Source organism: Strongylocentrotus purpuratus, unplaced genomic scaffold, assembly GCF_000002235.5.
Source record: "Strongylocentrotus purpuratus isolate Spur 01 unplaced genomic scaffold, Spur_5.0 spur5_scaffold_3, whole genome shotgun sequence".
NCBI classification, from domain to species: Eukaryota; Metazoa; Echinodermata; class Echinoidea; order Camarodonta; family Strongylocentrotidae; genus Strongylocentrotus; species Strongylocentrotus purpuratus.
The window spans coordinates 39,196,419-39,318,183 of NW_022145609.1; the positions used below are offsets into that span (position 1 = coordinate 39,196,419).

General features: G+C 37.9%; 1 protein-coding gene across 4 annotated transcripts; it reads right to left on the minus strand.

The window, feature by feature from the left end:
• Positions 1–14,142: 14,142 nt before the first annotated feature.
• LOC105437035 (nuclear factor 1 A-type-like) lies at positions 14,143–64,891 on the minus strand. 4 transcript variants are annotated; one of them, XM_030996055.1, is made up of 13 exons: positions 64,568–64,891; positions 58,837–59,371; positions 42,958–43,020; positions 26,440–26,526; positions 25,478–25,846; positions 24,713–24,868; positions 21,213–21,379; positions 19,728–19,920; positions 18,859–19,004; positions 18,167–18,335; positions 17,091–17,168; positions 16,349–16,396; positions 14,143–16,006 (listed from the first exon to the last, which is right to left on the minus strand). In XM_030996055.1, exons 1-13 carry the CDS (start codon positions 64,601–64,603, stop codon positions 15,936–15,938), a joined length of 2,118 nt encoding a protein of 705 aa, XP_030851915.1. In that variant the 5' UTR covers positions 64,604–64,891; the 3' UTR covers positions 14,143–15,935. The 4 variants fall into 4 exon arrangements, with proteins under 4 accessions (XP_030851915.1, XP_030851913.1, XP_030851914.1 ...); XM_030996053.1 differs by having other exon boundaries at positions 21,213–21,412; positions 64,568–64,890; XM_030996054.1 differs by having other exon boundaries at positions 21,213–21,412; positions 25,478–25,813; positions 64,568–64,889.
• Positions 64,892–121,765: the final 56,874 nt, after the last annotated feature.

Consider the following 121,765-nt stretch of genomic DNA (forward strand, 5'->3'; position numbering starts at 1 on the left):
ATCGAATACATACATTCGAGGTGTATATTAATAAGAGCAAGGAGGGGGGGGGGGGGTCGGGTGTCAATATATCGTGTGTGTGGGGGGGGGGATCATGGGCGGTGTTTCAGACCATTGTTTAGATTCTCCCTATCTTTTTCTCGTGTCAGACATTTTAATTTTGGTTGGTTCTTTCTTTCTTTAGAGAGAGATAGATAGAGAGAGAGAGAGAGAGAGAGAGAGAGAGAGAGAGACTGGGAGAGAGAGAGAAAGAACTATGGTCTCCGATGTGGGTCAAGTGATGAACTGTGGGTCTTCTTGCCCTTGGAAGGACATGTCGATTGTCGAAATACAACATGGGCACAGCGGGAGCAAAACAACTTCTTTACATTGCATTATATAGTTCACAACTTCTCATGCTTGTCTGCACGTTTATAGAGCAGGTAAATACCATCCATGCCCAACCATTGTTAAATACCATGAATCATCAATACTTTTATTCTCTAAATTGAAAATGGTTATGAAATACGAATGTTATCGTTCTCCCCCCCCCCCCCCCCCCAATGATAGGGTGTAATATGCACGTTCGTCATATTTTGTTATGGAAATAGGTCGCCGGGATTATGAGTTACGTACACAAGGAAGGTCGTGAGTGTTTTATGTGAGACTCTTTCGGAGTGGAGATGAAAACAAAACATAGATAAGCATATACGGGTATGATATTTATATCGACCCACACACAATGCATATGCCTAGATTTCAAGGTTCAAGTTTTACGTTTGTTTCACATTTTACAAAAAATATAGGTAGACATATATATAACATAAAAATTATAATATATATATATATATATATATATATATACATGTAGTATGAGCACGTCTAAATGATACTCAATTCATATGATAGATTAAGTAGAATGTGAGGAACCTATTGAAAAGTAGCAGTGCTTGTATATATAGGTTCTTAATAAAATAGACATTGTAGAAAAAACATAGCAGTAGAGAAAGACGTAATTTAGAGGGGGAATTTAAAACACAACGGAATAAGGAATTATATTTGTATGCAAATGCATTAGCACCAATACCCCGCAGAGTCACCTGGTTAAAATACGTAGTCACCTAAGCAATTTAGCAAAGCACCGTTAAACGAAACTTCAAGTGTATATAATTATACAGTAATTAATACATGGAAGGTATAACGTAACTTGGAGAAAACCATAAAGATAAATATTACAGCTTCCCGAGTGAAATGATAATTCAAAGAGTCCAGAATTGGACCGTGTACACCAGGTCGTCCATGAAAAGAGAACGCGAATTATATTAGACAGTATAATTATAATCTAAGAAAAGTGCATAGCAACATGCAATAATTCGTTCATAATTATATACGCATTCAATAGATGCATGCAGAAACAAAGCAATTTGTTTTCATACTACATTAAAAACCGGAACATGCATAATGTATTAACGATAAGATTAGCATTAGAGAAAAAAAAAGGGTAACAAGGACTGCATGGGGAGGGCAAACAAAATATATCAGACATAACAATTAAAAAAGACAACTCAAAGTTTGCGGTTGAAGCAATTTAACGATGGTGCTTCCTTAACCTCCGAATCCAAACCATTTCATAAGAGGAACAGGTATAAATGATTGTTTTTAAGGCAAAAACTGTTCGTATCGGGGGGGGGGGGTGGAAATTGTCTCTTTGTCTTGTGGGATAAGAGTGAATTACGCTGTTTATAGCGAACATGAGAGAGAATATATTGGGCAAATCATCATCCTTACTTAGTTGATACATCAACATTCCTAGGAAATAGTTGTATCAATCAAATACTTTCAGAATACGATTTGCACAAAATAAAACCTTAGTGTGTGCCTGAAAATCAGCCAGATGTATTATTCTTATTGCTCTTTTTTGGATCTTGAAAATCGAAACGATTTTTCTTTTTCAAAATTTCCCCACGCTAGCACCCGTAATTTAAATAAGGGAGTAACATAGTTGAATATATAATTTTTAAGACATGAGATGGAAAATAAGATTTCAACTTATTGATTTCTCCTAGACAAAAGTCTGCATAAATAATCGATTTGAGTATTCCTTTTTAGTTTACAGTCGATAAAAAGATCAATAAATTTAGTGGAATATAATGGGTTAAGGGTATCAGCCATTAACCAAAACTTGTCCTGGTAGCTCAGATAGTGTATTGCTGAAAATCATAAAATTAGTCTTATTCAAATTCAGAGAAAATTTGTTTGCTCGTATCCCTTCAACTACAAATTGCAATAAAAATTCAGGGAATCAAGACGAATTCTAAGGTTGGGATGAGAGCAGCAAATGCTTGAGTCATCTGCAAAGTGTAGAAACGAAAGAACCGTGGATGAGTTTTTGAAGTCATTTATATTATAGATAATAAAAAGAAGCGAGCCTATCACATACCCGCCTCTCTTTGTTCTATCTCTCTCTCTCTCTCTCTCTCTCCCTTCTTTATCTCTCTCTCTCTCTTCTCCCTTCTTTATCTCTCTCTCTCTCTCTCTCTCTCTCCCTTATCTCTCTCTCTCTCTTTCTCTCTCTCTCCTTCTTCTCTCTCTCTCTCTTTCTCTCTCTCCCTTCTTTATCTCTCTCTCTCTCTCTCTCTTCTTTATCTCTCTCTCTCTCTCTTCTTTATCTCTCTCTCTCTCTCTCCCTTCTTATCTCTCTCTCTCTTTCTCTCTCTCTTTCTCTCTCTCTCTCTTTCTCTTTCTCTCTACCCCTTCTTATCTACATTGTATATCTGCCCCTCACTGTCTCTATTTTCTTCTCCGCTATTACCCTATTATGCCTAATCTATTTTAATTTATAATTCAATTTTTCTGTCGTCCTCTCGATCTTTCTTCCTTTCCCCCTGTCTCACACAGTCCCTCTTTTCAAGTAATGTGCGTTCGGTGAAAAGTAAGACTTCTGTTTTCTTATTATTGAAAAATCAATAACTTTATAGCGTTGGTATACTGTTAGATTTTATCCACGTCATCAATAAAGAAACATTTTGCGTTGCGGCAAGTCCGTTCAGAGATATGGTGACTTATTCTAGAAATTCGCATAAAAATGCGACATGTAGATGCTTTACGAGGATAGCCAGGGTATTTATGAATGAAAAGAAATTCAACAATGATTTGCATTTTGAGGATAATTTTGTTTTATTCTTTCATGATAATATTATAGCCTATTTCGCGCACCCCGGAGAGCAATCTATCTTTAATAAGCATTTACTTTCTTGCCAACATTAATAATGATGCCAACAAAGACCAATGGAAAATAATCTGAACTCGAAACACAGACCAAGAACGTTGAAGTTGTGAGACACTGTAGAGCAAGCTTTATTAACGCCCATCAGAGGCGCGGACACCGGCGCTGTACAAGAACCCATATCATCATTATCTTCATCATCATCATCATCATCATAATCTTCAGTGATTTTATTGAACGATACTCGATCTATACAGCAAAATGTGGTTGTAATTTTGGTGGAGCTCCGAGGAGAGGGGGCACTTGGCTTGCCCCTCCTTTAAAAGACGCCATTGTTTACAAACAAATAATTACACAATGAACAATTAGTGGAGATTTCCAAAGGAGGGCACTGTGATAAAAGGAATGAAGTAAATCATCATTTAGACAAACATACAACAGATAAACTGTTTTTGTTCTATTAAACTTGGACCATCTTTATTGTAAGCGCCTAGAAAATATTTAAACAAAATCTATATGATCTATAATTAGCAAAGAAGCCAGAACTAAAACAAGACAGAAAAATACATACCCTGGTAAATGACGTCATTATTCAAAATGTGGTTAGATATTTTGTCTCCAAAATCTCACAGAAAGTTGCCGTAAGTTGAGTCAATTCACAACTCCTCTTTTATTGCTTATTAAAAGCCTGGATGGACGAAGAACGATTTTGAGCCGAGGCCGCAGAAGACTTCGAATAAGAAAGAGCTTCTTTTGCGGAAGACAGGGTTTTATATAAACATGGGATCTCCGTATTCCTATCTAAGGCGTTCTGTCATGACTGTAGAATGATTTTAACTTGGGGAATAATAATGAGAAAGTACAGCCCAACCTGAGAGATTGCCGCTGACACGAGAAGGTATTGAAAACCCTGCAAGGGAGGTGAGAAGAATCAATAGCAGCCTCCTAACAAACTTTGGACCAACCATGGGAGGGGCGAAATCTTTAGAATATGGGGACAAGAAGGGAAATTGTAAAAACTATAATATATCTCAGGGCGCCAAGGTTATTGTCATAATATACAACTCAAAATACGGGCTTAACCATTTGATACAATTTGAATCAATTTTTCATTTTATTCAAGGGGTTAAGATAGAACAACACACCGATGAATAAAAGGCTTAATATGCGGGAATACTTCTGGTATATAAAACGGACGGGTCTGATGTATCTAACGATATGTTATGTCAAGTTGGTCTGTAATACCAACCTTCCAGTAAAAGGATTTAAAAAAAAATTACTTTTCACCACTCTGTGTTATCCTCAGATAGGGACATTTGCATTTGCAACCAAGTTGCTCCGAAAGGGAATTCATTGGTGAAAGTGTGAACGAGATCGAATAATCAAGAAAGTTAATAAACTGTTGTTAAAATATATATAACTTTAGTTTTCTATACATTTTTACATCGTCATATCGGGTGTCTTAACACCTTGACGGTGAGAAGCAAAGTAACAAACAGTTTTTTGCTCAATGACATTTCTTCCTTTTTTTCTTCTGGGGGCTGCCCCCTACGCTACCCCCGCTGCGTACAGTCATGATTCAGTGGCAAAAACAATGGCCTCACAACTGTGATCAAAACCGTGTCGATGTGCCATATTAGTGCCCTTTTGTGAGGCATTAAGTGTTATTCAATAAAATCTGAGAATGTATACTACTATCTAGATCTATTAGGAATAAATCATTGTCAAAATCATTCCATAAACTGGGGGGGGGGGGGGAAATTATTCCACCTTTATGACCAACAGTGAAGTGCCCTATGGGCCGGGGATCGAACCCACAATCTTAGCATTTTATGTCAACACCTCTACATTAATGACTTTATCGTAAATCATCAAATTCTTTAAAACTTCAATGTGCACTAGTTTATGTTCCTGATTTTTCTGCTTTCAATGGATGTGATTAATTCCATTCATCATCGATTCTAAAAGGTCGACGTGGCAGTCGACCTTTCACAAGCTCAGTTTTTTAATGTAGTTCAGGCTGCGCGCGCAAATTCCCACCACACCCTCGATCGCTCAACACACACAAAAATCTTCACTATTACATATTTGATATCCTTGGCTTCCATTCTTAGAAAAAAAAAATACACAAACATCATCCCGGCAAGGGTGTTAGAGGAGATGTCGTCTTATACCTGTGTAAATAGAATCATCTTTTAGTTTGACACACCCCAAGGTTGGTGTTTGTTCTGAAAGTACGCATGATCACTGTGAACCAAAGTACGGGTCAAAGGTTTGCTCCTTTCACACCTGTATGTCTGTCAAGATGGCAGGTTACAAAACAAAAATCATAGCATTTGTATTCCGTTTTAGTTTTGATGGAATAATTGCGCATGATGTACATACAGTTCACAGACACTGACTTACTTGCATTTTGATATTTGTCTGCAGTCCAGCGATTATGCGGTGAAAAATTGTTATTTATTTCCACCTCAAGTATTCCACACACTGTAACATTATCAATTTGTTGGTATTATTTCCAAATATATTTCCTGTCAACCTCGTAAACAATGATAATTAGCAGTTTTTTTAAGAGTATATACCTGTATTTGTATAGGGTGGTAGCAAAGTGGATATCATTAAATGTTATGCTATATGAAGAACCTATGTTCTATCATGATCCCTGTGGTAATGGAGAGAAGGGTTACGATGATGGTAATTTCGAATCGTATGAAAAACACGTTTTTTTCTTTAACTTTTATTCAAGGGTATAGCAGCAGCCTTGTAAAACGTATGGCATCCGCTGTTTTACTACCACTAGTACAATCATTATGAGAATAAAAAAGATTTATTCAATATCATAGTAAGCATAGATTTTTTAAAGAAAGTAGCCCCAAAAAATTGGTTTTGTTAAATAACTCAGACTTTCAGTGATTTTTTTTCTTCTTGAAATTGTGTTGATTGTAACGATGGACAAGAATCGATATCATCATTTCATAAACATCATCATCACAATCGTCATCACCATCATTATCGTGGCCATCATCACCACCACCACCACCATTATCACCACCATTACAATTATCACCATCATTATCATCATCATCATCACCAACATCATCTTCACCGTCACCAGCACCATCATAAACACAATCATCACCACCATCATAATCACAATCATCATCATGATAACCATCTTCACCACCATCATCACAAATATCATCGTCACCAACCTCATCATCAGCACAATCACCATCATTATCTTCACCGGAACCGCCAATTATAATCAACCAAGTCAATATGAATATAAAGTTCTTTCTATACAACGATTTGTTTTCTTCTTCAACCATTCCAACCATTGTAAATAAAAACATGCTAAAATTTTTGATAGCAAAATATTATAAGTAACATCTTTCTCCTCTCCTTCTCTTCATCGTCATCATCACTGTTTCCGTCATCATCATCATTTGTCAAAATAACCATCTCAAAGGCATTAGCAGCAAAACAAAATTTTCACTCAAACAGCACAATTTGTGTTCAACCTATCACGCACTCACCTATGTATGAAACCACTCACAACATACCCTTAAAACAGAAACCCAGAATGAAACACGGCACAAAAATGTCTATCATATGGAGAATTTATTATCCCATATCAAAATTCTTGTGTAAAAACTGTACAGTATAATGAAGCAAAAATTAATGTACTATATAGAAACCACAACGGTTACCTTCAAACTACATGTAGTTTTTTTTTCAAGCTGGACATTGATATTCACCAAACAGCTTTGGAAGATATTCTTTGTTTCAGAAAACACAAGTATTAGCATTTGACAAAATTGTGGTGGGTTTGAAAATACATTACACAAGATTTGAAATAAGATATGATTGTAGCAATTAATCAACATTATGCTAGTCTAGTAAGATAGATCCAAACAGCAGAGATGCTTGTTTGAAGTCTTTCGTTCAACACAGAAACACAAACCTACTTTGTCAGCTATATATAAATTATAGCAAAAGAGATCTATGCGATTTAGCGGTTGTACTGTATTGCATGCAAATACATTGAATCAGTTTTTATCTCCAAGACACGATTATATTTCTAAGATTGATTAGCTAGATCCCTATCAATATAGGGAAGATATTTGATCATGCAAATAAATGGTTATTAAAATGTATAAGCAGAACATTTTTCATAAAATGATATGAATTCAGGGTTGATATATCCAATTCTCTGTTTGACAAACTGAGAAAGTAATGAACCATTACAAACATTCCTCTTCCAACGTTCAATACCACACAAATCATTCAAATAGTATTTCTGTATTCAGAAATAAGACTCTCCTTAAAAATATATAATCTCTTTCCTTACTCATTGCACGTAAAAAAACACAAAAAATCTGTAAAAACACTCTAATATTACCATTCTTATGAAAATATACAAGAAAACTACTCGATGCCAGAATTCTGTTATGAAATTTGAATAAATATTAGAGTTGGTCAAAACATACATTTTCAATTAGGAGCATTTGGTGCTCACGTGGCATTTATCACATTCTTATGAGCCAAAAAACGTAGATTGATTTCCATGGCAACTAACAAACAAAGTCTATTCACAATTCACTATTTGTTCTTATTTGAATAAAGATGTATTCCACGGTTCAATTACTGTACCAAACATGCCCCATGGGAATGAAACGGTGACGGGATCATATCACAATGATGACAATATATGGGCGTTAGTTTATACAATGATTGTAGACTTTAGATCTCTCCGTTTCTTTAATGGCAAACTTGAAGAATGACCAAACAATAATTGCAAGCAAGATCTGGGTGACAAAACTGACAAACCAAATGCGTACATGTGTGATGGGGAGCGCTGTGTCTGCAAACCTTCAGACTTTTCCTGATATTAGATAAAAAATTCTTTTCTTACTCCCGTAATGATTACTCATACCATCTCATGGGTATTATAAAAACACAGACTTGTCAAATTATTTTGTGTTAGAATGGAGCCTTCTCTAAACTAGAAATACAGCTGCGTCATGTTGACATCGCAAAAACAGAGCTAACCCTGATTCTTGCGCATCCATTTTATTTGCCATAATCCATGATCATTTCATGACGCTGTGTGGTTTAAAGAAAATATTGCCAAAATTGTGTATTTCTCTGTATTGATATTTTGTGTTTCCATCATAACATATTACCATTACAAAGGTTTAAAACAAATGTTTGTCCCATTTTTAGGGTCCTGCATTTATGCTGGCTCCCAGAAACAGGATCTACACAGACACAGAGTATCCAGCCTTTGCCCCTCTTCTACTGTTTTCAAAAATGTTTGAGGCCACCTTCTCAAGTCTCAAAGATGTATAAATCCTGGGTATTTTATTTCCATAATTCCATTCCATAGTGATGGTGAATGGTTTGGGGTAAAAAGACAGCCATATTTTTGTTATCAAACATCTATTTTAAAATAACATTTCGCGTGGTGAAAGGTCCCGAAAAATTGACAAAAAATTATGGTTTCGATGTATCTAAAAGTTTAGCTTTAGCTATGTCCACTTCCCTTCTTTCTTCTGAGTATAATTCTTTTTTTCCTTCCCTTTCTTGTGTCTCTCTCCATTAACAATCTAACATTGAGGATACAATATATATATATATACAGTATTTTGAGATGAACCTGAAAATATTTGATATGATTCAGCATGATCCTTTTATGTGTTCTTTTCACAAATTCCAAATGAGTTTAATGGCACAGAAACTAAGAGTAAGAAACAGGATCGTAATTACTTTCAAAAATCAACTCAAAGGCAAGTTCAATACCCCATTCTACATCGCACAGAGATCATATAATATGATTACGTAATACAATTATAATGTTCGCACGTTTCAAGGAGATGGACGGCGCAACTAAAATCACCTTCATTTGAATTTACAAAAGTAGTTGTGATCCTGTTCAAAGTATTCTACCATTTTTATATCGATAAAAACAGTTCTATTTTCACTACATCTATACATGAGACAGTATTTCAGTTGATTATCATTATCTATATTGGCGGCCATTTGTCAACAATCTCACTTCGTATTAATAAGCATTTGAATTTGACAGTCTTCCCAAAACATGAAAGTAGACCACATAGGGAGGAAAGAGCAATTCATTGACATAATGGAATAAATATCTGGTCAATCAACAACTAGTTTTATGCTACGTTGGCAAGAAAAATCATTATTTCATTTGTGGAAATCAATATTTAACAATATCAAACTGTAAGGATAAAGCTCTGTACATGAATTACTTATAACGTATGCAGTCGAGTATTGTATATGATATGCAACGTGTGCCTACGACCTTCTGGCTCTCAGCAGACGGTTTCAATCAGTGAAACAGCTCAATACATGACAATGCCGAATGATTGATAAAACCATGAAACTCTCAAGCTTTCAAACTATCTGCTCATGGGGGCTATTTTCCCTAATTCATTTTCAGTGTAAAGGTATGTTTATGCGCAGATGAATGCTAAGTTGGCTAAATCAGAGACAGACAAAAGAAGTCTTGGATAGCTATATTATCTGACGGTTCTGCATACTTGTTTCTTTTTGCATTTGTGCTCACTGTTAATACCAAAAATGATGGGTTAACCATATACAAAACATCCTCCTGCTTCATTAATAAGCAACAGTCCTAAATTTTCAAAGAACCAAGACCATAAACAGGACTTCTACTTTACTTTTCTTCTTAAAAAGTATTATCTTACATTAAATTGCACTTCAAAAGACACGATGGAGAATAGTAAATATTTACGCATAAAATAAAATAAAATCTCTCCTAAAAAGAGCAACTAAAAAGGTGTATATAAAAGGGACCTAAGAGTTTCATGCACAATTCTCTTTTCAATAAATAATCCTCAGCAAGTACATACCTACATTGTATACAGTACACGCGACATCCACAAAAATAATCGGCACAATTCTTTGGTCCCTCACGATAACATCCCCACAATGCATAGTTGCAGAAAAGATATTGAAGAAAACAAAAACACACCCTTTTTTTTTCCTTTCTCAATTTTGAATGTTTCTAGAAATGTTGTGAATACACAAGGCGAAACATAAACACTTCTTTAGAAATAATCTTTCTTGCAACATATACACTGTACAATCTTCTTTAAAAAATTATATATCCTATACACATCGTTCATTGCATCTCTTATGTACATATAGTAAACCATTGCTGAATTATTACATACTATTTACATACCAAATACTTACAAACGTTCCCTAGAAAAGCATGTTCCTTACCACACCTCACACAAATAGTCTGAATACTATAGAAAGATATCACGTCCATACCTCTGCTTAAAACGAATTTAAAACCCAAACTGACCTAACGAGCTAGTATTGGATAGGAATTAGCCTTTGGTTAAATTGATGTGGAGAACGTGTGGGTCTATGTTTGAACTATTAAGATTCAGAGGGGCGTTATGGCTCTGTGTAGGAGTTATCGCCTTGCTGGATCTCAACAGACGATTCTATGCTTTCAGACCGAGAGCATCTAAGAAGCGATTCATATTTTCTGATCTGATCAAAATGCTCGGACAACTTCATCACTAGTCTACGGTGTAGCCAAATCTGAGAATTATGCTTTTCAAAACTTTTCAAGGCGTGACCTCGAAAGGTCATGACCTTCTCTAAAGGTCAATTACCCAGCTTAGAATGCAACGCAATCACACACTGCTCCTCAAGTAGGATGTCACAGTAATTTGAGGGGTCAGTGACACAAAGACGTATCTCCATTTTGAGAAAAAGTGGTTTATGTGTCACTGAGCACTTGGGCCTTAAGGAGTCAAGTCTGTGTTTCACTAGCCATTGACTTTAATGGGGTGTTGGGTGGAGTTAAGTCTTTTAGTTTCCTGGAAAGCCCACATTTTTTTGAACATTTTGATATCAAATACTGATTTTGGCAAAATATGGAGTTACGTCTTTGTGTCAATGAAACCTCAAGATGTTTAATTTCTTATGACAACTTTTCTCTTAGAGCATCATTATTTCCTTTTGATCAAACAAAACTATCGAACCATTTTTTGCCATTTGATTTGAGCAAAGATTGAAACTTCACTGAGCAAATGTTTGCACATAAAAAAAAAGCCTTACAAGGTCAAAAATGGACTTGAGTGTCCCGTTTCATAAAACTTGTCAATAAGGACTGTTACAATTCTAGAACAATCTCTTTCACTACCACTTAAATACTATAATTTTTGTAGCTTATGTCAATAATTGAAGAATTTAATTGATTACACCTACACGGAGCACATGTGTTCCGATGTCTAACTTTTAACCTTTACTAGATACTACTCCAAATGTTACCTCATACAAAATAGACACACCTTAAATCTAGATTTAGAAACATTCCCAAATTAAAATTCTGGAAAGCTCTGGAGAAGGAAACAAACATGAGCTGAGGTCTCATAGAGGGGCAAATTGATAATCATCACACATTGAAGAAGTACTTTCCTTAACTGGGAGATCCCCTTAAAGCTTTGAACCATCTTTTAAAACCAAAGATTGACACAACAGAAAGAACACGAGATAGATAAAAGACTTTCCAAACAAATCTCAGAAGATCTAATATAACAGCCAACCTGAAAAATCATTCTACTAACAAAGCTGCCCTCTGTAGTACTGACCTAGCGCCCTCTATGTTTAGAGACACTCAATGTTCCTTGGGACTTTCAACACAAAATAAAATCTTTTTTTTTTAAAAAGGTTGAGGTAAGCATTTGAACCAAAGGTGGGAAAAAATGAAAGATCTTAATATAGAGATTTTTTCAAGTAAAAATAAAATACTTCAAAACAAATTGTTCTTTCTCAGATACACTAGTCTCCTTCGCAAATTTGTAAGACCAAAATCTTGTACAACTTAGCAAGGAATCCATGTTTTAGAAATAGCTAGGAATGTAGAATAAAAGAACAAGATAACCAAAGGCAAATAATCAGAAGCACTTACCCAACACAACATTTCAACAAACTCTTTAAAGACAAAGTCTGCAAACTTGATGCTCTATCTACAATTTAACGTTCATGTTCGAACACTTTTCACTTTCTCAGATTTGGTACACACATTTATCACCTTCATGTCATGATTGTGGGCTTAAGGGTGGAAATACTAGCATATAAAATAATGGCTGTTGCGTTCTTGAGAGAAAAAAGTTAGGGCCATTGCAAATATGAAATTTTTCATTCGTTCAATATCTAGGGTCATAAAGATTAAATTTCCTTTACCAAAAAAATATACTGCAATTTTGTTTTAAATCCCTAAATATCACACATTTTTTTGACAGAAGAATGCAGAGAATTTGGGGTCTACAGAAAAAAAATTGTTTCCTCTATCCAGTCTGCACATTATGAATTGTTGGATTTAAAAATCATGATGACATGTTAAAACCCAAATCAACCTTGATTTATCACTATAGCTGCAAAATGTCATATGAAATATATGTAGGAGGGGTATTGCAATGTGGGCTGGCGTACACAGCTCGGTTACTAAAATCGATAGAATGATGAGATAAAGTGCATTAAAGCAAGGTGTAGTACCTACCCTATGCTGGCCCTCTTTGCCACCCCCCCCCCCCTCAAAATTCCCCTTCCTTCCTCTGCCCGATTCAATCAGTGCAACATCACTCTTTTTCTTGTCATTGTTTCATTCACATGACCAAAAACTGGTAGAATGGATGAATGTTATCTGTCAAACTTAGTTTGCTGCAGCGCAAGTTTGTCTTTGCACTCCCTCTGTACGCGTGCCTCTACTTCTGCCCAATCATTCTATCGATTCTAGTTTTGTAAGAAATTGCTTCACAAAACATAGAGCACTGTTGTGGCTGTCTTGGGGAGTGCAAATATGAAAGTCCATAAGGTCATAGACAACGAGAGTCACCACAAGTCGCAGGACTTCATTCTCACTCTTTCCTTCAGAGATTTAAAAAAATCTTCTTTTGGTAGATATGTTTTTTGATCAGTTTATTGACCACTCTGAAGGTCCTGTAGATTACACTTGATAACCAGGGGAAATTCTCTACCTTTATCAGATCATTATTTTTCTTAAAAATCATTCCTATCTGTATAGAAATAGGGAGCGCCATTTTGTTTTTCTTCTGGAAGATCAAACTTAATGGATATAATGACTGAATAAATTTATCTACTTTCATGGGATTATGTTTCAGTGACAATTACACAGTTCTGCGTAAAAAAAAATACATAAGGTCAAAGTTTTTCTTCAGGAAGATTGAACAAATTCAGTTGCTTCATACTCTATTCAGATGCTACATCTTTCAAATTCTACGTTCTATATCTTTCTCTCTCTACTATTGTCAAGGGTGAAAATAGTCTCACGGAATTGTAAAATACACTGATTTATATTTATACACAAGTCTTAAATAGATGTACTGAGCTATATATCAAAAGTGGCATGCAATTCCTTATCCTCAGGTACAAAGTTAATTAAAGCATCCTTCAAAGTACGAATGAGTGTAATAACAAACAACAACAAGGCGATCACCATAGCAATACACCTCAAGATACAAACATTACCTTACAAATACACAACTTACTCTACAATATAGTTGAGAATATATTCACTAAGTATATAAGGCTGGGTAATACATATAAACAAGTAGCACTTGGAAAATACTGCTTACATTCGACACAAATCTGTGTAAGCAAACATACAAAAAAGGGCATCAGTCAAATATATAGTTTATGGAAATAAATGGCTATTAGGATGATAACAACATTCAGGCATTCATATCCGTTAATTTTCAAATCCAATATCGTAATTACAAAACCTCGACTAGATCACAACAACAAAATGCATAAAAATATAATGTTTTCTCTCTCTTAGTCCTGTACAACAAAAATCAAAATACACAAAATCTGTCACTTGAATATATTTTCTCTCTTGAAGAAAAAGGGAAGAAAAAAAAATATATATGTACAGCATGTCCATGTACATAATAAATCAATATAAAAATCTGAATTTTTCTGTTGCAGTAACAACAATCCCATTCGGTACAAGTGCTCTGATTGAAGTTCAGACAATACTGCCAATGACAAACACACACACACATACACATCAACAAATATAACAATTAAATTGTAGAAATATTTCACTTAAAATAGAATTTCAAGAAGTGACAGGGAAGACATTTTTTTTAATTTCATAAAAAGATCCACTTGAAAAACAGACGTCTTCCTCTCCGACAAAATTTCAGAAGATTCCAATCTAACAGAAGAAAGTATGTTTATTGCCATCAAAATGCAAATAGAAATTCAGTTCATGATTTGAGGGTTGATCAATTATCAGTTGCTTTGGAATTCATTAACAGAAAAATAAAGTTGTAGAAAAAATCCCACTTCATTCAATAATCTCCAAACCTAATATGCTATAATCAAGGCAAGTTTGATTTTGTAATTCCATCTGCTTGCATGCTCAGCTAAAATCAGACTGCAGCATAATTCCTCTTTATAGAAGACTATCCAACTATTCATGCAGAAACGAAGAGTGAGAGAGATAGAAAGAGGAAAGAGAGAGAGAGAGAGAGAGAGAGAGAGAGAGAGAAATAACAGATCAATTTGATTACCTCCCAATTCTCAAAAATTGGCAAAGGATGAAAAAGATTTTGTGTATTTCAAACCAAATGAGACAGCACCATGCACTTAAGCGAAGAAACATAAAAGCTACACAGAATAGTCTATGAATAGGATTGCTATCGTTTTAAAAGGAAAATAGGAGTTTTTTTCCAACTAAATAGTGTCTTTACTAAGCTGTGACCTACGAAACGTGATGTATAATGACCTACAGGACGCATAAAGCTACACTACAACCTACACTCCTGCATTGGTTTTGCATTGAAATCTCAGCTACAACAATCACACTTTGCACAACTTCTAGAATACAATGATTTCATATACAACAACGAAAATCAGATACAAAAGAATATGGCTATAATATAATATAGAAGCAATAGAAGATAAAATAAACAGATTTGAAGGAATTAAATACTTTTTCAAATTATTATCATAGACTATTTACAGAATACCCGCTTTCTTCTTCATTATCAAAAAAAAAGTCTTGTTTTCGTCGCCGTCTTCAGTTCTTGGTATTCGTTGAAGCCAGGTTGAGCATGCATTCAACAGAGACTGGCTGCTAGGTTCAGTTCATGGAGGCACATGATCTCTATGTATAGTGTCACATGAAAAGTGGCTGGCAATCACATGGTCATCACATGGTCATCACATGTTCATCACATGGCCGCTGTGTGGATGGCCTTCAGTCATTTCATGGTTACCTACATCTAATCATAGTAAGATTCCATTGTCATCCCTGCATGTAGGTCTGCCGCACCTTGCCTTAGCAAATCCTCTTTTCTTAATATCGTATCAGCTGCACTTATTGCTTTTCTCGAAGCTACATCGTAACTTTCCCATCAACATCTCCTCCTTGCCAACATTGTTTCCAGACCACCGCACAGGTGCTCTGACAGGTCGGTTGAACTTTCACCTTTTGACCCCAAACTAGACACAACTGCATCCCCAGAGGGCAGTGTTCTGTGGGCTCCGGCACACACACGGATACACTTGCACGGCATCATGGTCCATCCACACACAAAATCTGATGGGTAATGGGAGATGACCTCTCCTTCCCGTGAGCTGAGGAGGTCAATAGGGTTGAAGGGTCACAGGTCAGAGGTCATCCAAGACATCACTTGGAGGAAGGCACATTGTTCTGACCAGTGTCCATGGGTTCAGAGTTCATCACAGGAACAAACCTCGCTGTAAATAGTAGGATAAAGTGAAAAGGCAGAGTTAAAAAACAGTATTAGATGAGGAATTTAGCAATTTTGATTCAAACTCGATCACTATCTATAGCTAAGGAAGACATAATGCATAACTCGGTGTAACGAGGGTTACAATTTATAAAGCAGTTCATACACATATACTGTCCATAGGAGGGTTTTCCAGTCAATTTTTGACATACATGATGACATAAGCATCAATTCTTGCTCTACATCATGCCGGTCAGTCGAACCTTTTTACTTTGCTATTATCTCGTCGGTCCTTGTTTTCTCATTATTTTGGTCTCAGACGGGTAATAGTTCATAGGCCAAAGCTCACCTTCCTGATTCAGCAGCACGTCTTCAGAGACACCTGCTGCCATCATACCTGATAGGAGAGAGAAACAGAGAGAAACAAAGAGAGAAAGAGATAGTGAGAGACATACAAACAGAGAGAGAGAGAGAGAGAGAGAGAGAAAAAAAAAAAAGAGAGAAGAGAAAGAGAGAGAGACATACAGAGAGAGAGAGAGAGAGACAGAGAGGGAGGAAAGACACAGAGAGAGACAGACGGATAAAGAGGGAAAGAGAAATAGAAATATAAACAAAGACAAATATAGACAGACGGGTAGACAGATAGGAATTGATAGACCATTGGAAAGAGAGCAAGAAGGAAGGAGATAAAAGACACAGTAGCACAGAGAGGGAATAGGAAATGTCAAAGAGATTGATTGAGAGACAGAGAGAGAGAGAGAGAGAGAATGGTTTAGTTCAGTTCTATGTTACGTGGGACAAAAAAAAACAATTTCACAACTATACACAAACAGACGACGACTTGGGAGGCTTTTTATCATTCTTCAACATCCAACTATTGAAAGCCATACAACCCTTGCTGTTATCAGTGTACCCAGGTCTAAGGAATCGGTACACACCTAATACCCTCATCTATAACTACACTACGGACCAATCTACTAGACAACTACGAACACAGACATCTTGGAGGGGAACAGGTGGGACTGAGGGTTTCTTTCAACTGATCAATACAAACACAGAGAGGTTTTGAAAAGACAAAATGGCCGACTCACTTTGTGCTTTTGAGAAAATCATTCTACCGGACAGGTCTGCCTCCGCAACAAACTGCAAGAAGGCTTCTTGAGCGGCAACTATTGGGTTAGGCAGATATACAAAGTCTGGTCAACTGTACAATGCCATGACGGAAGTATTGAAATGGTCCTATTGGATAGGATGTATGACGGTATACAAGTAGCCCCCCCCCCCCCTCAAAACCATATCTACATCAGGAATATGCAAAAGTATTCATGATCGATTCTACATCTGATTTGGATACCTGGTCCTAAAAGCGTAGGGGCATGAGGGTATACATCTACACGTACAACTAGATCCTCAAACCATTTCCACATTTGGCAGACATACCATCTATGGTCGGTCACCTGTCAACTGTAAAACAGAAATGGGGGACATGGTCCAAAAGGGTAAGGTGTAAAAGGGCATACTTATAGTCCCCAAACAGTTTCCACATTAGGTAGATATACAATGTATTAGCCTAGGGCACAACTGAACACAATAACATTGGGATTCAGGGTCTACAAGGGTGAGGTGCAAAAGGAGTAACCCCCCCCCCCCCCTGCCCCAAATAGGCAGATACACAGACTGAGATCAACAGTATGCGGTAATATTAGAATAAATAGTCCAAATGGGAAGGTCTGGAAGGGTTCAGCCCTTACCACCAGGGATGCCAGTTAGAATTGATCAGAGGGCCTGAAAATCACCTAGAATGAACTATTTTCTACACAAAAAAGCCTTATGGCCTAAAAATAACTGGCATCCCTGCCCCCCCCCCCCCCAACCCAACAACGATCTCCACATGAGGCTTATACACAAAGTATGGTTGAATATATACAAGAGAACTTGAAAGACTGTTCCAAAATGAATTGTAAAAGGGTTCAATTCCCCCCCCCCCCCCCTCCCCTTCCTCTTCTCAAGCTATCCTCATATCCGGCAGATATACAAAGCAAAATTCACTACACAACTGCCACATTTGAATTTGCGTGAAGGTTAGAAACTATTAGCTTGGCAGGTCATTGTACATTTCTAAAAAGTATCATCCCTCTACTGCAGTGAACTGAACACCCCTACTTACTGGACATCAAGGAATAGTCCGAGCTTTCATCAATCGATACAAGTGGAGCGTTCCATCGTGGGATAGGGGTGGATCTGGGTGTACTCCTCGGAGTGGCCACAGGCGATGTCAGGAGTGACAGTGATGTCGGACTGATGTTGACAGGACTGATGTTCTGATATGACAACATCTAGACAAGAAATTAAATGGAGAAAGTTACAATCAATGTAATAGAATTTGATTAGATGTAATTCTTTGCACGTGTATCTTCTAGTCTTCTTAAAAGTGTCTGGACACTTATCAAGCTGAGCTGATACATGTGCCACAGGATTCTACAAAAGATACACTTCATAGAGGATGCACATTTCCCATTTATATATGTCATCATATTCATGTGTTTACCCAATAACAGGTGTTGTTAATCACTACGAATAGCCTTCAATTTTATGAATAACAGGCCTTGTGTAATATACTGCATTTTCAACCACTCGCCCCATATTGAAAAGTCATTCTCTACATTTCCCTCACCTGAAGACTCTCTGAGAGACAAGGGGGTATTCGTTGATAGGACTACACATTTGCTGTGTGCAGACTTGTAAACTCATTACTGATATTGCCACCAAGTCTAGTGTCAGGGAATTATGACCTACTGTACATGGTAACTGATTAACCACCTCCCTTTAATTGTGGAAAGGTTGACAGCTTCTACTGACCTGCTGTTGGGAGTGGACATAGGAGTTGTCTGGCCGACCCAGGACAGTGAATGGACTGGTCATGATGCTTCTACTGACCGGTGGGGTGGTGGGACAACTGGTGAAGATGGATGTTGAAGGCAGGTTCAGAGGTGTGGTGCTTGTTGCTGTCAGGAGAAGAAAAAAAACAGAGATTAAAAAAAATACATATTTCATTCATTTCCAGAGAAGGTTGAGTTATGGGGAAGGTGGAAAACGATTTTTAAGGTTCTTCATTCTAGTTGAATAATATAGAAGATAAATTCTTCTTAAAGGATTGCTTTCCAAGTGCCCTCATTTTCGAAATATAACAAAATATAGCTAGATTGCTTTACCAAACATTCATGCCACAAGTCCCATATACACATTTCTGTGTACAGTGCGCGTGACTTCTAGCAAAAACGAGTCAACTGCTTATCATTTTAATGATTCCAAAACCTTACAGTATACACCAACTCTTATGTGCTACATAATTAACATTTTCCAATAGCTTCCAGATGATTGATTTGCATGGATGTCAAGAAAACCTAGGATCCATTTCAATTAATTGCAACTTCTATTCTAAAGCTATGGCCAGATTCAAAGCCTACCAGACTCTGTATACACGTACATGAAATATAGTATAAATGCATTTGTTTAAAGCCCCACTGCACTACTTATAGCTACTTGCGCCCTCTATATAGCAAACAATGCCTATGTGGTGATTGTTGATCCCCCATGGTCCCCTCTTTCTTCTGTTAATTGAAAGCTGATTTGATGAGATAACTACCAGCCAGTGACCTTGCAGGGAGGTCTAATCCCTCCTGGCCAAACTAGTGCAGACAGGCTTTAAATGGAACAAGGGAACTTACACATATTGCCATTTGAGCTGGCCCCGTTGCTGACACCAGAGAGAGTCCCCATCTGACCGATGGATGTTGTCAAGGCAACGGGTCTGGCTACCGGTGGTGGTGGAGGCGGAGGAAGCATGGCGGTAGGGATGAAGCCGGCGATCTTGGTGGGACTGTTTGCATTGCCTACAGCTGCTCCGGTCTTGACATGAACCTAAATGAGACAAGGGTTTAAGAGAAGAGACTTCAGTGATGTCTTCTGATTTGATGGAGCAATTGAAATTCATGGTAAGAGCTCAATGCAAAATTTAAGTGGAGTTTACTTTCTTTCTTTTATCAACCATCATCATCTTTATCACCATCATCGTCATCATCATCACCACCATCACCATCATCATTATCATCACCATCATCGTCATCATCGTCATCATCACCCACCACTACCATCACTACCATCACCATCATTATCATCATCACCATCATCATCATTATCATCACCACCATCACCATCACCCACCATCATCATTATCATCATTATTATCATCATCATCATCATCATCATCACCACCACCATCACCATTATCATCATCGCCATCATCATCATCACCATCACCCACCACCACTACCATCATCATCACCATCATCATCATCACCATCATCATTATCATCACCATCATCGTCATCATCGTCATCATCACCCACCAGCACTACCATCACCATCATCATCATCACCACCATCATCATTATCATCACCACCATCACCATCACCCACCATCATCATTATCATCATTATCATCATCATCATCATCATCATCATCATCATCATCATCATCATCATCATCATCATCATCATCATCATCATCATCATCATCATCATCATCATCATCATCATCATCATCATCATCATCACCACCACCACCACCACCATCATCACCAATATCATCATCGCCATCATCATCATCACCATCACCCACCACCACTACCATCATCATCATCACCATCACCATCATCATTATCATCACCATCATCGTCATCATCGTCATCATCACCCACCACCACTACCATCACCATCATCATCATCATCATCATCATCATCATAATCATCATCATCATCATCATCATCATCATCATCATCATCACCACCACCACCATCATCATTATCATCATCATCACCATCATCATCATCATCATCATCCTCATTATCATCATCCATACCATCATTGCAATCACCACCCTTCCTTTACTTAATACCATCATCAGAATTTCATATCCTTATATCATCAAAAGTTTTCCATAACCATTGCCATTCCTCTGGCTAACATCTCCATCCTCCTCCTACCTTCACTAAAACATAATCAAGCTTCTTTTTACCAAATACCATAATCATAAGCTTTTCATATCCTTATAAGACAGTTTTCTTAATATTTTCATAAACTTCCCCATTCCCCTTGCTTTAACATCCCAATCCTCTTGAATCTCCAACACAAAAGACTGTTCCTTCCTTACCGGATGATTCTGCGTCTCCTGATGACTGACTAGCTGAACATAGTCCGACAGCTGGGCACTCTCTTGGTTCGGTGCCGAATGGACTCTCAGCTGGTTTTGATAATACCCAGCTGAAGGCGGACCAGGCGAGGGCGCCATATTGGCATAAGATAGGTTTGGTTGACCAACTGGAAGCAAATATGAAGTACAGACAGGATCAACTATTGAAATAAAAAATGGACAGGTGCAGAAATATTTAGATATTGAAAGATAAGATTATGTAACTGTGAATCGACTGGTAGAGTGCCTTAGTTACCCATATTCTGATGATCAGAAAGATGTTACTGGGGGAAGCAAGGAAAGTAGCATGAGGAGATGTTGCCGATTATAAATATAAAGTTACAGTATACAAAGTAAAATTAAGAACAGGTTGACCAAGATACTTCAATTTAGTTGGGGGCTCAAGGGTGGGGGGGGGGGGATAGTTTGCAGGCACAAACCTGTATCAGTCGTATGTAAGAGAGTCTGCACTATGAGACTAAAATAGGACATGTAAGCCTATTACGCTGCTATTTGACACAGCCAGAAACTGGAAGATTTAGGCTCTGCTCAAGGCTCTAGGAATTGTTGTTAAGTATCAAATTAGAGCATGTGCTTGCAGATTAAGAGGGGGGGGGGGGGGGGCTCTGCTGCACAATTCTATTTGACTAAGTCTTTCAATCAAAATGGTATGATTCCTTGCACTTCGATACTCTCTTTCAAAGAAATACATCCCACCCCTTAAAAAAACCAACCCAGCAACTAAAACAGAAGAAAGAACAACTCAAATAGAAGATTGTCAACAAAGTTCAAATTTGAGTCATTCCCTGCTTTCATCCCTCCTCTCATCCTTTAAGATCTTGAACTTCTCATTACACTCTCTACTACTTCCCATCACCAATCCCATTTGTCTGTCACCCATATCCCATAATCCACTTCACTTCCTTTACCCCCTTCCAGACGAGTTCTTCAACTGCCGATCTCCTTGCTTATCCCTCCACCCTGTAATAGGCTTAACGAGCCCTAGCAAACCGTGTTTGGTCTCTCGTAGTTAGGTACATTCCTGTTATAATCCTACAGAGTATCGTATGACTGGGATGAGCTAGCGATTTGGTCGTTATCCGCTCTACTGAAAATTCAGGCCGAGTTAATACAAGATTTTTTTACCGGCCAAGTATCACGATATTGAAACATGTAAAGGTTAAAACAAGGTTAAAACAAGGTAGTGTCAATAACGTTTTTCATTCACTGATTGTAAAGTTGAAATGCAACATTGCAGGAGTGCACCTGAGTTCTCAAACATGTTTAAAACTGTTAGTTTGTAAATACAAACCCTAAATCAATTATTACATATGGTGCAGAGTCTGAAATATTGTAGTGTAGGGCAAAACATACTTCTTATATAGAATATTTTGTGATGTATCTGCCACAACTGTAATCATAAAACTGGATAACGCATTAGTAATTAGGCCACAGACTATCACATAGCAAGTGCAGAGAATTATAACATAACCTGATCCTGCCAAGAAAGAATATTCCAATCTGTAATTTTAATTTTCTTGATTTATGTCCCTCATCTATAGAGGTTTAAAAAGTTATATGAACACAGCCTCTCGTAGCTGTAGCAACACTTTGCGTTAAATCATACAGCTTTTCCCCTGGATATCAGCTTCACCTTATAGCGGTTATCCCCAATCTATCAAATTCTGAACGACACAAACTAATCTCCAATGACATTTCACATCAACTTGTACTTTTTTGGCAGGTTTTTTACTGTGGTGGAGGGGTCAACAAGACAGGCAAGTGGCTCTTAAGATTTACATTTAATCATACCTCGATCGCACCTTACTCGTACACTATTCAAGTATCAGCGAGTCACTTTTTAAAGTTTTCTTAACAATCAATTTGTCACAGTAATCCTGCGTAGGATCAAAATGATGATGGTAATGTGTTTTTATATCTGTCAAAAGTATTTGTAATATTTTAGGAACAATACACTTTCATAGAAAGAGAGCAAACATATCAAAAGCCTCTGAAATTGAACATATTTTATAAATGTATTTCAATATAACGAGTCATTTTAGAGCTGCAGACAAGTGTCCAGCCATTCCTCATGTCTGCTTTAGCTTGATGTCTCTTCAAGAGAAAGAGAGCGAAATGGGGGCTAAAAAGAGGTTTCAAGCTAGCTGCCCAACTGTCTGAACTTTGATGACAAACCTCTCTAACATTTAAATAAATTTACAGCTGTCACTATTACGTGTCTATTCATGTGGGGTCAAATAAATCGTTCTCTGGATTCTTTCTGCACTAATGAAAGAGAGCTCTCTGGCCATCCGGTCAAACTATGAACATTATCTCAAAATAGGATGAAGGAGAAAGGGAGAAGGGGGAAAGAGGGGGAAGAAGGGAAGAGGGGGAAGAAGGGAAGAGGGGGAAGAAGGGAAGAGGGGGAAGAAGGGAAGAGGGGGAAGAAGGGAAGAGGGGGAAGAAGGGAAGAGGGGGAAGAAGGGAAGAGGGGGAAGAAGGGAAGAGGGGGAAGAAGGGAAGAGGGGAAGAAGGGGAAGAAGGGAAGAGGGGAAGAAGGGAAGAGGGGGAAGAAGGGAAGAGGGGGAAGAAGGGAAGAGGGGGAAGAAGGGAAGAGGGGGAAGAAGGGGAAGAAGGGAAGAGGGGGAAGAAGGGAAGAGGGGGAAGAAGGGAAGAGGGGGAAGAAGGGAAGAGGGGGAAGAAGGGAAGAGGGGGAAGAAGGGAAGAGGGGGAAGAAGGGAAGAGGGGGAAGAAGGGAAGAGGGGGAAGAAGGGAAGAGGGGGAAGAAGGGAAGAGGGAAGAGGGGGAAGGGGAGGGGCTAGTACGGAGTTTCAAGCCACCTGTTTGGACGGTGGTCTGCATGAACATTCATGACAAACATCACTATTTCACGGGTTTATAGCCATGAACAACTGTTTCTTGTGATCTGGCAATGATAGGTCACTTAACTGTCAGGTCAATAAAATCATTTGTCAGGGTAGTCACTAATTAGACATCTCCTCAGCCACTTGAACGAGGCTACTAACATCTCTCAGGAAAGGTGATGGAATTATTTGTATCTTTTTAATAAATAATAATGAACCTGTATTTTCTTTACTCCCTTTATCAAGGACAGGGTGTCTTATAAACAGTTAATGGCAATTAATGTCACTTGCAACTATGTACATAAGAGATAGGAGACTGTAAATTTGCAATTGATCAGAGGACTTGAGAATGATTCAGATTAACCGAAACTCTTTAAAAGACAAAGCCCAGATATGAAAATCATTACAGTATAAATATTCTGGCTTTCTGGCAAACAGCACTGCCCATTGCATGGTCTTGAAGTTTGTATCCACTTACCACTCACGTTAGTTACACTAGTTATTGCAACCCAACCCTCTAAGATCCTCTAATTTCATTTTCACTCAATGTGGAAGAAGGGTAAAGAATTTCCAGGGGGGCTCATCTATACTCACCATTCTGTGGGCTACCATCGGGCAGTGTGCAGGCGCTCATGGAGCCGTCTCTCTCTATCTTGATACCTCCTGGTCTGGATCCGGTGGGAGACTGTGCGTTAGGGAGACCGGCTTTGGGCTTGTTCATGTTGGGAGAATGGATCCCAGGGCTGGCTCCTGGATGAGGGACAGAAGAAGGAGAGGGAGAGGGAGAGGGAAGAAAGAAATACAGTCAAACCTGCTTTAGTCACCACCTGTCTACAACAAGCACATTTTTTGTTTCCCTTGAAAATGGTTTCTCATTGAAACATGTACTAAAGGAACCTGTCTACAAAGACCACCTGTCTACAACAAGCACATTTTTTGTTTCCCTTGGGCGATCGCTGTAGACAGGTTTGAAAGTAGTTCTTGGGGGGGGGGGGGTGTTCCACAAAGGTCCTAAGTTGAACTTAACTCTAAGTTAGACTTACAAATTATGGAGAGCCATTTGTAGCCTTAAAATAAAATAAATTCAAAAGTGAAAAAGTATTTTAGACTTTTTATAAATTCCACATCAAGAACATGAAATTTCATTGAAAATAGATGTATGAATGATTTGAATCAACATTTTTATGCTTTTTAAAACATCTTTTACAAAATATTTTCATAGATGCTAACTGCTTTCTATGATTGTTAAGTCCAACTTAGAGATAAGTTCAATAGGATCTTTATGAGACACCCCCCTGGACTAGGTATTGTAGGATAAACTGCATCCTCATCCTCATCTTCCTAAGATCTACAACTCACCCGCATCCATGTCGCTATGCCAACCGCTGGAGTGGCTACTTAGGGAGTTGGCCGGTGACCTCCCGTAGTACCCGCCCATGTTGTCCCCCTCCTCTCCAATGCTGTCCACCTCGTCATCGGCAGACGACATCGTGGTCGAGTTCCTCTTGATGCGCTTGTTGCCGTGCGTGAGCGAGAGCGGGATGTTGCGCCTCAGTCCGCCCATGGTCTGGCTCCCCACGAGCCCCGGGTGGACGTTGTTGGCGTAGCTGTTGGCGTAGTAGGTGGGCGAAGGGAGCTCGCTAAGGTTGAGGGCGCTACCTAGACCGGTATCTCCTCCTCCCATTAAGATTGGCACTGTTGATGAGGATGAAGAAGGAGAATATTGCACTGGATGATGCAATAACGGAAGATAGGTTCATCAACTAAAATACTTACAATAATACACTGTATTAACCCTATACCCTTTTTCTTTCAATGGTGATGAAAACAATGACAAGCTGGAAAATCATTTTAACTTCACAAGTTATTCTGTAAGAACAAACAAGTAATTATTCAACCAGTAACATCCATATATAAACAGTAAGAGATCCAAGAATGACCTGAGTAAGGCTCACCTCAGATGCAAAAGATTCTCCCTTGCCTACTCTTAAAAATAGGAAAGTTCTTCCTTTACATATCGGGCCAACTATCTATGGAGACTGCCTTTTGTGTCTTTCTTTAATGGTCTTTAAATAGGTTTGACATCATTCATCTTCTGTGATTGTCCTATTAAAGTTATAATGTTGTTTAGAAGACAACTTGTAAATAAAGACCCATCTGTATAGAGATATTTCAGTGGTCTTTGTATACAGGTTTGGCGGTATAATTACTTGTGTGATTCTCCTAAGCTATAATCTTGTATCAAAGGGAACCTGTGTATAAAGACCACCTATCATTTCAGTGGTCTTTATGTAAAGGTTTGACTGTATTATTATTATTACCTTGTGTGATTCTCCTAAGCTCTAATGCTGTGAAGACTCCAGTGGAAGAAAACATGTGGTGGTTCTCCTGACCATTCAGCACACTCACTACAATGATAGAAGCAAAGACAAAAGCAATCATTTACAGAGGGGTATACACTTGTCTACATACAAAATCTTCCTTCATAAAATTTACAGTCTCACTTATCTGATGGTAAAACAGGATAAGTCAATAATAAACACTAGGTTTAGGAGAACATATGTTCTGCGATATGTAGGTAAAATGTATGGACATTTATGAGGGAAAAAATGAAAATATTACATTTTCTTCCATTCCATAATTCTATAGTTGACAAACAATATGAGGTTAAATTTTGTATTGCCATTTCGAGATAAAGTCAGTCAAAACATTAATGAATAACTGACTGGTTCAGGTGGGAGAAATCACAATAGACCAACTGAGACAGACAGCCTTCGAGACCAACAAGATGACCAACAAGACCGACAGGACATGAGACCGAACATGTCATTCTCCTGACAAGCCCGGCAAAGGACTCACATGCCGTTCTCATGGGCCATTAGTCTCGTACACCCTAAAAATAACTTCTGTTCGCCCGCAAGATCTAGCTACACTCTCAATCTTTGGGGATGATCAAAGCCTTCAAGTGGACCTGTTCACAATTTTCATGTTAATCTTCACGTCAAGAAAATCATGATGAACTTTTAGCAAGCAACTATAGAGATAAGTATAGCTGATGTAACTTTTATGAAATATATGGCTTAATGTTCAGAGAAGGGGGTAATCCATGAGCCAATAACGTCTATCATTGTTCTATAAAAAGCACAAGGAATGAAAGGTTACATCTTTAACGTTCCATCTTTAACGTTCCATTGAGGCCTCGATCCTGCTGACAGGTCGTCTTTTAAAATAAGACAAGCAATCCTTCAAAGATTAATAGCTGGGGAAACTGACAACCCGGAGGTTCTTTCATCATAAAAGGTGTTTGATTTTCTGTTCTCTTATATATATATATATATTTTCTAATTATTATTATTTATGTCTTATCGGTCAATCGTCATTGTCTCTTTCGACCTTCCCAGTGTTCACTACCTTATAATATATATTATTTTGCCACGTTTTGGTAATCTATGTACATACTTTTTTCAAGTCAATATATTTACATGTTACACAAATCATGTTTGTCATTATTTTGAGGGATCCACATTTTACAAGCTCTGCTTTTCAGTGGATCATTCCATTTCCACAGGTATATCTTTAAAAAACTTTTAAAAACTATTATACTGGATATTTATGTATACTTTCTATTTCATAACTTTAAACTATGTAAAATGTATTATATTATTGAATGTTAAATTGTTCTTGTCAAAATTACTGTTCTGTTGGAAATGAAAAATAAAACTGAAACTGAAAGGGTGACAAAAAAAGTAGTTGAATACACGAGTACATGTTGGCATGTTAACCCATTGTTAGTGTGTTATTGTGTGTGATTGGTTTCAAGGTGCATTAAGCATGTAAAAAAAACTCAAACCAAGGTCAAAATCAAGTCAGACATTAAGGCAAAAAATCTAACCAGAAACTTCCAATGGCAAATGAAAATTATCTTATGCCCTTCTACTTCCAACCTATTTTATATTCTGAGGTTTAAAAAGTTCAAACTTGACCTGCAGCAAAAAAGGTCCCCTGTGATTATTTCAAGAAAATACTCATGTCACTTGCTAGCAGCTAAAAGGGCGTTTACTTGTGATATTGCATACTGTATGAATGTGTATGGCAAGCCTCTCTGGCTGATAGTCTATGACAACATTTTAGAATCTGTTTGTATTGATGTTTGAGGAAAGAGCAACCAATAGAGACATCACTATCAAGTGTCTGCGATTATGACCACGATGGCTCCTAAACATGATTAATCGATCACAATGTGTTACTCAGCAAACATGTTTACAAACACGCGGTTTATCAAACCTTCCTGTCCTGACTAGGAGTGTTTTTTTCTGCAAACACACGCACACAGCTAGCTAGTAACGTGGCAGCCATCATTCCCTGGCTCGCGTCCATCTCCAGATCAACTCCCAAAGCTCCCTCCTCGTAAAGATAACTTCCGCCCTCGCTCACGATGATCGTATCACACCCAAAATGTCAGAGGTGTATGCACTTACGACGACGCAACACTTCAGCCAGCGGAAAAGTCAAAACTGTGACTTTATTAACATCAGACAGCAAGATGGGCTCTTAGTCAAGGGCGCATAAGCCCATCAATTCAAGTAGCGTGTCGTTATGATAACAATTCCTGTAACTAAGGAAGTTAGGCGGGCGGGGTGGGGGAGGAGGAATTAAATGGTTATTACGGAGAAAAGAGATCGGATTCAGGGAAGGATGACATGGAACATAACCTTTAAGAGAAGACCAGTCTAGCTCCCTCACACCAGCGTTAGAAAGCAGTCAAGTCATTGAGGATGGCGGGTGCATGCCTTTGTCTTGGTTGAGAAAGTTCTACATCAACTCGACAAACCATTTCATTTTGTTGTATGCCCATTAAAAGGGCACTAAGAGACTCATGAGCAACGTGTATATTTCAAGAAATTTACTTCTAGGACCCTGTCTCTTTGGGGTATCGATCAATTTGAGAATTCCACTATTAACTTGCTGTCTCATGAACAAGAACATAGTAGGCAATAACTGAAAACACCTACTCGTGGTAAAATATGAGGGATGGTTTAATTTAGTAGCTAATAAGGGGGGGGGGGGGAGCCATTTGGTAATGAACTTCATTTTTGTACTAAAAGTTAGGTCTGCTCTGTTTTTGTTTTCAAATACATAAAATTTGTTGGTGTTTGTGTTCATCACCACTGCCATGCCTTATAATTTGTTTTGGTAAGGATCAACAACAAAAAAGAAATGTACCTCCTAGTACATCAGATGCACAGCTCCCCCCCCCCTACAGACATAACTTGATTAATCTATGAATTCATACCATGTACATGTACACAGTCAATAACTAAATTATTCATACCCTTACCAAGTTTTGTAATTTTGTAAGTAGGCCTATGTGAAAAATTGATTTGGAACGATTTATATTTCATGAGAATGTGACATATCAAAGCTTACATCTAAAAGAATTCAACAAAATTCTTAATTCAACCAGTTCACCTTTCATTCTTGAGTTACAAAAAAACACCCCAAAAACATCAAATTTACAAGGGGTATGAATAATTTAGTTGTTACCTGTATGTCCTGAATGTACATGTATCGCACATAACATATTTTATTTATATTATCCCTCCTTTGTCCTTGTACTGACTTTCTCAACCCCATTATGTGCATTGTGAATGTACTGAGGCCGATTGCCAATAAAACCCCTCAAAGAATAACAAATGTTATCAAGTTTGGAATCTCTGCTCAAATATCCTACTACTGTAGAAGGTAAAATAAGTGATAGCATCTCTTTGTCAATACTACAAATACATGAGTAATTGATTTATAAACATTGTACAGAGATATAAAAGTTGGATAGAATTCAGAGATCCTCTAATATTTTACGATCAACAACGGACAGATATACCTGTCACTGTACACCCATGTAAAGAAAATGGGGAGAGAGATAGAAACAGACGATATAGAGATACAGAGGAAGAAAGCGGAGAGAGGGGAGAGAGGAGAGAAGAGAGAGAGGAGAGAGGGGAGAGAGGAGAGAGGAGAGAGAGGAGAGAGGGGGAGAGGAGACAGGAGAGAAGAGAGAGGAGAGAGAAGAGAGAGGAGAGAAGAGAGAAGAGAGAAGAGAGAAGAGAGAAGAGAGAGAGGAGAGAGGAGAGAGGAGAGAGAGAGAGAGAGAGAGAGAAGACCAAAATTGTATCAGAATGATGAAAACAGCAACCAAACACAGGAAAATAAAATTACAGATCCAAAGCAGATAATTCTCTGAATTAAATACAGACATCAAACAAACAGAAAAATCTGGATATCTAGATTGAAAAAAATGAAGAACGCCTCTTACGACACAGGGAGCTGGGCTGGATAAACTAAATCATTCATATCTTGGGACACGTTCTATTGCATGAAACTGTATAGAAATAAAGCTAATCATGTCATGTCAAGTCAATATACATGTACTTTATGTTTGTTATTTTTCAGAGAACAAGAAGGAAGTAAGCGCATGTAAATCAACATCAATCATCCATATACCTCATCCTTCACTCCCACCTACTGCTGCAAGGAATAATCAATTAGCAAATGTAATGAGTTTGAAAGTGGATACAATCACTGCATAACCACGGCTTAAAGAGAAATGACAGACATGATGAATTCCAAAGATGGCGTCCATGTTTCTACCATGAACAATGATGAGACCACAATTTCTGTGAAACCCGCCAGCCATCAACCAAACAAACCAAACAAACCTTCTGTTTTAAATTGAGTTTGACTATCACCCTTACATGGGGAGATGTCATTTTAGTGTTTCCGCTACTGTGGCCGATCCAGGCGCCCCCCCCCCCCCCCATTTCCTTAGAAAGTGGTAACAAGCAGGACTTCCATGTAGTCTACTAAGCAGACTGTGGTTCATTTTTACTTCTTGATTCAATTCTCAAGCTTGACACAGATGTACAGTCGGACATGTGCCACCTAGTATAGCAGTTGTACAATAGTACAAACCAATTTAAGTAGCAATGAATTGATGTCAGAGTTTGGGAATGATTTGTCTTAATTTCCTCTCCACACATGGCCAGAAAGAGGTTTATTTCGCTAATCTAATTGTTAGAGGAGAATAGATCCTTCCGGTATGAGTCAGGATGAGGGCTTGGATAACAACTAACATGGCTGTCATCGGTTAAACACTGTCAGCCTCAACCTTTTTGTTGTTGTTGGTTGAGTGAGAGTTGTAATAAAGGGTAAGTCAGCAGTGAGTGAAAATAAATCCATCACTCCTTACACTCCTCCTCCCATAAGAGGATATTAAGAGTCTTTCAATATCATTTAGGCTCCTACAACAAATTTAAACTACTGCATTCAGATTAACCCTTTATCTTTGAGGACATAAAGTCCTGAACACATCCCAATTATTTTTTGAAAAATCGACTCGAGGGCAAATTCATTACCCTATCAAACCTTGCATAGAAATCACGTTCGGATTACATAATACGTGATTGTCATGTTTGCACATTTCATCAGGTGATGCACAAGGCTCGGCTCAGGTTGATTTTCGGGGAGTAGTTGGGATCATGTTCCTGAGCGATACACCGGTTTACCAACATATTCAAAGTTGTAGATGTTTCTTCCTTGAGGACCTGGTGATGAGATATTCCATTAACCTGTCATTAATGAATGAACTACAATACTTGTAATCCAGCCTGTATACATGTACATTGCTTGATGCCACGTTGGCAAACCTCGGGCAATCTTTTAGGTTGTCAAGACCAACCGAATTTGAGTATGTTAGTGAACCGGTTTTCAATATAGGAACACATGTTGCATCACCGATGGAAAAGCAACTTACATGTATGACCGAGGCGCCTTTAACAAACTCGGTCATGAAATTGATAGAGCGGAAAGTGAACCTATGTGTGCCTCCCATGCTGAAACTTGTCAACTTAATTGAAAGAGATGTGAGCTTTACATTTACCAAAGCTCCGTTTTGCTTGTTTCCATGGCGATATTTCCTACTGGTTGTTCTTTGTGAAGGTTAACTTAATCCATTACAATATATCTTATTAGATAACAGGAATTTCATTAAATTTCAGCACAAACTGACATGACTTTGTTGTAAGTATTTAGTAACATATAACAAAGAGATAAATACCTGGTCAGGTCCTTTTACATACATGTAAGGTACAAAGTTAAAAACACCAAAGAGTAATTCAGATAAAGCGATATATTTCAAATTTGTATAACTATCTTTTTATATAAATAAGTAAAATATGACAAGACAATAAAATCCATTGCAAAAGACATGTATGACACTTCCTTTAAAAGAACAAATGTTACATCAAACTGCTGACATTGGTACATTATGAAAGAAAACATAATTTGACAGGGAAAAGAGTCAAATAAAGCAGGAAGATAATGTTATTTTTTGTGTGACATCTTTCCGTGATGCTCTTAAAATAAACCTTGTCGACTTCCTTGCCGTCGCTCTTTCCTTCTCGTAATATTTCAATTCCCTATTCCTCTTCCTCTTATAAAACAGGTTAGAAGATATGATATGTATCGATCACTTTCCCACCCTGAATCTCGTTTCCTCTTCAATCCTCCTTAAAACAACTTTTTGTGTTGTTGATTATCACTTTAGGGCTATTTCCAGCATCAAATAAGAATACCGGTAGAGACTTTGTGTCACGCACTGGAATGCCTCAATCCACAACTCTATCCCAATCTTTCAACTGGACAGCTTTCAACAATCTGGTCATCAAAAGTTTACCCAAATGATTCAATATCACTAATAACCCATCTACATGTACCAACCAAGATTTGGCATTTTAAAAACTTCAAGTCAGTGACACTTCTACATTGCATGTATCATTTCATCTGCCACCACCAACACCACCACCAACAAAAATGCCTCTAAAAGTACACTTTGGGGAATGTCCCTTTGCTGTAAAATATGAATAGGAAGGAACCATAAAGCAACACGAGATTTCCTCTAGTTCCACCTACCCAAAGGTTTAACTTTCCCTTTTGTCTATCTTCATATGTAGGCCTTACAATTCAACGATTTTGAGCTTAACTTTCCCTTTTGTCTATCATCATATGTAAGCCTTACAATTTTGATTTTGAGCTAACAAGGAAAGTAGGTGGATTGTGCATCTGTATTCATATAACATCAGGAGTTTAGAGAACTATATTGGTAAAGTATGGTAAAGATTTAGAAACTTTCCTTTTAATAGTATGCTTCCTTATCATGATTATAATTAAAGTTGCTCCACAGAATTGTAATGTAGATGAGAGAAATGCTGATGATGATATGGAAGGGAAGGGAAGAGAAAGTGTGTGTGTGGGGGGGGGGGGGATTTAAACAAAGCTTTTTAGTGACAGGGCTATATTGTAGCTCAACCTGGAAGATAGGAAGAGCTAAAGATGCCATGGACGTTTAATTTGGGGCACAGAAAATACCTGTAGGTGCTCATTGCATTTGGATCAAGTTATTAAAATTGCATAATATTGAGAGGATGGGGGGGGGGGGGGGGGGGGGGGGGGGGGGGCTACCTCTACTCCGAGGCTGAAAGTGATGGGGCTATTGCAGCTAAAGCTCATTTGCATAAGGTCACATGATTCAGAGCGCACCAGGGGGAAGGTACAAATTAAAGAGGTTCCGCACATATGCCTGATCTTATTAGGTCTGTTTGTTTGGTCACATGACTCAGGATGAGGTCATGTGATTTCATCATAGTCGAGCAATAGGATGTTTATTCCACAAACCCGTTGCTGACATATATATTGGGGGGGGGGGGTAAGAAACTTGACAGGTATATACTCTATGCACCATTGTACGTTTCTGGTCAGTGCTCATGGGGGAGGGGAGGGGGGCCTTGGGTCACGTTGCCCGACTTGCCTCAGGACACAGGACCTCCTGACATAGCTCTATATCCTTCAAAAGACCCATCCTTTTCTCTCTATAGAACAACTACGTTCCTTTCTCAGGGGTCTTTTACATTTAACTTGACAGGAGTTCCGACCCCCCCCCCCCCCCCCCTCCAAAAAAAAAAAAAAAAAAAAAATCCTTATTATTTTGGAATCCCATAATTCTTCTTTCCTGGAAAAGGACAATGTACTGTTCATAAACTACCATCTTAGCAGATTACATTTTTCCCCCTTCAAAATTGCTACATTGAAAAAATAACTGACCATATCTTTTTAATGCAGAGGGTCCTTGAAATCCTTCCAATATTGAAATATGAAATCTCCCAACCTTTAAAAGCAAGACATTAGATCCCCTTTCAAGCATTGATACATGTGTCTTCATGTGCATATTGAAACCTGTAGAATATTGTCTGCTCGTAGCCAGAACGGCATTAATGCCTATCATTTCACACAGTAGTTAACACCATCCTGGCACGGAAGAGACAAACAATGCTATTCATACTTTGACCTTGAAAGAAAGATACACCACTTTCAGTAAAGTAATGTAATAACGATTTAATTGGTTTTGATTTCACGCTCATAAATCATTTTCATTTACACTCAAATGCTGCACATTCCTTTTATCAATAATAATGCATGTACATATACATTAACAAGGAAAATGTATACTGATTGTATCATAAGCTAGCATAGCTTTACAGTCACCCAATCTTGTTTAATTGTCAACACATGAGATTATTTTACGGGATGTCCCAAACATTTCCATACATTTTCTGGACAGTACCTTCCAGTCTATTGCTGAGATCCTCCATCCTGGTGACCTCTGGTTGATGATGTCATAATGACCTACTTCTAGCCAGGAGACTTTACCACCACATGTTTCTAGTTACCTCCTGGTAGTCTGAAATCAAGACCCTTAATTGGACCAGGGGCACTTCGGCCCGACTGACTCATACTTTAATTTCATAAACATACAAAGTTTTCCTGGATCCATCTGTCCTTGGCTCTAATTACTTACTGTGCAGACACAACCCCTTTGTAAGATATAACACAGAACACAGGATGTGAAACATTGGTACTTATTCCAAGGCCTCTAAATTAGGTCCATCTTCTTTCTCTTTAAATCTAACCTAAACCCAATCACAGTCCCGACCAAAGAAATCGTTGACGAAATAAGCCACTTCGAAGATATAACGGGCATCGGCAGATAAAGGTTATTTGTACTAAAGTGTACAACCCATTGAGACTTTTTAGTGTTTCGCTATGTGTCCGATCCAGGCGCCCCCCACTTTTTTTTGTTTTTTTGGTCCCGAAATTTGAAAATTGAAATTTTTTTTCGTTGGGGGGGGGGGGGGGGGGGGTAAGGTCACTTGTTAGCCGTTTTTTAAATTTTTTTATTTATTTAAAAAAACAAAACAAAAACAGTTTTTTTTAAGGGGGTTTACACACATAAAAATACAAGGGGGGGGGGTTTGAACCCCAACCCCCCCCCCCCCTGCGTACGCCCCTGATGAAGACCCTCCACCACTTTGGCAGTGGCAGCGATCACTCTAAAACGCATACGTGAAACAGATCTGTGGATATTTGGAAGGGTCACCTGTGGATGGTCACCTGTGGGGGTCATCTGTGCGAGTGCTATCTTTGAAGTGGCTTATGCACGTCAAAGCAAACATCACTGTCCAGTGTCCAGAGCAAATATCGCATCACCACCACCACAAGAGCCTCATCACCACCACAAGAGCCACCCGCTGCCGGCCCAAAGAGGGTCTAAGATGGGAGCCTAGTGACACCCCTTCAGCAACCACCTGGCCAGGAGCCAGCCAGCCCTTAGCTAGCTAGCTGTGTTGACATTCCAAACCAACCAAGCATACATAGATAATGGTCCATGGGCTCTCTCTCTCCCCAGCACACTCACAAATTCAAAACATCCTACTTATAGAATGTGGGACAATGGCTAGGTTCACACTGTAGTTATAAAACTGTTTTGCGATAACCTCAAAGTTTTAAGCCTCGATCCACTAACATCAACAAGGGTTCACAAATGGTCTGAAATGATACGAATTCAAAGCGTTACACCACAAGCCAGGCAAGTAGTAATTTGAACTACAAACTGGCATAACCTCAGAGTTAAATGCATAACTTCAGTGAGAATCCTCCACTGCTTGTACATGTAGTGCACTGACCATAAGGTCACTTGTGGTTTCTCACTTCAAGTCAATTTCAAGTTCCATAACCATGGGTGTGTTCCAACGGTGCCGTTACTACATGATACATTGTAACCTCAGAGATTAAAACCATGACCTAAACTTCAAAGCATACGGAGTGCCGTGTGAACCTAAACAATGAAATCATACTCCATTCACAGGTGTGCGGTGGGAAAAGTGAAAACATTTATAAAAGAACATGTGTAAAAGTCCAAAGTGCCAAATTTTATAGAAAGAGGCAAGAAGGGTCTGGTATGGCCCGATACAGCATACTGTAAATCAAGAGTCAGAACTGTTTCTGGTTTTAGAGAAGCCTTAACCAGTTGAACAACACAACAAGGCAAGTGGGTCAAAGGTCACCCAAAACTCGGTACATGTAGATTTAAAGAGATGTGATACCTCAGTCATACCTTAAAATCAACACCGAACCAACTACAGGCTGAAATATTCCATTTTAATTTCAATTTTATTTTATTTATTTACATGTACCATCCAACATGCATGGTGGCTCAGTAGTTAGAGCGCCCGCCTCATGAACGGGAGGTCGTGGGTTCGAACCCGGCCGAGTCATACCAAAGACTATAACAATGGGACCTTCTGCCTTCTAGCTAGGCGCTCAGCATATTAGATTGGAGAAGGGTAGTAATACATTATGTTATGCAGGGCCCGCTGGAAGAACAGTTTCATAACTGAAGTGCTACCCTGGGTAAACAAACGTTATTATTATTAATGTAAAAACAAATATGACAGTCATAAATACGTAAATTGGCAAAATAATAGATGACAGGATACCTTTAAAAAAAGCACAATGCTTGAGAAACAGAATGCACCCGAACATATTATATGAAATGCTAACAAAGGGGATACAAATCAAATATAAACATTAAATACCCTATACAGACAAAGCCCCCCCCCCCCTTCCAGCAACACTTACAATGACTTTTTTTCTTCTTAGCTATTTTGTATTTGGGTGATTATTGTTGTCTTCTTCCGATCTGTTATCACCCGGTGTGAGTCCGGTACCAAATTTCTAGCCTGAACTTTTTGAGCTGCAATATGGTTTATGAGAATGTTTATCAATATGGAAACTAAAAGCTCAACCTCCTCAAACTTCCAAAATATGAGTTGAAGACTAATATCCTCCTATCAAACCGCATGTAACATATAGACCTATAGAATTAAGATCAATTGATCATCTTGAAAGAACTCACAGAATGGTGTATTATCAATGATCAAAGACCTGGTTTCAGTAGCTCTCTGTGTGAGAAGCTGTGATTCATTCCATGAGAAAGGTTACCGATCTGGGTCAACTACATTGCCTTCTGAATGAAATGCAGTGGTACGGATTTCTTTCCACAAGTGCTCGGAATGCTCACTTAAGTCTCCCTCGCTAATCAAAAAGAGTATTTGAAGCAGGCCTAATCTCAATTTCTAGCTCCTGCACTGAAAGGGACAGCTGCTGTTCCAAAACATCAAGAGAGATGGAATTGAATATTTCCTCCGACTTACTGAAGTGACTTGCAGTGATTGTCAAAATGAAGAAAGGATTGCGTGAAATATTTGCAGAATTGCTTCTTGACATAAGGTTTATTTGGATCTACATTTAGTTAGACTAAGTTAAAACATCACCATAGTTACTATTTGGTACCAATATTTTCTTTGGTGGAGGGGAGGGGGGGGGGGAGAGAGGCAAACTATATTCTCTGGAGACATTCTTTAAATCAGTATTATCCATCTCTTAGCCCAGTATTGTCCTGTTTTATTCCATCATGCTGATTCACTGAAATGGAATGATTAATGATAGGCCAACAGTACATCAATTCATCCTTCGCTATCTATTCAATGTAAATATCAATAAATGCTATTCATAGATAGCGATTTCTCAAGTCAAGGGCATGTATAAGAGCTTGGGGCTACTAGCTGGGGGAGGGGCGGTGTGCACAAGCAGCCCTACTTTGCACACAGCACTCCTCTGCGTCATTGCATGAAAAGTTTATTGACCCCCAGAGCACGTGGTGGGGGATTTGGTAATGGAGTCTTCTTGGAACATGGCACAATGCTATGTGAATCGCTCCCGTAGGTCCGTCCAAACCAAGAAAAGAAAGAAAAAAACGAGTGCACTTGCGCAATTGTGTATGGTATACTGGCAGTTAGACTTCATCAGGGTATAAAAGCCAACTCTACTTTTGATCAGGATATTGCACAAATCAAAGTAGCCTTGAAGGAATAGCCTCCACTGTGCTGCTGTATCCGGATGGAAGAAGTATGTGATGCAAAAAAAAAAGGAACGCAATAGGAATTTGTGACTGGGGGGGGGGGCAAATTTTGCAGTATTTTCTTTAAAAATAGCTTGGATCTTACAACAAAGCTATCATGCTATCTACTATTGTACTAGTAAGCTGCTAACTGTATTTCAGGCCCTAAAAAATGTGGAATGTCTTTCACCTGAAAAGGTTTCTGCACAACCACAAATTGGCATGAATTGCAAATATTTTAATGTTATAATTCAGGTAGGTTATTTGCTGTTGAAATTTTAGGTAAATGCGACACACTTCATGAAAGTGTCTTGCATTTGCATCTAGTTTTACATTATTACTACCATCATTATCATTTTTTTAAAGCCACGATCTCTGAATATCCATGGCCACTGTTCTATCCCTTGATTAACAGACCGGATCTAGCAAGGTCCAGAATTGGATGACTTTAATTGACCACACTTGACCCAGTTCTCAACGACTCCCACCAACAAGACCTAAGACCTTTCTTCGGCAGAACTACATGTACTGCATGTAGCTCCTGAAGGTGCTGTGTTTATTCCATCATATGTCATAGGTTACCTGAATGGATATAGTCTAATGTTTCAGCCCAGATAGTGTCTTGATTTCCTAAGCCAAGGTGAAGGCCATGCTCTACTTGGATAGGATGCAATGGAGACTGTGCAACATAACATGACAAATAGGAAACATATGCAGGTGGCCGGCCGGCCACACAGGGTTCTTGGTAAATTGGTGCGATGGGATGGAGGGGAGCAAATAAAACATCTTTGGCACAATTTCCAACTCACAGAGTTGACAATAACGCCTTCACTATGAAACTATTAAACATCCCCCCCATTTCTGTTAGATCGAAATAAACACCTTGCATATAAAGCCCACTGGAGCATCAACACGCATCAAGTTGTATGTTCCCAGTTTTCCACGATTGTATGATATGATTTATTGCTTGCTGTCAAGGGGGAAAAAACATGGGTATGGAATTGACCTTAAAATTTGCACTTTCTCTTTTGAAGGCTAAAAATAAAGGGCTGTTGTGAAGTCTCTCACAATGGGTTTGGTGATCATGCATTCTTCTATTTGGCTACATAGCAAGTAGTTTTTGGATCATCATCATAATTGCTAACATTTATGTTTGGAAAAACTTTTGATTTATTATATCAATTGAAAATCTTGTTCAGCTATGCAATCTAGAGAGAGGCATATACATGTACAAACACTCACATTCGGACATGTACATTGTAACAAGGAAGCCATAAATTTAAGACATTGTATAGATGTACATGAGGAGAACGGCACACACACAGAGGCACATTATGCTTACATGTAAAATGCACTAAGGAATATTCTTTAGCCTACCTACATGTAGATTGTGGGGGAATCCCCTTGCACAAGAGCTCATGATATGAACTGCATCCATGCCTCATGCCTGTATGCAACAGCCAGCTAGGACGGATGCCTCATATCTCATTTGGCTACGGGGACCCCCCTGGTATCTAAAGGCTGACAAAGTGCGTGGAGATAACCCATTCATTTAAAAGCTCATGATGTGGCGAGCATCCATGTCCAACAAATGTCTACTGTAGCCAAGAGGTTGAGACGGATGCCTCATATCTCATTTGGCTACGGATGCCCCCTGGTATCTAGAGGCTGACAAAGTGTGTGGAGATAACCCATTCATTTAGGAGCTTCATGGTGTGGCTTCCATCCATATCCAATAAATGTCTACTGTAGCCAAGAGGGAGAGACGGATGCCTCATATCTCATTTGGTTTGGGGATACCCTTCGTATCTACATGTCTACTAAGTGTGTTGAGATGATCCATTCATACAGGAGCTCAGTATCAGGCTTGCATCGATAGGCTATTGATGTCAAGATACCTACATGTATGTACATGTAGAAAATCTTGAATCTTGAATCTTGAATCTTGTAGGGCTGACTTGTCTATGGGTTGATTTGCCTAAGGGTTGCATTACAAGAGCACATGATATAGCATGCATCCATGAGTAGTGTCTGTCCGTCTCCAATCAAGAAGGAAGAATGGATACTCACGAGTATAAGCTCACAATAAGGGATGGCCATTAGCATCTTTCTTCTGTGTAATAACAATGTGACACACAAGCTGGTGATATAACCTGCATCCATCTGAAGTAGTGCACATCTGTCTCTAGTCTTGAGAATGTATGTCCAGATTCAAAGTATTTGATGGAACAAGGCCTTTGATGTCTTTCATCTGCCTGGTAAAAGGACCTGTGACACACATACTCATGATTTGAACACCACCAATCAGGAGTGTGTGTCTGTCTAGAGGGGAAAACTATCTCCAGAGTCTGAGCTGCCACAAGGAAATCCTTTAAGCTCATGATACGACCTGCATCTATTAGAAGTACCTGTCTCTCTCAAATCTAGACCAAAGAATGGATCTCCAGACTCTGTAATAGAGTCTAAAGTTGCTGGGGGAATCCCCCTTAGCCCATCTCTGGAAGTCTGGTGGTACATGATCACATTCATGACCCGCGTTCATGATGAACAATGTTTGTCTGGAGCCAGTCTACACTACAGCATGAGATGGATGCCCAAAGTCTACATCTATGCTGGCCATGGGGGAAGCCCCTTGGCATCGGGTGGTGGCAGAGCATCCGATATGGGCTGCATCCATCTTAAATTGGCCGAGTCAGACAAGTTTTGGCAGAAGAACTGTCCAAAAACCTGAACCACAATTGGAGGTTTGGCATGTTCCACCCTCCCCTCTGAATATAATCACCCAGCGGACTAATCAACGCAGCATGTCGGAGGCAAACATAAACATTCCCTATAAGTTTAGATGCTCGTCTGTCTCTATATCCGGTCTCTATTTTTAGAAACCGCAGCTATGTTTGGACAGGTTGGTTTGGGGTTTTCTTGGGTTAGAGGATCCAGGAGGACCGCCTGCCAACCCAGTCAGTTTGGAAGTAGCACTTGAAACGAACCCAAACATTCACTCTGACAGTCGAGTAAGCATGTGTACATTTCTATGGAGGTCGAAGCATGCATAAATCATCCACAGAGCATCACAGACAGATCATCACATCACTACAGCAAGCAAACGACTATAGAATTACACCAACAAGAACTGAAGATATGAAACTCATCACTGACAAACTACTACCCGCTTTGAAAGTAATTCAATTACACAGAATTTATTTAAAAGTGGACTCTTGAAGAAGTGCATTCATTCATCTAGAGTACAAACCTCGAGTTTCAGGAAGTACACCTTGATCCAATTAAGCCTTAATAGAACTGACAAATATCAAATAAGTATTAAGAACTTTGGAAAAGCTGTGTACCAGTTTAGGCAGAGCTTAACAATGTTCCATTTTTTCTTCCTGGGATCTGAAGTGCAATTTGGGGGGACTCTTTGCACTGAGCCATTTATGCTTTAAACAACTTTACCTTGCAGCATAAAATGTTGGGATATTTCAGGCTAGATATTTAGAAGCGTTTTCGATATTTGAGAAAATACAGTTTTGACTAAGTTTTCACTAACCCATATCCCTCAAGATGAGAAGAAAATACAAGATTTAATCAATAAATATAAAGATAACTACCATACTGCATCCCTATTTGAATGTCTCCTATTGGAAACGGATGCAAGTTTTCCAAAACTGATCTGTGCAATCACTTTATTCACGGATCCCAGGTTTTTGTAGAGAGAGAGAGAGAGAGAAAAAAAAAGTGTGCTTTTCCAATGAAGAAGAATGGAATCAAAAAAGATATCCAGAAAGAAGTGTTGTAATGTCATTTGTACCTAAGTCACAGGAGTGACACCAGACCACCAGCAGACCAAATAAAATAATACTCTACCCCCAAATGGCTCCAAACCAGTTGATTTAGATTTGGAGGTAGTTGGAATCAAGTTGGAGGTATGACTGAGGTATAATATACAAATAATGCACAGGTTTGAGTGCGTCGGTAGGGATTGTGTGCACAAGGTACCTTTGAATGATTTTAGACCACACAATTCCATCGACCCACAAATCAAACCTGTGCATCATCTGTTTTATAAGATGGGGCCCCAAAAATTGTCAAAAACACAAAATTTTGTTATTTTACAGATTTACTGGATGCATGATTTTTTTTACCGGACGCATGATTTTTAACTTATCATGAAATTTAAAAAAAAAAATAAAAAAAAAACTGTCATGCACATAAAACTGTAAAAAAAAAAAAAAAATCATTAAAAAAAAAAAATTATATTTAAAAAAATGAGAATTATTTTTAAAAAAAGATATCCGTGGTATCGATCGCCAATATCGCGTGCATCCAGTAAAAATAATTACATAGTAATTGACCAATCAGATTGCAGGGATTCTTCTACCCATCTTATAATAGATTTTTATCATACACTTCCAAATCTTTTGAAAGAGAACTGTAAGAAAACTATAATTTTCAGCAATTTTAAGAGAAGAAAGCTTATGGAACACAGACTCACTTTGCAAATCAGGATCGCTTCCACTGCCTACCGATAACGTGTCTGACTCACTCAGTGATCGTTCTGAAATGGAAAAATATGATAAAGGAAAAAGTAGGAAAAAAATTAATACACAATAGTTATTATTAATATGTGAATATAAAAAAGTGTCAAACCTGGCCATTTTTAGGAAAATATCATTGATTTCATTAAATACTCTCTTACTATTGTATAAAATCTTAATATTCACATTAATGTGATAAAAATAAGAAAGTTAGCCCTCATGAAATCTGTATGACAAAATCACTTTTTGAACAATTATATGTCATGGTAAAAAGACAAATAACAAGATAAAGTAGCAAGTGAAAAGTGATGGAAACTGTAAACCTGGGGGTTAGGTGACCTTTAAAAACAATTAATGCTCCCCTTCTATTTCCATACCAATAAACACAACTGAAAATGTGAGTAAATTAAAATAGGCATTAATTGTGTTTTTTCCCAAGGGGAGGGGGGGGGGGGGGGCCAGGATTTCTTTCCTTCTCTTCCTGATATTTATTTTTGTTCGTTAGATAATTTTGAACTTTTGCGCCTTCCCTTTGTAGAACCCTGCATGTGTACAGCTGTTTATTTGGATCAACAGACCAAATTTAAAACTCTGGTTCTTTGACCAAAATTTATGATTTTACAATATGAAAAACAACATATGGATTGTCTACATATTGCAAATTCATTGTGGTTTTCATCAGCTGTTTTTGCATGCAAGATGAATGGAAAATTTGATGTCCCCAATGCTTTGTTCCATCGGGTCCTTGTATCTTTGGGTTACGCAAACTTTCAGGAATAATCAAGCCCTAATTCCTGAAGGATCGGTGCAACGTTTATGAAATACACCCCTCTAATTGCCAAAGTATCTGGTCCAGTTTATTGGACTCTTTCTGAAAAACCTACAGCAAACATGCAAAAACTTGAGTTTCAACCCAGCCCTGTTTGATATGAGATAAATAATCACAAGAGTTTCTAAAAAGGATAACTTTGTTATTGTCTGAGTGTATGGGAATGTTTTCATGAATCTACATGTACAAAATTTGCCCTATCTCAAGGACCATCTTTGAAGAAGAAAAAAATTATTAAAGGTAAAGACCAGTTATGGTCATGCGATTGCATTGTGAAAGAAACGTTGTGGAGTCGATCATAAAAGGTTGATCATCTAGCATCTAGCATCTGCAAGGTTCTGGAATCATCAAAATGATAAGAAATTTGGCCCATTCTTTGTAAAGTTACAAGCACTATACACAGAAAGATGTATATGGGACTACCCTATATCTCTCACAGACCATGAGAGAAACAAATTCACCAAATATATGAATTAGTAGGCGGTTTCCCAGCAAATTTGTTATCATCATGTATTAGTCAAAACATATTCTTTCACATGATTGGTAATGAGAGCTTCCATTTCATTTTTCGAAATTGGGGCGTTTCCAATATGGTCTTTACTTTTAAAGGGGCATGTTTTCACGAAATATTGTGTAGCCCGACCTTTCATGAATACACGAGTACTTTCACAAAATATTCTGTAACCCCAAAACTCTTAGTCAAAAGTTTTTACTGAATATCAAAGTTTGCTAAGTACTTTAGCTAAGCCAAAAAACTGAGTAAAATACTCAAATTTTAAAGAGAAGTATAGAATTGAATACCTGCCCAAGTCTAAGCATATGTCTGTTGCATTGCCACACTTAGTGTACCTATTTGTTGTATATTTTTTTATTTTTTAAATCTTTTTTGAAATTACCACTAATGATTAAAATTTCTCAGTGTATGCAGTTTTCAACAGTTTTTGTAATTTTTTAAATATTTGGTTTGCCTAGAATATGTACCATATCTGATCATGATAACAATTCACAATGGTTTCTGAAAACTTCTTTTCAAAATGAACTTAACTGTTTGTACTTAAGAATGGCTTTAAAGATTCTTTGAAAGAAACACAAACATTTCAATAACATTGAGTTGACTGCAAATACAATGCGACAGAAAGTTGCCAAACCTTAAACAATCATCGCTGTCTTGCTCAATAAACTTGACAGAGTCTTCATGCGACTTTGGCTCGGGATCGGAGGCCTGCTCTCTTCAGAAGGGCTTCAATCAAAACAAACCCTTGTCTAAAGCTTTAACCCCTTAACTACCAAAAACCAAGCACCCTTGACTTTATGTATGGTACATGTTGCTACGGTACCAAAAAGTTAAATTAGTTTGCTAAGAGGGTACATTGTTATTTGGGGTGGAGAGTGAGAGACAATGTTCATTGTTTGGGGGTTTGTTTGTTGCTATGAAAGTGATTGTCATGACAAACAGCTGATATGAACAGCTCATCTAATTATTTTTTCATTCGGGAAGGCGGGGTGGGGGGGGGGGGGGAGGATGATGGGTGCAATGAAACTGCAAAATTTATGTAGTCCAATACTTATTTATTGCTGTAATGTTAAAATGAGAAACATGTCAAGATTTGCTTCGTGAAAGTTTCATGCCATAAAATAAATGAAATCTCAATTGGCGAACAAGTTGCTAAAGTTTCTTATTTACAGTACTTTTACTTTACAAGGTACTCAAATAGATGAAATACAATTTGTTGCAGCGACAAACATTAAGTTTCAAATCCACATGTGTCCACTATTAAATCTAGAGTCTATTTTTTTAGTTCGGCCATCACAACAAGTCTTTGTGAGTTGTGACACATTAATATTTTTTTCAGCAGGAAAAAATATAATACACCACCCTAATCTACATGAATCATTTGCACTTTATAATTTAATGCAGCTTTCTTTGTACTCCTTAGCTATTTATTTTCACTGGCCGGCCATCTGACTGACCATTAGGATGACCATACAAACTGACTTGGCACGATAAACGCTAGCAATGGTCAGCTTATTGCGTGACCAGATCTAATTCACTGAACCCCCTCGTAAATCTACCGGGAATCACCCTCGTTATTTATAAAGACTTTAAGTCGATGATCGGTGCTAATAGAGAGGCGCTAGGCATGTATACAACTAAGTTTGACTTGGGAGCTAATTCACAACAGCTGCACATCACTTATAATCATAATAATATCATCATCTTCTAAAACAAGAATTAAAGGCCTCATCGAGAAGTAGGGTGAAAGGAAATTTCCTCAGTAAAATAATCTTGGCCTTTTTCTGGTTTTGATAGCTAATAAATTATTTTTACCCAAATACATGTACCTAAATTTACTTCAAAGCTCATTTATTTATAGTAACAATCGGAGTTTTCCATGACAAATTATTACCTCTTTATACTGTAAATGATTACATTGAATATCATTTAAATAGGTAAATTGAGAAGACACAAGTCACACAACCAATTCCCAGGCTCTGATCTTGTGCTGCTCAGAAGTTCAGAACAAAACACTTATATTTGAGACCCCTTCATATGAAATCTAGTTTGCTTTTTATTAAAATAGCCTTCTGGTACTTTAATTGGTGAAAAGTTTGCTTAGTGCATCTGCTATTTAAATCCAAGGAACTCCTTTGGAATTATACCTGTAAAATAGTAAAATGCAGTAAAGAAATGTTTTCTGGGTGACCTGACATTTGCTCCTGCAACAACTGCTCCAGGCTTTATTTTGTCAAAGGTATAGGGTTAGGGTCAGGCAGGCAACTGGGTTTTAGGGAAGGTGTAGGGTTCAAACTAGTTTAAGCTTTGGGTCCAGGGTTGAAATTTAAAATCCTTTTTTTTTTAGGAATTTTACCCAGAGAATTGTTGCAGGAGTGTCATACAAATGATTTCTGAAACGAATAAAAATGAACCTTAGTTCTAAAATGATACAAAATATTTGGAGATAAATTTTGTAAAGTAAGGAGAAAAAAAGAACAGATGGAAAGATTGAGAAGTGAAGATTGACAAAACGAGAGAAAGATGGATAGATCACATCATGTCAATGGAAGTTTGGCTCATTACCCAGGATGCCCTTGCTTTACTAATTAGACTCCAATGCCAGTCACTTTCTCCCTACCCAGCGTTCCTCTAAGTTCTGGTCATTAAGGAGGCCCGAGAGCTACATACATGTAGGATTGTCCTGTGGGGAAGACAATGGGGCAATGACCTCTTTTACAAGGGCGGGGTCCGGGCGGGGTCCAAACAGGTGAGTTCCAAGCCAGGACGGATGGGGGCAAAAGGGTTACGGTTTAATCGATTCCGACTAACCGATTGTATTACCTGACTGCTACAAAAGTAAGTAAGTACATACTTAGTTGCTAACTTAAAATAGGTAACTAGGGGACCTGCATGTACAATGTATGCTTCAAGTCTTATCCGAAGGGACTTGGTCAATTTAAAGGTGCACAGGAACCCCTCATACTTTACTATAGATCCCCTGGAAAATTATATAAGAGCCCTGCTTGAAGAAAGGTTAATTCTCTTATCCGGCTATCGTGACATTTCTAAAGGGATTGAGTTTTAGCACATCAAATGGCAACTGACATACCGTAAATCTCCGTGTATAAGGCGCACTTTTTTGCCGCCGAAAAATTTGAAAGTCGGGGGTGCGTCTTATACACAGGTACAGATTTTTTTTTTTTTAGTTTCGATTTATGGTGCTATGCCTGGCAATGTCGCATATGTTTTCTATGTTTTCTATAACAAATGGTGTACCACAAGGTTCTATCCTAGGTACTCCATTATTAGAAAGATAGAGGATGCTATTCATATCATGCATGACTATTGATGTTTGGCATAGAACACAGAGCTTCTGCTAGGTGATGTGAAGAGGCTGGTGTGGGACACTTGGCCTTAGACTGTTGTTACTATTATTTGTGACAAGTTCACAACTTCTACTGCACCTCGATGTAAAATGAAGGTCCTTCCCCGCGTGGGTTTTCGGCAACAAAACAACAACAACAACAAAACAAAAAACTTTTTTTTTTTTTGCCCCCCAAATAGGGGTGCGCCTTATACACAGGTGCGCCTTATACACGGAGATTTACGGTACTACACGATGGGGCAGTTGTATCAAGATGAAAGGGGTTCTTACAAGAGAAAGAAAAAAATTAAATGAATCTAATAACAATCTGAAGCAGGTTTTGATCAAGGACACTTTTCATTTATATTGCTGATATGCAGTAATCTCCAAATCTTCTAACACGTGATATATGGTCGATGAAAAACAAAAATATAGACAGGGGCTGGGAAAAAATTAGCCCCATGTAAATACATTAAACCTCATACAGAGGCCATTTAATGTACACAAACAAGTGCCAATATGGATAAAATCCTGTCAACAACATGGTTGCACAGTGATCAATACATAAAACTTTTCAACAAATTAGCAGTCCTTGCAAAAAAAAATTGAAGTTTTGCAGAAGTAATGCAAATATAAAACAACTCTGCTAAATATGTAATAAGTTGGGTAACCTGCATGCATAGGCTACATGTATATTACAAAGAAAATCTACCAATCTAATCTCATCCTAATTCAATCTATCTCTCTCCTAAAGTGTCTACAAAAAACATTCATACAGATATATCCCTTCTTCTCTTCAGCTTTTTTTTTTTAGTGATCCGTTCATTCACTCATTCTTTTTCTTTATCTCTCTGTCTCTCTGTCTTCCTCTTTCCTCTCTCTTGATAACCTCTTTCTCTTTTCTCTTTCTCTCTCTCTCTCTCTCTCTTTTCTGTCAGGCTGTATGTATGTCTGTCTCTCTTTCTATATCTCTCTCTTCCTATCCCTCTCTCTCAGATTCCAAACCTTATTATTGAGGCCATCCTTGAAAGCCTTTCCTTCACAAATGAAATAATTCTGTTTACGACGCTTCCCTTTTGACCACCTGTGTCAGGATGAAAGCCACTGATTAGCCTCGATATTATTATGAAATATTACATTTAAAAGATCTATGCATCGCTCAGTCCTTGCCAAATAATATAATCAGCCTAAAAGATGGGCTCATTTTGTGTTGGAATTACATTGCAGGCCTCCACATAGGCCTTCATTATCTTAAATGATTTCATTTATTGGCCTATATGTTTGTAGGTCTAGGACCAGTTGATTTGTTTCAGCAAGAAAAAGATGCACAATTTATGTGAAAGTGTATTTTCCGTTTTTTAAAATCTATTCCATGTAAGTGCTGTATAGTTTCTAAGGAAATATGATAATTTGCCACTGCTACAAAGTGTAATCAAAGTTCTCCACTTTCTACTTCAAATATCTTTTTTCCATCCTTGCCTTTATTTTATGAGTCTTCATCATCCTCATCCTTATCATCATTATCTTCATCCTCTTCCTTCTCCTCCTCATCACACCATTATCATATGTTCACCACCACCACAACCACCACCAGCAGCAGCAGCAGCACCACCACCAGCACCAGCACTACCACCACCACCACCACCACCACCACCACCACCACCACCACCACCACCACCACTGCTACCATCATCATCACTGGATCGCATCTTCTTCCTCTACTACCACCCACCCATCCATCTAGCACCATGACACAACCCACCCATTGCAGGGTTCATGCTAACCAATATGATACCGGTAGTCTGTAAGCACAGGCCTAAATTAGACTTGTTAAAAGTACATATTCTCTTGAGTCAAGCCTAGACCAGCTTCACACCCATTGTGCCAGCAGTATGGTGTACAGGGCCCGAGCATTTGGAACATAGAGGGTAATCTACAGTACATCATGAATAGATCAGATCCTGTGAAATGCATGACAAAAGGTTTTTGACTGCATATCTTCTTTCACTGTACATGTATCTACGTTCTGATACCTTAATCCATTTCCTCCCCCTCAGCATTATCCACTGGTCATCTTCTTTAGTTCATAATGTGGACAGGCATCTATAGAACCCACCCGATGACAATCATGCGATCTTTGTTTCTGACATGATTAATACAACATTGCCCCCCTCCATCATCGCCTACGCGCCCCGCCCACATCATGAGAAACACCCTTTGTCGCGTTTCTTCACAAAAACTAGGGTACATCGTCTGCAACATGCGCCTGCTATCGAATCTCAAACAGAATCCGCAGGGCTAGCGCCTGGCGACAGTTACGGATGATGCACGGTTACGTATTTCCGCATCTTTCGCAACTTTGTGCCAAAATGCCCATAAATGGATAAAATCGCTAAACTAATTTGTCGGTTTCATGCCAATGCCTGTTACATCAAGGATTTTCTTAAATGATTGTTTTCGGAGCGGGCCAAGAAACAAATTGTTATGTGACCTTCGTATAAAGTGCAAAAAAAAAGAGTACTTCATGAATTTCACGTTAACGAGGAAACACAAAGGATCTGTAGAGAAACTATATAAATCTATAATACCCCTTGAGCAAGAAAAAGATCTGTTGCAGACAATTTTTATTTTGAATATAGCTTTCTGGCAAACATACAACATCTCTAATTAAATCCCAACAGCTAGCTAATGCAGACCTGGCATTCATGCTAGCCTTCAAATACAGAAGTTTTCTTGATATGCACCAGACTTCCATTCGCATGACTCAGCAAGTGTGTAAATTCCACGACTGCAATTAGTTGCACAGTATCATATTGCACGTAAATGTGTACTTAATATGAGTGATATCTAATGATCAGTGTGGCAGGGACTAGAAATTGTAATTGATCGATCAATATAATGGAGTCATATAACATGAAATGGAGAAATAGACCATTGTACTTCCCGTTTAGATTCAATTTTCACCTACATGTTAATGAGCATCTGCTCTGTAAATTCTGATCCTGTAGTGCTGGTAGATAATGATTGCTTACCTCAATCTAAATTCATTCAGGATTTGAAAAGCTAGGACTCTCGGCTTAAACTATAGTAAACGTTTGATATTCTTTGCCAAGCAAAACATGATTTTAAACATCCAGAGGGTTGAGGGAAATAGTTTTATGGACGACAGACTGCCTAAAGGTCTTCCCTTTTGAGCATCAGTAAAGGTTGCTCACAGGGGGAAAAATACACAGGGACTTGGGGCGAATTAGCCCCCGAAATGCCTAAAAGAGCCCACAAAAGTCTCAAAAGAGCCCCCAAATTTTGCATAGAGTTCAATGCAAAACAAATTAAAGAGTGTTTTTTTCATGCAAGCAAGCTTGAAAAGTAGCCCTAGAAATTATTAAAGTAATTTTTTTTCCCTGGTTGCTAACCCTCTGACGATCTCTCTGCGGCTATTTCCTGCACTAACTGCATTCCTACATGTACCTTTAATGCTAGACCCCAACACCAACTCTTTCTTTAACACCCTATTACACCCGAACCCTGAACAAGACAATCCTAGAGTAGTCTGGCAAATATCACATTGAGCACCTATAAAGCAATTTACTACAAAATTTAAAGAGAAAGTTGAATTCTGGTAATTTACATAAAATAATGTTTATGAGCTTCCTTCTATAGACTCCTACATGTACAGTATGTGGAACAATGTATTGGTAGTGCAACATGAATAGGATTGCTCCTCTTAGCTCGTAAATCAAATATAAGAATGTACATTTATGTTGCCATGGAAACAATGGTTGACGAGAACACAGGGAGAAACATATGATCAAATTCATACCAATTTAGAAGGATTTCAAGTCCTAAATGTACATTATGTAAAGATACTGCACTGGACATAGAGGGAAGCTTTGTTATTATTATGAATTTATGACACAGTAAGACTATTACCAAAACAACCCTTGAGAAGTACTGATGAGGCCCGACTTCATCAGCTCGAGTTAGTCGATCAATAACCCACCATTTTTAAACTCTGGATATCATCCCGAAGCTCGAAATTGCATCTTCACCAGACTGATACACTCATCACAAAGTATACACAGGATCACAGGATATTTTTGGAAACAAGACCAACATTTCTCAGGATATTTTCGCGACCAAATATCCCGCTAATTGCAACTGCAGGCCGATCAAGACGCAAATTAATTTGCGATTGGGATAGTTGAAATAGCGGTTCATTTGGCAAACTTGAGCTGATGAGGACAGGCCTATAGATTTATGGGGGTTAAGATCAGTATTTCTACAGCTAGCATTTCATGTTCCTCCAGAGACCTCTTGGAGATGCATACTGTAACAGGTCAATGACATTGTTATAAGAACATGGCATGTCTCTCAGAACTGTATGTGAACATACACTGTAGCCTATGCCAACATCTACAAGTATATATGCACCAAGTACTGTCTATGTAAAGGCATGTGGACAAATTCAAGCAGTCTTGCGACATGTAGTACTGCGACATGGAGTACTGCGACATTTGCTTCTCGTAAATTTCTTACACTAACCAAATAATTACCTTTGATCCTGCATCAAACTTAACATTTAAATAACCCTAACCCTAACCTAAAAATCTTATTACCGGTACAAGCAATGCTAACCCTAACCCTGTACCTTTAATGAAATATGGGTCATAGTGATTGTTGCATATCAAATCACCATTCAAGCCAGTCTCGTTCTCAGTTCAATGTTCATACATACATGTGCAGTGTACGTAGATTTTGGTCATATGGGCTCTCCCAAGATTTTGAGAAAATTAAGAAAACTTAGGAACAAATTGTATGGATGGACTCTGCATTAAAATTTGGGGTCCAGATTTGGAATATTACCGGTAAGGCAATTGTGTACCAGAAGCCTATGAGTGTTAGACCAGGTTTAATGTCTATCAATTGATGCCTATCCATAATTTAAAATTGTACATACATTTAGCTGTCTTACATCATCTAAATTAAATCAGAAATTTTAATCAGCCTCAAAATTGATAAAAGGTTCGCTTTTTCTGGTAGTCCATGTACACTATATTCCCATTTTTGTCTGAATTTATCACCAATATTAAAATGAAACGAGATGGGCTTTTACATTTCGGACAAAAGGTTATCACATGACTTAACCAAATCCTAGCTGTTAAATTGCTCTTGCAATCTTTTAATTTCATAACAATATTTTGTTTTCTTTTGAAAGAAAATGGTCTTATGACCAAAAGCAACAGGTTATGAAGTCACATGTCATCATGTTCCTGTATCTCATTCCATTCAGACCAACACAAACATTGTATAAATACATATACCGTAATTAACGGTGTATAAACCGCCCTCGTGTATAAGACACACTGCCGACTTTGAATTTTTTTTTGGCAGCAAAAAAGTGCGGTTAATACACCGTCAATTACTGTATATACAAGAAATATTTGTTTTTGTAGTGTGAATGTTGTAAAATGAAATGGAATTACAGAAATTGCCATAAAGCGAAAAGAAAGTTCTGGAGCATCGTTTCAAAGAAAAAGTTTATAAAGAGTCAGGGTTCACTACTGCTGTAGAGAGAATATTGTATCACATGAAACTGCAAAACTGGGCAAGCACTGATACAGTGTACATGTGACATAAGCTACACACTAGACTTAATGTCAGCTGACCTCTTTCAAACTGGTTTCTTCTAAATGTAGTATATTATGCTTTATGATGCCCTCCTTTACGTTCATATACCTCTTTTACTGTACATGATTCTTCTTGTGATGTGTCTTGTATACAATTAAATCTGTAGTGAGGAGTTGAGAACAGCCTATCATACATGTAATTGATGACATTGACATATTTACAAAACACACCAGTCCAATAAGCAAATGCTTCAAGTCATGATGTACTTTGCCTGTTTCCAATAAACCATCAACTACCCATCCCCCCCCCCCCCACCCTCGCTGCCGTCTGTTCCGGTCATATGTTTAGATCATGTCACATGGAGAATGATTTTTCACTTTTCGATAGGAAGGCAGTCAGCAAGATTGAATAAAGCATAAAATCTGTAAACATTACATCATATAATGTTTTGAATTTTCAAACCTCGTTCTGTGAAAAACAGTATGAAAACAGAATGAGAGAAGAAAGCAAGAAAATGGGGGTAAGATAGAAAGGGAGAGAGAGAAGGATAAAAGCGAAAAAGAAACAAAAAGAAAGGGGGAGGAAGAGGGGAATTTTAAAGTGATAATAAGAATGAAATACATTAAAAGAGCCAGAAAAAATGGAGAGATGCAGATATTATGGCAAAGAAATCAAAGGAATCAAAGAGGGTAGGGAAAGGGAAGGGAGAAAGGGAACAAAGAGACAATGAAAGAAAAAGAAAGAGAAAGCATGGAAATAAAGCATGGAAACAGAGGAAAGAGATCAAAAGAGTGTGTGTGAGATACACAGAGTATACATGTAAATTAGAGAAGGCAAGAGAGAAGGCAAGAGAGAAGGCAAGAGAGAGAGAGAGAGAGAGAGAGAGAGAGAGAGAGGGGAGCAACAGTAAACAGGGGAAAGAGGGAGAAAGACAGAGAGAAAGAGAGAGAGAGAGAAAGAGAGAGAGAGGTCTATTTAATCGACCACAGATTTACTGTACAATTCTGATACAGCTCACAATCCTGGAAAAGTAATAATCCTCTGATCAAATCACATCCTGGAAAACACCCCTTTTCATTTTTTACCTAAAAAAAATGAGGAACTCTGGAAATCCTTTCTATATAAAAAATAAAAAAACCTCAAAATCATCTTACCTATTAAAGCTAAGAAACCTGTACATAACAGTAGCCTGAAACTGCCTTCTAAAGAATACAAAAGCTGCAATCCCTATTTGCGGCTCCATGAAAAGTACAAGCTCCTTACCACAGAAGCCCTTTTCTGGAGTCTAATTCTGGGAAAGCCCTTTTCGGGAGTCTAATTCTGGGAAATCCCTTCATTGTCAGTCACTCTATTAGTATTAGAGGATTAGAGAATGACTTCCAGGAAACTCAAGAAAGTAACTGTTTACAGCTATTGGTCAGTGTATGGCTATGTGCGGTCATCTGGAACAGCTATTGACCTCATTCTTCCATTGAATGTGTTGTGATGTCAATGACCTCAAGTACAAGGTAATTTGTATAGTCTATGGATTCAGACTCTTTTGAGCGACTGCAGATGTTACAGATCACCAGAATTAAAGTTGTTGGTTGTTGAACACTTGAGTACTGCATAAGATGATAATTTCCTACACATTAAGTTTCCACAGCTTAATAGTAAGGTTTTTTTAATGTTTAGGGCTAACAATCGGAGGGGCGATGGCTCAGTGGTAGGAAAGTGGTCTCAAGTTTGAAACCACGTTGATACGCTAGAATGCCCTTTGGTATTAAAGGCAATAATCCTCATTATCAAATCCCATTATCAGAGGCAACTTAAAGCCATCAGTCTTAGAAACTTATAATGCTTTCTTTAACAGCAGTCATGTAAAACAAGAAATTAACCAGAACCAACAAACATCATTATTGTATCGATGGTACGCAAACTAGAGTCTATAGAAAATGCAGGTTTTACCAACACCAAATCATATCCAATGTGATGAATATATGTACATGTATGAACACAGAACCCTAACAACGATGCACATAAAATATACCAATACTTGATTGTAAAGTACACCTTTTGAAAGATAGTTTTTGCCAAACGAACTTTAGTTGCAATAAAATATTGAATCTGAGTGCAAAGCAAAGACAAGTGGACAATGGACACATTAACACATCCATACTTGGTGTAGTCCCACAAATAGCCACAAACGATATAACAGGGGAAACTAAACAATACATGTATGCCGATGTACGCTTAACAGGTTGATTTCCGCATGTACACTGTGATGACACTTGTTGTATTGCATGATTTGATTCGCAGCTGGTGGGAATCTCCCTATTCTGTTCCCCTCCAGATTACACAATCATAAACAAAGAATGGCAAGATTATATTTTCCCATCTCTTTCCTCTCCCTGCCTCCCTCCCTCCCTATCCCCCTCCCTCCCTCTTCTCTCTCTAGCTCTCACTCTGTCAACACTTTATGCCTCTCTCTCTCTCTGATTCTACAGAATTTCCTATCCCTACTCCAGCAATAACAAAAACAAAGTATCTAAAGTAATACCCCCCCCCCCCCCCGGGCACAAATACAATGTCGTTTCTACCAATGCCCTTCTCCTTTCTCTATTTCTACCTCCCATCTCTCTACTATCTCTCCTTTCTTTTTTTCTTTTCTTTCCTATTTCCACTTCTCTCTCTTTTCTCTATCTCTATCCAAATCCCTCTATCTTGTTTATATATGTCCCTTTTTTATTTTCACCCTCTTGCCTTCTCTTTTCCCTATCCCTCTATATCTTCTCTCTTTCTATGTTTCGCTCTCTCCCTCTCTCTCTCCCTTCTATCTGTCACTCTCTTGAGTCTTGAGCATGCAAGCCCCTGGGGGAGACGGAGGCTTGCAGGAAAGAGAGGTCCAAGTGGAAATGTAGGAAATAGAGAACTTGGAAGTGGTGAATGACTGCAGGAAACCCAGGGCCCCTGGGGAAGCCGTGCCTGTTAACCCCTCCAGCGACTCAAACAAGATCTACGCGTGCTAGCTTCGGACAGGCTTGTCAAAGCGCAGAGAGGGTCGGTTAAGGTGCGATATTCTTGCCACACTTGTCATACACGTTGCAAGTCTGCTCCGTTCCTGCCAGCATGCATTGCAAAACATGTGTCAATCATACTGAATATTGCACAATGTACTGACAAAAACAAGAATTTGGGTTTCTGATGATTTTTCCAAACGTCTGTTTTTAAAAATTGCTTCTTCACTGTGCATGTACATGTACATGTAAGCCTTCATGATGTAAAACTACATTGTAGCTGATCAAAATATCTTTCCTTCAAATTAAACAGGCTTCTTAAAAAAACAAAAATCTTAAGGTTGCTTCTCACTGGATTAGGTCGATGAGACCTGCATTGTTCCTGTACGGTAAGCCTCTGTACAGGCCTACATGTACAGTTACATTGCAGGAAAGTACTGTATTGATCTACAATTAATACATGTAGCAACTGGACAGTGTAAATGCTTACTGTACAATGTATGTAAGGCAACTTGACATTGTATCAGCAGCCTTCTCAAAAGGATAATTGGCCTGGCTTCAATTCATTTTTAAATACTGAAGAAATGTACATACAGTATTCACATGTCTCATCGTCCTGACAACAACCAATGCAACTTGCAGAGGCATGTATCCTCAAGGCATGTGGTAAAAGTCTTAGCTTAAAAACATAACTAGATTCAATTTTGATCGCTTGACAACCCACCCAGCAACCTCAGGATCCTGTTCTATCCCAGGATGCTTTCCAAGAAGTAAACTTCTCTAACAGACTCTCAGGTCTTCAAAGTCCCTCTCTGGAATTCCCCACTAAACGCAGGTCGGTCGTCTCTCTCTCTCTCTCTCCCGACCGTCCAATCAAAAAGGTTTGCAACCCCCAACCTTGGCCTTCACGGCCCAATGGGAATCCAGGCCTTCAGGCGACCATGTGCATGACAACTTGCAACTAAATCGTCCATTTCCGAGTTTCTGAGTAGTGTCTACAGCTCGTGGGGCTGGCTCTCAACTGATACAATGTACATTACTGCAGTACCTCTCATAAAACACTTTTATTTTGTCATGACAAGATGGCTGAACATGTAATATCAAAAAGATTAAATTTACGTAATTTCACAGGATCAAATCAAAAGGAGCTTTATTTTTTAAGTATCATTTCACTCTACCTACACTGTATATTTTCACTGAAGAAAGTCTACATACGATTTATAACATTTCTATCTCTTCCTTTGCTTCAATCTGATTCTAGCTACCTACATGTACATACATTGTACTCCATCTCCAAAGCTTAATTTCAGGTCATCTACATGTAGCCCATTGTTTCAGCATTTACTTTCAGAAATATTCTTAAACTTCTAAGGGTATATTTAGAGATCAATATTCTGTTATCCCATATCTTCTCTCTGATTTCTGTTTTTTTTAAAGGTTAACAAACTTTCAAAGAGTTTGATGAACTTTATCTGCTCAAGATAAAAAAGTTTTTTGACCCTCACTTATCTCAATGCATTATTTGTTTATTTAATCAATTAGCATTTCAGTGATGAATCGTGAATGTGTAATTGGCTATTCATGTTGGACTATCTCAAGACGTATTGCAAGCTTACATACACTTCACAATGTCAAGTTAATATGATTAACAACCAATTCACAAACGACCTTGCATGCTGGATTTGATAATACTATTATTACAAATTATTTTTGTTTGCATCCATTGTATTTTAAGAGCTTTGGAATATCTTAAACAAACAGAAGTGTAGTAGGCCTATATTCTTGAGGAAGATGTGATAAGAAACGGTGTTAAATTTCTTTTAATTTGTTTGTTTGCAAACTCAGCATGTTTCTGTACATGGTTGGTTAGCCAGAGAAGGTGAAAAGCTTTACTTCTGTGGTATTAACAATTCTGAACATTCATATTCGGTTGCCAGTCTACATATTGCCTGTTCAATATTACATTCTGTAAAACTGCCATTCCCCTCTCTATTCATATACATGTAACATCAGAATGTTCACACACACTTGTTAATTCATTCCATTATCTACAACTATCCTGATTGATTGCACCATTCTTGGTCCTTCCCTCTCAGGGCGGAAGAGCCTTGTCTACGGTAAATGGAATATTCCATGACAAATGGGATTTTAAGTTGTAAATATTTCTTTCTTTTCATATATATTTCCCATTCAAAGGAGGATTTTTGAAAAGTAGGAAAAAAAAGAAAAAAAAATGTGAGGGGTAAGTAATTTAGCTCTGTACAAATCAACGTGGGCTCTGATCAAAATGGGAAAAATGCTCTAGTTACAGTATTGGATATCCCACTATGAGTACATAGCAAATCGAAAAAGCAGCTGAGCACTGCTAAAAAATAAATTTATACTACATGGAGTACCATGAGGTCCTTGCTTAAGTACTTACTTTCTATTGTAACGCCATATTCTTTTAAATTGTCATATTCATGTCATATTTGTAATGTGTCTTATGAAAGAAAGATAAATAAAACTTGAACTTGAACTTACCCGGTGACTGCATGATGAAGTTAGCAAGATACATGTCCAACTCCCTCACACTGATACCCATATGATGGGGCTGTACACATAATGTATGGTTCGTACAATTGGGCGACTTGACCAGCCTTTCCCCGTCCGTACTCTCCAGCGGAATCGCTTTAAAGAGTACCACCATGACCAAGTCCAGCCTCCAGACCTTATCGGCCTGCCTCAGACAATCGATCCTCCTCATCTTGCCCTTCTGGTCGGGGTTGCTCAGGATGCACATGGGCGGCTTCTTGCCCGTCACGCTCAGCACAAAGTTCTCACGGCACTCCGGACGGATGTCCTTTCGCAGCTTGGCGAGTAACCGCGACGCCCATTTCTGCTTGAGCTCCGGTTTGTCGTTCATGAGCTCCTCTTTGACCACCCTCTCCTCCATGGGGGTCATCCGTTTCTCATGTTTCTTGTAATGCCTCCGTTTCCTGGCCTGGAGGTTGAACCATATATACGAGAAGCCTTTGACGCGAGGCAGAACTGCCTCGATGAAGGGGTGATACTCGTCCTAGGTACCGATGAGAGAATTTAAAGAAGAAACAAGATTATAATGGTATTACAAAGAGAAGAATAACAAATGATCTTCTAGTGAAAAGTTGTGAAAAGTTTTGTAAAACAATATTTAACATCAATCGTAAAATAGGATACAAATGAACTACATGTACAATGTACTGTACATATACACTATGACTTCAGCTAATACAGGTACTGTACATTTATACATGAAAACTTAGAAATGACTTCAAAACTTGCTAAGTTCTGCGTTAATCGTGTATCAATGTTTTTTCCATCTTCCTTGTACACTGTATGGTGCAGCAAATGTGGTCACATGGAATCCGAATCTCATAATCAATACATGATATTTTCAATGAGAAATAGATCTACCATACAGTAATACAATGATATAGGAATTAGGACTGTCAGTGAAGTTGGATTCGGGGGAGAGTCTGAAATGAAAGTTTTATTTATGAGGAACTTCAACCTTAGTAGAAATTAGATTTTTTTTTACACGAAAAGAAATGGCAAAAAGTCAGAGAAATAGATGGGTAAAAATTGGCTAATCACACTTAAGAACCGGTATGTAAAGTATACAATATAGTAGCCCATGCTTTGTTTCTGCTTCCAATCCATTTACTTTGTAAGGAAGGTTGGACTTCCCCAGTTCCCATTTAATACATGTAAATATCAGACAATGGTTTTACCCGGTAATCCTTTTTGAACATGGATGCATGCACATAATTTCTAAACCTCTTTAGAAATGCATGGGGACTTTATCATGTGGTATGCTCTATCAAGAACAGAATATAATTATTACATGGTTCAGGAAATAGATTACATACATGTACACAAGATTTTTGGCCTCCTCCTTAAAGGTATAGACCAGTTCTGGCCATGCGATTGCATTGTGAAAGAAACATGGAATCGATCAGAAAAGTTTGATCATCTAGCATATAAGTATTGGTGTGTACTGAAAATCACTAAACAAATTGCTAATTTGATTATCAGTTTGTGACGTCATGTCCTCACTTTTTATCAATTGCTTTATATAGTTTAAAGGTAATACACAGTTTTGGGAAATTTTGAAAATTGGATGGATAGTGAATCTTTATAATTTTGGTATATTTGGATGCCCCTGTGGATGTATTATAAGCACTGAAAAAATTAACCCCTAAAACACTTCTGTTTTCGAGAAAAATTGAATATAAAAATTTACCGGTGCTCCCGGTAAATTTTGATAAATTTCAAATAGCGCCTACAGCCGTACAATGGTAGCTGCGACCATGAAAATCTCTGAATATTTGGTTGTGATATATAATTTCCAAACAAGAATAGCTAATCGGTCAATTTTAGTCAAGAAACATTGTTTCATAGCTAAATTAATATCTTGGCCTTGAGAGGGAGCTACACAACATAAAATAGTTTATTATTTATAATTTCATAACTTTAGACTCGATTTCAACCAGGACAACGATCAATGCATATTGTAGGAACGCATATGCTTCCAATATGTTAATTTGAACCAAATTCATGACCCAATACCAAAACTTTGTATTACCTTTAATCCCATTAATTTCCCTTTTTATCCCCCAAAACTTGATTCCCCCATACATGTACCTTTGTCCAGGTTATATGATTTCTATCATATTGCATGTATGACATTTCACAATTTAAAAATAAACTTTGAAGAGTTGTTACTATTTTCTGAATATTGTATTCATAATCATTGATTTGCATAGTTTATCAAAATTCACATTTTTCATGATTTAACTGGAAAAAAATACTCTAACTTGGATGCTGGTGTGAAGAAATAAGATTCTTAGGGAGAAAATAGGAAATTAATATAATCAATATAAAGAAGATAATTAGTGGATAGTGAGGGCATGATGTCACAGACTGATGAGTGAGTTCCCAATTTTTGCTTTTCATTGTTCCATTTTCTTATTAGCTACAGTATCTGATTTTGCTCAATTTTTTTTTGATTGGTTTGTCCGATTTTCCTGTTTCTATTAAAAGTAAGGTATTTTTGGAGTGGACTTCTCCTTTAAAACAGTACAGTAATTTACTATTGCTTTTCCTCCAATAGATCATTTTCTTCCATTCTCCTTGAAACATTGCGGTTTGAACAATAATAAAGTCATATCCTGGTTTCATAAGTGGTATGTCTTTAAAATTCTACCCTGCATAAAGTACATGGTATAACTTCTAATTCATGAATTAAACAAACAAAAAATCACCAAAGGCCTGCTGAATAAATTGTGGTTCATGAAAAACAACCATCATCAAAAGCACCCTGTACATTTTATGTAGCACACCTGTCAATCAATTCCAATACCGGTACATCATGAATCCCTGCATTTTTAATCATGTCAGCATCTTGGACAGATTTATACATTTTTTATGGTAAAATCTACATGAAAACACACACCATATGCACAGTATGTAATTTTATTGTTAAAAAACAATGTACCACAAAAACCCCACACATTTCCTTGAGTCAATAGCCTACACACTTTTACACAGTACATGTGTGTGTGTGTGTGTGTACAGTGTGGGCCAGCATGGCTCAAAAATTAGCACTTGCTCTGGTGCAATAGACCATTTTCGTAATTGTTTTTTTAATTTAATGCACCAATTGTATTTCAATAGTCAGAATGTGAATTGCACACAATATTTGTTGCTAGGTAGGGCAAGCTATAATGTTTGTTCTACACCTACATGTAGCAACAATATGAGTGAAATAATGAATAAGGTGAATGAAATAATTTTTAACCTGGCACTTAACAAAGATTTATGCATTAAACTTGATTACCGGTATATTATGAGAATGGTCTATAAACCAGTGCCTACACTGCAAAGTAATCTACCTACAAACATGCAACCTAACAGTCCTCCCCTTCTTTCCTGTACATGTGTATGGCAGGCAATAAAATCTATTTATAATCCATTGTTTCATGTATCTTATGTGCACTTCAATGTACTGCATGTGGCCACAAAAAGTTGAATTTGGCAATCTTCATAAATACATCAAAGGAATAATATAAATATACTGTAGGTTGCTTCCTTTTCTTTCAAACTCAGCTTTGATCTATAGCACTCTTTTGCTGGCAAGTGGCAACCCCCCCCCCCCCCCCCAAAAAAAAAAAATCTTTAAAAGAATTTTGAGAGCCCAGCAGTGAGTGAAAAAATAAGAGCGAGCGATTTAGCTCTGGAAAGCTCCAACAGAGCTCTGGTAAAACTATAATCTATACTTAAATATCACTGAGCAAAAATGGCACATACATGTACATATCCTGTCATCCTGAAGAATGTAAGCCTGTATGAGTGATACGTTTTATGAAATTTAAGCATCATTCCTCTACAATGTGACAGTGTATTTGGGAATGAATTTCATATTTTCATTTCTGAATTTTCCCCGCACGCAAGTCACTTGGGCCTTCTTGTGGTTCTGAAAGGGAGGCGTTCACAGAACAGTGTTTTACCCCTTATTGTTATTTTCCATGACTGTAACGTATTTAACATGAAACTTTTCATGAGCCGGCATGGTTGAGCAAAGTTCAAAGTACATGAAAGAAGCTTCTACTATAGTACCAAATTACCAAGGCCACTGAAAAATGCCCTCATTACATTGTAACCCGGAAACAAGCTAATAGTAAAACTTATTGCACATGAATGCTGATATGTATTCATGTTTCAAGCCTACTCCCGACATGTGTATTGTGAACTGCACATGTGAAATGTACAGCGTATAACTACCATGGTACGGATTCAGGTGATTAGCCAATTTTAATAGACCTTTTTTTTCTTCTCTCTTTCTCTTTTTTGTTGTTGAAAATATTTCGTTCACAAATTCAGTTCCTTTAAACAATTGAAGAGCTGCTGTTTGTGGAATGACACATATTCATAATTTTGCCTTTATTTGTCATTACAAACTACTAGTACAAGCCTACCCAGATATCTTTTTTTTTTCCTTACAGAAATATCACTTTTCAAATTTCAAATGACTCGGTTACAGTGTACATGTAAGAAGAACAGAAAATATTGCCAGGCTGAAATCTCACTAATCGTGTGAAGAAAAAAAAAATCAAGATTCTATGCATACTTTATGCAAAAAGAAGAAGCTTCTATAAATTAGTTCTAATTCTATATTTTTCTATACCAAGTGAAAAATCACATAAAAATGTGCAATGTGATTACCAGTGAGGGGCATTTGACAAGATAAGCCTGAATGCATTTTACTGTTCAAAAGACAATATCTACATTAAATAGCTACTCATTCAGCTAACTTACAGTTGTGACAAGCATTAGGATTATAAAACTTAATGATAATTGATAACCAGTGAATAAACATCCATCATTTTATAAATCTTTACTTAGATTACTAGAAAGTAAGTCAGCCAATGTGCTTGTAAGAGTCTAATACTCGTCTATTAATTATCAATTTTGTTGTGATCACATTTTTCAAGCTTGTACATGTAGCTTAGGTGAATAATCATTTATTTCAACAAGATTAATTCAGGACACAATAATCTATGACAATTCATGATCTCATGTGCCAATGAATAAAACTTTAATTAAACGGTAGGCAATAAAATAACTAGATCTAGATCTAAAATCTAATTTAAACAAAAATACATTTCTACATTTTCTAAATTAGACATCTTAACTTCTTGGCCCTCTATAATCTAGACCTAACTTAGTAGAAGTATCATTATCAGCAGCATGTTATGATAACTGATTTAATAATTTCTCTTCCAATACCAATTGAACTAACACAACACAAACACATCAATAATTTCTTTCCTATGTTTAATATTGCATCAGAGTCAAGAAATTGGAATATCACATGCATGCATACATGCATACAACGACTCTGTATACAAGCGCGGTATGCACAGACCGTACCGGGCCACGTTGCTTTTCAAACTCATTCACAACAATAACACAGCCATGTGTTTGACTTTCGGTAGACTATTTCACATTTCATTTCGCAAGGCAATATTGGGCTCCAATACATTTAGTCACTGTCATGAGCTGTAACATTCGATGTAGACCACAGTGATATACTACATTCTATGGATTAACAACTTATGGCAGTTTTCGTATTTATATTGCAAAGAGCGAAATGGAAATCAAATTCAGGTGTGCACAGATAGAGTCAATGCATTGTGAACGGAAGAAATAAAGTAAACAGTAGCACACGTACCACTGACATCTCTGGTCGTAAGTTCCATGTACTCATACCACAAAAATTGGAGCCAAATTTTTCTGGCAATATCCCGGGTTCCAGGATAGCTGGCTACGATCGAAGGGCTATGTAGTCTCCAAGCTAAAGTCCACGGGTGAAATCCATGTACGTTTTGGCGAGGTTCCACGCTATAACTGCTATGAAATTAGGTAAAACACGAAGAAGTGTTCATTACTTATGGCGTAGTAAGAAATTTCTGTATGTAACGTACACACAAACGTGCACGCGCTCTCGATCTCGTGCTGCAGCAACGCTTTGTTTTCATTCCTGCCTGACTTTTCTGTTGTAGACGTACGCAGCACGGAGAACGGCGTTCGTTCGTCGATCGTGTGTATACGTTCCGCTGTGTTGATATTTTTCTCATTTGCATATGAAAGCGAGCGACGTAACCATCGACCAATCACGGCTACCATAAGGGGGAGTGTCTCTCACTGAGAATTTTGATTGATGGATTGGTTCACAGATGCGTCAGGAAGCATACTTGGGAGAATTCAGGAATAAGATCTACTCTTTGACTTTCTTTCACAATTTCCTCAATCAATGTGCAAAGTCACTTCATACATGGAATCTGAATGTATTAATCTCAATCATGCTAAAATTAATTGAATCATAAATGCTTCCTTAGTCTGATATTAATATATTCAACACTGTTTACAAATACACTCTCCTCTTTCCACCCCTAGAACATTGACCTATGAGCGCGGGACTATGTAACTGTATTTGAATATAATCCTTTGGATAAAAATATAGAGAAAACTTCCCCAAATACATCTAAATTGCGACAGTGACTGGACGATTCGGATGTGGAAATAATGAATTGTATCTTTCGTAATGATGAAGATGAATTTTCGAATCAGGAATGCAGGGATATGACGTTGAACGTGTACCGTTACGGAGATGATGAAATGGAGAAACGACACAAGTATTACACACCAGGGGGTACTGTAGATCATGTGACTTGTTCGTTCGTAATCACGTGAGCACACAATACGGGGAATACTTGTGTCGTAGTTTTCTGTCAAAAATGTAGGTTCCCCTCCCCCTCCCCTCACTAGTCCTTCAAACAGGCTTGCAAATGAGAAAAGAATATCCCCTCTCCTCGATTTTTCTGCTTCCTTCTACTTATTACCCATCGAATCGTAATTTGAGACCGTTATATTTTGTATGCTATACCGGATTAACTTCATTTATGGATCTAACGGTCAATGGTAAATAACCGTGAAGGATTAAGGAAACAAAAAGGCGATTAAGTCGGCTGAGTATTACGCAACACAGCTGGTGGAGAGGATGTAGGCTATACGTTTCCTATAATAGAGGGTTCGACAAAAATCCATAAAACCAAGAACATACACAAGAAACTGCATCATACACTATTTATAGCCTACAAAACTAGGTAGATATTCAATATAAATGATGGTTCTGAAATTTATTTAAAAAAACACAATAGGAAAATGTATCCAGGAAAGTTTTAGGGCTAGCTCTAAACATTGTTATTCATGTTTAACTGTGAAAACGGTGCATTTAACAAATATTAATGTGATAGTATTATTCTTGGAACACATCTTCAAGAAGAAGAAAAAGAAGAAGAAGACAAATTGCCACTTTCAGTAGACAATGCATTTTCTACTCTTCATGATGACGTTTTCCTTCTTTCAAACAGTAATAGTATCCAATTATACAATACCTTGTGACCTTTGAGCGTACAAAAAGGTGTTAATTTTCTAATGTATGCTACATGTTATAAGGCAATTATGATTTACCTTTTCTATCACTGACATGATCTGATTTATTTTGGTGGTGACCTTTTATTGTCATTAAGATGAAACATTAATATTCATGATGGATTAGTGATACATAATTATGAGCGATAAAGACACAACTGACGGAAGGTCTGGATAATCGTTGAGACACGCATAATTTAGTTTTCTTTGTTTTAATACTCATCGCCCCTCTGTTCAGCTGAAAATGCCTAATGTCAATTATACACGGTTCTGTAAGGGTGGGGGGGGGGGGGGGGGGTGGTCTATGAACACTTTCAAATTCACGAGTATATTTGTGTGTATATTATGATCGTAGCAATTTTAGTTGGCCCCTCGATCCATCCCTAAAACAATTTTTTTTCACGAGTATAAATTATTAATTTTGTGCGTATAAAATAAATTATTACAATTTCTTAGTAATTTTAGTTGGCGCTTCAATCCATTCCTAATCATTTTTTTTTTTTAATTTATTTTACAAAGCCCAAGAAAATTAACTCACTTTCTCCCTCCTTATTTTTCGATGGGGGAGGGGGCGCATATCTGGCTACAATATTTTACATTGTAAGAACTGAATATGTAATTGTGTTTACTTCCTTTATATCACAATAGGCTTGTGAAATAATGACTATTATGATACTGATGATATAATATTGCTGATAAACACAGGAAGAACAAACAAACAAAAATTAACATAAGAATTTTTGTTTTCGGATGGCGAAAGTGTTAGTCGAAATCTTCCCTAGCAGAGAGAGTCGAATGCTGCTTTACAAGTTTTAATGAAGACAGTGCAGAAACGAAAAATCCAGCGATGGGTTCCTTCTCCCTCGTCGATACACCTAAACCTCTCCCCTCCTCTTTTTTCTTCTCTCTCTCTCCCTTGCTTTTTCCCCTTGGCTATCTATCTGTCTATCTATCTATCTGTCTATCTATCTGTCTGTCTATCTATCTATCTGTCTATCTATCTATCTGTCTATCTATCTATCTATCTATCAAATTAGGAATCTATATCTATCTATTATACCCTAATCTAAATTACTCTTTCTCCCTCATCACTGTATTTTCTCGATTTCTCTCTTTCTTTCATTCCACAATTCAGTCATTCAACCATTCTTTCTTTCTTTCTGTTTTTCTCTTCTAAATCTCTCTTTCTCTCTTTCTCTCTCTCTCTCTCTCTCTCTCTCTCCCGAAGAGGCCCCCTCCCGTAACGCCAGTGTGTGTCCTCCTCCCTCCGTGTGCAATCGCCATCAGCTCTGAGCTGAGGAGAAGAACTCGCTTGTCGTCACTTCCTCCTGTCAACTCCCGAATTCAGGGGGAACTTCCGACAGTAAGACCGTTACCATGGTAACGTCACTAGGGAGTCGCTGAGTGGGCAAGTGGTCGTCATCGCAATGCCATCAACAGAGCCGCCTCCTTTCTTAAACCCATCACACGATTTTTCAAAATTCTTCTTATCGCTGTAATAATGTCTTACATAACTTTATTGCTATAGAGATAATTCATTATTAGTTAGTTAGTTATAAGTGCAGATACTAATATAATTAAATCAACGTCTGTCATGGTGACGATAACTGGGGGAAAATAATCCAGAGAATCAAAACTAATTGCAGTGTCGTGTTTTTTATCCATCAAACTTCTTGGCAAATATCGATGGAGGTGCGCCTTCAACAGGTTGGAAAATCATGGTTCTGTACATGAAATTGTATATCATGTCATGGATACTTTTCGGCATGTGTGTTCAAATTTTGAAGAGAGTGAGAGAAAGAAGATGGAGGGAAGGAGGGAGAAAGAGAGAGAGAGAGAGAGAGATAGAGAGAGAGAGAGATGGGGTGGAAGAGAGAGAGAGAGAGAGAGAGAGAGAGAGAGAGAGAGAAAGAAAAAAGTAAGAAAGGAAATAGAGAGAAAAGGAGCTTGACGTTACACATTAATATTTCATTGTGCAAAATGAATAGAAATTCACAGCCACAGTATATAGGGATCTCTTCGTTATAGTTTAGAAGGGATTAAAATCCCCTCTAAAGGAGTGTTTTGATTATTTCTTTTTTTCTTCAAGAAAGCGATACATTATAAAGGCACATACCCATATACCGTATAAGGCGAGTATCTTTAGGGCATAATCATTACGAAATCGTTTTCGTCTTCCTGTTTATACGTGCTTTCCTCTCTGTACGTGCTTTCCCAAAAGCACAATCTGACATTCTTTACTTTCCTTCAAATCTGCTAAATCATCGGTAAAAAGATGCAATTGTGTGATGTTGTTCTCACAGAAAATAATATGGTTTAACATACCTAGTTCAATCATATACACAAAGTACGCAATGATGGTGTGTACCATATTTTTTTTTTTTAAAGAATAATGTCTTCGCTTGATTTGAAGTTTAATCTACCATATTTTATTTTAATTTACATGCCTTTGCTAGAATGTGTTTCTCTTTAATTATGTATAAGTCTTAATGTCAAATTGTATCATATTTACTTTGTATATATTGCATTTATTTGATTTTTTTAGGATGTAAATTCCATTAAATTTAACCTTTGAGTTGCCATGTGGTTTTTAATAAATACTTTTCAAAATCAAATCAAATCAAATCATATTTGTGTTTAGAAATACTCACAGTCCTAATACAATCATGCGCAGTATCGGGACATCCAGGGGCGTACGCAGGGGGGTGTTTTGGGGGTTCAAACCCCCCCTTTGGTATTTTAATGTATGTAAACCCCCCTAAAAAAACCTAAAACCCCCCCCCCCCCCTTTGGCTTTTTTTTTATTATTTTTTTATTTATTTATTTAAAAAAAAAAAAAAAAAAAAAAATTATACCCACGGCTAACCTAAATAAGGTGACCTTACCCCCCCCCCCATACGTAAAAAAAATGTCAAATTTTGAAATTTTGAGACCAAAAAAAAAAAAGTGTCCGCTTACCCCCCCCCCCCCCCCCCCCCCCCCCCCCCCCCCCCCCCCCCACTGAGCGACTTTTCTGCCGGCTGAGTCGTTGCGATTTTTTTTGGCCTCCAAAAAAAAAAAAAAAAAGTGTCCGCTTACCCCCCCCCCCCCCCCACTGAGCGACTTTTCGGCCGGCGCGATTTTCAAATTTTCGGGAGCAAAATATTTTAAAACCCCCCCCCCTTGAAAAAATCCTGCGTACGCCCCTGGGGACATCCCAGTGCACCGACAGTCCAGGGACCGACAGAGCAGGAGAGACCGACATAAACGGGCTCGTATGAGCCTCGGAATAGTTCTCATGCAGCAAGCCGTCGTGATAGACGTTTCGGCCATGCGGGCTGGTGGTCACTTCGGCCGTCGGTCTCGTGAAAGACCACCTCGTGGACCACCGTTAAAACGCCTTTACCCGAAAAATTTGTTATACAAAATAGAGGAAAATTAAGATTATGTTAAAAAAGATCTAATAGCTTGATAAATTACGTAAACGAAAATGAAGACTGTTATCTGATTGGCTAACGCATTATAATAAAATGACCAAAAAGTAACGTTGAAAGTAAAAGGGAAGAACAAGCAATATCGAAAAATATAGAGAAATTGTAAGAAACAATAACTCGTGTTCATTGATAATGATCAGATCAAGATCTTGAACAAAAGAACAGGGAAATGACAAAACAAACGAAAATCGTTGTTATTGATATTATGATCAGATATAAAGCTAGAACAAATTAAGAAGCACGCGTGAAAATTACGATAACATCGTAGACTACACAAACAGGAAAGCCCGTGTGATAGAGTTCCAAATCAAAATGGTATGGCCGTCTGTAGATAAATTCCCCACACCTTCGAATTGCATTCTCCTTCGAACATTTCGAGAAACCACTAGCATATTTACACGATTGTGACAATCGGTATCCTTTAATTTGTTTACAGATGTAGATATGCACCATAAATATGGGCTCGGGCCAAGGGAGGGTAGTTTTATCTCAACTCGCCATCGCATTACGCAATCCACGATTTCCAGGTTGCCATGGAAACTTGTGATTGGGTTGAGTAACCGGGAGGACACTTTCGATAGGAATGTAGAAAGGTGTATGGGGAGAGAGGATTTCTCGGAAGGGCAAACAGGGTTTCGAAATAAAGGCGTCACGTTAGGGGGGAATCGATGTAGGTGAGGGGGAGCAGAGGGTGGATGAGGAGGGGCAGGGAAGCAGGGGTAGGAGGGGAGGGAGGAAGGGGGTGGGAGAGAAATTGGGAGGGATAGAGGGGGAGAATAATGGAAGAGAGTGTCGATTTGACGACCATATAGGGTATAGATAGGGGATGACTGAGTGGGAAGCATGGGAGAGGAGAGGGGAGGGGTCACATAAACCTTGCCCCTATTTTACATTCGAACACGATCGACGTGATGGGTTATTATTTCATTAGTATACATGTGGTTTTATTATTGATCAGTGAATGCTTAGATTACCAATAACCCGAATGTAATTATCTCTCTGAGTATTTTGTAGAACGATTGAAAGAATTGTTAATGGTAAATCAGTATATATTTGTGTTACAACTGAATTATCAATGTGTCTAGGGACTAACAGATTTTTTAAAATAAAATTGATAAGGAGTCCTTATCAATTTTATTTTAAAAAATATGTTAGTCCCTAGACACATTTATTGATCTATATCCATTGACAAGTAAAGACGTAAAACATTTCTTTTTAGGTAGAGTAATTAGGGTGTTTTCATGCATAAAGTGGATGGTCATTGACTTGTATAGGAAGGAAAATAGAAAGACACTACACCATGTCAGACTTTTCCTTACTAGCTAAACCTCCTTCTCGGCCAAAGAAAATAAAGGACACATTAATTACCCCCTCCCTTCTCGGCCAAAGAAAATAAAGGACACGTTTACCCCCGCCCCCGGCCCCCTCTCCCGCCCCTCCCCCTCCCTATAGCTCCTCGTCTCCTGATTCCCAACACTCTCATGGGTACAGATTAGGTGTGTTAGCAGGATGTATCTTGTTTAGGGGTGAGACTTTCGACATGCTCGGTGAAAAAACAAAAATCGTTGACGGGATTTATCATGGAAGTTTCTAGCACTCCTCCGAGAATTTATTCTAAGAGTACACGTTTCGAATTATTGTTATGTCAATGATACATTAACTTGGCCCCCTTATCCCATAAGTTTACGGATGCGATCTTACCCATGATTATTCTGTGAATGTTTAAATGTCAAGGTCGTTTACGATGAAAATGGTCAATATCACCTTTATAGTCGCAAACTTTCGTGTACTATATAAGGAAACAAAGTGCTTGTACACTGTTATCATGAGTTCTGAAAATTAAAGGAACTCAAAGAATCGAATTAAATTTACCATGTATGATTATGTAATATGATACTAACATTTATTTATTTTGCAATATTAATATAACTGGGGATGAATAATAGCAAAGGTAAAATTAAAGAAATGGGGGGGGGGGGGGGGGGGGCAGGCAGGGGGGGGGGGGGGGGGTCAACGAATTTAACAAATCTATCGCGGCCGCAGTACATAGTACAGAACGGTGTCTCAAAGTTACGCTGGTCTATAGTTTATACTGACCGGGTTGTTTTTTTCCCCTGTCTTGTTGCATTTTTCATACTTTGTCTTAAAATCTACCTGTGAAAGCAATCCCATGATATCAGATCACTCCTATTCTTTATAAGTTCAATTTAACAAATCTATCGCGGCCGCAGTACATAGTACAGAACGGTGTCTCAAAGTTACGCTGGTCTATAGTTTATACTGACCGGGGTTGTTTTTTCCCCTGTCTTGTTGCATTCTTCATTCTTTGTCTTAAAATCTACCTATGAAAGCAATCCCATGATATCAGATCACTCCTATTCTTTATAAGTTCAACAATTTAAATTGACTCACGCTTAAACGGAGTCTGAAACAATATTAAGGACTCATCGAAAAAAGACTTACCTACTGAAACGAAGTTGGTCGTCAACATTTTGGAGAAGCAGTTCTAATTAGAAGCAGCGTCTGATAAAAAAATCTGGATCGACTGAGTGAGAACAAGACTGAGTTATCATGAATATATTAATTTCCTATTTCAACTGCTGTTTATTGACGACTCACAAGGGAAAGATTTTGACATTCGATAATATTTCTTGTCTAACATGATTTTGTTCGACTTGAGGAAACTTTCACGACAAACTCAAATAACCTTTCGTGTTTCTAGGTGGACGAAATCTGACCCTTCTGCCCGGCGATCTCCCTCTTATAATGTGGGTTTTGTCGATTAATGGGGTGCCCCGGATTCCGCTGATATGCTTCTGTAATTGCATTTGATATACTCATATACAAACAATAAATAAACAAACACCCAGCAAAACAAAACAAAACAAAACAAAACAAAAAACATACGAACAACCGACCTAACGAACAATCATAAATCGGTGATAGTAAAGAATAAACTTATAGTTTAAGATTTTGCCAACTTTAAAGTTTAGTAGGCAAACTTTCGTCAACTCCTGTAGACTTTCTAAAGCCAAGTGATTATTCACACAATTTCTTTCTGTCTGCTGCCTCGAGATCACTGCATTGAGCGAAGATATTAGCCAGAGTCCCTATTCAGTGAAGACAATTATATGATTAATCACTTGGCTGATAGGATGAAAGCTTGCCTACTAAATGTACAGGTCGGTAGAAGATTGAGCTACATGATACGATCACCCTAACCGATGAAAGTTTTCTTTAAGAAACTTATTAATGTCGTATTAATAAGATATTCATCACTAATATACCCCCCCCCCCCCTGAGTTTATTTGTCTTTTGCAGGATCTTACTGCCATTTTTGTCTGAACTAACTTAATTTCAAACCTCGCAACTACATAATTAATTATATATTTAATTTAGATTCCTGATGATAATCGTAAAATTGAACGGTCGAAAATTTGATCTCGCTATGAGTTTTGTTTTAGTCCTGTATTTCTGCACCATTACTGATGGCAACTGTATGGGATCTCGTACAATCGTCGTTACAAAATCCATCCAAAGTGGTTTGTAATCTTAAAAAAAAGGACACCGAAATAATTAATTTTCTCCAAGTATTGTAATACGAAACTTTGACATTCTTCGGGTGCAATTACCGAGTGCACACAGAAAGCAACTAAATCAAAAGGAGACAATTTCTATAACAATAGGCGATTATATCGGTTTGAATTCATTATATATTTTCAAGCATTTATTGATTGATTATAGGTAGGTTGAAATCAAATTACTGATTTAGATAAAATGTGATAAGTTCACTATTCTTCTATCGAGGAATGTACATTATGTTTACTCCTGTAAAGAACCGGAATCGATATGGCAGACATCACGTAGTAATGTGATCAAAACTGTTTCCCCTTCTAACTTATCTAACTTCAAAAGACTGAATAGCTATTTTTACACAAATACTTGGAGGTGACCATCATGTAATGTAACTTGGGGTGCAAAGAGCTGAACACAAAATTATAGGGTAGAGAATTGCCAAGCACGAGGGTAATGATGTGTCCAACCAAGTTCATGCCTTTCTTTTACTTAACCTGGGTAATATATCAATAATAGTAATAGTAATAATAATAATAATTGGTTCTTGTATATCACTCATGTCTATCAAACTTGACACTCCTTGCGCTCCCAGTTATTACCCCAGTTTTAGCATGGCTGCCATTATAGCGCTCTGGCATTTCAGGGATTTAATTCCTGCCTATAGTACCCATTTACCTCACCTGGGTTGAGTGTGGCAAATGTAAATTAATGTCTCGCCAAGGGATATTAGTGTCGCGGCGGGACTCGAACCGCGAACCATGTCATCCATAGTCCGTGACGTATCCGCTAGACCACGACACCTCCTCAACTGTTCAAATAATCTCAAGAGATTTCCTTGAAAGTTCTGAAACTTGTTTAAATGTGCGGGTAATGTTATCATTATGTTAAAATCTAAAAATAAAAGTTTTACGGACCAAATAGGGTCCAATTGAATTGAATTAAAAATTGTAACTGGGGAAAATATTACCAAAGTTTTGTATTTAAAAATGCCCACTAAAAGTAGTAAGGATACTTATTTACCTTCCTCGCAATTCTGTACCCAATATTTTTAACAGTTTAATTTTATAATATTATAATAATATTATCCAGACAACAAGTTTCAAAACTGTTCAAGAAATCTCTTGATATTATTTGAAACGTTTAATTCGTCGTTTGTTTTAAACTTTATAGAACAAAGGTTACTATATGCGTTTGCATAACAAGGCCAACTGGTTTATAAAACAATGCAAATCAGACATTTTTCACCTTGAATTTATGTCGAAGAAAGTGACAGGAAAGATGCCGTGTTTAGCGTACCTATAGCAGAGATCGATCTAAAAATCCGTCACTTCAAGCAGGCCTCAACAATCTGACATTTTGATCTCTGAATGAAAATGAGGCTCGTCGGAGGCTCTATATTCATAGCTATGAGAGGTATTAAAGGATGAATGAAATTAGGAAACATGTGGCTATTTCAATACAGAAGTCTTCATCTATATTTAGTGAGTTGGAGAAAGTAATAAGAGACAAGGGGGAGGGGTTGGCGTACGGGAAGGTATTCAAAATATCTCAGCTTCGATATTACTCTTTCTACTTTAAGGGGAGTAGAAACGGAAAGGTTATAATCATGTCAAATAGAAAGAATAAAGTCTATTTTTCTGTTTTAATAGACTCATCCATTAATACCCGCTTTCAAAAAATGAATACAAAAAAAACATCATGATAGTGCATTCACATTTATATTTTCTGACAACGATTTCACTTCAGATCTACTTTGTTGCGTTATGAAACCAAAGAAGCATTATAGATGGTTGAAACAAAATATGTATAGTTTATGATTATGAACGTATTTCATATAGATTTGAGAAATTGCCATTCATAAACTTTTGGAATAAATGTTACAATGACAATTCACAGTACCTATATGAACTTATTCTAATTAATCCTTGGAATAAATTCATATTTGAGATTTCTCTTCTTAAAATTGTAATTCTACTTCGCTTTTGTGAAATGTTTTCTCTCTTGTACTCGAGTCTCGTTCTCTAAACATACTCAGTGTTCTGTATATTACATAAAAAGGGTGTTTCTGAAGTATTTGGACATAGTCGTCATCACAGTTCCCAGCTATTGCCCCCCTAAGGTATAATAATTAAAATAGTGTACAATAGGAGTGGTTACAAAAATGTTCTGATCCAGATTATAATCATCGGCTTTGAATTGCGAATATCAAGCTAACTTTTTGAAAATGAAATCAAGCAGAAGAAGATTTATTGTGAAAATACTTTTTGATAAAACAGCCTACCATGATTTGAGTTATCATTTACCCCAGTCTTCTCCGCATATTGGTGAATTTCCTTCCAGTTTAAATGAATAATTTTTGTCTGAAGTATTCACAAATGTATAGCATCCATCGTGGTTGCAAATTAAATGGATATTGCGTAATGAAATGATAATTAAAGACGGATATTTTTTTTTAAATACTAATCACTTTGCAGAAAAACTTTCAAATATTTCATAGAGCATGGATTAGGCATGGTAGGGGCTACAAACTCCTCACTGGCCATTGCGGAATAATAAACATGATAATGGAAGCAAAAACTTTCTTTTCTAATTTCTTGTTTGTTTGTTGTTCTCGTGATTTTTTTATTCTAAACATGATCATTTATTTAAAAATTCCGTAGTATTTAGTCGACGTTCTATTCTATCACTCTCATTTAGACTTTAGTTGACTAGCATTATTAAACATACTTAACAAGGTGCGTTATCAGGCAATCTCAGATACATTTGATCCCAGTCATTCCTAATCCATTTAAGATCTCGATTGAAAAACAAGTATCATAATATCCAGCAAGAAATCTCAAAATCTGAGTATAACCGGCTGGACCTATAGAAACATCGCGTGATATTTCTCTTTCTCTACAAATTATGGGGCCTCTCGGCCGTCTGCTAGTAGAGGCTTGCTACACATGCACGCTCAATCGCGATACAAGGTTTCATACCTGTTTTGTAACGTTGATTTCCGCGCGAACCCTTTTTAAAGGAAGGATCGCGCAAATTGGAGTCGCCTTCAAAAGTTTCCGTAAATTACTTCACGATGTTCAGAAAGTATTTTTAGTCCCCCTTGCTGCACATAATTTTTTGAATGGGTATTTTTGTTCAACTGAGCTGAGGAGGTAAGCAAGGACTCCTTCTCTGTTTCACTCCGTGGTTGCCATGGTTACCATGAAGGTCCTCTGTCAAGGGATGTTAATAAGGACAAAGTATATTTTGAAAAAAATGGGTGAATATCAGGGGTAAAACATGCTGAAAATAAGATGAATCATAATTGTATACTCGCTGGTGAAACTTTATAACCGACCAAACCAAGACTCTGTGATTGACATGCCGATTATGTGTTCACTATTGTTGTGTATACCTCTTTAGATATGTTACACAATCATGTTGAAACATCATTCAGGCTGAGAAATGCGGCCGCATGCAACTTAAATTGATGCCATTGTGCTAAAAATCTGAGAATTGAAGCATGCTGGATCTTAAATTTGTATTGAATCCAACACGTGTTTTTTTAATGTTAGTTGAATCATAGTAGTTAATGAAATTTTTGACATGTATTTCATAACTATTTATATATGATATAATTATGCCTAAGTATGTTGTTGTTGTTGCTTTGTGCATAAAACGATATAAAATATTGAGCTACATATTTTATGAGTAATCCAAAACAGAAAGGAAAGAAAAAGAAAACCAATCAACAATTTGCTAGATTACGCCATTGTCTAAAGTCATGTATGCCCCCACATGACAATCGATGCATCTTAGTATGGAATTATGTACACGTGTGTTGTTCGCTTTCTGCACGTGTATAACATGCACCGGGGTGTATTTATCTATTTTATCGCTGGTTATCCCTAGAAAATGAAAGGAAAGAATAGAATTACAGTCTTATGATGATTGCATGTGAGGTGTAGCCAGAATATTAATATAATTTCATGTGTGGTGTGGTGGTGTGGTGGTGTGGTGGTGTGGTGGTGTGGTGGTGTTGTGGTGTGGTGGTGTGGTGGTGTGGTGGTGTGGTGGTGTGGTGGTGTGGTGGTGTGGTGGTGTGGTGGTGTGGTGGTGTGGTGGTGTGTGGTGTGGTGGTGTGGTGGTGTGGTGGTGTGGTGGTGTGGTGGTGTGGTGGTGTGGTGGTGTGGTGGTGTGGTGGTGTGGTGGTGTGGTGGTGTGGTGGTGTGGTGGTGTGGTGTGGTGGTGTGTGGTGTGGTGGTGTGGTGGTGTCGTGGTTCATTCACTTGAATCTCAATCCAAGGGTTGAGGGTTCGAATCCAGGCACGACACTAATGTCCCTTATAGCAAGGCATTAATCCACATTTCACACTCTCCACCCAGGTGCATATGGGTAGCTGACAATTGTTGGGGTTATAATGATTGCAGAGTCCGCAGGAGGAACGGTATATGATACATTATCTGTTCATTGAGGAAAAGTTGGACAATTTACTTTACTATCACTAGATCTTTTTATTATTTTTATATAACCAATTCCAAACGTAAAATGATACTGACAATTAATTCAATTTGAATAATCCCCTACCATTTTTACCGGAAAAAATATATTTTCCTCTTTCCGGGCAAGATATAAAAATGTTGCAACAAAAATCTCGTGATTGCCAGTCCATCTCACGGTCATCAGCTCGTGTGAAAGAAATATATCCTCTCGTACAAAATGAAAGTAAATTGTATGATCCATCAATTGAAATGTGCCTATGTCATCACAGAAACTAGTCGGCGATGTGTCTAATATTTTCGTGTGATTTGATGAAAAAATAGAATATCATGAGGGAAAAAGTAATAAACAAGATGAGTCTACTAAGCATAGTGCTTCATGGATGATCGAATACAAGAGCGGTAGAGAAAGCTCACCGGAGTGTTGGCTCAGTCAGTAGAGCGTCCGCCTCACAACCGGGAGGTCGTGGGTTCGAACCCCGGCCGCGTCATACCAAAAGACGTTAAAAGATGGGAGTTGTTGCTACCTTGTTTGGCGTTCAACAATAGGGGCTTTTCGTTTGTGTGGACGAGGACGGCGTTCACGTCCTCTAACGATGCGAATTGGCGTCAGACACCCGTCCTGTTCACTACCTTATAACCCTTTTCGTTTTAAGTCGACACCCGTTCTCTACACGATGACGTAATGGCCCCCGCACGCGCTTATTCAATTTCTCCTTCTTTCACTTCTTATTTTGTTCTTCGTTTATTATTCTATTATACTCTCTCTATTTTCCTTATTAGGTGGTCTGTCAACGACAGATCACCTATTGATTTCGCTAGAATTTTCTTTCTTTCTTTCTTTCTTTCTTTCTTTATTTTTATTTCTTCCGTACACTTTTTTGTGCACACGTTTACTCGAAATCGACATGGTCAATTTCCTTTGAATTTCTGTCAGTCATCAAGCCCTATGATTTCAAGTCTAATTAACTTTTTCAAGTTCATGGGGTCATCGTGACGTCATCCAGACGCCATTTTGTAAAAATCAGGTCATTATCATATCTCGATAACGAGTTATCAAAAATCAACCATATTTGGTATACATCAACTTCAGGTCAAAGGTCAACGAAAAATGTCAAAAAATTCTGAGCGCGCACCTCGACGCGCACGTACGCGCGCATTAAAATTAAAAAATGGTCAAATTCGTTCCAAATTAATTTTGCATACGTTTCAGGCCATTTTAAGCATTTTCAAAATTTGCGCGCGCGTAATTATGCGCGCGCGTATCCGCGCGTATCCGCGCGTCCTGGCATTTTGCAACATAGAATCGCCAAATTTTTTCTGTTATCATATTTATTACATTTTTCCAAGCATTTTGATACCTTGTTTACCTGTTTCCGACCAGTAATACCGCAATTAGCGGCTGTCAAAGTTGAACGCACGCGCCGACCTGCGCTATCTGTATCCACAATACATGGGCAAAAACATGCCTATACAAAATTCATTTTAACTCTTCAGAATTGATAGATAACCCCCAATTTCTTTCATATTTAAATAGATTATGAGTTGGAGGTATGATTTCATGTCTCATTTGACCCTCAATTAACTCATGACGTCATCATAATGGCCTCCGAACTCAAAATTTCAATTTGCATATTATTACGTCAGCAGATTTTTGGAAAATTGATTGTATCTCTGTAAATATTAATCAATTTTGTTTCAAATTTTGATATGTTCTACCTTAGAATATTCTCTACAAATGCAGTCACCACGATATGTCATTTTGACAAAGGCATCATGGCGTATTTTTGCGATTAAAGGAGGCATGTCAATTTTTTACATTTTGCGTGTATTCTCTATGGGACATGACTTTTTCTCAAAACTGGATTCTACATTCTCGTCTTTTGCGAGCAATATCTCCGTCGTTGTATCTTTGTTTACGCTGAGCTTTGAGTATGTTGTAGCTGAGACAATAAGCTATCACAAATGTGCCCTTTATTTTTAGATCAGATGCCGGGATCATGCTCATATTTCACTTACAAAGTGGGATTTGAGAATTCAGTTTTCAGTTTACGTGTAATCTCTATTGGAAATGTTTTGGTATATCGGTAACGCACTTGACTTCCGACCTCGAGGTCCCTGGTTCGAGTCCGGGCGTTTCCAACAATTTTTTTTCTTCACTTTTTTTTCTTTTTGACCTTTCACTGTACCATCTCCTTTGAATATTAAAACACGTACAATCGCAAATAATGTAATAAACAACCATATTTACTTTAATATTACCCTATTATCACTTGATCCATTACTTTTGGCGTGTAATCCTTATGGGAGATGACTTTTTCTCAAATCTGGATTCTACATTCTTGTCTTTTGCGAGCAATATCGCCGTTATTTCGGCTTGATTTTTGTTGATTTTGGAGTATGTTGTAGCTGAGACTATATACTATCTAAATGTTCTCTCATTTTTTTCAGTCTGATGTCATCGTGGTCTGTTGATGATAATCATCAACATCATCATGATCATGATCATCATCATCGTCATCCCCATTACTATCAAGATCATCATCATCATGATCATGATGATGATCATCATTGTTTACATGTCTATATAACTTCTCCCTTTCTCAATATAGTAAATATTATAATCTATCATAAGACTTGAAGACAGACCACCTTAATCGTCCTCGTGACGATTTAAATTCTAGTGTTATTCTTTGGTTTTCCTTCTTTCACCGTCTCTTCTATCTTTCCATTGTCTATTCTTTATCATTTTCTCTTTCTGTCTTTCCTAATGTTATTGTGGTTGTTATCATTCTATCATTTTTCTTTCTATCTTTCCTCATATTATTCTTTGTTTCTTCCTTCTATCATCTTCTCTTATGTTATTCTTTGTTTTTATCATTCTATCACTTTCTCTTTCTGTCTTTCCTTATGTTATTCTTTGTTTTTTCCTTCTTTCACCTTCTCTTTCTGTCTTTCCTTATGTTATTCTTTGTTTTTTCCTTCTTTCACCTTCTCTTTCTGTCTTTCCTTATGTTATTCTTTGTTTTTTCCTTCTTTCACCTTCTCTTTCTGTCTTTCCTTATGTTATTCTTTGTTTTTTCCTTCTTTCACTTTCTCTTCAGTCTTTCCTTATGTTATTCTTTGTTTTTTTCCCTTCTTTCACCTTCTCTTTCTGTCTTTCCTTATGTTATTCTTTGTTTCTTCCTTCCTTCATTTTCTCTTATGTTATTCTTTGTTTTTATCTTTCTATCACTTTCTCTCTTTGTATTTCTTTATGTTATTCTTTGTTTTTTTCCTTCTTTCACCTTCTCTTTCTGTCTTTCCTTATGTTATTCTTTGTTTTTTCCTTCTTTCACCTTTTCTTTCTGTCTTTCCTTATGTTATTCTTTGTTTTTTCCTTCCTTCACTTTCTCTTTCTGTCTTTCTTTATGTTATTCTTTGTTTTTCCCTTCTTTCACTTTCTCTTTCTGTCTTTCCTTATGTTATTCTTTGTTTCTTCCTTCTTTCATCTTCTCTTACGTTATTCTTTGTTTTTATCATTCTATCACTTTCTCTTTCTGTCTTTCCTTATGTTATTCTTTGTTTTTTCCTTCTATCATCTTCTCTTATGTTATTCTTTGTTTTTATCATTCTATCACTTTCTCTTTTTGTATTTCCTTATGTTATTCTTTGTTTTTTTTTCTTCTTTCACCTTCTCTTTCTGTCTTTCCTTATGTTATTCTTTGTTTTTTTCCTTCTTTCACTTTCTCTTTCTGTCTTTCCTTATGTTATTCTTTGTTTTTTCCCTTCTTTCTTCTCTTTCTGTCTTTCCTTATGTTATTCTTTGTTTTTTCCTTCTATCATCTTCTCTTATGTTATTCTTTGTTTTTATCATTCTATCACTTTCTCTTTTTGTATTTCCTTATGTTATTCTTTGTTTTTTTTCCTTCTTTCACCTTCTCTTTCTGTCTTTCCTTATGTTATTCTTTGTTTTTTCCTTCTATCATCTTCTCTTATGTTATTCTTTGTTTTTATCATTCTATCACTTTCTCTTTTTGTATTTCCTTATGTTATTCTTTGTTTTTTTCCTTCTTTCACCTTCTCTTTCTGTCTTTCCTTATGTTATTCTTTGTTTTTTCCTTCTTTCACTTTCTCTTTCTGTCTTTCCTTATGTTATTCTCTGTTTTTCCCCTTTTTTCACCTTCTTTTTCTGTCTTTCCTTATGTTATTCTTTGTTTCTTCCTTCTTTCAACTGATCTCTTATGTTATTCTTTGTTTTTATCATTCTATTACTTTCTCTTTCTGTCTTTCCTTATGTTAGTCTTTGTTTTTTCCTTCTATCATCTTCTCTTATGTTATTCTTTGTTTTTTTCATTCTATCACTTTCTCTTTCTGTCTTTCCTTATGTTATTCTTTGTTTCTTCCTTCTATCACCTTTTCTTATGTTATTCTTTGTTTTTTTAATCATTCTATCACTTTCTCTTTCTGTTTTTACTTTCTGATTTACGCTGCGATGTAGCAAGATGACGTCATTCTCGGACGACGGGTCACTAGTTTTCTGACGAACCTCAAATCATCGATGAACGGGTTCGCAAATGTGGCCTGACGACGCCAGACGACCCGACGCATGCGCAGATCGCCGAAATGACGTCACATATTTGACGTCGACTATGTCGACGTGACAAACGAAAACCCCCTAATAAGGGATAGACCAACGTCGATCTGGCGCTGCTCAGTGGCTGCCGGCAAATTGGGCAAAAAAAATTCCGTTTCGGTTTAATAAAATTTGGAGTGGACTATTAGATTATTATTATTTATAAAAGTAATTTTGTTCACCTTTACTATTACTCAGCCTTCTCTTTAAGGATTAGGGTCTACCAAAATCTTTGATGAGCGAGAGAGAGAGAGAGAGAGAGAGAGAAAGAGAAGGAGAGAGAGAGAGAGAGAGAGACAGACAGAGAAACAGAGAGAGACAGAGAGTGAGAGAAGGAGAGAGAGAGAGTGACAGAGAAACAGAGAGAGACAGAGAGAGAGAGAGAGTCAGAGTGAGAGAGAGAGAGAGAGAGAGAGAGAGAGAGAGAGAGAGAGGGGGGGGGAGGGGGGGGGAGGAAGAAAAGGGGTGGTCATAAGATCTATGACGAGCAATTAGCAATTGAAATTGAAATTGAATTGAAAACTATGATCATTATTATTTTTTATTATTTATGTATATATATTTTGAAGGGGGTGGGGGCGTGTCCGGCAAACCAAAGGAAACAATCACTCGTATAGAGCCACCTCTGTTTACAAGTGTTTTTTCATTTATTCTCATGTGATTAATATTACTTAGGCCAAAGAAATCACTACAATGTTTCACAATTAGCATAGAGACTTTGCCCACATTCAAATGTAATACAGTAAAAAAAAATCCCAAACAATATGAATTTAGTAAGCATGTATTTACGATCATTCTGAAATATTCACGCACGAGGCCTCAACTGCCCTTCTAAAAATACTTGCATGACTAGCAAGAGTTTAGTCCAAAATTACACAAGACAGTAAAGTGTAATGTCAATGGATAAATGTTAAATAACTGAATTGAAGTAAAACTCAAAGTAAATGTGGAAATTTTATTGAACAATCAATAATTTTCAGGTTTCAAATTTCTTAAGTTCCCTAATCACTTGTTTCTCTCAACCTCATATTTAGAACAAAATTGTATTTATTATTGTTTAACTAATAACATCGAATTTTACGATTTAAATTAGATTTTATTTTTTTATTTGTATAACATTACATACGAAATGTTTAATAAAATTGTGCCATACGAGTTTGACTGTAGTCTAACAGCTTGAAGATTGTGAAGATATCCACATGATATTGTGTTTTAACATTAAATGAAAACTTTTCCGTATAGTCCTGCGATTTGAATGGAATTGTATTTGAATCGTCGGAAGTTGTAAATCAATTTGAGTTTTGACCAGGTTCCAAAACATAAGGGGGCAATTGATTGTTCATTATCTTGGACACAATCAAATTCTCGAAGGACGCCCCCATTGTAGCCCCTAATTAATCCATCTGCTTCACCCCTCGGTACCTCTTTTAATAAGGCGGGGTCACTGAAAAACCCCTGCGGTGACCAAAAGGGGCTCCCCTATGCCACTTAAACGTTTATCCCTGATCTACTTCGAGCTCACAGCATGTGTCTAAGATGTGATTTGTTGATTTTTTTTTTTTTTTTTTTTTTTTTTTTTTGGGGGGGGGGTTCTATATTCATTAGTCATGTTAGTTATTTTAGTTTAGTGTATCTTGTGTTCTATATCACAATCCTTTTCCTCTTTCAAATATCTTAAATTTTAAGAAACGCAGCTATGAAACTTTCCTCCACCTTTCCGTCTTCCTCTTCTCATTCTGTTTCTATTTCTTGTTCTTTTTTCATTAAATCAAAATCTGTTAATTGCATAGGCCTATACTTAATACGGAGCTTACATTAGCCAGAGCATGGCTATTTTTGCAGAAAGGCGTTTTTTTCTTTTAATGGAGTGTGAATTTCATTGTTTTTCTTGTTTAGCATATCTTCGATCGTTAACCAATGTGAATTTTATAACTTCTGATAATCCAACTTCCAAAATATTCGTTAACCAATTCCATCGTCATTGTTTTACCATCTAATTTCGACATGCGTAAAGACCACTCCCAATTTTCTGAATCCCTTCTCATCCCGGTTACATATTTACATAACCATGGCAACTATGTTCGCCCAAATAGAGCAAAGTCTCATCAACGATTCGTACCTTTTTGAATGACACGTGTGATTTACCAGCTGAACAGGCCCCTCTGTGTAAACACGTGATTTAGATTTCATTTTCATACCATTGATTTATTTCTTATTACCAGAAACATAAATATATCATAATAACAAAAACTGTATGCAAAATACAATACAAAACAGTATTACGTTTGAATAATAAAGATCAATACAAAACTAACTAATACCTTAACATAAGAAAAGTAGAACAATTATAAACAAAACTTGATCTAGATCTGTGGAAATGGATTAACAAAACAGTACATAATATGTAACAATTTATGTTTTGCTTTGGAAACATGCGCTGATGCTGGAACAAATACAAAATTACAATCCAGGCACTAATCTATTTGAATGACGTTGTGTGTAGGAGTATTTACATCATATTAATCATTTTGCAGGTATAAGACGTTTACTCCACCATTATATGTTGAGCCAGAATGATATAGCATTTATCCATATAAGGGTGTTATTCTTTCTTTCACATAATCTAAAATATTATATAAAACTATTCATGGTTCCGAAAAGTGAATGTACTTATGATATAATATTCCGCGTTTATATAGCGCGTTGGTACATCGATGATGTCCATAAGGGCTTTACAGATATATCATTTCATCGGTCATCGGATTCAGGCTTGCCCGCACACAATGTATGCACATTCTCCACTCCCTGTGGATCATTTCAGCCATGCAGGCGCCATTTTGTAGACGCTCACAATGCTGAGCAAACTACATAAACGTTCGCATCCTATCCATTACCCATTTCACACCTGGGTGGAGAGTGGTAAATGTAGATTAACGACTTGCCATAGGACGTTATTGTCGGGCTGGTATAGTCTTTTGTGTTTTATGTTTAAAATTACTAGTTATTACTGACTTGTTGATCAACATGTTTTTTGTTTTATGTTTTTATAATCCCTTGCAGCAATTAAATTACAGTTTTATCTAAACAGCTTTCAATATTCTTAAAGCCGTGTTATTTGAATTATACAGGGTACTGTAAAGTTCCAAGTTGCCTTGAAATATATCCCACGTACAAAAAATAAAGATATTTATGGGCCTATACTTTTAAGTTTAGCCTTTAAAGTTGTCAACAATCCAAGATTGCTTTAGAAATAGAATTAAACGCCTTGATTTGACATTATATGTATATATCAAAATTAAGATTCAAATCATTGATTTCCATCTCATGGAAGTATTGAATTTGTTGATCGCACAATTTTTTAAATTTAAGCTTCCAAGCTATACTACTACTACGGTCAACTGCAGTACTTATATAAGGTTTACACATTGTACTAGTAGTTTAAAGTGCTAAATATGTTGATATAAATCCTGTAACGATCTAATTTATTATTTGTCTGTGTTTTAGGAGTATTCGAATGATTGCCTTTGTGTTTTATGAAATTGTACCTGTGATTATACATCAAGCTACACCTACTTCACCTTGAATGTAGATGTCTGACATAATATACAAAATGGACGATTTGGTGTTTGGGCTGTGTGAATGGGCCTTATAAACAGATCATTACCTGAACCACCAACTCAACTTGCCTTCAATATTACTGTCCTTTGTGCAAGGTGGATTCAGCATTGACGGATACAAAAGGAGGCAAAAACTTCCCCCGACATTATTTTTAAAATATGATGAGGGGAATCGCTCCATGCTTTTTCAGTACGGGTGATGTTTGTGTTAACGTACGTGTGTGCGTGTGGATGAGCGGTATTAGTAGTTTTTCTCTTCAAGAAGAGAAGGGGGGGGGGGGGGGGGGGGGGGCTTTCGATCCAACCCGCATGGAAATCATAATCAATTTTAACCCGTACCTCTACAAGTCTGAACGGAGCCCCCATACCCTTCACAATGTGTTCGACATGCCTAATCCCACTCACTTCTTCATTGGCACTCGTTCTATCTCGCTTCACGTCCTCGTTCATGTGAGTCGAGTTTTTAAGGGAAACTCTTTGAGACAGAACAAAATTAAGTTGACTAGATTCATGTTGAGTGTAAAGCATTTTGTCCTTCTCTATACAGACTTTTGATACAAAACTGGGTCGGGTCATATGTAAATGTTATCAAGGATTGTCGGTGGTGTTGTGTGCCAGTGTGGGGCCAGTTGGTATAAGGGCACTAGTGTCGTCGGTGGGGGGGGGGGGGGCTGTTTTATCGTTTCGATAAAAGGTGAAAGAACACGGGTTTCGAGTATAAAGGGGGTGTGGTAGGGGTCGTATCGTAATATTCATATTACCCTTTATATTTATTGCCCTCCCTTCTCCTCTTACCCCCCCTCTCTCTCTTTCTCTCTCTCTCTCTCTCACTCTCTCTGTTTCTCTCTGTCTCTCTCTCTGTCTCTCTCTCTCTAAATATTATCTCTGTCTCTGTTCTCTCTGTCTTTCTCTCTCTGTCTCTCTCTGTCTCTCGTCCAGCCGTCTGTCGACTGATTGCTTTAACTTATAAGCATTCACATGCTTTCTTAGCTGTCAGGTAAAACAAACGCCCCAACCCCCCCCCCCCCCCGAAAAAAGAAGAAGAAAGATCAGTTATAGTTACGTATAAATAGCGTTAGGTTGAAATGGTGTACCTTTCAGTTATCTTGTTTAATAAGAACCTTTATGTTAGACCTGTATAACTGAAAGTCTGTAATTGATATTTCATTTTATCTATTAATTCGTGCCAGACAAAAGTACGAAAAGAAAAAAATTACAGTAGGTATCATTATAATTGCGATGTCTATTTTTGTCCCAAAATATTGTATTTTAGGGGAGATAAAATTGAGCTATTTTGATGCAAATTATGGAAATAATTCTTCTGATCAGCTGTTGCCTCGCTGTGACGTCATGGAGGGGCTCATGTCAGGTATTTGATGGCGGTTGTAATTTAGAGCTAAATAGATTTGTTTTAAAAAGTATGCAAAGTGATGAAGCGACATGACTCCGATAATGAATATTGCGAAGGTCTTAACATGTTAGCAGTGGCGTAGCTGAGGGGGCACATGGGGCATTTGTCCCCTTCAAATGGCGAAAAATAGAAACAGAGAAAGAGAAAGAAGGGGAACTAGGCCGTTTAAAGAAGATAATAGGACCCCTACCCACGTCGTCCCAGTTACCTTGTTAATTCCACTTTCATCCATGTATTGACTAAGACCGCTACCATCCCCCAATTTATTATGCTATAAAAGGCCCCTCAATCGCTGGACCTTTGTTATGCCATTGACTGTTGGTGCCTGAGAAAATATAAATTGTATCTTCAATTAAAAAAAAAATAACAACCTCAACACCTTAACCAAATTTTGAAAGACTTTCTGATAATACACGAGTGTTGTATGATTTTTTTAAATTTAATGTAATGTAGATTTATTATAGTATCCAAATTGATGTTAAGGACATGTCTCAAATGTTTATTCAATTTTGGTAGCGCTCTTAAATATATATATATATATATTAATTTGTACATTTAAACAAAATCGGTGTAGTTACATGAAAGAGCATGACTCGTTATATTTTTTCTTCTCTATCATCCATCTCAGGAGCCTTCTTAATTGAATTATAGGGTTTCACACTTTACTAAGCCCAACAAGAATTGGTGCCAAAGAACCCCTATCCTCTTGACTATTTCCATGGCAACAGCCTCCAAGGGATTCAAATCACTCGGCGACTAAGGTGTGGTTGTTGTCATGACAACGCCTGACTATCTCATGTACTTTTTCAAATAAACCCCCTGATTTTGTATACATCTGATAAGCGTAATATACTAATGAGTTTGAAAATAAATATGAGTTTGTATAACCCATTTTGTTGGATTTAAATCAATTACAACATGACCTCATTATTGGTGATGGGGGAGGTTTTGGCAACCATCGCCATGAAGAATTTCATCTTTTCCCTCCTCTACTTTTCAAGTTTGATGCTGGATTACGAATTCCTTCTCTAACTCTTACAAAAGAATGCAAACATTTTCAATCCTTCCAAAGCTTGAACCATTTTCCTATTTTCTTTTCCCAGTCAAAACCTGTTTTTTTTCAACTCTCGATCCCTTTTCCTTCTCCTTCTACATTTTTGTATTTATTGCTTCTCTTCACCCATGTGTTTGACGGGTATCCGATACAATGCGAAAGTCACATGATTTGTTCAACATTGTCAGCGTCTGACTGGAATGTTCCCCATGGAGTGGAAAATATAAAATCATTCTGTGGGGACAAACCTGAATCCGATGACCGGCGATACCGACCTTATACATTTACATAGCGCTTCGGGAAGTAAAAAGATGTATTCAGCCCTATATAAATTATTACCATTATTCTCCTTTTCATTTCATTCCTTTTCATCTCTTAAAATGTCTGTCTTGTTAACAAACAAGCTACAGCCCAGTTGACGGCCCGGGACATCGACGGCCCTCGAGACCGACCCTTGAGACCGAACATTAAGACAATGATAGCCCGCGAGACCAAGACATTCGGCCTTGTGGACCTTCTTTGATTGTTGTATGTGCCATGATTTTCTTGTCGGATAGACTGACATTCATTTATCGCAAGTGGAAGACCATTATGTCATACTTGGTATATTTTCAGCCTGCAGCCTACGAGACCGTGAAGTCCAAGAGACCGACAATGTCAATCCCATGCATGGACCTTTTATTGGAAACGTTTGGTCTCGTGGCCTGTGGACATGGTCGGTCTCATGGGTCGTTGGTCTACTGGGAGGTCCCCATTTGCTAACATACTGTATGAAGGGTCTTGTCATTATTTTCACTCTTTGGCAAAACTTTTGTCTAAATTCTGAAGCAAATTGGATAGAGATCGCATCAGACCAGACTCAAATATCAATCATAACTGTATACATTGTTAACTTAGCGATTCTGTCAAAAAGAAAGTACATGTATACCCTTTCGAACATTTTATTTCAAGGATAAATTACATATAGGCAGTTTTAATGCAGAAAATATAATCTAAACACACTAAGGAAAAAAGAAAAAGAATAAGGTCCTTTAATTTTTTTAAATGATAAAAGAAAGGAAGGATCCTAGAACCAGATGGGTATTCTGTATCAATGAGAAGAATTTATAGAGGCATATTAACGAGCAATAATTGCTTCCCATCTCAAAAACATTTACAGAAACATTTACGAACGAAAACCATCGCTAATAAATAACTGCATACTGAAGTAACCTGCAAAAGTGTTGGTTGCATACATATTCACAGGATTTAAAGATAGCAAAATATAAACTATAGATAAACGCCAAGGTGATTTAATAACATACGGGGGCTTTTGTTTCGTCCAAGACATATTTGAAGTGGCAATCAGGTTTTAGGTAAGGATTAGTTTAAAGATTGAGCTTTAGGTATACAGTCTTTTCTAGGTCCAACAACCTGTTCAATTTTGGGATTTCATTAGTTTAGAAAGTTGAATACGGAACGATTTTCATCGGTTGCAGACAAGTTACAGACAAGTTGCAGTCAATTTAGATCATATTGAAATGCATGCAGACGACAGTAAATCACTGGCGTACCTATGGGGGGGGGCAGGGGGGGCAGAGTGCCCCCCCCTGACGGGCTCCAGGCGAAGAAAAAAAAAGGGGAAAGAAAAGAAAAGAAAGGAAAGGAAAGAAAAAGAAAAAAAGAAAAGGGAAGAAAAAAAGGAAAAAAAGAGAAAAAAGGAAAAAAAGAAAAAGGAAAAAAAAAAGGAAGAAGAAGAGAAAAGGAAGAAAAAGGGAAAAGAAAAGGAAAGGAAAAAATGGGGAAATTAAAAAAAAAAGACCATGGCCGTACGCACCATAGTGGGGGGGGGGGGGCAGTTGACCCCAGATATTTTGAAAACGTACAGTTTTTTTCCTGAAAATGTAGTGTAGGCCTATACCAAATCCTTCAATTCTACTTTTGAAAATGCAAAAGTACCCTCATGACCAGTTCGGTCGCTCGAACTCCCTTTCACTCCTTTTGCTTTTGAGATTCTTCGAAAACTTTTAACGCATCTTTCCCCCTCCCCCACCAGAAAAATATTCCGCATACGGCCCTGAAAAATTAAGACAAATGAAAATAGGAAAATATAAGTGATATAACAAATTCGAAACTCTTCGCTGGCGCGAACTGCTTGCTAGCCTATTTTGTATTAAATGTTTTCACTTGCTCGTCCCCCTGAAAAAAGAAAAGGATTAGCATTGCCTAGAATACAATTGTGCCTGCCCCGACGGGCCCCGACCTGCAACCATGGCAACAATAACACACAGTGTATGTACCAAATGTTACTAAAAGAGAGTAATTCATTTTTCTCGCTCGCTACACTTGCTCGCGAATAAAATGAATAGATATTGCTTTGGAAATAATTGTGCCCACCCTTGACCTGCAACAATATCATTAAAAATGGAAGAGTTTTTTCGCCCTCTCGCCAAAAATGAATTGAATCGCGTTAAACGCGATTGCGTCCATCCTGACCTGCACCAATAAAAACAAGTTTATTTATTAATTTCTATTAAAAGAGATTTTTTTTTGTTGCTTGCTCGCTATGCTCGCTCGCCAAAATGGAATTGACACCGCTAACGTGCCCGCCCCAACCTGCAACAACCAGTTAATAATTATGTACCAAACGTTATTCAAAGAAGTTTTGGTGTGCTCGTGCTCGCCAAAACGGAATTAACATCACCTTAGACATGATTGTGTAAGCCCTGCCCTGCAACAAACAAATCTGAAATTTATGAACCAATTATCATTACAAAAATTTTGCTCGCTCGCTACGCTCGCTCGCCAAAATAGAAATAATACCGCTTTTAATAATCACGTCCCTGACATGGAACAATGAACCCAAGTTTATGTACCATATTTTCCCTATAAAAGAGAAGTGATTTTTTTGCTCGCTCGCTACGCTCGCTCGCCAAAATAGAAATAACACCGCTTTTAATAATCACGTCCCTGACATGGAACAATGAACCCAAGTTTTATGTACCATATTTTCCCTATAAAAGAGAAGTGATTTTTTTCGCTCGCTCGCTACGCTCGCGAGCTCGTGGAATTATGTGCCCACCACTAACCTGCTACAATATCATTAAAAAGAGAAATGTAGGGGGTTGCCTGCCCCCCAAAATGGGATTGACATTGCCTTAAACACGATTGTGCCCGCCCCCGACCTGCAACAATGAAACAAATTTTATATAGCAATTCATTGAGAGAAAGATGTATTTTGGCTCGCTAGCTAAAATGGGTATAAAATCACCCTAAACACAATATTGTTCCCGCGCCCTGCATGGGACAATTGAACCAAGTTTAAGTGGCAATTATTAAAAAAGAAGTGATTTTTTTCTTGCTCGCTACGCTCCTTTGCAAAAAAATGGAATTAACGTCGCTAACAAGTGAATGTTCCCACCCCCAACTTGCAACAATACCAGTTTATATACCAAACGTTACTTAAAGATTTTTTTTTGCTCGCTCGCTCGCTCGCCAGAAGTGAAAATAAGCATCGCCTTTTTTGTTTGTTTCGGTCGCTTGCCCCCCCTGACGGAGTACCCCAGGTACGCCACTGCAGTAAATAATTCATAATTTGAATTCTGAGTACTACTTCGAGGTCGTGTGATACTCATTATGAAATGTCTGCAACTGTCGAATATCGGGATTACTACTCAAAAAGTACTTTTGCTTAGCAGCTCAGCGGAATTAGTTTTAATGAGGACAATGAACGGAACATGCCATTTGGGAAATCATATTCCTTTCCTCTGTGAACGCCAATGAAACGCGATCATCAATTAACTAATTGAATAATCCAATTTCAAAACCAATATTCAAGGTCTCGTTTATGTCGATGTAATCACGTGATGAATGACGTCACGATGATGTATCGACCGGAAGCACGCCGTACCGAGGCTGTCGATATCAGCTGGTATCGTATCCCTGGCATCGCGTCAAGTGCGATGATGTAATCATATCGCGTCGCTTTCCATTCATCACTATGTATCTCTATTTTAGTATGTCTCATACTTTCTCCTACCTCCCTATCCAATCTCTTTCTCTCTCTCTCCCTCTCCCTATCTCTCCATGTTTTCCTCTCTTTCTAGTAACATATTTCTCTATAACTCTCTCTCTCTTTCCCTCTCCAGTGTCTTTTTTGTATGTCTCAAGGCAAATCTTTCTTAATTCTCTCGATTTCCCCTCCGACCAGGCACCCTCTCTCACTCTTTTTGCCTATCTCTGTCTCCATAATTATCTCTCCCTCTCTCTTTGTTTTTCTTTATTTCTATGTGCCTCCATCGTTTCTTTCCTCTCTCTCACGTTTAAAATTCGCGGTCCCTTTCCATCCCCTCTATTTCCCATCCTATCCCTCCCTCCCCGCCCTACCAACCTCCACCCCATCCTCCTAACCACCCCCCTCTTTCCACTTTCCACTTTCCCATCCTCTCCTTCTTTCTTTTCTTTTTCCTCTCACTCCCTAACTTTGAATTTCTTCGTAAATAACTTTCCCATTCTCTCCTTCTTTATTTTTATTTAGTGTACACTCTTCTTTATATCCCCTCTCTGTCTATACATCCCCCATGTCTATCCACAAGTCCTCCTTCTCTTTATCGATCATTCCCTCCCCCCTCGCTCTCCCTTCTCTCTCTCCCCTCCCTTTCACACACACACACACACTCTCTCTCTCTCTCCCTCCCTCCCTCCCTCTCCACCCTCCCCTCTCTGTTCATCATCATACATGGACTTGGATTCTACTCAGGACGAGCACAGTCATACAGTCTCGAAGAATTGAATGAGAATGACGAGGCACTCGAGTGTTGGACCCGTTCCCGCACCGTACCTCTCGCCAAGGTGAAAGCCATTCTTCCTATCCTTGTATTCGATTCTTCTATCTCTTCAATAGCTGGATTTCATAAGAAAATCGTCATTGTTATGTCTATGCCCTTGACGGTATTACTTTGTTTTGGTTATTAGCTACAAGGTTTATTCATTCAGCTGTTATGACCACAACTGTACAGCGCTTGATTTTTGTCGCTACTCTTAAATATTGCCGCAGTTTCTGAATAATTTCCACCCCCTTCCTTTCATTTTTGTAATACTCATACTCGCGCTCGCCTATGAGGAGGCGCGACACAGTCATACCAATTTTACGACATCTCTATGTTTCCACACCCCCATGGCTAGACACCCAGACGAGGAAGCGAGATGGCTCAGTGGTATACAGCAGTGGTCTCGTAACCTGGAGGACCCGGGTTCGAAACCTTGTCAGTGAGCCATGTGTCCTTTGGTAAGGCAATACCAAGTTCGTCGACGAAGACTGAAAGCCGTGGGTCCCCTGGTTTATTTATTTAGTCTTCTTTCAAATACAGAGTAGTCCCTTCAGAGCCACAAGGCCTGCTTGTCAAGGGAGCCCTGTAGGCAAGTGAAAGAAAGTACATGGTAAAAATAACAACATAGGTTGTCTTTCTACAACGATACACATGCTTTCTAAGCAGTCAGGTCAAACAAACTAACAAGCCAACCAACCCCACCTGCCCCGCCATACTTACTATCTCTATATGAGGGAGCTATACGGAATTTTTCAATTATATATATATATATATCTAAATCAATTTACCAGCTTTGGAAAATGAGTCTTTATTCTCGAGTTAAAACGATTATCTCAATGCTTTTCCTTATCACTGTGATCTCTCAATGCAGACGGTCTCTAATATTAACGTTCTTAGAAGCATGCCTGTAGGGGAAAAAAATACCAAATAAACAATTCAACACACGTAATTCCCACCACATACAAGCATAATATCACGTTTCTGAACATCCCACCAACAAACACCAAGCAAAACATTGCTGCACTTGAGAAACACAACAGGGAGTTCAGACATCAGGATAGCTTCCTACTCATCGTGTTATATCAGAGGTTAGCTTGCCAAGAACCGATCACAATCTACCAGGTTACATGACGCAGCGGGAGGACTGACCCAAAATACTATGAACCTAGTACATTTGAATATATTAGGACAACTACCGCCTGGACTATTACCCTGGACAACTATAAAAAAAAAAGATTAAAAAAAAAGATGCAGAAACCAATAAATCAAATCAAATCGAATCAAATCAAATATCACCCCGGACAGCTACCCCAAGGAAAATCACTTAAAGTACAGTACACGCCGAAAATCTCCGCAACACGATTACACGATTTATTTTTAGGATTACACGGTTTACACGATTCACCTGAATCGTGTAACTGTGTAATCGTGTAAATTTACACGATTGAAGAATGTCGCTCTGAATCGTGTAATCGTGTAAATAGTTAAGTGCATTGGTCGGATGATTCGACCAGATGTAACAATCGTGTAACTGTGTAATCGTGTAAATTTACACGATTGAAGAATGTCGCTCTGAATCGTGTAATCGTGTAAATAGTTATTAGGGTTATAAGGGCATTGGTAGAACGATGCGACAAGCTGCAACAATCGTTAAATCTTATCCTGCTGACACCAATTGCTGTATACACAACTTACCTTCAGTGTACATCAGTTTATAATTACTGTACTTTATATTCGTGTATAAACCTCAGCACTTTCCACTAACATGTGTCGTATACTAATCCGTGAGACAAGGTAGGAAAACGTCAGAAACAGGAAGACATGATAGATGAAATAGTAAAGGAAAAAAGATAGCTACGAGGAGAAGGGAACATATAAAAGGAAAATGAAGGTTGAAAGGCACGATAAAGATAAACAGAAAAAAAGAGAGAAAAGAGGGAAAACTAAAAAGTTGACCGGAAGAAAAGAAAGAGTGAAATAGAGTGATAAAAAAAAGAATTAGGGCGAAACCTAGTAAAATTAACAGAAATGAGAAGGCTATGAAACAGAGAGGAAAAGAGACAAATAAATAAAGTAAGAGGGGAACATAATGAGGGAAAGAGAGGCGAGAAAGATATGGGGGAATGGAAAGATATTGAAAGAAAGAGTGAGAGAGAGAGAGAGAGAGATAAAAAAAAAGCTTTAGTTGAAAGAAAAGGGGCACCGATCAGATTTTAATAGGGGCATTTATCGGAGTTGATGGGGGCATTTATCAAAAGTGAAGAGGGGCACTTCTCGTACTTAAAGAGGGATACTTACTAGAGATTAAAAGGACACTAATGAAAATGGAAAATGGACACTTATTGTAAAGGAAAATAGGAACTCGTCGAAGGAAAAGGGGTGTGTGTCAAAAGAAAAGGAGCACTTATCAGAGTTGAAAAGGGGAAGGGGCACTTTTACAAATTAATAGGGACACTTGTCAAAGTAAAATAGGTACTTTTCCTACATACAAAGGGGCACTTTGGGGGAACTTGAAAAAGGGGGGGGGGGGACACAGTGCCGCTAGCTAAACGTAACTCAAAGACAGTTGGCCATTCACTTATTCTATTCATTCTCGGCTTGCAACTATTCCCTACACTCTGTAGCCAGTGGCTTACATACTTACGTACATGTAATACCTATTGTTCAGGGGGATCCTATGTTCAAGGGGAACCCCCTGAACAATAGGTATTATGTAAGGATCTCTGCCTGTAGCTAGGGCAACGGCCTTTGTCCCCGGCGAGGGTCAATGGCAGGCCACATTCAGAGTAAGCTTCTTTTGTATGTGACAGGAAGTGTGCCCTTAAGCCTTGACCGTAGCTCTTTATACATATAGCTGAATAATGCAATGTTGTAAAAGGTAATTTACGAAAATGAGGAACGCTAAAAAAGCAATAAGTGATCAAAGTCTAAGGCCCGAATTCACAAAGGAGGTTTGTCGACAAACCTTGGTTTTCGTGCGTCATATGACGCGTTTTTACAAACCAGGTTTGTATAATGGATAATGATTGAATAAAAAAAAGTATAACGATATTCATAGTAACGAATGAGCTGGTGAACCGTAATTCTAATTGGTACAGCCTTGTAATGTAAGAGTATCACAACATACTTAATTATGTTAGCCCTCCTTTACATTTTGTAATCATTTTTACTTATTTACAACTTAGGAATAACAAAATTCCCCCCTTCCTTCGTCGTTCATCGCTTTTTTTCTTTTTTCTCACCGAGGATTAAATCCGAGAGTGCTTTTCGGGAAGTGGACTGATTTTTTTAACTTTCAAACATTCTATAATAAAACTAGAGACAAGACACTGCAATTAAAAATATAAACAAGAGAAAGAAAGCGTAATCTTCGCTATCCCCTCGTATCGTCCACGTTGTCCTCGTTCAACCAAGAAGTAACTTCTTGCTTTTACTGAACTAGACGTCCTTAACCTGCTCACCATCACCACTGAAAATAAATTGTAACACAATTCCAGCGAGCAATCGAATCGTGTAAATTTTGAATCGTGTAATCGTGTTGCGGAGATTTTCGGCGGGCAGATTACACGATTACACGATTCGACCTGAATTGAGGAATCGTGTAATTTTACACGATTACACGTTTACACGATTCAAATTTCGCTTCAGTGGCAAAAAACGAATCGTGTAAAAATAAATGGTTACACGATTCCCGCGAGCAGTCGAATCGTGTAAATTTTGAATCGTGTAAATCGTGTTGCGGAGATTTTCGGCGTGTACTGTAGATATTCATTGATTTTAAAAACTAACTTTATTTTCATTATTGCAAAGTTGAAACTTTGATTCGACAAGGTTATCAAAATTCAAGGCTTGGAAATATTCGAAGTAATGATTATTATAAATTACAAAACGCTTAAATACAGCCCCGGCATAGCACCTAAAGAGCTCTCCGAACGCTGCTGAGATGTGTGAGATCACAGTATGGACATGATTTGCCAAAGCAGACGATGTCCCATGACATCTCACACATTTTCAGTGCCTGTGTTTTCATCTTCTCTTGAGTTCTTTCTCTTACTTCACTACCGTCAGGCTAAATGTATAATCTATTGCCTCACTCTAAACCCCGCGCATGGTTTTATTTTGATGACAAATGCAGCGATACAAAAATAAAGGAATCTGTCGCTTGTAAACAAAAAAAGACGCCATTGTATATTCAAGCTGCACACTCCGCGGCATGTTCGGCGTTTCAAGAGGGAACAAATGCCGTCCTCAATATCATTCCGGGGGGTTTTCAATTTGAAAGTCTGTTTTCTTTCATTGTTAATTAACCCCTATCCCGTGTATTTACAAGCAAAAGATTTTAGTTATCAGAATCTGGTCATATTCCCTTTTGAATGGTTTGACATGCCATTACATTTATATACACTAAACTCATTATAATTTTACAAATGATAGCTTTGCATTTATATTCATTCTTTATGGGGTGTCGTCTGCTTGGGCAGTATTGGTCCATATAGTGACGTCATTAAAACATCGTTATTTTACCGGCGAATCTCTCGTATATCCCAGCTGCTATGAAGGTGGTTGTATTTTTATTTTTATAAATCACCCGATATGTAGTTGAACTAAAATTTGTACGACGGCCATCTGTTAGCTTACCAGTTTCTATTGATACATTAGTTGACATATTTGTGATTTTCTTTGAATTTCACCTTTAAACAACTACCCCATGTAAGGACTATCATCTCGACCAATCATTAATCCCTCGGACTATCACCTTAAACAAGTAGGACTAATTAAGGTGATAGTCCGAGGGTTACCAACCAGGATAACTAGCCCCAATGTCCATCACCCGTCGACAAATAACCAAAGGACTATAATCCTGGAAAGTTATCACCTGGGGCAATTACCACTGAGGACTTTCACTCCGGGCATTTACACCAAGGACTATCTCCCCGGACAACATACCACTAGGACTATAACCTCGAACAACTCACCCAATGACTGTCATCGGAAGGAAGATCAATCTGGACAACTATCCTAAGGACTATTACCCCGGAAAACTACCCCCCCCCCCCCCAGATAGCTCAGTGAAAGTAAACTGAAGTAAATGGCATGCCCCCAAACAATAATAAACAAAGATATACAAATACGTATATAACTTGCTTTGCAGCTCCGTAACATTTACATTATCGAAGGTTGACTCTGTTCCCTCGTAGGCCTACATGTGATCTTGTTATAGTTGATATTGGTTTACTTAGGGTTAGGGTTAGGGCTGGATCCAGTTTTAAAATTGGGAATTAGGTTAGGAAACTTATTGCAGAGTTTCGAACTAGTATAATCTAGTATTTCATGGATTATTCCCATCGTTTGCATATCTTGAGATTGTATATAACACCTGTTCATGACTATGTATCTAAGCTCCTTAATATTTCCTTTTAAAATCTAATGTTTCATTTTAAAAGCTAAAGTTTCAATGTTTCCTGTGCAATTAAGATTTCAAGCTTCAATACCGGAACCATACATGTGTTTACAATCAAAGGAGTATGTTACTTGCATAATCTTCCATGATATTTTCTCTTTATGTGCAGTTTGTATATATCGTTGAACGTTGATCTTTATTTAAAAAAAACGCCACTGATTTTATGAAACTGTGCTGCAAGAAATGTCCAAGGATTGCTCGAACATACAGGCAGGCATACTCGTATGACATCAAGTCACGTGATGCCTTCAGACCATTGATTGCAAATATTCATCGATATAGCTCATGCCTTGTGTAGGATTGTTCAAGATATTACTTGATCTTATTCAAAATCGCCCCCTTTTCTTTCCCATTGTCCCCTAGTTCGTTATTTCACTTCACTTAGTTTATATCTACCTTAGATTGAATTATAGGATGTAGGTCAACGACTATATTCATCATATTTGTAAATCGTCATATCATGTCGGTCAGCTTATTCAAATACACAAGGGGGACTGTATTTCGGAATCACGCGATATATATTTTACTTTGACTCTGTATATAGTGTATCATTATCCAGTGGCTTGTTTTCCAACAAATAATAATCATGTCCATCCGAATTGAGTTAAGGTTGAAATGTCATCTTGCCCACTGTTTCATCTGTTCTTTATCACACTCTCTACGTTTGTTGCTGTGCTCTCAATAAATATAAACTTCACCTCTGAACTTTGCAACCCAGCCAAGATTCCCGATCTCCTTTTGTTATTCTTTATGGCCACGCATTTAACATATTTAACATTGTACAAGCATGTCCCACGTTTAGCATTCAAAATGTGTCCAAAATGTCTTTCAGAATTACATTCTCCATTTTGTGAGTAAACACTCTGCTAACTGTCCACCTCGCATGCAACGTGATCTCATATTTTGGACAGCATGAAGCCAACTTTTTATTTATTAAACCCCTACTTTGCCAACTGTTCACTAAAATATCTCCCCGAAACAAAAGGTAATAATTACCAACAGCGATGGAACAAGCAGCCAAGTCTTGCCAGCCAACTGTTATTTTAGATTGCTGTATTATATGTTTTTTTAGAGCGAGTCCATAGCGACTGGTGTTTTTAGCCAACTCCCTTCCCGTCAACTGTTGTCAAGATTTCAATGTTACAGCACCGCACAGGTGCTGCACAGTGATGGTGATCAATGTACGGGAGGGACATGTGTCCATGCGCTAATTAACGTTTTGGCGGGAAAAGTCATAAAAACCTTAATCGCGATTATGTATGGGAGATAACAGTCGTCTGCGTTATTGGACATCATGTTTTTTTTAGCCATACGTGATGACGGTTGCCATGAGGTGGTCGATGACCGTTGAGCTCACGTATATAGACCCACTCTCTAAATTTACAGGTGTAGAAATCCACTGTTTAGGAGCTACATTTTGGATCACTTCGTTAGGAGTAGAAATCGACGCTTCAACTAATGGATTCCACTCTAAAGCTACAGTCCCATATACGTCCCGGACCGTCCCGGACCATCCCGGACCCCATCCGGGGTGATCCGGGATTCGGTCCGTGTTGACACCGTGTTGGCACCGGGGTGGTCCTGGATGGTCCTGGATGGTCCTGGATGGTCCTGGATGGTCCTGGGCGGTCCGGGAGTCGACCCCGGATGTTTTTGACGGTCAAAAACTGCCGGGGTGGTCCGGGACGGTCCGGGACAATAGTTTGATCCGGGGTGATCCGTGTAGCCACCGTGCTGGGTCCGGGGTCATCCGTAGTGGCGCCGGGGCGGTCCGTGTTGATCCGTGGCAGTCCGGGAGTGAGTTATTGACTGCCCAGGACCATCCAGGACCATCCAGGACCATCCAGGACCACCCCGGTGCCAACACGGTGTCAACACGGACCGAATCCCGGATCACCCCGGATGGAGTCCGGGATGGTCCGGGACGGTCCGGGACGTATATGGGACTGTAGCTTAAAAGCATCACACTTTTTTGAACAAAACATCCCGGACCATCCCGGATCACCCCAGACCATGGTCCGGGATGGTCCGGAGTGGTCCGTGCTCGTCCGTGCTGGTCCGGCTTTATATGGGACTGGGGCTTTAAAAGAGAGTGATCAAACCATTACTTTGAAGTGGATTCCACGAACACTTTGGAGTGGGTTATGAAGTGATCGCTAATATGAATCCTGAAAGAAATGTTCTTTTCACTCCTCTGTATCAGCATGATTAAGAGAATAAAGGCTCCGACTTCGAATCTATTTTGAAGGAACTTGAAATAATCGTTAGATATGAAGATTTAAACATGTAAAATCCTCCGTAGTTCTTCACAAATGATCGCATGCCTTCAGTCTCAGAAAATGCAAAAGCTACTTCAAATTGGGGACCGCATTGCAACAGGTCTGACTCTGACATCACTATTTTCAGCCTATTTGGACCTATTAAATAAATTTCTGTCTCATAATAGGCCTATGAATATTAAAAGGAGACATACGTCCTGTTAGTACAATCATATACATCAAACTATCAAGAACCTTATCCACAACGATCTAACTTGCTGAAAATGCCATATTTAATTTCTTTCGAAATCGAACCAAGATCAGATAGTTCAATATGTATTAGTCCTCACATGTATTGCTGTAAGGAACCAGTAACAGGGGAGACGCGATGGCTCATTGGTAGAGCATTCGTCTCGAAACCGGGAGGTCACTTGTTCGATACCAAGTAGATGCCCTATAGTGCCGTTCGATAAGGCATAATGCCTCATCACCGAGTCCCTCGGAGAGGACTTAAAGTCGTCGGTCCCTATTTGCTTACAAGCATACATATATGGTTTCTTAGCAGTCCAGTAAAACAAAACATCAACCCTCAAACAATCAAACCATCAAACAGTTTTGAAGACAACAAAACCGTCTTCATCTATCTTAAGCATAAACGTTAACGTATCTTTACCCTAAAAGATGAATCCCTCCTCTATTTTGTTCACGATTCTAGGGATGGATCCAATATTCTGCAAACAAAATTACAAAGAAGAAATAAATAAATTGGACAATCAAAAGGGGGCAGGGTCACTTGCACCCTCATGTGTGACATGCAATAAAGCAGGAGTCTTGCGTTTTGTGTAAGTAAGGAGTGCTACCTTGAGGGGGGGGGGGGGGGGGGAGGGGCATCGTCCAGTTGTGCTGGTCGCGCCCCTTAAATCAATCTGGGCAAAGTCATTCCAGTTTTAGCATTAATTGCCAATGCTCTGCCAATAAAACTTTACTATAAGCCTTGTAGTACTGTGATATATCCCTTTCTTTTAAAAGAAGAATATCTAATTACAAATCTGGATGTGTTGACGTAATACCTCACAAAAAGAAAAGAATAAGGAAAGATGGGTCTCTTGAATATTATATTCTGAATGTGAGTTATATGTATTAGCGTTAGAGTCTTGGTATTAGAAAGCTTGGCAAGCTACTGTATGTGGGGATTAATCAAAGATCATAGATTTTAATCCCCTTTTAATCCCATTTCTAATTGGAGAACCTTTCAAACCCGGAAGCAATTAACGGTCTGTCTGTGGCCTTGATTGAGCGACCATTGATGTATAGGATCTTGTCCTAGGGATGCGATTGAAAAGAAAGGAAGGTGGGAAGAAAGAAGGATAATTGAAAAACAAATCAAAGGAAAATTCAAGGAAGATTAAATAATGAATTATTTGTAAATGTTTATAGATTCAATTTCAGATTGAGATCCATTAAAAAAAAAATGTTTTCAAATAATCGTGAATGACATAAAACAGGACAAAACATATATATTTGATAAGAATGTTTACCTAAACATCCTACATTATAAATAATAATAAACATTAATAGCTTAATAATGAAAGTATTGTTATTCCTTAAGGGTTTCGTTTCAGTCAATAATTCCGAATTTGCAAACGTTTTTTCTTCTCCAAAATGTCATTATCAATAATACAAAGTGAAATAAGGCACTCTGGCTGATAGTATTTTTGAGGGGGGGGGGGGGGCTCGAACGGTCATTGCATCCCTTTCAAAACCCAATTGGCATACTCTTTTTTAAATCTCTTTCCCATTGTTGTTGCTTTTTAGAAATGTTTGAGTAAATTAGCACAAAACATGTAAACTTTCTTTTACTTTTTTTTCCTTTTCTCTTATTATTCATCTGAATCCACCCCAAAGCAGGTTCTGCAATCCCAAAACCCGAGTGTTCGTTATTCTAATTATTTTTTATTTTTAATCCGAGGGTTTATTTATCATGATACTTGAAAAACACGAATAACAACATTTTTGTATCAATCGATTTGAAAAAGTCTTATCGGTTTGTATGGTGTATCGTGTTAAAGAGGTCACATAATTCATTTGAAATATCTGAGCTTTTTGGCTAGAGGTATCTCCCTACATATGCAACGCAGGTGGAATAGTTTAAGGCAGACGGATTCTAATGTATACTGTGTGCGGGTGCTACGTATATGCCATTACAGTTTTAGATAACGGCACATCAAGTCCCACGTGAAATTACGAATTGACTTCTTTTCTTTTTTTTATATATATTTTTTTTATTACAGCACCCTCCAAAAAAATAACAGAGAAAAAATGTCATCAGATTCAGAATCCTTTTCTTGATTTTCTCTCCATCTTTAACTAGACTGTTAAACAGCTTAATGTGTCACAGGAGTACTTTTCTATGAAACGCCGCAAATGCTTTCAGTGTTACATTCTTTCGATTTGACCAATCAATATTGAGCTACTAAAGCATCTTCGTAAGATTCCATTAATCGATCAATGCTATGTGTGTGTGTCAATCGAACCCACGACCTTTGCATTTCAAATCAAGTGCTTAAACCACTCGACTACGACACCTCTTATATATATATATATAACTTTGATTACATGTCGTTTGGATATGTGTAATTCATTGTATATTGGCCTTCCTCAAAATCAAGTAGCCCGTCTGCAAAGAGTTCAGAACATGGCAGCTCAGCTCGTCACTCTCCGCAGTAGATCAGACAATATTTCAGATATATTAAAATCTCTTCATTGGTTATCAGTCTCAAAAAGAATTGTGTATAAGCTGTAACTCATTACTTACAAAACACTTCTTCATTCTTCACCCCATTACTTGTATCAGATTTTGAAACCATACACCCCACAGCGGAATTTACGTTTAGGTTCACAGCTCCAGTTATGCACACCCAAAACCAATAACAAATGGGGGACAGGGCTTTTGCTAACGTTGCACCCAAACTATGGAACACTTTACCTTTAGAAATAAGACAATCATCATCAATTGAAATATTTAAGAAGAAACCTAAGCACTATTTGTTTATGTCATAGTTTTAATATTGTACAATTATTTTGATGTTGTACAAGAGCGCCTTGAGCAGTCTTTTAGAATGGATATGTGCGCTTTATAAGTTGACATTATTATTATTATTAATATTATTAACCAATCAATGTTAAGATTGATAATTGTAGCCTCTCTTGTCAGTCAGTTTATTTAGTAAACGGATTGTTTTTCTTAGGATCTCTCCTTTGAATTCTTGACTCTTGGTATTTTCAAAATTCGAGGGGGTTTGCAGTCCCTACTTCCTAAATTTCCAGCCTCGCACACGATTTTTGATGTTAATCTCCTTATTGTAGACCTATAACTCTTGTTTAGAATCTGCAAACGCTGTAGACCGTAAAAATGATTGCATAATTAAAACCAAAACAGACTTATATTCATATTCATTTAAAAGCCTAATCATTGGAAAAATCGTTATCACTCTGCGAATGCGCCTGAAAATCGTGCATCCAACTAGTTTTGTCCTTCGTGAAAATGAAGAAAAGAAATCAAACAATAATACAGGATGTAAGTCCGCTGGCCGTCGGGGGTCCTTTCTATTTTTGTCTGCCTTGATAAGAGCTCTTTCCAAACAATTACCGTTAATTTTCGCTGGTCAATCTTGCTAGAAATAGGGTGAGGTCATAAAAGACCTCGGTACATGGTCTAGTTTGTATCATCGTACGACGAGCAACGTTCTGATCTATATTTGCAAACATTGATAAGCTTATAAATTTGAGGGGCGCTTTGCGGGTAGAAGGGGCACTTCGTGAGGTAAGGGAGCTAGCAGCTGCTCAGCAAGTTACAGGGGCCGGTTTGGGATCCTATTGCGTATCTAGGTCGGAGGAAGGCTTGCGTGGACCGAGACAATGATATAAACAAAATGAAATGGCAAATCCCGGATCATTTCGGTACAGATATCGTCCAAATGTTATGTCTCAATTGTTTTGAGTTGTTTTGTTTTGTTTTTGTCTAAGTTTTTGATTTCGTTTGCCGCTCTAAATTAAATGAGTTGTAAACTGTTTACAATGGCGTAACATGAGTCCAGCCGTTGAGAAAACACTGGTATATGGGGGGGGGGGGGGGGGGTATAAGAGGAGTCTTTAACCCTTCCTCCCCCTTTTCCCTCTTTCGTTTTCTTCCCCTTCGTCATTTTTTCTATATTTCCGCCATTCTATGGGGGGGGGGGGGGATATGTGCATCTCGTGCCCCCAGTAGCTACGCCACTGTCTGATGACGTAGATTTCACTGAGAAGAAAATATTAGGAGTACAACCCTAGACAATGAATTACTCTCTTATCCTACTCACAATACCTAATTTGGTATCACTTGTTTAAAGTGAGATCGTATTTGACACCAATCTGAAAGCAGACAGTCGAATAAGTACTATCGGAATAAGAAGTCTAGTTCAATTTTCAATGTTATCAACCTTAAGATGACATCTCTCTAGACTTATCTGTTCCCTATTGTTACATCATCGCGAGAATAATTTAGTGCAACGCAACCGTGAGAATATTGACAGTAAATTTGTTTGGTTTTTTGTTTAACACACTGGCTTGAAATATTGAATTTTGTAAAACATTAAGAGCAATTAAAGCGGATACCAACACTGTACAAGAAACCATCATCATCATCATCATCATCATCATCATCAACTTATTACGTAAAAGCGCCTTTTAGAAATAAAGTAAAAACATAATAGCCCTGTATACAAACTAAAAGTATCACTCTAAACTAATTGTTAACATAATAACTTAGATCTCCACAACGCAAAGGATATCATGACCATCTTCATTCTCCGTAAACTAATATGAATCCCCCCGGATTATGTCGCTTCATTCATAGCCATTTTCTGTTTGATATCTTCCTCACTTTTAGATTTCTAGGTCCCTGGAGCTTGTCAGCTGATATATCTATTCCCAGAACATCTTCCCCCTCTTCTAGGCACCCCTTCCCTCTATCATAGACATCAATCGCCTGTATGAGGGTGTCGAGATAAACTGACCTAGTTTTTGTCACAGCGAACCGCTGATTTCATTTTCATAATCAAGGATATATTATAGAGGCAACACATTTTTAGGAGGCGATTAGAAGATTTTGTGGTTTGCTACGATAGGTAAGGTAGCTCTCTTTACGCCAATTAAACGCGATTGTATTTCAATTGCGTTATATCCTACCTCAGCTTATTTAACCTATGACGGCAATTAGCGTATATAATTATGCGCCAGAAATTCAAGACAACGTTTGCGCTATTTCATTTTGCATTTACTCTGTGTATAAAATCCTACTGGCAAGGAGCGTCAAAAGCCACACCAATCACTGACGCAGGTCAGGCAAATGACACCTTATATGCAACAGATATAATGCTCCGTTGCAGTAGTTGTAGTATTGCGTCAGTGATAACATGAGTATAATAGCATAGTTGTCGTGGACGAGTGGATACGTCGCCGGACTGTCGATCACAATGTCCGTGGTTCGAATCCCACCGCGGCACTAATGTCCTTTGGCAAGACATTGATCTACATTTGCCACACTCCACCCAGGACATTTAATGTTAAAGGGGACCGGTAGGAAGGAATTCCTTGAATGCTGTGAGCACCGAAATCGGTAGCATAGCTAGCAGAGCCGGGGTAATATGGAGCGCTTTGAGCACCTTGTAGGGTGGATGTGTGCGCTATATTTTGATTTCTTGGTTTCTGCATCTTTTTTCTTTTTTTCATCATATATTTTCATGAACATAATATGGTTTGATACAATATTTTAAGTGTATATAATTTTATACAGATAATAAACGAGATTAAACAAATATATTGAATGCATAATTAACATACATTAGATGCAAGAGGGCTACAGAAATAAGCAAATATCCAATATTATAATTATTATTATTATTATAAACAAAATGAATACAGTATGAACTAACATTGTTTTGAATCATTACTAGCGCTAGCGCATGCACTATTAGCGCAGGTTATAACGTAATCGAAATGACAATTGCCTCGTGTAACACAAACAGTCGATAATCGGGAAGGTGTCAGGGGAAAAGGGTATTATGATAGAGAACGATTGATACAATCTGGGCAAAGGAGAAGGTAATAATCGAGGGGCGGAATAATTTACCAAAATATGAACTCAAGGATAGAATTATTACACCATGGTTGCAATTATATTCTGAAGGAGACGGATCATAGTCAGGCATTAAAACAAAATCATGATTAACAAATTATTAATAAACTTTGCCCAGAGGCAGAGGCGGGAACGGGGAGAGGGGAATACATTTTTCAACAATTTTCTACAGAATTAAAAATGTTAACATTTTTTACTAGGGAAAAAACCCTGTCATTATGAATTTGCTAAAGAATGAAAGGTACTCACTCCTATTTCTATTTGCTTACACAATTTGAAGAAGAAAACAAATCTTGTCAAGAAAAATGACAAATTTGTCGACAATAGTTATCAAATGGGGGTTGACGAACCTGCTCAGAAGATAATGGTGGGATTTTTCAATTTAAAAAAAAAATCCTTTAAATTATTTGTTGCTTCTTTCATAAAACGAAGAAGGGAAGTGCAAAGAAAAAGAAGCAAATGTCAACGGAGAAAATAACGCTCATTGTCTTGAAAAAATTTAAATTAAAAAGAAACCAATAGACATCAAGGAAATGAAGAGGTAAGTGGATTTCAAAGTGTATAACGAATTACTTTCCGACAAAAAGAACCAGATGCAGGCCTTCCTTATCTATACCAGACCGTCAAAACGCTGAGAGATATCACGTCTGCGCTAAATATAATACTCATGATTTTGTTTTTTGTTGTTGTTGTAAAACTGTCTGATTTCTATTTGAAACATCGTGATCTGGAGATGATCTAGGATAAGAATTATGGAGAAACTAGGACAGGAAATTTGGCGGTGGTCTTTCCAAGCATTACTTGTCGGTTATGGCGATCCTGCGACTCCATTTTAATCCAATGGTTCCTTTAATGTCTCAGGGTGTGTGCTATTGTGACGTCATATCAGAGATTGTTTCGTAATGCCACTGTATCATTACCTCACATAATTATAGGTCCGCCAGATCCTCAAAGAGAGCAAGATTGTTTGCACCATCGTCTCAAAAGTCAATGCATCCCCATTAGAGATTTTTTTTCTAACACCACGTAAATTAAATAGATTCGCAATGGATCACCCCAAAACACACATATACACACACTTTATTTTCTTTTTACAGCGCAACCTGAATGTGTGAAATATTTTTTTTTAATTTGTCATTGTGAAATAAATGTTTTCACTTTTTCCTGTAATAGTTATTGGCGAAGATTGAAGGTTGAATGAACCTGGTTCGAATCTGAACTGAGGCACTTATAATACTGATCGACATCATTCTGTACTTGCCTCTCCGTACCTAGGAGAGAGAGAGAGTTGAATACGTGATAGGATCATGCAGAAAAGCAACAGTCACTGGCAAATTTAGGAGGGGGGGGGGGGGGGGGGTACAACTGACTCCCCCAATATATAACCCAATTATAATACCTTATACCTATACGTTAGAACCAAAAAGTGTCCCATTGCATATTTCTTTATCCCAAAGAGTACCTAAGAATTATTTAAAAAATTATAGCATGCCAAATCTGCGTGACCTGAACGTTATTCTGCAAAACCTTTATAATCTCAGGCTAGTATCTCCATTATTATAATAAACCAAATCAACCAAGAAATCTGAGGAAGGAGAGATTGAACAAAATGTGAACAAAAATCGAGGTTAACAAGATAACTACGTCTCAATATACCAATATGATCATGATAATGATAAATTTCAAATGTCAGTCGAAATATGTTATCTCAATAATGCATTCACTATACAAGAGAAAGAGAGAGGGGAGGAGAGAGAGAGAGAGTGAGGGGGAGGGGGCTAGAGAGAGCTCGTAAGGAAGAAGAAGAAGCAGGAGGAGGAGGAGGAGAAGAAGAAGAAGAAGAAGAAGAAGAAGAACATTTACTAATAAGTTCATGTTGATTATAAATTGAAAATATCAGTAGCGATATTTTATCCCTATAATGTAATCACTATACAAGGAAGATTCGAGAATGAGATTCGAGGGAGATATATATATATATAGAGAGAGAGAGAGAGAGAGAGAGAGAGATAGAGAGAGAGAGAGAGAGAGAGAGAGAAAGAGGGGGGGGGATGGGGGGCGTTGCCCAACCATCAACAGCGGATGAGTTCTTTAGAAATACTAGTTTTCATGCATGTTTTTAACTTATGAACTGTATGGAAACTTGTATCTCTCAGTATGAGTGATCCGTTACTCTTATTACCATTTCCTTTTGTCATTGAAATTAGTCATAATAATGAGAACTGATGATGTCACAACAGAGCAAATAAATATGAGTCATTGCTTTACCCCCCCCCCCCCACTTCCGCCTCTCTTTGTATCGTCTCCCTCTCACCATTTCTCTTTCCCCTCGCCTTTTCTCGTTCACTTTGATTTTACCTAAGGACTGCCCACCCTCTCTTGCTCCCCCTCTCTCTCTCTTTCTATCCTCTCTATCTCTCTCTACCCCCTCTCATTTTCTCTCTCTTTCTCTTTCTCTCTCTCTCTCTTTCACTTCATTCCATTTTATTATTCACTTTCACCTATCTCTATTTCTCTCTCTCCACCCCTCTCATAATTTTCTGTCTTTAACCTTCCCCCTTTTTCTCCTACCACTTTTCCTCTTTTCACCTCCACCTACCCTTCTCATTCTCCTTTTTTTTCTTTTCTTCTTTATTTCTAGGGGGAAATGTATAAGAAGCATAATCCAGTAAATCCAGTAGTTAATTGGGAAGAGGGGGGGAGGGGGCATGTTTTCTATTCCCTAGCATGGCCATTCTCCCCATCACAATTCTTTGTATAGTAAATCATGAACCCTCATATTTAATAAAGATTGTGAAAGGTTTTCATGTAATCAACGCTCATGATTGTCTTCAGTTTAAATACTGAGCGATAATATAACGAAAATCGAAAACTTAAAGTCTTCTGAAAATGGAACTAAGCAATTTAAGCCAATTTTTCCTACATCATTAAAGCCAAGAAAATGTGTCTTTAAAACGAATGATCTCAATGTGGTTAATAATCATTCCAAACATAATCTATGATTATGTAACATATTTCATGATAATAACAATAATAATACAAAATAGTGTTGTTGACCCAGGGACGGAAGCCTCGCTGGTCAGCTGTACTGCTCTTCTTCCCGAGGGCCCTGCAATTATTATTACTCCAGCAATTGCCAGGTACCCATTAACACCTGCCGGTAGAGAGTGGCAAACGTGCATTAACGTCTTGCCAAAGGACGTTAGTGCCGGGCTGAGATTCGAACCCACAACCCTTGATGTGAAAGTCAAGTGGATGAACCACTATACCACGACACCTCTACCTTCATAACGACATTGCATCATGAGTGATGATGTCCTTTGTCGATGTTTTGCATTATCAAAGCCATACAAAATCCGTTTATAACGAATGATCTACAAAATGTTAACAATATCATATTTTATAATTTATGATTAGGTATATGCCTACAGCCCACCACCGCACACTATACGATCCACCTGCGATACGATTTTCGAAGAAATGACAATAACATTAGATACGGAAATCTAAACAAATATCATCTTCATGATTAAGTTCTATATAATGCTAAGAATACTAAAAACCGAAATTTTCGTTGATGTAACTTTTTTAGTCAGGAAAAATGCCGAATCTGCTCCGAATCGTCGACAATCTCACGACTGGTCTGACGTCACTACGATTTTGAGCCGATTCAACATTTCCTCCTCCAAGGAAGCATGAAATCCCTCTAAATTGTGATTTTTATTAAATATATGCCTTCACAGATTCTCGGCTATTAAGATTGTACATGTTTCATGTTCTTTCAAAATCAGATAGTATAGTCAATCGTATAGTGTGCGATGTGCTTAACACAAACCATATTATGCGCCATGATGTCAGTTCATGTAAAAAGACGAATCTTTTAAATCGGGTTTTTAACGGAAAGTGGAAAGCGAAATGGAAATTCTGTTTTTTAAACGAATTCCTCCTATTTTCTATTTGCGTTAACCTAATTTGAATTTCCTCCATTTCCTCTTTTCCTCTACCTATACTTTTAGTATCTCTTTGTGACAGGCATCCGTTTTCTTGGAATGTTATATTATGTCATCTTTTGAAGAGCTTAGAGAGAGAGAGAGAGAGAGAGAGAGACTTAGAGACATTGAAAATCTACGGCATTATTTGTTAGGAAAAATTTCAAAGTTTTCGTTTCAGTACAGTACCTGTTGTGTATACAGTGTGAGTCAAAACAAAGTTTACACCTAGAAAATTGCTAATTATTTCTAAAATCATATATGAACAGTTAATTATTATACATCTTATGAAAGAGTGTTTTATCCCAAATCATTTGGTACCATTTTTGTGTGATATGTGTTCACGCTTGGATGAACAGGAGGCATTGTTTGCAAGAGTGCAAAAATCGACTTGCGCCAAAGTGATGCCTACACTATGTATTATGTTGGGATTAGCGGAGTGAGAGAATTAATTGAATGTATCTAATGAAATGCAATGCATATGCTTTTTGAAGCAAAGTCACACACACGCGCACAAATGTTTGTTGATATACGATATTCGATATTTTATATGTGTGGCATGATTAATTTTGTTAGGGATGTTATGTGAATCTACAAAGACCAAATTAACACGCAAATCCCAATTGTTTTATTTAAACATCACATAATCACCTTTGGCGCAAGTCGATTTTTGCACTCTCGCAAACAATGCCTCCTGTTCATCCAAGCGTGAACACATACCACACAAAATGGTACCAAATGATTTAGGATAAAACACGCTTTCGTAAGACGTATAATAATTAACTATTCATAGATGATTTTAAAAATAATTAGCAATTTTCTAGGTGTAAACTTTTTTTTGACTCACACTGTATACACAACATTACATATAAATGATTACTTCGTAAAAGCAAGGGTACTGGGGACCCTCCTACACCCTTCTAAACCACGAGCTCTATATAGTCGCGTTGCTCGAAGTGTTATTTCCATTGCGCTATTCCAAGTACATTCAGGCATACACATGCACAAAACAGGTCCATCTCTATAGGCACAGACGCAGCCCGTGAAGAACGGAGGCCCAGCGCAAGGTTTAGGGTTTGTCGACTTTGACGCAGCTAAACCAATGAGTGCCGCATAACAACGTTTTTTTTATTTTATATAAAACAGTTTAAGCATATTTCCCCCAAATTCCAAAAGATAATATTTAAAAGTCGTTATACAATTTACGTACACACATTTGTCTGGTGGACGTGTAATTTGATCTCCTAGGCCCGGCACGATCTAAATTATTTCATCTATTTTTTGTTTAATTTTCACTTACAGTGAAAGAAAAGCTATACGGTACAGCAGTCTGCAGCTCAGAATATCTATCACCTTTCCATTCATCAACAAAGCTGAATAGAATTTGATGAAAGTTAGCTTTCCTGTACGCAAGTCGTTCTTTTTCTTGTAATTTCACCGTTGACGAATGGGTACAATTTTGCAAGGAGACCTGAAATCTCTTATCCGAATATCAAATTTACGGTTTCTTTTTGTTTGCGAGCGAGCGAGGTGAGTGAGTTAAAGTTTTGACCTTTTATTGAAGATGTAGGCCTAATTTCGTTATCGAATAAATATAGTATTAAAAAAGGTATCAAACTTACAAAAGACCCCCTCGCCGCTCCAGTATGAAGTTATGGTTACCTGAATATTGATGATATTCTCAACGGAATGTGGGGCTACATCTATAATTAAATACCCACCCCGATAAGCCCAATGGATGTCATAAAATAAAATTAAAAGGAAACAATTCGTGATTTATGCATTTGAAGATTTCTTCAAGTTTCAAGAAAGTTATTCCACTCCATCCCACCCTGAGTTTCAAGAAAGTTATTCCACTCCATCATCCCGCCCTGAGTTTCATTCCACCTTTAAGAGCATGGCTATGAACTCCATCGTCATCATCAAAGTGGATCTCTTCAATTTCCGCCCTATCTAGAAATCGGCCCAATGATGACATCGCCTCTCATTTCCCCATCGCACCAAATACGTCCCCATCGCTTAGGCGTTCAGTTCGGCCTGAGCACGCCACGCATGTTTGCCGTTTCACATCCGTGCCTTAACGAGCATAACCACATATTAGCAGGTGATGTGGTAAGTTATCTGATTTCTGCTCTAAACGCTTTTTTAAAGGGAGCCGGAGTGGTTAATTACTCGGGTGGATTCACAGGATGAGACGACATTTTGTGAATCTCCGCGTGCTGAGGTCATTCGAAACAGAGAGTAAAAGAAATTAGTAAAAACAGGACTTTGGGTGTCGTTTAAGAGGCACAAAATGGGACACTATCGAATCTAAAATTAAAAGAACTTAAATGCCATAACAATAATAAGATACACAAAATTTCAATCAAATAAATTAAAATATGATTGTTCCAAACGCCCTTTTAACCAGTTGTAATTTGTATGCCAGACGACGTAAAAAGTATAGCTTAAAAAAGGAAAATAAGCTGTGCAAGATAATCTTGCATTCTAATTAGTTTTCATAAGTTATCGTTTCATTAATCAAGATTAAACATGCCCCCATGCCCCGCATTCATAAATCTGGAATGATGTTATTATACATCACCGCCATGTAAGAAATAAAAGCCAATATACAATAATCATAATGCTACGAAACGATTAAATTAGTGTCCAATATTATTCAACCGGTTGACTTTGTGTTTTATCCCCCTCAGGTCCCCGCCCCACGCAAATCCATCTTTCTTGGCTTTTCCGGAAGTTTTCATTATTCTACTCCCCTTCTCTCACTCTCTCTACCCCAATCCCCCCCCTTTATCCCATTATTCACTCTTTACGTTGATTCAATTTCTGTCATGACAATATCAATTTCATATATAAATAAACGAAATCTATACACAGTAATAATCAACATCTTTATACACCCATAACCGATCAATTTGGAATATTTTTGAAATCTCTTTTCATGAAATGATTATGACACGATGACTTATTCTTGATAGATTACGTTTATATGTTCACAGAACTTCATTGACAAATATGAAAAGTCATAGAGATTGATCAGTGAAGTTCTGAGAACATGTAAATTTACTATATCACGAATAAATCCTATTGTTACAACCATTTCATGAAAAGGGATAAGGAAAAGTTATTCCAAATGTATGGGGAACAGTGTATTTACACTTGAGCTCTACCCAGGCACCGTACCCCTTTAAACAAACCACCTAGAAAGTATGATTAAGGGTAAATTGAATAGTTCCAGTCGTGATGCTGTGGAAGGATGTGTTGTGTCAGAGTAAAGGCGAAGCGAAGGGCGTTTTAAAACATTTAAGAATTAACCACCACCTGTATCTATTTGCTTGCGGTCAGCACTGTGACTACAGTCAATGGTGTAGCCTGCATGGTTTAGTAAAAGGATGGGAGGGGGGGGGGGGGGGGGACGCCGTCGGAGAAGGGAGCATTGTTCTTAATCTGTTTATTAGTGAGTGAAATGCGATGAAATAAGACAAGTGAATGAAGGGAGGATGTGTAGGTTCCCTGATACATCCAGAAAAGTAGATTGCATGATTTGTACAACTTTTGATAACGAAATTTGTTTAAATCAATGACCCTTTTTTCTCAGGAACGTCAAATACATTTGGGTAATCGTGTTCATTTATTATTTCTTAATCTAATGATCAGAATATTTTCTTGGCCGACATTGATTTACCATGAATTTTTGTTAATAAGTCCTTATGACTTATCAAGCCCTGGAAATGTACTTCAAAATTCCCATAAATTTCCCAGGTTTTTCAGGACCGCGATAACCCTCATGTGGAAAGGGGCCATAATTATCATCTCCTTTTCATGCTGCCTTTCCCTCTAGCAGTTTTGCCATCCGATATTGAAGGGAAAAGGGGCACGCGCCCCATCCTCCCGGTAGCTACGCCACTGATAACAGTCATGCTTCTTTTTTATTTCACTGGAATTTTGCCAAATTAATAATTTGTCTTTGGTCATGTTAATCGTTACAGAAGGACAGTTTATGTCTTTAAAGGTGTTATCTCCTTACTTGATACTTGAGAAAGAGTCTTTAGGACACGTCATGTCTGTCAGGACAGGGAGATGGATATGTAACAGGGGCGTATCCAGTAAAGGGCGAAGCCGGCTACCCCCATCTTTACAGGCCCTGATTAATGAAGACAAAACAGAAGTACTTTCAGTGCCATGGGTTTTTAGATTTTCATTTTAAAATTATCGAAGGGACCATTTCCCGACCAGCCGACCCAATTTAGTGTTCAGATTGTATTTGCCCAAAAACAGTTTGCACATGTTTATATATTAGTGTATATTCCTCTCTCAGTTGCATAAAGCACGTAGCCCCAATCAAATTAACAGGAAGAGTGAGAGAAAAAAATGAGGAGGAAACAATTGTATAACTCTCACAATGCCCTACATAATTGTTTTTTTCACTCGTGATTCATCTATCAAATATTTCCGGGGCCTCCCCATGACACGAGCGCCCCCTCGTGTCTAGACGTACCCTACCTCATTGTACATTATGCTGAGCCGTAGCATCGATCTATTTGATTTGGTGACAAAGTTTTAGGACTAGGACCTGGCGGATAGAGCTCATGCAACCAGGGTCCCGTCGCATAAAACTTACCCCTGATAGTAACTTATTTAATGGTAAGCCCTGGTTAGCACGCTTAGAAGTTTTCATTAAGTGTAACGAAGAAAAAATAGCTTTTTGCTTGAATTCTGGAGCATACTTCTTTTAGTACAAATTACTTTAATTTTGTTTTATACTATAGGCATAAATCACTATCCACCTCTTCAAGGGCCACTCTATCCCAACTAACAAACCTTTCAATACATGAATACACCTCTACTTATTAATATTCCAGCCTCCGATTTTTCAGAAAATCTCTATATTTACCAAAAAAATGATAATAACCACCCATTTTCACAGATCTCACGCTTGCTAGGCTACGCCCCTCGAAAAGAAGGTAATACGGTCACGTGGCTTGATAAGAAAATTGACACGAAACAGGTAAGAAAGATAACGACTTTTAAATCATGACCATTATTTGAACAATTGTTGAAGATTTAGTTGATTGTTGGTATGTTATAGAACTTATAGTAGGGTATCTTCATTCAAGTGCTATGTTAAGTTGAGTATAATGCCAATGTTGTCTCCTGCAGTGACGTCATATGCTATTGCGCAATACGGCTCCGAAACTGCGCTTTTTTCTGAGTGTTCTGACTTCTGAGTCGTCATTTTTAAAGCTAGATTCCAGAATTATTGATAATTTCTAAGAAAAATCATTGTCATGTTCGGAATCTCCGTCAAAAATTATTCTACAAGTCTTTAAAATTTTTTTTTAGCCCGTTTTGATTAGAATGGACCTTTAATGTGTTTTCGTTTCTGTGTATAATAAGAAAGATGCCCAAAGTGACGAAATAAGCATCCCAGCGATTTTCATTTTATATTTTCAGCAATTTGTTAATATGTAAAATTAAAACAGATCCCAAAAGATAAATAAGGAGACCTGATCAGGAATCATAAACCTCTGTATGCCATAGATCTTTAATCTAATTATAAAAGACCTTCATAAATAAATTGATGCAAATCAAGAATCGCTTCAGGGGGAGGGGGCAATATATATCTTGTCTGCTAAGTAATCAATCTTAAGGGTAAAACATGGCTTATTGGAACTTGATAAAATCGCCTGTCATCAAAACGACCGTGATTTTCATAACTTCATTCATCGCAGTCGGTCATATGGTTGCCCTAAATAGGGCTGTTCTTTTCGCCCTCGCCACAAATAAAAGTTGGACTGACCACAAAACATGTGTCCAATGTTCTTTCTAGCCTTATTTCGCCCTTGTACAAAGTTGTGGTCACTACAGCTGAAACGGTTCAGAAATTTGTTTTAAATCGTTGAAGGGTAAAAGCGCTTACAGAAAGAGTGGATGAATGAAAAGAACGTTTCATGGTTTCTAACCGCGTATGTATATATTTATATATATTTTAATTCATGATGGGTAGCATTGTCAGTTTACGATTGTTTTGCATAAGCGTACTACATGAATAATATAATTATCTAGACACTAACCTTCTCGTTATGATGATAAAAATATAGATATGTAATGATGTTACGTCGTATAAATGTATGAAAATTTGTTGAGAAGTTCAGGGGCGGCTCCAGGATTTGTAAAAAAAAGGGGGCATAATATTTCTCCAAAAAAAAAGGTCGTCATGATTTTTCGTCCCCCCCCCCTTTTATTTATTTATTTTTTTTTACTTCAAAGCTCTCCGACAGGCAAAAAGAGAAAAAAAGAGAGGCACTTGTCATCACCTCCAAAGGGGGCACATATTTTACTCGTACTAAAGGCATGCCACTATGCTTCGAGGGGGCGGGGGCGGGACGGGTGTGCCCCTAAATTTGCTAGTGCTAATTAAACTGAAATTTTCCTCGATCATTCTGTCTATGTACCTCAAATTTCGGTTGATTACGTAATAATATTTTATTTGTTGATTTTTAAAATAAATTAACTATCAATTTAACACGTTCTTACTATACACGAAGGACAAATCTGACTGTTAAGAAAGACTTTTAAAAAAAACATCCAAAGGGAGGAAAATTCAAAACAGAAGTTCAAAAAGCAAATCGTACATCTTTACACCATCACGTAACCCACATCATTGTGGATAATTTTGAATGCTACTGACATTATTTTACAAGACAGACGTGATTCATCAACAGCTGCACATGGAATTCATCATCTTGACATACCAATGGATGCGATCCAACATGGGTGTTCCACTTGCCCTTGTCAGCAAAAAAGAGAGAAATAAAACAGAATTAATCCAGATTTTCACAATCCAAATCCAAGTCAAGCGTTGAACCTCGTTAAAAAATAATAATACAATACAAAAATGTATCTGCAAAGGGCTCACCAGATTGTTGGGGGTTAAAATGCTAGAGATTAGGGCCATTGATTAAGATGAATGTGAAATATTGACACTTCACGGGAATTCTTATGTTGGTGTATAATTCTGTGATTATCACAGAATCATAATAAATTATTCTGTTTGCACTCATTTTATACTTTTTAATATAACTTAATTAATACAAGTTAATATGATATACTCTGAAAGAAAGAAATAAATACAAAGAGGCCCTCCCAATGCTGGGCTAATTTGAGATGACGGTTGCCTGTTTCAAAGTTTCAACATTCGAGGGGGAGGGGCTACAGCCCCTAGCGCCCCTTCCCCACCTCGTACACCTACGCCTATAGGTCAGGAACCAGTCACACCTGATTTTCACGACACAAATCTAGATCATTAAGTATTACGTAACAAGAACACAAGACCGCGTCACCATGACTTTCTACTATATTCCCTTATTTCTTTTGCTGGTCAATCGGCGAGCAGCTGTCATTATTTTCTTGCTTTTTATTATCCTTTTCTCAATTCAGAAGTCAGGGGGTATGGGCAGGTGTGATACATGGGGCCCCGAATACACGGGACACGAACTAATGTGGCATTGGTTGTGATACGGAAGGGGGAAGGGGAACGGGGGGGGGGGGGGGGGGGGTGGTGGTGATGTGGGGGCCGAGACTAAAAGTACATGTTACATAACTTTAAAATGTATCATTGGTTGTGATGGAGAAAATGAAGGGGTGAGGGGGTAAGAGTGAGGGCTTAGGGATGGGCCTTAATGTACATGATACATATAAATATAATAATTGGTTGTGATGGGGGAGGGGATGGAGTAGAGTAAGGAGAAGCCGGCACATTGCAATTTCTTTTTGTCTCGGTTTTAATTCTCCTAATCCCCTTGATCCTGTAATGCAGTCTGTTTCAGTACCAGTTTGAAATGTGTCATGGAATAGGCTATTCGATTGCCTTAAGTTTGATTTCTTGAAAGTTTTTGCTATTATGTCTACCCCCCCCCCCCCCACCATAAAAATCCCTTGGGCGTGAATGTTTGAAAATAGAATAGAAAATTAAAATTACAGTAGTTACCTTAACAGAAATATTGGTCGCCAAATGAGAGAAACTATTAAGATTTAAAAGGATTATGTAATGGAAGTTATTAAAGAATTATTCAGCAAGATGCAAACCCAAACTGCTACTGAGTCTGCCTGCATTACATGATCAAGGGATTGGGATTATTAAAACCAAGACAAAAATTTGGGCAAAAAAGACTTGGGTTGGTGTCATCATGGTTCACGCAGTCCTAATGTCAGTTCACTTCTCATCGGACACTCCCATGTTTGAAATTTGATGAGGAGTAAAGATAATTCAGCGTGTCCACACACAAAACAATTTATCCCGAAACTCTATAACGAAACGTCGTATAAAGAATCATAGTATACATTTCAAAGTGTCCACACACAAGAAACGTCATATAAATAATCATCGTATAAATTCAAGGATGTCCATAAACAGAAGAAAGTAATCCTGAAACTCTACAGTCTGGTCTCCTTTCGCTCGAGGTCACGTTAAGCCCCGCCCAGTTAGTTACACTAGTTACACTCCCCCTGTCCACACACAACACATTCGTGATTAGGCGTGATTCTTTATTGAGTTTCAGTTCGAAACGATGCCCAAACCTGCGTTTCGTTAGACTAGTTTCGTTATACGACGTATCGTTAGTGAGCGTCCACACACACAATTTCATCGTAAAACTATCGCGAAACGGTATCACTATCGCGAAACGGTATAGCTAATCACGGAAAATGTTGTGTGTGGACAGGGGGGTAGTCGAAGGGTTTGAATACTTGATTGGAGATACGAAGGTCATAGGTTCGAGCCCTGTGATGGGACCTGGTGGGACCTATTAGCAAGCCGTTTAACGAAGGTGACCCTCCCCTCTCTTAACGACGATCACATATCAAGTTCTGCTACTTTCGTTATTACCGCTATCATTATAAAAAACACATACAAAAGGATCTCCATTCCATGTCCTATCCGAGGGACAGAGTGTTATCCTATTACACCTTTTTACGTGCAATTAAGAACCAACGTAATGCTATATCCTAAACAAAAAAATCAAGGGGCGGGTTCCACCCTGGAAAAGGTTTGGCGAAGTGCATCTTGAGAAGCCTCACGAACATAATAGTTCCATTCACTGTAAATATTACTGGAATTTACTTTGTAAATACCTCTTGGCCTTCCAAAATTAGGGTGGAGGTGACGCGTGGTATACCGTCTCCACGAACTGCTGGATACGCCAATGTCGAAGTGGTTATTCAACTGGTGATGTAAATGGGTATCTGGCAGGAATTATTCCTTGAAAGGCTGGAGCGCTGTAATGACAGCTAGGCTAAAGCCAGGGTAATAATGAATGCGCCTCGGAATAGAATTTCTAGATAGACGGCGCTATAGAAATGCCTATTATTATCATTATTATTATGACACCCCTAGAATCAATCAATGACTGGTAGGAAAGCCCAAGGCTCGAACCTGCAACCTTCCTATCCAGAACAAGCCTTCTCCACCGACAATGAACTTAACCAACCTCTCACACCTGTTGTTCGTTATTATTTAAGGTGTTGACCCTTCACTATAAGCCCGCGCAGGGTTCGAACCTGCAACCTTCCGATCCACATCAACGTTCCCCTATGTACCGACACTGAACCACCCTCCCCTCATCACACCTGTCACCCAACATCATTACCCCTCTTCACCAATCACACTCCTGAATCGCTCCAAGGCATATCATATAGAAGATATATCAACTGCTCTTCTTTATCAACAATTAATGTCACCGTCAAGGACGGTAAGAATTACATCAAGAACTGCACCATGGCAACAACATGATGTCAATAAACAAACAATGTAGATCCGCCCCTGAGTATATTTGCAGCGGGAAAGTAGGAACACAATCGTAAATACTTTCGAGAGAACTTTGAGTATTCCGGGAGTATTCACATTAAAAGGTAATCCGAACATGATTTTCATAGACGTTAATCATGCGACCATATGGGATAGACATTGACCTCGACATGATTTCTTGCAAGTCTCGGTGATCTTTTTAAGAATATAAATAAACTTGAAGATTTCGTATTACGAAATAAAACTCTAGATGACTGAGAAAGGAAGTCGGGACTGAAACATCGAGCGCCTTTTGCGTGTAGGACGGGGAGGGGGCGCTGCTGTGCTTTTTTTCACTGTCAACCATATATATATATATATATATATATATTAAATTCCTTCTCACCCCCTCACTTTCTCATTGATTCTGACACTTATCTATCGTCGTTGTTTGCTTGTTTTTTAAAATGTTTAACAAAAAATAACAACAGTTTAGTTACGGACCTCCCTTGATTTAAGACCCTCATATAATAATAGAATAGGAGTTAAGAAAAATGCGCCATGTCTTTCTATGTAAATATAACAAATTGGTTTATTATGGATTATGAAGCAGCACCTTAACCTTATACTTTTTGTTTATATAAGAAAATCTTTATTCAGATTGCTCAATATATTATATTGGACTATATTTCAAAAAAAAAAAAAAATCTACCAAATTGTTGAATTGTATGATTT

Coding starts and splice junctions, on each gene's coding strand:
- LOC105437035 (XM_030996053.1), bottom strand. CDS start 64,603: ATGAGTACATGGAACTTACGACCAGAGATGTCAGTG. Junction 19,005..19,727: donor CAGCTCAAATGGCAATATGT/GTAAGTTCCCTT, acceptor TTCTCCTGACAG/CAACAAGCACCACACCTCTG. Junction 16,397..17,090: donor GATTTTCTCAAAAGCACAAA/GTGAGTCGGCCA, acceptor CTCTCCTATCAG/GTATGATGGCAGCAGGTGTC.